The sequence below is a fragment of the Durio zibethinus genome, chromosome 17 (assembly GCF_047325235.1).
Source record: "Durio zibethinus cultivar Kanyao isolate XHJ-2024 chromosome 17, ASM4732523v1, whole genome shotgun sequence".
Classification (NCBI taxonomy): Eukaryota; Viridiplantae; Streptophyta; class Magnoliopsida; order Malvales; family Malvaceae; genus Durio; species Durio zibethinus.
This window is the reverse complement of record NC_143178.1, coordinates 23,753,452-23,895,172: the sequence shown is the minus strand read 5'-3', so window position 1 is coordinate 23,895,172 and position 141,721 is coordinate 23,753,452. Positions and strand designations below refer to the sequence as shown.

General features: G+C 31.0%; 16 protein-coding genes, 1 long non-coding RNA gene and 5 pseudogenes across 32 annotated transcripts in view; 12 read left to right on the top strand and 10 right to left on the bottom strand.

Moving 5' to 3' along the window:
* Positions 1-25,623: 25,623 nt before the first annotated feature.
* On the bottom strand, positions 25,624-27,565 carry LOC111275105 (phenylacetaldehyde oxime monooxygenase CYP71AN24-like). Its single transcript, XM_089745839.1, has 2 exons — positions 26,478-27,565; positions 25,624-26,280 (listed from the first exon to the last, which is right to left on the bottom strand). The coding sequence occupies exons 1-2, from the start codon at positions 27,369-27,371 to the stop codon at positions 25,669-25,671; spliced, it is 1,506 nt and encodes a 501-aa protein (XP_089601965.1). The 5' UTR covers positions 27,372-27,565; the 3' UTR covers positions 25,624-25,668.
* Positions 27,566-40,055: 12,490 nt separating this feature from the next.
* Positions 40,056-44,612, top strand: LOC111284677 (manganese-dependent ADP-ribose/CDP-alcohol diphosphatase-like protein). 6 transcript variants are annotated; one of them, XM_089746680.1, is made up of 3 exons: positions 42,247-42,441; positions 42,588-42,699; positions 43,432-44,612. In XM_089746680.1, the coding sequence occupies exon 3, from the start codon at positions 43,452-43,454 to the stop codon at positions 44,415-44,417; it is 966 nt and encodes a 321-aa protein (XP_089602806.1). In that variant the 5' UTR covers positions 42,247-42,441; positions 42,588-42,699; positions 43,432-43,451; the 3' UTR covers positions 44,418-44,612. The 6 variants fall into 6 exon arrangements, with proteins under 6 accessions (XP_089602807.1, XP_089602806.1, XP_022729276.2 ...); XM_022873541.2 differs by having other exon boundaries at positions 42,588-42,913; XM_089746681.1 differs by lacking the exons at positions 42,247-42,441; positions 42,588-42,699 and adding an exon at positions 40,056-41,068.
* A 1,039-nt stretch (positions 44,613-45,651) lies between these two features.
* On the top strand, positions 45,652-50,720 carry LOC111284670 (putative serine/threonine-protein kinase WNK3; annotated as a pseudogene). The gene is made up of 7 exons (XR_016329360.1): positions 45,652-45,968; positions 46,168-46,205; positions 46,318-46,545; positions 46,640-46,863; positions 46,961-47,118; positions 48,622-49,020; positions 49,181-50,720. The product of XR_016329360.1 is annotated as a putative serine/threonine-protein kinase WNK3 (transcript).
* A 2,522-nt stretch (positions 50,721-53,242) lies between these two features.
* LOC149514139 (piriformospora indica-insensitive protein 2-like) lies at positions 53,243-55,500 on the top strand. The gene is made up of 3 exons (XM_089746679.1): positions 53,243-53,550; positions 53,663-53,902; positions 54,252-55,500. Exons 2-3 carry the CDS (start codon positions 53,675-53,677, stop codon positions 55,302-55,304), a joined length of 1,281 nt encoding a protein of 426 aa, XP_089602805.1. The 5' UTR covers positions 53,243-53,550; positions 53,663-53,674; the 3' UTR covers positions 55,305-55,500.
* Positions 55,501-56,098: 598 nt separating this feature from the next.
* LOC111289667 (early nodulin-like protein 6 pseudogene) lies at positions 56,099-56,715 on the top strand (annotated as a pseudogene).
* A 426-nt stretch (positions 56,716-57,141) lies between these two features.
* Positions 57,142-63,961, bottom strand: LOC111284662 (ATP-dependent RNA helicase HAS1-like). The gene is made up of 12 exons (XM_022873490.2): positions 63,395-63,961; positions 62,681-62,866; positions 61,687-61,872; positions 61,024-61,107; positions 60,055-60,099; positions 59,771-59,842; positions 59,380-59,679; positions 58,548-58,586; positions 58,342-58,446; positions 58,028-58,096; positions 57,817-57,942; positions 57,142-57,618 (listed from the first exon to the last, which is right to left on the bottom strand). The coding sequence occupies exons 1-12, from the start codon at positions 63,830-63,832 to the stop codon at positions 57,442-57,444; spliced, it is 1,827 nt and encodes a 608-aa protein (XP_022729225.2). The 5' UTR covers positions 63,833-63,961; the 3' UTR covers positions 57,142-57,441.
* A 3,915-nt stretch (positions 63,962-67,876) lies between these two features.
* On the bottom strand, positions 67,877-69,102 carry LOC111284634 (protein MIZU-KUSSEI 1). Its single transcript, XM_089746677.1, has one exon. The coding sequence runs from the start codon at positions 68,965-68,967 to the stop codon at positions 68,215-68,217; it is 753 nt and encodes a 250-aa protein (XP_089602803.1). The 5' UTR covers positions 68,968-69,102; the 3' UTR covers positions 67,877-68,214.
* Positions 69,103-69,764: 662 nt separating this feature from the next.
* Positions 69,765-74,047, bottom strand: LOC111284645 (protein Dr1 homolog). Of its 6 annotated transcripts, none has more exons than XM_022873477.2 (6): positions 73,611-74,047; positions 73,449-73,481; positions 72,029-72,118; positions 71,197-71,291; positions 70,537-70,605; positions 69,765-70,159 (listed from the first exon to the last, which is right to left on the bottom strand). In XM_022873477.2, the coding sequence occupies exons 3-6, from the start codon at positions 72,111-72,113 to the stop codon at positions 69,998-70,000; spliced, it is 411 nt and encodes a 136-aa protein (XP_022729212.1). In that variant the 5' UTR covers positions 72,114-72,118; positions 73,449-73,481; positions 73,611-74,047; the 3' UTR covers positions 69,765-69,997. The 6 variants fall into 6 exon arrangements, with proteins under 6 accessions (XP_022729212.1, XP_022729182.1, XP_089602804.1 ...); XM_022873447.2 differs by having other exon boundaries at positions 73,449-73,512; positions 73,611-73,782; XM_089746678.1 differs by having other exon boundaries at positions 69,765-70,156; positions 73,611-73,776.
* Positions 74,048-74,989: 942 nt separating this feature from the next.
* LOC111289661 (putative calcium-binding protein CML16 pseudogene) lies at positions 74,990-75,633 on the bottom strand (annotated as a pseudogene).
* Positions 75,634-76,277: 644 nt separating this feature from the next.
* LOC149514138 (uncharacterized) lies at positions 76,278-78,538 on the top strand. Its single transcript, XR_016329359.1, has 3 exons — positions 76,278-77,967; positions 78,057-78,128; positions 78,239-78,538. It is a non-coding gene; the product is annotated as an uncharacterized LOC149514138 (long non-coding RNA).
* Positions 78,539-80,121: 1,583 nt separating this feature from the next.
* Positions 80,122-81,473, bottom strand: LOC111275097 (ethylene-responsive transcription factor ERF091-like; annotated as a pseudogene).
* Positions 81,474-82,538: 1,065 nt separating this feature from the next.
* On the top strand, positions 82,539-84,926 carry LOC111284628 (uncharacterized). The gene is made up of 5 exons (XM_022873407.2): positions 82,539-82,679; positions 82,779-82,810; positions 82,929-83,170; positions 84,308-84,544; positions 84,638-84,926. Exons 1-5 carry the CDS (start codon positions 82,543-82,545, stop codon positions 84,644-84,646), a joined length of 657 nt encoding a protein of 218 aa, XP_022729142.2. The 5' UTR covers positions 82,539-82,542; the 3' UTR covers positions 84,647-84,926.
* A 647-nt stretch (positions 84,927-85,573) lies between these two features.
* On the top strand, positions 85,574-88,558 carry CAS (calcium sensing receptor). 2 transcript variants are annotated; one of them, XM_089746676.1, is made up of 6 exons: positions 85,574-85,923; positions 86,112-86,357; positions 87,344-87,536; positions 87,697-87,838; positions 87,960-88,091; positions 88,184-88,558. In XM_089746676.1, exons 1-6 carry the CDS (start codon positions 85,660-85,662, stop codon positions 88,413-88,415), a joined length of 1,209 nt encoding a protein of 402 aa, XP_089602802.1. In that variant the 5' UTR covers positions 85,574-85,659; the 3' UTR covers positions 88,416-88,558. The 2 variants fall into 2 exon arrangements, with proteins under 2 accessions (XP_089602802.1, XP_022729112.2); XM_022873377.2 differs by having other exon boundaries at positions 85,575-85,908.
* A 176-nt stretch (positions 88,559-88,734) lies between these two features.
* On the bottom strand, positions 88,735-93,518 carry LOC111284622 (plant cysteine oxidase 3-like). Its single transcript, XM_022873394.2, has 5 exons — positions 93,186-93,518; positions 91,373-91,515; positions 90,814-90,976; positions 89,243-89,443; positions 88,735-89,080 (listed from the first exon to the last, which is right to left on the bottom strand). The coding sequence occupies exons 1-5, from the start codon at positions 93,403-93,405 to the stop codon at positions 88,959-88,961; spliced, it is 849 nt and encodes a 282-aa protein (XP_022729129.2). The 5' UTR covers positions 93,406-93,518; the 3' UTR covers positions 88,735-88,958.
* Positions 93,519-96,738: 3,220 nt separating this feature from the next.
* MIS12 (minichromosome instability 12 (mis12)-like protein) lies at positions 96,739-99,761 on the top strand. The gene is made up of 7 exons (XM_022880887.2): positions 96,739-96,895; positions 96,999-97,056; positions 97,508-97,627; positions 98,485-98,580; positions 98,686-98,824; positions 99,197-99,334; positions 99,440-99,761. The coding sequence occupies exons 1-7, from the start codon at positions 96,774-96,776 to the stop codon at positions 99,499-99,501; spliced, it is 735 nt and encodes a 244-aa protein (XP_022736622.2). The 5' UTR covers positions 96,739-96,773; the 3' UTR covers positions 99,502-99,761.
* Positions 99,762-102,288: 2,527 nt separating this feature from the next.
* Positions 102,289-105,099, top strand: LOC111289646 (H/ACA ribonucleoprotein complex subunit 2-like protein). Its single transcript, XM_022880875.2, has 4 exons — positions 102,289-102,539; positions 102,825-102,894; positions 103,879-103,984; positions 104,700-105,099. The coding sequence occupies exons 1-4, from the start codon at positions 102,404-102,406 to the stop codon at positions 104,859-104,861; spliced, it is 474 nt and encodes a 157-aa protein (XP_022736610.1). The 5' UTR covers positions 102,289-102,403; the 3' UTR covers positions 104,862-105,099.
* A 1,265-nt stretch (positions 105,100-106,364) lies between these two features.
* On the top strand, positions 106,365-110,636 carry LOC111284600 (uncharacterized). 2 transcript variants are annotated; one of them, XR_016329358.1, is made up of 7 exons: positions 106,399-106,699; positions 107,527-107,669; positions 107,869-108,012; positions 108,310-108,495; positions 108,915-109,039; positions 110,054-110,358; positions 110,560-110,636. XR_016329358.1 is itself a non-coding variant. In XM_022873364.2 (6 exons), exons 1-6 carry the CDS (start codon positions 106,492-106,494, stop codon positions 110,277-110,279), a joined length of 1,032 nt encoding a protein of 343 aa, XP_022729099.2. In that variant the 5' UTR covers positions 106,365-106,491; the 3' UTR covers positions 110,280-110,636. The 2 variants fall into 2 exon arrangements, 1 of the variants encoding a protein (XP_022729099.2); XM_022873364.2 differs by having other exon boundaries at positions 106,365-106,699; positions 110,054-110,636.
* A 4,968-nt stretch (positions 110,637-115,604) lies between these two features.
* LOC111284586 (uncharacterized) lies at positions 115,605-120,587 on the top strand. 2 transcript variants are annotated; one of them, XR_016329357.1, is made up of 6 exons: positions 115,605-115,935; positions 117,582-117,685; positions 117,801-117,855; positions 117,944-118,106; positions 118,899-119,007; positions 119,765-120,587. XR_016329357.1 is itself a non-coding variant. In XM_022873314.2 (4 exons), exons 1-4 carry the CDS (start codon positions 115,748-115,750, stop codon positions 118,074-118,076), a joined length of 480 nt encoding a protein of 159 aa, XP_022729049.1. In that variant the 5' UTR covers positions 115,606-115,747; the 3' UTR covers positions 118,077-118,181. The 2 variants fall into 2 exon arrangements, 1 of the variants encoding a protein (XP_022729049.1); XM_022873314.2 differs by lacking the exons at positions 118,899-119,007; positions 119,765-120,587 and having other exon boundaries at positions 115,606-115,935; positions 117,944-118,181.
* On the bottom strand, positions 119,528-120,456 carry LOC111284592 (basic leucine zipper 43). The gene is made up of 2 exons (XM_089745765.1): positions 120,407-120,456; positions 119,528-120,332 (listed from the first exon to the last, which is right to left on the bottom strand). Exons 1-2 carry the CDS (start codon positions 120,454-120,456, stop codon positions 119,741-119,743), a joined length of 642 nt encoding a protein of 213 aa, XP_089601891.1. The 3' UTR covers positions 119,528-119,740.
* A 3,493-nt stretch (positions 120,588-124,080) lies between the features above and the next one.
* LOC111284576 (uncharacterized) lies at positions 124,081-125,819 on the bottom strand. The gene has a single exon (XM_022873291.2). It carries the CDS (start codon positions 125,764-125,766, stop codon positions 124,345-124,347), a length of 1,422 nt encoding a protein of 473 aa, XP_022729026.2. The 5' UTR covers positions 125,767-125,819; the 3' UTR covers positions 124,081-124,344.
* An 8,620-nt stretch (positions 125,820-134,439) lies between these two features.
* Positions 134,440-140,089, bottom strand: LOC111289641 (protein ENHANCER OF LHP1 1-like). Its single transcript, XM_022880861.2, has 12 exons — positions 139,690-140,089; positions 138,293-139,395; positions 137,919-138,095; positions 137,648-137,761; positions 136,762-136,866; positions 136,442-136,576; positions 136,285-136,340; positions 136,077-136,179; positions 135,887-136,003; positions 135,544-135,670; positions 135,317-135,447; positions 134,440-135,131 (listed from the first exon to the last, which is right to left on the bottom strand). The coding sequence occupies exons 1-12, from the start codon at positions 139,961-139,963 to the stop codon at positions 134,802-134,804; spliced, it is 2,772 nt and encodes a 923-aa protein (XP_022736596.2). The 5' UTR covers positions 139,964-140,089; the 3' UTR covers positions 134,440-134,801.
* A 904-nt stretch (positions 140,090-140,993) lies between these two features.
* Positions 140,994-141,721, top strand: part of LOC111289634 (flavonol 3-O-glucosyltransferase UGT89B1 pseudogene) — a 1,678-nt pseudogene continuing 950 nt past the window's right edge. The window contains exon 1 of the transcript XR_016329356.1: positions 140,994-141,721. This exon is cut by the window's right edge and continues 950 nt beyond it. The product of XR_016329356.1 is annotated as a flavonol 3-O-glucosyltransferase UGT89B1 pseudogene (transcript).

Sequence of the window (141,721 nt, the reverse complement as noted above, 5' to 3'; positions counted from 1 at the left end):
TTTTTAATAAATTTGATTTTGCAAAAAACTTTTTTTTTTTTTAAATTTTGATTGTAAATGTTGTGGTGTATAGGTATATGGACTGTTTAAGGCCTGTTTTATTCTTCATATGCTCTATGTTGTATTATTTATTTTATTTTAATTTAAAAAAAAAAGCTTGAAAAATCTTTTTTCTTTAAAAAAAATGAGAAACAATAATTTTGTGATTGCTTTTTATAAAGTTGATAAGTTGATTTAAGCATAAATTTGTATGATTCATGTAGTGTGCTTGATGAAAGAAATAGAGTGAAAAAAAAGAATAGAGGGATTATGGAGAAGATTGGAGATGCAATCTAACCCCTCACCAAGCCTAGATCGATGTTACGCATCATCTTTGTTAGGGATCGAAGATAATGAAACGAAAAATAAGAAGAAAAAAATAAAAAATTTGGGTAGTTCGATTTATAACGTTATTTGCCTCAAAATTTTCTAGATTGGCTTGATTTTTTATTTTGAGTTTTCTTTCATAATTTCGATTTTTTAAAAGAATTTTTTAAATATTCTTAAAATATTTTTTTTAGATAAATAAAAACATTTTAACATCTTCCAGAGGTTTCTATATTATTCTTGAATTCTTTTTATTCTTATCTATTCAGCATCATGTGACATTACTTGACTGGATATTAAGGATTTTATTTAATAAAATTGAGCTAAAAAAAAAAATGAGAGAGAGAGATGAGTTTTGTCAATAGACAGATAAGATAATTCTTTTTCATTTTATTTGTCTTTTTTTTTATTACATTTACTTTTAGAATATTCTTTTCTACTATGCTAAAATTCTTTTTTTTTTAAATATTTTTGTTTAAATGACTTTTAATACCTTTAATTTTTTTATGTTGTTTTTTCTATAATTACATAGGTGATTTTTAATATAATACTTCAGGCATGTTTAACCTCTTTGCTTTTTCTATTTATAATTTTTTATTTTTATTATATTTTATTTGTTTAAAATTTTAGGCTTTCTGTTTTATTTTTATTTTGATTATGTTCTTCTTTTTATGGATATCTCATATTTTTTTATGTAAGTTTAGAAATTATTTTTTTCTCATCATTATTTGTTTAAAATTATTCCATTGTTCTTTTGCATTTGCATTAAAAAATTTGTAATATAACAGTAAAAGTGACTCAACATATAAGTTGTTCTACTTAAGGATGAAAATTAAATTAGGTCAAATTATTATATCAATGCTTTTCAATACATTTTTATTGATGTTTTCTATTATTGTTTAAATTTGTTGATTAGTTAATTATTTTCGAGAGTTTTATTTTTAATTAATTTTAATTTTGATTTTGTGCGCAACTTTTTTTCTCTTTGCTTCTTTTTCTTTTGGTTTCCATATGTTACAATAATTATCATACTAAATGATTGCTTAAAATAAAAATTCATCAAGTTGTAAGCATAATATACTTCTTAGCTCATCATTATCATTATGTCATATGGGTCGTTAGCTGGCTTCTAACATTAATTTTGAAATTGTAATAAACAGATATGGCAGCTGCTGAGGAAGGAACACCATTTACAGGGACCCTATAAATATTTGGTGCATGAATCACATTTCATCAACTCTATTTAATTATCATTTTTTGCTTTTTCCTCTCATCAATGATTGATGTATTGTTTGCAGCAATTCAAGTTTATTTACATTTAGTATGAATTATTAATCAATCATTTAATTTCTTCATTTTTGGCTCATGGGTAAATTACCAGTCATAAAAATAACTCCCCACCTTACTATTAGGGATGGCAACGGATTAAATTGAGATAAATTTTTGTTCGCTTCGAACTTGACCCAACTTTTTATTTTTAATACTCGAATCCAACCCAATTTTTTTTTATTTTTTTTACACTCAAACTTAATATGATATTGTATTATTTTTTAAATATAAAATGTTAGTTTTTAATATAAATATATAATTAAATAAATATATATATAAATATAAAACTAAATAAATAATTAAAAAATATATTTTTTAATATATCAAGTCAGGTTGGGTTGGATTAGCCTAAAACTCGATCCAAACTTTTTCCTATTATTATCTGACTTGACCCAAAATTCAATTTAAAAAAAAAAATTCAACCTTAAAAGGTCGGGTTAAGTCAGAATCCAACAAGGACAATTTGGGCTATTAACCCTATTTACTACACCTACAAAAAGTGATTAAAGAAAATTTAAAGTGATGGTTACAAAAATTAATTTTTTTTCTTTAGATATATATGTATGCATTGGTTAAATCATGCTATTGCAACATATAAATGCTAATGAAATATATATTGATTGAAAATGATGTGTTTTCTTATTTTGACTTAGATATGAAAAAGATAGTTGCAAACATTTTAGAATTTGTAAGTTTATCCATCTATATTGTAATATATAATAATGAAATTCTAAAAGTTCAATTAATTCAATTCTTAATTAATCAAACAAATTGTTGCGTTATCATTTCTTATTTTTTATTAGAACAAAAGGTTTGAATAATATAGTTCTTCATATTCATGTATAACCTCTTAAATCTTTATTATAAATGTAGACAAAAGATTATTGCGTTGTTATTGGAAAAATTAAGAAAAATCCAAATCATAGAAGAATTATGCTCCTTGCCCAAAATCCTTTTGATGACATTGGTGGCACTTTTGTCTTCTCACATGTTTACTTAGGTTAATTAAGTAATTCTATGTAGGCAATGGATAGTTATCATATCAAATGCATCAAATGATTAGTATGCCATTAACATTGCATTTTATATTCTCCTAACTTACATGATTGCTTATGTTTGGGCTATGTTGTGATTGAGATCAATACTATATTTATAATTATTTTTTTTATCACTAAAGGGTTAAAATATTTTCATTGGTACCACATCTATTAGTTAATTATAGTAGACTATTTTTGGATGTTGCTTCATCCTCTTATTCAGTGTAATTTAAATATTAAAAGTCATTCCCTTTATTAATATATTTATTTTCTTCCTATATTTGTCTTTCGAGATTTGTCATTTTTTTGCTTGCTTCAACTATTATTTTTCTTTTAATTTAATTTTACATCGTTCTTTTAATTGTGTAGCTTTAACATTAAACTCTCTCTCTCTTTTAATTGTTTTTCTCCATATGCTTACCATTTTTTTTTTTTTTTGGATCAAAAGAGGTCAATGCCTTTAATTGTTTTTCTCTATATGCTTACCATTTTTTTTTTTTTTTTTGGATCAAAAGAGGTCAATGCCTTATTACATAAAAAAAGAGAGGAAAGGCTTAGTATGAACCCAAGCTCTAATGCCTTCCTTAAAGCTTCTTTTGCCGCTAGGTCAAGAAGCGAAAGATCTATATGCATACCTTTTTTAATTCTTTTTGCGTTATCACTATATTCTTCTCCAATGTTAGTTTTTGATGAATTTCATTGTAGCTTGTGGAAATGTTGGTGTTCATTTGTTCTCATTAAGACATCTCTACTTTCGAATTGGTGGATTCATCACATACTTAGATCTTTTCTAATTATATTTATAGAAATTTATATTCAATTTACGAGATATTATGAGTTTTGATTCAAAAATTTTATGATTTTATTTCATAAAATTTGTATCACAAATTTGGGTTTATGTCTATCCATGTATATCACAGATTTAGGTTTAACCCATAGCTTACACGAGATCTTTGAATTTCCTAATTTTTGTCTACCATCCTCGAGAAAAAAATGCATAAAACCTATAAAGAGTACTCCAAAGAGTAAGAGAACAAAATAACTATAACTTTAAGTTGGTCTAATTAAAAAGTATAATAACCTGTAATTATAAGAAACATTGACGGTAAGATATAGGAGTTGATAGTAATTTGGAACTTTAAAAGTCTCCGTAGATGTTATATTGCTTAAACATAAGAAAATTGATGTAAATAAAATACAAAGATTCATTCATTTTCGTCGAGTTAAACCCTCACTTGCATTACTCGTAGCGAAGCGTGAGGATGGAATCTAATGACCGATCATACTCGCAAACAAGATTTGCCAAGACAATCTCAATCATAACCATGGCAAAAGAGGTAGGGAGTTTGTAATTTGATTTTAATAAAATTAATTGATTGAATTAATTTAATTTAATTAATTAATTTTAAATAATTAACTAAAATAATTTTTGAAAATGTAAATTTTTGAATAAGTTGGTTAAAAAAAAATCTAATCAAAATGTATTATAATTCAAATACAAAATAAAAAATATGTGAAATCGATTATTTTATCATTTTATTTTATAAGTTGATAAAATTTTAAACAGTTTATTTTTATATTTAAATATTTTATTAGATAATTTTTTAATGTATTTAAAATATAAAAAATTAAGAGTTTAAAATATAATTTAATATAAATATATTTATTATTTAATTAATTAAAAAAATTAATCGAATCGATGTAATTAAATTCAATTGATTAATTTTTGAAATTAATAAATTTGATTTGATCAATGAAAATAAAATAATTTAATTTAATTAATTTAATTTTAAAAAATTTAATTTAAAATTAATCAAACAAATCGAAGAAGCATATTTACTAAAGACAATCAGGAGCAACCCCTCCAGTTTGCTCCAAATGGTATCACTTGAAAGTCATGCTCTTCAATATCTATAAAGATTATTCAAGAAACTCTTTGACCAAAATTTGTGGAGTGTATCCAAAGTTGATTTAGTAATTTATGTCATAATATCATGTAAAATATTATATTCGTATCTTATTTTATACGAATTACGTTTTATAATTTTTATCAATATGAAAACATAAAATATAATTATTTTAATTTTATTAAATTTATTTATGGTTTTTTGAAAATTTTAAATTATATTATTTTTATATTATATTATATTTTAAATTATCTAATCTAATTTAAAGTTATCTTCAGTTACTTAACCTAATGATCAAAACAACTTAAAAAGACATCAAAAGTTGGGATTCGAATCCTGACATTTTTTCCTCCCTCTTAATGTAAGGCAATACTTCCCTTAAATAAGCAAAAAAAAAAAAAAAAAAATCTAATTCAAAGTTGCATGATATCTTTCATTTGCCCTAGCATTGGTAAAGACAACTGTTCCTGCTGCAATCGTAGCCATTGATTTGAACATCTAGGAAAGATATAAAACTATAAAAGCGGAAAAAAACTCGACCACATAAGACACCAGCCCAACCATGAAAACGAATTAAGTAAACTTCAATGTTAAGTCCCAATGCCCAGACTAACCACTATTGTCACATGCTGCTTTACGATTATTTTCTTTTTAATTTTTTGTTAAAAAAATTATATTAATGAATATAAGTAATATAAAAATAAAATATAAATAATAAAATATAGATACATAAATTCAAAATATATGAATATATATAAATAAAAAATAATATGAGTATAATAAATATATAAAAATATTTATATATTTATAAATATTTATAATAAATATATAAAAATATTTATACACCTGGAGGCAAGTATCACCACATCAGATTATCCAAGATAGTAGTAACCCAAACAGCCAATTTTGTTGTGTTATTTTTATTTGCCACAATTTTATGCTCACTAATTTGTTTCTTATGCTCTAAAACGCTTTAAATGATAACTTCAAAATGTTGTATTATTTCGTTAATAACTCTTAAAGTTTAAACAGGTAAATTTTGTTGTTTAATGTTGTTGACGAATTAATCATATTATTGAATTTGAAATTTAGTTTAATTAATTTATGAAATTATTTTTAAAAAAATCCAACAAATATTTATTTAAATTTTAAATTTTAACTTTTAATATTTGTAATCTTTTCATTTATTTTATATTAGTCTTTTTTATTAAAAAAAATGTATTATTGAAAAGGCTATTATAATCAATGACCATGCATGTATGTTTGGATTGAGATTTTCCTAAGAATTCAACTTTTTCTTAGCATCGTATTTTTTTTTCAATGAACAAGAAAAGGAGCGTTGTTTTTCTTAGCATCATATATATATATATATATATATATTTAATGAACAAGAAAAAGAGGGGTGAGGTAAGAAGACTTTTTGGAAAGTCACTTGACATGGTACCGACTTTGTACTGGTAACAACAATCTTTATTTAAAAGATTGATGTTGTTTTCATGTGGGTGGTGGGCGGCAGCAGCCAAGTAATATGAGTTGAAACATGTAGAACAGTTAACTATGGTTAAGTATTTATTTAGATTAAAATACTAACTCCCGATCAATGGCATTGGAATTTGTTGAAGGTGTTTATTATGTTTTAGTCGGAAAGAATTGATGTGAAGTTGATGAAAGTCGTATGGTATGAATTTGCAGCTAAAATGTACGGTTAGGAAGCGTTGAAATTGTTTTGTTTATATATTTCGAAGTTCAAGTCATTGAAGTATGAGAGATAGGATGATGAAAAAAGAAGAGGAATGTGTGAGTAGGGGTGTAATTGAGTTGATGTAGTTCGAATTCGATTTTTAATTTGTGGTTTGATATTCGATTTAAATTCAATCGAGTTTTATTTTTTTAATTCGAGTTCAATTCGTGATTAAAATCGAGTTACTCAAACTCGCTTGATTTAATTCGATTAATATGTAAAAATAAATTTGATTTTTATACTCGATAAGAACTCGATTATTTATACTCGAGTTCAAATTCAAAATATTTTATTAATTAAAATAATAAAAAATATTTAAATATAAAAATTTGATTAGACTCACGAGCTACTCGAGTGGGGTATAAGAATACTCGAACTCGATTCGATCGATAAATCGAGCTACTCGAACTTAAGTTCAACTCGTTAATAATCGAACTAAATTCAAATTTTGTTCAAATTAAATTCAAATAATTTACGAATATTAATATATCATTTAAGTCTTAATGTGTGAGAAGCTTGAAAGGAGAGAAAATGTGGAAGTCTGAAGTATGGGGATTGGTTTCCGTGGTCTCCTGTTTATTTTATATATAAGATAAAGGATAATCTCTTAATTGTGACAATTATCGGTTGATAAAAAATATATATAAAGCTTCATAAGGATTCACATGATTATTGCGAATCACATTTAATTATCTCATGCAAACATGATTCATATTTAATAATATCAAGTAAGTGTAATTTGTATTTAATGATTTTTGATAAATTAAAAATCAGTGTTTAATTTTGATATAATATCTTGATAGAATGTTAGTAGGGATGTTGGGTGAGTTCTTTCATTGGCAATGGGCAAGCCCTATTTTTGAATTCGAATGACGTAACAACTTGGATGTACATTATTTGTGCGACTTAAGGAGCTGACTGAGTAAATGGTTATAACAAAATAGTATAAAGTAATTAGCTAAATAAAAAATGTATCGGATAAAGGAAACAGAAATTTGTTTTAGTATAATTTTTTTTTTTTGAATCATATAGAAGTATAAATTAATATGCAGTGATCATGCATATGTAAATAGCCTTGAACGGCCATTGCATTCATGTAATAATTCCTTCGGACGAATAATTAGTTTCAAATCTCATCTCATCTCTTCAAGTAATATAAAAGCAAAAAAAAATTAAAATTCACTTGACCACTTCTAAAGAGGTTAGAGCCAGTTGCCATGTTTGAGCAAACAGGACAAAATTCACATAGGTGAATTTTTTTTAAATGAGGTTTATGACAATTTAAAAAAAAATTTAAATTATGGATTGATAAAATTTAATGTAAAAATTAATAATATTTAAAAAATTATTAAAAATATTATTTATAATTAAAATTTGATCGATATTTATTTAACAATAAAAGTTTCGTCAATTATTTTACTAAAAATATTTATTTAAAAAATATATTTAAATTTTACAAACATGATTTATGTAACAAGATCTTTTATTTTATAGATTTTGATTTTTGATTTTAATTTTTTAATCATTTCTAGTAAAAATTTTATAAATTTCATTTGAAAATTTTCATCTATTTTTTTTTTTCATGCTAACAGGAACATTTAAAAGTAAGATTGACATAAAAACATAATACTAATAACAAAATCTAAGAGCACTCATTACCCTTGTCATTTTTTAAAATTTTTATTATATAAAATTTAAATCTTAACATTTATAATCCCTTCATCTACTTCATATTATAGTTTCTTTTATGAAAAATATGTATTATTGAAACGGTTATTATTTTAGAAAAAGAAAAATATAATTAATGACGATGCATGAATGATTTGGATTGAGATTTTCCTAAGAATTCAACTCTTTCTTATCGTCATATTTTTTTTAATGAACAAGTCGAAGAGGGGTGAAGTAAGAAGACTTTTCGGAAAGCCACCTCTCTTTGTTTAAAAGATTAATGTTGTTTTCTTATGGGAAAAGCATCCTTTCTACTATTTAAAAAATAGAGAAAATTTTTACTATTTTATTTAAGAATGATAAATACATTTTAAACTAAATTTAAGGTTGAAATTTAATGATTTTAAATTAATTATAAAAGAAATAAAAATTAATTAAAAATAAAAATAATTTAAACAAATTTAAACTTTAAATTTAATTAAAAAAATATTTATCATCATTAAATAAAATAATAAAAATTTTCACTATTTTTTAAATAACAAAGACGATCCTCTTCCTTTCTTGTGGGAGGCGGCGGCAGCCGCCAGGGATAAGTTGGAAGAAGTAGAACAATTGACATATAAGTATTTAAATTAAAATAATAACCCCGCGTCAATGGCATCGGAATTGGATAAAGTAATTGATTAATGTTCTTTTGGATAGATGAGGTTAATTGTGGTAAAATTAAAAATATATATATATATAATTATGATTGAAAAAAATTATTTATAATTGTAATTGAAAAAAATTTAATAAAATATTTATAATAAATGAATTTTAATAAAATTAATATTTAAATTTAATTAATAATACAATGAATTCAATCGTATCATATTAAAAATACGATAAAATACAAATAGAAACTAAATAAAAAAGAAATTGGATAAATTAAATATGCAGTAGGCATGCATATGTAATAACCTTGAACGGTTTGTCATATTTCAAATTAAATAGAGCAATTAAGAAATATGAAGTCAATAACATTAACATAATCAGGAATTTTAATATATTTATTTTTTTGGTAATATTGTCAGCATATTTTTCAGATTTTACTTAGAATTAATTGTGGATTTTATTAAATTTTTTCAGATTTTACTTAGGCTAAATATTTCCACTTGTACAATTTTAAACAAATTTATTTTAATTGGGGATTCTATTATGATAAATAAAATAAATATGCCATTGTTAATGTGTCATAAAAGCACTCCATTCTTTTCTCTATTTACCATTTTAATAAGTTAAGTTTGACAAATGGTTTTTATTTTGGCACCATACTTCAGTTGTAATTATTTTTCCTTTTATCCTTTAAAGTGAATTTTTGAAGAAAAGATGAAGTAAATCCTCACATTTAAACCAAAGCTTAAGTATAGAAACAAATTTTATGGCATTTTGCATTCAATTAATTTTAAATTTTACCTTAACCTAACATTTTTTTTGAGCAATTTTAAGATGTACTTCCTCACATGAGTTTAATATATTCAAAATTTTATTTCTGAAATGTTCTTTCTAATATTGAATCGTGCATAGTTATTTTAGTGGGCTCATATTAATTTTAAATAAATAAAATTAAAATATTAATTTTTTAATCTCTAAATTACGATATTTTTTATAAAAAAAAAATCAAAGACCTGAAAAACTTAATTGTTGAATAATAGTAATATTATTATTATGACCTTGATTCTTTCGTCACCCCAAAAGAAAATAATTATAATAAAAACAAATCTTCACTAATGATTTCTTCAATCAATAGTTGTTTTAGTTGTTTAGTTGCCACTTTATGCCCAATTGTAAAAAAGTATAAAACTCTGATTAATGATATTATTAAAGTATAAAATATTTAAAAATTAAAATTTAATTTAATTAATTTTTGCAACCATTCTTAAGAGAAGATATTCAATAAATTTATAGTTTCGTTATGATCTTTTTTATAAAAAAAAATATTATCAAATAATAGAAAATAAATTTATAGTTTCGTTATGTTTGGTATATACACTACAGGAGTTTAGGTTTTAATTAGTCTTTTTTTAACGTTTAGCGGCATTTATAAATGTCGCTAAAAGATTTGTGACGTTTGTAAAAAAGGTCAGTCAAAATGTCGGTTATACATGTATCGTGAAAAATAACAACATTTTCTATAAAACATCGCTATATTGACGGTGTTTATATGTGAAAAATACCGCTATATTAGCAACGTTTAAATCTAGTAGATGCCGTTAATATAACGGCATTTGTATATGAAAAGCGTCACTATTTTAGCGACGTTTTTTTCTTTGAAATGTTATTAATTTAGTGGTATTTTTATCAAAAAAATACCGTTACTTTAGTGGGGTTTGTATAAAAAAAAGGTCACTTTAGGGCGTTTTTTAGTAAGAGCGTTGCTACTTTTAATGGCATTTTATGGTATAAACGCACTAAATTATTCATTTAGCAACATTCTAAAACGCAAATGCAGCGAAATTAATAAATGTATTTTTTTTAAATAAAAATTTTTTGTTAATATTTATTATTTTCATGAACGAGCTTAAATTCAAAAACTGAAATTAATATAAACTTAATTCACGTTCAAATATGCATCTAATTAACACAAAGTTTAATAATTAGTATAATAACATTCAAGTTTTTTTAATACATTAACAAAAAAAAAATTAAAATGAATGAAATTGATAACTGCATAGATTTTGAAGGCTGCCAATTGATGAAGAAATTTTTTCACCTTAGTCACTAGCGTGCTCAAAAGCTTATTGAATAATAGCATACAATTTTTAACACTTCATTGTAAGCTTTTTTTTGTATTAAAAAATGTAAATATTTACTAAATATAATACCTGAGTTGATGGACCACCGAGATAAGTTCTTGAAAATTGTTGTTGCATAAAATTCATAAGATGATCAAATTGATCATGTAACTGTTGAAATTTTGTATGCTTTTGCTCCATTCTAGCACGTTCTTCCTCAATTTTGGCATGCTCATGTTCTCTTTCTACTTTCATTTGCTAGAAACATTGTTGTATAGTTTGCAACTCCTCTCTCAATATCGAAATGTCTCAGCAAAGATTAACTTGCTGAGAATGTAAATTGTTGAGAGCTACATCCATAGTAGGTAGATGGTGTTGGACCTAATCCAAAGCCTCAGACCCGTCCATGCCTTTTTTTTTTCCAGCAACTTCTATGAATATCTAATTTTTCAATTCTTGCATGTTGAGAGAACCATCAAATACTACTTCAATCTCAGTAGCCATTTTTTCTTTCGCTTTCTCTTGTAAATTAGTCATATACAACTATCAAGTTGTATGATTAATTGATAATATGTTCAAAAGAGTAAATATTTATTTTTTATTAAAATAGATGTTACAAATTACCATAATTTTTTATGTTTCGACATTCATATAAAATCTATCTTTTTTGTGTGTGTTAAGTGAAAAAGTTTCACACGTCCAACTTTACCATCCATCTCAATCTTCTATACAAAAACATATGTTATTTGATAGGATACATATCATTCCATAGCTTATTAATGCATATCAAGCCTGTCAATCAAGTTTAAAATTTTCAAATAATTTTAATATCATGTATTTATATTTTGGCTCCTTAACAACACAATAGTCTTAAACATATACAAACAATAAAAGCATTTTGGCCTTTCACACATATCGATCATGGCAACCAAATTCAATTATTTAGATTAGTTTAATATCATAGATTGAAGCCATTCAAACTGTTTAAAGTTATCCAAAAGTTTAATTTGTATTTGTGCCTTTTTAAGGCAAAAATAGTCCAAAATAGATATAAATGACAACTTTTTCACCCATATCAATCGCAGAGACCAAGTTCAATTAATCGGACGAGTTTAATATCAAGTATTGAAGCTATCCAAATTGTTTAAATAGAACAATAACAACAATTTTGTATTTTTACCTAAATAGACGTAAACAATAACCTTTCATACATATCATCTATGTCAATTAAATTCAAAACTTTCGATAAGTTTAATATCAGTATCACAAACTATCAAAACTATTAAAATAGGACAATAACTGTTAATTTGCGTATTTATCTTTTAATGGCACAAAAAGTTCATTCATTGAAATAAGTTTAAAATCATAAACTTACTATTTCTTTGTACTTTCTTGCAAAACTTTTTGATCCACTTGTATGGCTATATTTCTATTGCTTTCTGCTACCATCCCAATCTGTTCACTTTCTTGTCATATAAAATAATTGCGTATATGGTAAAAATACAAATATTACCAACTTAAAGCATAAAACACTTTCATTATTTCATTATTTCATTATACTATACAAAGTTATAAATTAATACCTTTCATTTTTCTTGAGAATCAAAATCTAACTAATTGTTCATATTACCACCTAATCAGATTACATGGTAGATTTTTCGTCATCGCCTCTATAGTAGTATTTCAATAAAAATACTTATTCTTCAAATTATGCTTATAATCTTTTCATTTTTTTCCCAATGACTTAAGCACAAATGAAGTTGGTATTTTAAGTACAAATCTTGACTATAATAATACAAAAAGAAAAGTTTTAATCAATAAACCAAATATAAAATAATGAAATTTTTATATGTAATTAATTATAATAATACCTTAATAAAGTTTAAAGCATCGGCCTTAACTTTTACTAAAAATTTATGCCATGTTTCATAATGAATAGGCATTCCATTACGTGCAAGCATGCTTAGAAATCAAGCTAACAGTTAAGCCTCTTCAGCAATTGGTTGCCTATCAAAGTTTGTAGACACTATAATAAGTTCGTTTGAAGGTAGTGCAAATAATTTCTTCAAAGTTGTCTGGCCTCTGGTCTTCCGTTGACTATTGTTATCAACTGTAAAAAATAAAAAATAAATCTGTAAAATGGTAATACTTTTATCATTATAATCGAATTCTAAAAATAAAGTATATGATACTTGTATTCAAATGCAAAGCATAATCAATTGATGGGATACTATATAAACCTAGTCTTCCCGTATTGCCAGTCTAATATTAGTTGAAGGGTTAAAAGTGACTGAGTTAGATCTTACAGTACATTCATTTCCCTCAAAAGGATTCAGTCCATAACCAATATCAATAGGTGCCACAGACGGTTCTGAACTAATATCTCTGATATGTATTTATTTTAATTTACTCATCTGCATTGTAGCTTATCTGCATCATAAAAGCAAATATATAAAAGATATTAGTTTAGAACATATATAAAGACATTAAGAAGTTAAGAAATTATAACCTATGATATATAAAAAACATATCGATTTAATTAAATCAAAAGATAATGTATGATTTACAATACAATAAATATACAATTAGTGAATGCGACATTAATTACATACAATCATTTACTATATTTTGTCTTAAACACTCAAATTATAAAATATAAATGATCCATCATGATTCATAAATGTCTTCATTAACATCTTCGTGGACCCACTAAACGTAGATACTGGAGATATTTTTATTCAAGTTTTGTTCAGCAAAAGGATAACATTTAATTTTATGTTCAACATCATTTCTTGTATTTAACCCTATATCAAATAAGTCTCTAGGTGTGTTTCGAAGAATAACAAACTAACCCAATTCTTTGGGATCTTTAGAATAAAAAAATTGTTTGACTTGAGATGAAAAAACATAAGGTTCATCGATGAGTTGTTGTCCAGTGTGAATTAATCGAAAAAAATTTAAAAGTGTAAAACCGTACTGATTTTTCTTAATGTCTCTCTCATTATTCACATCCACCCAATCATACCGAAATAAGACAACTTTTCACTTGCCATAATAATCCAACTCAATTATGTCATTAATCATGCCATAATAGTCAACATTTTCCTCTAAAAGGTTTGTGTCCCTAACACTAGCATAGTTAGTAGTTGATGAAGTAACAACAACTCTTGAATTTTATGTACTTCTAAATCTTTCATGAGATTTAGTGTGAAATCTAAATCCATTGATGATAAAACTTTTATATCGTTTCACAATCCTATTTTGACCTTGTCAAAGATACTTTACTTCTTCACTAACAAGCCTTCCACTCTAAACCTATAAAAGTGGAATAAATATATATATGTTAATAATGTTAGTTATACCGTAAGCGTTTTACGTAGATTTCTCATAATGAAAAGTATGGCATTACTTACAGTTGCTTCTAACCATTCATGAAAGTTTTTAGCAAATAACTTATCAAGCTTTCGAGGGTTTGATCGTCGATAATGTGCAAGAGCTCTCAAATTATTTCTATACTCACTATAAAGCACCATGATAAAGTATTAACAATAGGAAAAATACAATAAATTATGCTTAATGTAATGAATAATTTTCTTGCTAAAAAAGTTACATGCGAAATGATTCAATAGAGTCATAATGACAAAGAACATATCAATGTGCTTGTACCTAAGATTTATCATCTAACTCCACCATTTCAGCTTTACCTATTGGTTGTCCAAAACTTTAAAAAAGATAATTGTAGGCAAAGTCAGTATGCTGCATACCAACATTTCTAGATGGTCTATTAAATCTTGTTTCAACATTTTTCAAAAAACGAGAATAAAATGTCATACACTCTTTTGCTAAATATTCTTCAGTAATAGAACCTTTCGGATAGCGTTTATTGTGACAATAAGACTTTAACCTTCCCAAAAATCTATCGTATAAAACATTAGTCATATATCTTTTTAACTAGAGTGGCATGATCATCAATAAAAATCTAATCAATCTATTAAACAATAATACATTTTGATAGGATACATCCATCGATAATAAATCGATCCACTGACTTTTGCTTAATATGGAATGTGGATAACCAAATGCATCATAATAATAAAAAAGTTTAAGGGAAAAATCTTCTTTAAATAGCATAAAGTAATCATGGCTTGATCTTGAAGTTTGTCAAGCTTTCCACATTCATACATTTCCCACACAGAGATTTAAATATGTTACTTAATTCAATTACCACAAAAGTGACTTGCTTTGATATTAATGAATACAAAGCAATTGGAAGTAAGTCTTGCATCAAAATGTGATAATCATGTGACTTCAATAAAGAAAATTTTTGCTCTTTCAAATTCACACATCTCAATATATTTGACGCATAGCCATCTGAAACTTTAACATTTTAAAAATCTTACAAAACACATCTTTTTTAGCTTTAGAAATCCCAAAACAAGCAATAGGCAATCGATAGTTGCCATTAAGAAGCAACTTCAAATGAAGGTCAGGGTGAATTCTCATATCAACTAAGTCAAGCCTACTTTTTAAGTCATCATTGGATCTTCTATTCACGTTGAGAATTATTCTGATAAAATTTTTACAAACATTCTTCTCTATATGTATCAAATCAAGGTTATGACATAATAAATTGTATTTTCAATAAGGCAACTAAAAAAAGATACTTCTTTTTTATCATAACTCAGACTCATTGGGGTCATCTTTTTTATCGTCCTCTTTATTGCTTTGAACATCAAGATTATCAATTTCAGTATCAATATCACTAATTTGTGTAATATGAGGTCAGACATTTTGAAAGATGTTTTTCACTCTTTTTCTTGATGGAATAATTTTTTCGTAAGTGAAGTTGATATCTTTTAACTTTGATAAGATATTAGACCCAATAATGAGTAAAGACGATCTCTTCAACTCTTCAGTTTCATCAAAAAGATATTTTTGAAATCTAAATCGATGACTATCATCTAACCATCGATGATGCCCATATAACAGAACTTCTTACCATTAGGTAACCATTTTGAACATATCTGCACAGCATAACATGAATAAGCATAATGACCTTTTATACTCCAATCAAATAAATTCGCATAAGTAGAAAAATCATTTATAGTTCATAATAAAGTAGCACGCATATTGAAATTTTCTTTTTTTGATGCATCATAGGTCTTAACTCCTTCTCATAATTGTTTTAACTTTTTAATAAGAGATTGTAAGTATATGTCTATATCATTACCCAAACTTTTTTCCTCGAGAATTATCATAGACAATATAAATGATTGTTGCTTCATAGCAATCCATAATGGTAAATTGTAAGGAATCAATACAACTAGCTAAGTACTATAAGAAGTACTCATAATTTTGAACAGGTTGAATCCATCAGATGCTAGTCTAAGCATAACATTTTGAAGATCAGATGCAAAGTCTAAAAACCTAGAATGAAATAATTTCTATGTTAAATAATATGCAGGATGCCTTAATGATCCATCATTTATCCGTTTCTCATGATGCTACCTTTTGAATCTACAATTTTAAAAGATATGAAGAGTCGTTGAAGTCTTTGTATTAATGAAAAATAGCGTAATACCTTAACATGTTTCTTTTTGACACAGACCTCATCACCATTCTCATTCAACCTTTCATCAAAATTTTTGTCCAATCAATGAGAAATACCATACAAATGACAAGATTTTTTATTTTTTCTATCACCCTAATACAACATGCAATCATTATGACAACTATGAATTTTCTTATATCCGAGACCTAAATTCTTGATCAACTTATTTGATTCTTTACAAGATTCAAAAATTTTTACAAAAGAAAACATTTCTTTCATAAACTTTAATAATAAAGTCAAAGAGTTTCACATCCATCCACATAAGTATTTCAATTGAAAAAGATGAACACAGAAAGATAATCTTGAATGCTTCAATCCTTCATAAAGTTATTCATTTATATCTTCAAGCAACCTATAAAAATTTGATGCTTCTCCTCTAGGTTGTTGGTCACATACACCTATCCTAGGTTCACAAAATTCATTCATTTCAACATTGGATTGATTAAATCCATCATTTTAGGGAAAAAGATTACCAAAATATTGGTTATGAATGTTAAAAGTATCCGTAACATACCTTTAATGTCATCTGTTATAAAAAGATTATGTTGGTGTTGGAGAGCCCTTGAAGTTAAAGGAACTCTAGTGGAAGATCTTGATGATACAGACTCTCCATAAAAATACCAATTAACATATTCCAAGAGAAATTCAATACAAATTAAATGTTCAAAAACAACTTGATGCATTTACTAATCGATATTAGCATATTTCACACATAAGCATAATATCATATTATCTTCACTTGTATTCTCAAATGCAAAATTAAAAAATTTTTTAACTCAATTTATGTACTATTGACTTAATCTTCACTTTTGCATCTAACTCTTATCCATTTAATACTTGCTACATTATCAGACCAAATGTATATAAATAATTTATATAAAAACGAACATGTAAAATACTTAAATTTACTATGTTTTAAACAAAAGATAATAATAAGATCAGTACTTACAGAAAATGAAAACTCCTTGTTGTGAAGTATTTTATCAGCTACCTGATATTATGAATGTTAAAACTTTGTTGCTAACATAGATAGTACCAAAGAGAAGTTGTAGTTGGGGTTGAAATAAGGTAAAATGTTACAAAAAAAAAACCCAGAAAAAGCCAAAATGAAAGGGAAAGGGAAAGTGGATGATGGGTTACAAATGGGTATGTGAAGAAGGTAAGTTTTGGAGAAAATTGTTTAAACCAATAAGAAAATTGTGAATTGTAAAAGCTGAGAAATAGTTGAATGAAGTAAAAGCTAAAGTAAATAACTAATGAATAGTCAAAATAGGGTTCTAAAAGACAATGCTCGAATACTAAAAACTGAAGGAAAGAGAAAGTAAATTGTAATTGATCTGGAAAGAGAAATAGTAAAACAATGAAGATGAAGCTTGAAGTTGGTGATTGGATGCGCTAAGTTTAGGGACAATTTTATTGGACTGGATAATTGAAGGCATTTACTAAGAAAAATGTTTTCAATAATTTCCTCCTAAATATTTTTTGAATATATTATAGACACTTTCAATAGAGTTGTAGTAAAATTATTTGGAATTATTAAAGGCGTTTACGCCCTAAAAATGCCTTCACAAATTTGATCTAATTTTTATGATGTATTTATTGAAGGCATTTTTTGCATAATACGCCTTCAATAATTTTTTCATTTTTATTTGTGAGTATTAATGAAGGTGATTTTTTACTAAAAATGCATTCAATAATTTTCTTTTAAAAATTGTTTAGGATTATTAATTGCATTTTCTGTACAAAATGCCTTTAATATTACACAAATAAAAATTTAAAGGGTTATTAAAGGCGTTTATTCAAGAAAAATACCTTGACTAATTCGTTTTATTTTTGAAAGAATTTATTGAAGACGTCTTCTAGTGCAAAACGCATTCAATATTCCACTACTCAAATTTTTTAAACGGTTAATGATGGCATTTATTTAAGAAAAATGCCTTCACTGATTCTATGTAATATATGTACATAATCATTAAAGGCATTTTTTTAGAGCAATCACCTTTAATAATTTTATTTTAAAAATTTTTTGGATTATTAAATGCATCTTCTAGTGAAAAACGCCTTCAATATACCAGTAATCAAATTTTAAAACGGTCAGTGAATGCGTTTATTTCAAAAAATATATCTTTAATAATTTCTTTTAAATTTTGTACATAATTATTGAAAGTATTTTTTTAGAACAAATACCTTCAACAATTTTTTAAAAAAAATATTTAGGATTATTAAAGGCGTTTTTCAGTGAAAAACGTCATCAATATTCCATTACTCAAATTTTAAAACAGTTAGTGAAGTTGTTTATTCTAAAAAATTACCTTCACTGATTCCATTTTATTTATGTACATAATTATTAAAGGTATTTTTTGAGAACAAGCGCCTTAAATAAATTTCTTTAAAAATTTTTAGGATTATTAAAGGCATCTTCTAGTGAAAAATACTTTCAATATACCAGTACTTAAATTTTAAGATGGTTAGTGAAGGCGTTTATTCCAAAAAAAATGTCTTCAATAATTTCTTTTAAATTTTGTACATAATTATTGACGGTATTTTTTTAGAACAAACGCCTTCAATAAATTTTTTTTTAAAAATATTTGAGATTATTAAAAGCATCTTTCAGTGAAAAACCTTTTCAATATTCTACTACTCAAATTTTGAGACAGTTAATGAAGGCGTTTATTCTAGAAAAATACATTCACTGATTCCATTTAATTTATGTACATAATTATTAAAGGTGTTTTTTTAGAACAAATGCCTTTAATAATTTTCTTTTAAAAATTTTTGAGATTATTAAAGGCATCTTCTAGTGAAAAACGCCTTCAATATACCAGCACTCAAATTTTAAGATGATTAGTGAAGGTGTTCATTCCATAAAAATATCTTCAATAATTTTTTTTAAATTTTGTACATAATTATTGAAAGCATTTTTTGAAAACAAACACCTTCAATAATTTCTTTTTAAAAATATTTGAGATTATTAAAGGCGTCTTCTAGTGAAAAACACCTTCAATATTTTACTACACTAATTTTAACACGGTCAGTGAAGGCGTTTATTCTAGAAAAACTCCTTCACTAATTCATTTTAATTTTTTTACATAATTATTGAAGGCATTTTTTGAGAACAAACACCTTCAATAATTTTCTTTTAAAAATACTTGGGATTATTAAAGACGTCTTTTAGTATAAAACGCCTTCAATAATGTTAAAGCAATTTTTAAAGGTATTTTTTCAAGAAAAACACCTTTAGTAATTTGTTATAATTTTTTCAAGGAATTTATTAAAAATATTTTTTTACATAATACGTCTTCAATAATTCATTCTATTCTTATCATGGGAATATCAATGAAGGTATTTTTTTTACTAAAAATGCCTTTAATAATTTTTGTTCAGAATTATCAAAGGCATTTTTTAAGGAAAAACGCCTTTAATAATTTATATGAAAATTATTTTTTGGATTACTAAAGGTATTTTTTAGTAGAAAACATCTTCAATAATAATTTTTATATTCATTCCCCTATCTTGAACATCGGAATCACAAACTGTTAGTAGAGAGAACAATTAAAAGCTATATTAATCAACTAAACCAAACCCATAAACACATTTCTATCAAACTTTTGGTTTCTTTATCCCTATCATTGCCATTAACCTTCAACAAATCAACAACACGCACATCTCTGTTTATTGGTATGTCTCTATTTTTTTGTTTACTGTATTATTTATATTATTTGATAGAGCTATTTTTTTTTGTTCCTTACTATTTACATATACATATATTTTTTTTATTAATTTCACCTTAAGTATAGTTGTCCAAGAACCTTTCATTGCATGCATGCTGTTTCTGTGCACTTTTCTTTAAATATTGTGATTTGCTGAACCTTGTTGTGTGATATTATTTTGCTGAATGGTATTATATGATATTGGTATACTAAATCGTATGCTGAATCGTATGTTGAATGGTTTACTGAATGGTTTGCTAAATGGTATTTCTGAATGGTTTGTCAAAAGGTGTGTCTGAGTACATTGCTAATTGGTTTATTGAATGGTGTTCTGTACGTAGTATGGTATTAACTGTATTTAATTACATACAATGTTAAATTTAGACGATCATTTTGTGTAATTCATATAATTATGATCAAAATCACTGATATTATGGACTCTGAAAAACATCATTCTCCTTCTATTGAACATGCACAAGACACACCTATAGGCAAAAAAAAAGGGGGCCCAAATAAACAAATTAAAATAAGTGACATAAAAATTCACGTTGATTTCAATCAAAATGGGCAACCTGTGTCTGAAGAAGCTGCCAAGTTAGCTACTCATATTGGAGCCATCGTCCGTAGTCGGAGTTCAATTACGTATACCAATGGTAATGAGTTTTTGATGATCTAAATGATAATATATGGTAGTCAGTTGTGGTATGTTTATTCAATTATTTCATAAAATTTGTTGAATGATCATTACATTGAAATTAAATGTGTTCATACTAATTGTGTTAAATTATTTAGGAACGGTTTGATGTCCCAATTGACTATAAAAAGATTATGTTACAATCTGCTGGAAAAATATTCAGAGACTTTAAAAGAAGATTGATAACCAAATATATTTTACTACTGGCTAATCAAAGTGATGTATTGACTGTTTCACTGCGTCATATAATAAGTGTTAAAGATTGGATAAATTTTGTTCGATATCGGGTTTCAAAAGTTTCTTTGTACGTAAACCCATTACCAAAAAAATTATTTATAAATCTTTATGCAATATATCCTTTGATCCTCATATGTGATTGACATAATTTCATTCTTTTGTAAAAAATCAAAGAAAATCAACGAAACATTCAAGCCAAACAACAATATCACCATCGGACAGCAAGAAAAGAAAATGAAAATATGAAATATGAGCTTATATGTGTTCGCACACTTATTTTATACTCATTAATGAATATTTATTAATAATCATTTCATACATTTTGATTCTTATATTACGGTAATTTAATAGGAATCAGTGAGCTCTAGCATCGAAGTTTTTAGATAAAATATATGGAAATAAGGACATCTACGAAAAGATGGATCTTTTAAAAATGAAGCAACCAAAGAAATGGCAAAAAAGATTGTATGTATAATTGTTTTTTTAATATCATGTATGATTGGCATTGTGGTTGTATGCATGACTATATACTAGCTTATACAGATTTGTTGTTGCAACCCATCTTATTATTGTCGTTTAGGATGATTATGTTACCAATGTGAAATATGGTAAACTAGCAACCCAATATGGCGAAGATCCATCGTCTTTAGCATTAAGTGCTAAAGAAAGGCCTGGTCAGGTTCGTGAGGTTGGTAAATTTATCTTGCCATAAAAGTTTTTTAGTAACAACCCTAAACCCAGTGAATGAGAAATGTATAATATAAAGCAATCATTGAGCAACAACAACAACGAATTGATGATTAGGAGCAACGCCTCAATAAGCAACAGCAAAGACTCACTGCTTTGGAGGCCATGTTGACAACAATGTAGCATAGCATGCTAGTTGGCCAGTTTGATAGCATCGTCCACGTGGGACAAGCTTCCATTGCAAGTCAGGCAGCGAACCCATCCTCTGCTACCACCCATGAAGTATGATTTTGTTTAAAAGTTTAATATTAATTTTTTTATTATATTTATTGATTTGATTTTAATACTTATATTTTATTAAATATTGTAACAAGATGTTGGGACTCAAAGTATGACCCTTACTCAGGCTATCATGGATGAGTTATCTAATTATTTGCTAGAGCATTTATCCAGAGAAAACTTCATAACGATTGAGTCTGAGGAAGGGTTATTTGATAAACCATCATTTTCTTTCATTAGTGTGGAAAAGGTTAAAGAATTTTGTAAATTAGATGAATTATCAGTTGTTGATATTGTTGCTTATATAAGGTTAGCTTATAAATAAAAATATGCACATTCAATATGTATTAATCTATATTACGATGTAATACTAACTAGCATTATTGATTGTTATCGTACAACTTTTTATATAGAAAGCTCAAAGGGAAATAGTTAACCAATAGATTTAGATTCGTTGACCTCAACTTCATTAGTGAGCAGAGTGGTACAGTCGTTTATCATGCTAATCATGTGATTGAATGCATGAAAAGATCGACTTATTATTATTTGCTCTCATATAATGTGCAGTAAGTTATATTCCAACCTTGTACAATCATTTATCATGCTAATTATGTGATTGAATGCATGAAAAGATTGACTTATTATTATTTGCTCTCATATAATGTGCAGTAAGTTATATTCCAACCTTAATTATTCCAACCTTACCCAAATCTGATCTGATGCGTAATCTAAGTATATCATTATTATTATTTTACAGTTGTCATTGGATGTTTATTGTGATTGACACCAAATCCTTAATGCCATACTTACTTAATTCAGTTAATCCAACGGCGATGCCTAACCCTGATATTCAAACTTTTATAAAGAGTTCTTACACTTTATTATATTATATATCTTCTATTTTTTCATAAGTAATTTTATTTATGTATTAAGTAATTTTTTTCTTTCAATTTAGGGTAATATCTGCATTCGATAAGAAGATAAAGAAACCAAAATGGGTGTCATTATCGGTAAATGTGAAATTTATTCTTTTATGCTGAGTTTGTATAGATAAATATTTTTTAAACCCACTTAATTTAAATTTTAGGTACTTCGTCAACTCGGTAATACTGAATGTGGATATTATGTCCTTCGTTTTATGTAAGAGATAGTTTATATGATTTTATGACCACACCATTCAAGGTTAGTTTAAATTTTATAAACTCGTTATATCTTCAAAAAAATAAAAAGCTAAATTATGTTCACATTTATTAACATTTACTTCTGATTTTTTTTTAGTAAGAGGGTAAATAAAGTTTCAGTAGAGTAATTGGATGAAGTCTGTAAAGAATGGTGTGAGTATGTATTATCATTTATCAATGTTGATAAACCTTGAGTTTAAACATTGTTGGTTGAATGTAAATATATGAGGAACAAATTGTTATAATGTTTTTAATATGCCATGTTGAATGAAAAATTTAAGTTTGTAGATTGGGTATTGGTTTAATATTATTGGTATACTTAATATGAATACACTATGTGTACTGAATATATTATTGAGTATGAATATTTCATAAAAGTATATTAATATGACAACATTATCAGTTTTAAATTTGGATATGTGATCAATTTATTGAAATACAACAATGTTCATTATGTAAATTCTAAAATGTAATTCGTAGTATCACATATATAAATCAAATGTTTTTTGGACATAAATATATAACTAACTTCAAATGTTTTCTGTGTATAAACCTATAACTGACTTAACATATACAATATCAAAAATATTTTTTTGATGGGATTAATAAAGGCATTTTTAGCAAGAAAATGCCTTAAATCATCCCTAACAAAATGTTATTGAATGAGTTTTTAACCAAAACCGCTTTCAATAATCTCACTTAAAAATATATTGTGTGGAATATTAAAGGTATTTTGGGCAAAAAATGCCTTAAAAAATCCGTTTCAACTTTTTTGTATGGATTATTAAGGGCATTTTTTTACCAAAAATATCTTGAATAATCTCTGACAAAATGTTATTGAAGGCATTTTTGAAAAAAATCACCTTCAATAATCTTACAATTTAAATTTATCATGTGGAATATTAAATGCATTTTGAGACAAAAATGTCTTCAAGAATCCTTTCCAACTTTTATACATGGATTATTAAAGGTGTTTTTGACAAAAATCACCTTTAATAATCCAAACTAAAAATTTATTGATTCGATTATTGAAGGCGAGTTCGACCAAAAATGCTTTTAAGAATCGATTCCATATTTTTTCTATGGATTATTAAGGGTGTTTTTCTACCAAAAATACCTTCAATATCCTCTTCAAAAATTTTTAAAGCAATTGGTGAATGTGTTTTTACCCAAAAAACTCATAGAATAATCAATTATAAATAATTTATGCAAAAACACAAAAAAAGCTAAAGGAAGGGATCGAACCTACTACATTATGATTGTAAGATCCTAAATTTTTTATATGATATTTATTGAAGGTATTTTTTTTTTAATAAAAAACGCCTTCAATAAGCCTGTGAAATTTTTTGGTGAAATAATTAAAGGCGTTTCTTGTAGAAAACACTTTCAATAATCACATATATTTTTTTATGAGGGGATTATTGAAGACGTTGTCTGTCAAAAATGCCGTCAGTAATTCTCTATCAATTTTTTTAACGGGATTATTCAAACTATTTTCTGCCAAAAACGCCTTTAGTATTCACTCAAAATTTTAAGACATGATTATTCAAGGTGTTTTAGTCGATAAATGTCGTTAATATCAAGTTTTGTGTGACGTTTATAAGTAACAATGCCGCTATTTGAATATTTAATAGTGTTTTGATAATAAACGCTTTAAGTTTTATAAAAACACAAAAGTTAGTAACGTTTGTAAGTGAAACGTCGCTATGAAACTACCACTAATATTTCATTTTCTTGTAGTGATATAATGATAGATAAGATATTATGATAATCATTTTATATTATATTTAGTTTGTATCTAAAGAAATGAATAAAATTACATGAAAAATTAATCATCCTCTTGTTATAAAATTATTCAATTATCCCAAAGTGGAGAAGATTATTTTTAATTCATGAGATTAAATTTACATATCTTATTATATGCTTAAAAATTATATTAATAATTTAAATTGTATAAAGAATAATTTTAACTAATAAATAAATTATTCTATTATAATATTTACATTCATCAAATATAAAATAAATAACATTATTTAATCTAATCTTATTTATAATATTATTTAATCTTATTATATCATAATCTTATATGCCAAAAACATTATTAATATTCTATATGGATTACCCTAATGAACAATCAAAAATTTTTTTTAGAGGTAAGCCGTCTCATCATTCTCAAACGATAGAAATCTGAAAACAATTACTGTATGAAAGTATTTTATTCATTTTTCACATGGCACCACATTTTGTAACAAAATTGTAAACAATTTTACGGAGCTACGTGCTCCTAATGGTAAACATGAGGACGACGTCGACATCAACAGTAATGTAATCTACAAAAGAAAAGGAACACCTAAAATCACATTATTTATCAACAGTTTGTGATTATTCGATAAAACAGAGGGTTCGGCTTTTAATTTCAGTGATCGAGATTCAGTAACAAAAGAAAATCACATTACATGAGATATAGGTAGAACATGAAGTGGGAATTTCTTGTTAACTGTTAGACCATAAAGTTCAGTCATGTCCAAGTTCTCCCCAATTTCACCATCAGGCAGCTTCCAATCAAACAAATATAGGAGGTTGGCAATCACATACTCAACAGAAGCAACTCCAAATAGCAGCCCAGGGCAGCCCCTTCTTCCAAAACCAAATGGGATGAACTGGAAATCTTGACCTTTGTAATCAACAGAGCTATTCTCGAACCTCTCTGGGATGAACTCCTCTGGTTTTTCCCACCATTTGGGATCTCTTTGAATAGCCCATACATTGATAAAGACTGTAACATCGGAAGGAACATCATAACCTCCCAATTTAAGATTTGCTGATGTTTCTCTAGGAAGCAGGAGAGGAACAGGTGGATGTAGTCTAAAAGTTTCTTTGATGACACATTTTAAATATTCCATTTTACCGATATCATCCACGTCTACCTTTGGTTTCTTTCCCACCACATTTCTTATCTCTTCTTGAACCTTTTTCATGATATTTGGATGCTTTAGGAGTTCAGCCATCATCCATTCTAATGTCGTTGCAGTGGTATCTGTTCCTCCAAGAAACATGTCCTGAAATTGTCAAAATGAAAGCGATCGAATATGAATTTGGTAAAAACAAAAAAAATATTTTTTGTGTTTTAGATGAATTTGGTCAAAATGAAAGTCATCGAATATGAATTTGGTAAAAAAAAAAAAAAGAATTTGACCAGATAATTCCGTGTTTTAGATTCAAATTATCAAGTACGATAAAAGGAGAGTTGACTAACGAGTATGACTGCTTGGATGTCGTCTTGACTGAGATCCATCTCAAGCATGCCATCCTTTTGGAGTTGGAGAATAATAGAAATGAAATCTTTCTTATTGGTAACCTCATCATGATTTTTTAAAGCTCCATGTTCCTTAATTATCAGATCAAAAAATTTATCTAAATCACCAGATGCTGCTTTCAAACTTGGAACATATCCAGTGAGCACATCCAGCCACCTCAAGTATGGAAACATATCACCGACACAGAAACTCGTAAAGAGAACCATCACCCTTCTCGCCAACTCTCCGAACTTGCTGTGACTGTCTTCTCCTTCTTCACTTCTCCCACTAAGAACACATCTGGAAACCACGTTATGTGAAACGTTCACCAGAATATCAGTCAGATTAATGGACTCTCCTTTAACAGAAGCACGACTGATTTTGTTGATAAGAGATTCTACTTCGTCGTCTCTGGCATACTGGAATGAATGTACTCTTCGGTTGCTCAGAAGCTCAAGAACAAAGATCTTCCGAAGTTGTCTCCAGTACTCACCATAAGGTGCAAAACCCACATCCCTGCATCCTTTAAGTATGATATTTGCTGCTGTGGTTCTTGGTCTGTTGGAGAAAACAACATCATGATTTTTGACAATCTCTCTAACCATCTCGGCTGATGAAACCACTAAAGTTGGATTATAACCCAATTGTAGAAGCAAGAGAGAACCATACTTCCTAGAGAGATCACGGAGAGAGCAGTGGGGAAGTTTGCCTAGTTGATGAATGTTGCCAATAATTGGTAACTTGGGCGGTGATGGAGGTAAATTCAGCTTTTTCCCTTTTGCTGGTTTAAGCCAAATCAGAAGGCAGACAAGGAGAATAAGAGATTGAAAAAATGGATTGTAAAGCAGCTCCATTTCCAATTGCAAATCTAAACTGAGAACTTGGCCTTTTTATAGCCTATGTTTATGTCTCTTGCTAGCTTTATTTTCATACAGTAATCAAGTTTGGCATCCTTGAATTTCCTATTGAAAAAAAAAATAAAAATTTCTACATTCTAGTCGAGAAATTCGACCAGAAATTCCTTGGCATTTTGGTTGCAAATTTCATTGACTTTTTATCGGTAGAAAAACCTTAGAAAGGTGAAGGGTTTGCCAAATGGAGATGAGTGCAATATTTTAGAGCCGACAATATAAAACACAAGATAATGATACGATATAAATATTATATGAAAATAATATATAAATATAATAAATTTAAAATTTTAATTATAATTATATATAAGTGTAATAAAATAAAAAAATATATTTTATATTTTCGTATCATTACAAATTATAATATATAATTTTTATATAACATATAATATATATAAATTTTAATATTTTACACGTATAATATATTATAAATATAAATTTAGTGTGCATAGTAATTTGTGAAGAAGTACAAGTTGTGCAAAGTAAAAAATTTTTAGCAGTTACAGGTGGACACAGTTATCAATTTGATAGTGAATTACTATAAATATTACGTTTTTTATTTTATTTTCCATGTATTTATTGTTGTTTAGAATTTCACGTGGAGGTGAAGTCTTGACTTGGCAAAATGACCAATAATTTATTAATTTTTATTTTTATTTTTAATTTTTATTTAATCATTTATAATAAAAAACTTCATTTAAAAATTTTCATATAAATCTTTTTCTTAAAAAAAAGTAAAAAAACCTTATAAAATGAAGGGTTAAGTTGGAAACGAAAGTTTTGTCAAAGGAGACAAGGAATTAGCCAAAGAGATGAAGGGTTGGACGAAAGAGAGCCTTGGGGACATTTCGAAAGGGACTTTTTTTTTTTTTTTAATGTCCTTTTTTCATAGTAAAAATTTTGCAATCGTCCCAAATGAACATAACTTTCACGTTGAAAATAAAGTAATTTGCGTTTATTACTGTTTGGAAATTCTTGTGCACGTGACATCTTAACTTGAAAAAAATGAGCAACTATCTAAACGAAGAACGTATCAAATACGACAATAAAATTCTTTTCTTTTAGAATACAAATATTCAAGAAGATTTTGTTTTCGTATCAGTCTCAGCCGTTGAATAATAGTCCTGTCTTCCATCAACGTAATCTAAACGGTGATAAAGTCATTCAACTGCGGAGTACATCAAAGGAATATTCAACCCCAAGTTGCCAAATGTAAATTTAATAATACACGTATTCATGTCATATAAAATATTAAAAAATTATGTATTCATTTTACGTTTTATATAAAAATTATATGTTATAATTAATGTCAACATAAAAATATGAAATATATATTTTTTATTTTATTAAATCTATTTATATTTTTTGTTAAAATTTTAAATCATGTTATTTTTATAAATTTATTCATATCATTTTTATATCGTGTCATCATGTTTAATTTAAAATTATCAAGTCCCAAATAGATATTTCTCTTACCATCTCCAGCCTCTGCCTCATTCCACGATTGAATATTTCCCAAGTTGAATTCAACAGAGGAACCCCATGTATTCATCTAAGAACAAACTTGAAATTTTCTAAAATGAAATTTCTCAGTTGTATCGGATGATAATCTTGTTTAAAAAATACAAAAAAAGTTGTGATTTCTTTAAATCTTACACGATAAAAAATTATATTTTATCTCATAAACATTAAATTATGATGTCCAGTCAATATTAAAATTGATGACTTCAAATTACAATTATCAAATTTTCTTCTAACTTAAAATTTACAAAATAAACTTTGCAAGTTTTCATTTAGAATGATTTATTGACTCTAAATTGCGTTATTCCAACGCTAACTTGGGCCCATGGAAAGTTGGCTAAATTAGATAATTTTAATATATATATATATATTGTATTTATTTTATATAAAATATATATATATATATATAATATAAAAATTATCATATTATAATTCGTGTTAATATTTTAAATATAAAATATATATTTTTTGTCAAATTTATATATAATTTTTATTAAAATTTTAAATCATATTATTTTAAAAAAATTTTATATTATTTTTTATTGTCTTATTTTATTATGTTTAAAACTATAAACTATATTATTTTATTGTATTATTTTTTAAACTGTTGTTTTTTAATTCTTATTTTTCAAATAGTATATATATCAAATTCAATTTCATTTAGGATTAGCCAAATGACTTTTACTGTATATTGAAAGCATATGTTGCATATTTATATTTTTAAAATCTCCGTAAGTCAAATTTAAGAAATAAGGAAAGGTTATTAATTAAAGAAAGTAAATTAAAAAAAAAATCAACCAACACATGTTTGATTTAAGTGGTAAACAAAATTTACTTATTCTTTTGTTCAGATTTGAATTCACATTAAGATTATAAAATAATAATTTTTTAATAAATTTATTATATTCGACATAAATAAATAATAAAAAATCAACCAAAAAGTCTGCTCCCACTTAATTTTGGATTAATCAATGTTCAAAATAATTATCAAATATTGAGAGTCTCAAGACAAAAAAAAAATTTTTTAAATAAATTTTATTAATAAAAAAATAATAAAAAACAAGTACAATGAACACAAAAGTTTTAGTGTTGAACAGCCCGAAACAGACAAACCCAGAATAATAGCATATATCTAATTGATTAATTAAATTTATTTTTAATTGGTTAATTAAAGAATTTTTTGGGTAAAAATTATTTAAAGAATGTTTGAATTGATAAAAAAAAAAAGATTTGTTTCATTTTATTTTGAAATCTTTTAATTGATTTTTTAATACATAAATAATTTGTGCTAACAGAAGAAAATTATTTGATCTCTACAGTAAAATTCTTTTTTTTTTAATCATCAAAATTTGTGGGCTAATATTTCAGTATCAAATGTAGTAAGCTGAATGTGTTTTCGATTTTGATTCATGTAATTAGAGTTACAACAGAAAGTACAAAATAAAATGGTCCCAGAAAATTTGTGGCAACAATGTTGGCTACTGTTGAATTTAATGATTGTTCAATCCTGTCCAGTCCTGTCTTCTCTTCTCCATTATTCATTTCTTCAAGCTTAATCTCATTTAATAACGTAGATTTTTTCTTTGGTAGCATTTTATATCTTTTATAGAATTATTATGGTAATGTAATCATTAACATAATTTTATTATTAAGGTGATAAATTCATTTTATTTTATTATAATTATTAATTTTTAATAATGAAATATTATTGTTTTTTATGTTATTCACTATAAGAAAATAAAATATTAGTGACAGTCTAGCTTACATGTTTTTATAAAACTTAAAGCATTTATTATCAAAGCACCATTAAATATTTAAATAGCGGTGTTGTTACTTATAAAAATCACCAAAAACTTGATATTAACGACGTTTATCGACTAAAATCCATTGAATAATCAAGTCTTAAAAGTTTGAGTGAATACTAAAGGCATTTTTGACAAAAACGGCTTGAATAATTTCGTTAAAAAAATTATAGAGAATTACTGAGGTGTTTTTGGCAAATAATGCCTTCAATAATCTCCTCATAAAAAAAATACTATTATTGAAGGCGTTTTCTATAAGAAACGCCTTTAATAATTTCACCAAAAAATTTCACAAGCTTATTGAAGACGTTTTTGGTCAAAAACGCCTTCAATAAATATCATATCAAAATTTTAGTATCACGGATATTAACCTTAAGGTGGTAGGTTCGACCACTCCTTTTAGCCTTTTTTAGTCTTTGTAGAAATTATTTGTAATTGATTATTTATGAGTTTTCTGGACAAAAATACATTCATTAATTGCTTTAAAAAATTTTGAAAAGAATATTGAAGGCATTTTTGACAGAGAAACGCTCTTAATAATCCATAAAAAAAATATTGAATTGATTTTTTAAGGCGTTTTTGGTCGGACTCATCTTCAATAATCCAATCAATAAACTTTTAGTTTGAATTATTAAAGGCAGTTTTTAATAATACCTCTTTATAAAAGTTTGAATATCGAGGTTAGGCATTGCCATTTAATTAACTGAATTAAGTAAATGTGACATTAAGAATTTGGTGTCAATCACAATAAGCACCCAATGACGACTACAAAATAATAATAATGATATACTCAAATTATGCATCAGATTAGATTTGGGTAAAGTTGGAATATAACTTAGTGCACATTATACGGGGGCAAACAATAATTAGCTAATCTTTTCATGCATTCAATCACACAATTAACACAACAAGTGACTGTGTCACTCTACTAATTAATGAAGTTGGGGTCAATGAATCTAAATCTGTTAGTCAACTATCTCCTCTTGAGCTTTCTATATAAGAAGTTGCATGATAACAATCAATAATGCTAGTTAGTATTACATTGTAATATAGATTAATACATATTGAATGTGTATATTTGTATTTATAAGCTAACTTCATATAAGGAACAATATCAACAGCTGATAATTCATCCAGTTCATAAAATTTTTTAACCTCAATTAAAAAAAATGATAGTTTATCAAATAACCCTTCCTCAAACTCAATGGTTATGAAGTTTCTTCTGGATAAATGTTTCAATGAATAATTAGATAACTCATCCATGGTAGCCTGAGCAAGGGTCATACTCTGAGTCCTAACATCTTGCTATAATATTTAATGAAATATAAGTATTAAAACCAAATCAATAAATATAATAAACAAATTAATATTAAACTGATAAACAAAATCATACTTCATTGGTGGTAAAGGAGGATGGGTTTGTTACCTGACTTGCAACAAAAGCTTGTCCTACATGGACAATGCTATCGGACTAGCCTACTAGTATGCTATACTGCATTTGTTGCAAACATGGCTTCCAAAGCAACGAGTCTTTGTTGTTGCTCATTGAGGCGTTGCTCTTGGTCATCAATTCGTTACTATTGTTGATCAATGATTGCTTCATATTGTGTATTTTTCATTCGTGGGGTTTTGAATTGATTACTAAAAAAACTTTGATAACAAGACAAATTTATCAACCCCACGAAATCGACTAGGCTTTTCTTCAGCGCCTAATGCTAAAAAAAATAGATATTTGCCATATTGGGTTGTTAGTTCATCAGATTTGACTTTGACAATATAATCACCTTGAAAGATAATAATAAGATGGGCTATAACAATAAATCTATACAAGCCAGTATATAGTCATGCATACAACCACAATGTTAATCATATATGATATTAAAAAAATAGTTATACATACAATCTTTTTTGTCATTTTTTCAGTTGTTTTATCTATAAAAGATCTATCCTTCCGTAGATGTCCTTGTTTCCAAACATCCTATCTGAAAACTTCAGTGCCAGAGCTCGCCATTCTTATTTAATTATCGTAATATAAAAATCAAAATGTATGAAATGAATCTTAATAAATATTCATTAATGAGTATAAAATAAGTGTGCGAATACATACAAACTCATACTTCATATTTGCATATCTCTTTTTCACTGTCCAATAGTGATATTATTGTTTGACCCGAATGTTCCATTGGTTTTCTTTGACTTTTTATAAAAGAAAAAAATTACGTCAATCACTTATAAAGATTAAAGGATATATTGTATAAAGACTTATAAACTTTTTTTTGGTAATGGGTTTGCATACTGAGAAATCTTTTGAAAACCATTATTGAACAAAATTTGTCCAATCTTGAACACTTACTATATCTGCATATGATGCAGGTGGAACAGCCAATACATCACCTTGATCAGTTAACGGTAAAATATACTAGGTTATCAATCTGCTTTTAAAGTCTCTGAATGCTTTCTCAGTAGATTGTAACACAATCTTTTTACAATCAATTAGGACGTGAAACCATTCTTAAGTAATTTAACACAATTAGTATGAACACATTGAATTTTAATTAAATGATCATTTAACAAATTTTACGAAACAGTTGAATAAACATACCACAACCGATTGTCATATATCATTCTTAGATCATCAAGAACTTGTCTTCAATTGGTGTACGTAATTGAAATATTACTACTGGTATGAATAGCCAACTTGGTAGCTCCTTCATATACATGCTGCCCACTTTGATTGAAATTAACGTGAATTTTTGTGTCACTCACTTTACTTTATTTATTTGGGTCCCTTCCCTTTCTTTTTTAGCCTACAGGTGTGTCTTGTGCATATTTAATAAAAGTGAATGATGTTGTTCGGAGTTCATAATACCTGCAATTTTGATCATAATTATATAAATTATACAAAATGATTGTCTAATTAATGATAATTAATTAATCATAATTAATGATTTTAATGCTAATTAAAGATAATAATTTTTAAAATACTAATAATATTTTATTTATTTTATAATAAAATATTATTAGATTATTAAATTAATAAATATATTTATTAATAGGTAAACTCATTTTTAAAATATAAATAATGTAAAAAATATTTGAATTAAAAAATAAAACTAATCTATTAATTTGTTAATAAAAGAAAAAGATTATATTATACGTTTCACCATGGTTTTTAATTTTTATATTATTTTTAATTTATTATTATTGTTATGAATAAATATTGTAAAAAAAATTTATAAAATCTATATAATATTTGAAAAAAATTTATCGGAGAAAATCATTATTACTCATAGAAAAGTGCATTCAACAATGAAAATGTTTTTCATCTCTTTTTATTCGAAAAAGTTCATAGACAAATAAACAGAGTAATAAAAATGTTACAATTGAATATCAAATTTAATCCAAAAAATCATTGATGTTAAAATGAACAATCTTAGACCCATTACCCAAGAAATCAAGGTTAAAATCAAATGACAATTTGGATGGTCAAATAACACAACTCCTTCACAAACTTAGAGGGAAGATGCATGTAAAGATATATTACTTTTGTGTAAGATATGCAAAAGTAGATTAAAAAAAGAAAAGACTAACAAAAACTCAACATAATCAAATTAAAAAAAATCGACCTTAAAATCATAAAGAGAATTTTAAAAAATAAAAATTGTGATCACATGCATTGAGACAATTCTATCAAACGAATAATAACCTAAAAATGCAAATAAATAAAAAATTATTTGGATCTCTCTACTCTTTTTCTCTTCATTTTCTTCATTTATTTTCTAAACAATTATTAATTGCAAAACCTTTAGAGGAACCACAGCCCTTAATCATTAACTCAAAAATAAAGGGTAATATAGTTATTTTACTGTAAAAAACAGTTGTCATTCCCTAAGACTTTTAGGGATACTTTTTTATCTATAGTTTATAGATATAAACTATTTAATAAATAAATAAATTATTTTTGAATTTATTATAATGAATATTAATTTTAAAATATAAAAACTTATAATATAAAATAATTATAATTTTAAAAGATAACAAGTTTTTAATTTACATATTAAATGGATAATATTGACAATAATTAATTTTACATATCATTTAATTTTGATGATAAAAGTTTTTCACTCTTTTAAATAAAAATTAAATTACCATTCAAAATAGTTATATGAGCATTCTTGATTATCCAAAATCAATGTCACATAAAATTAAAGTGCTTATCACACATAATGGTCTAATCACCATAGTTTTTGGAATGATCTCTATATATCAAACACTAATCTTATGGTGAATTTGGAGAAAAGCAAAGAAAAATTGTTTGCTGTAAGAGTTCATTTGGATAGACAGTGAGATTGACTCCTGTAAGATTAAAAATAGTGGTAAAAGTAAGGTTAATTATTATTATAGTGAGATTAGATACTATAGTTATAAGATTAAAATCAATGATAAGATATGTGTTTAAATGCAAACGTAATAATAGTGATGAAGTAACGCATAATGAGAAGAGAAAATGACCATTAATGATATTAGATTAAAACTTGTATATAATAAAATTTTTAGTATTTTTTTACATTTATGAGTTAATTTTTATAACAAATAATAAATTTATTAAAAATTAATAATAATATTTTCAATTAAAATTTGATCATTTGTTTATGATTTTTATCTATTTATTTTATTAATTAATAAATCTATTAAATAATTATATAAATGATTTATTAAATAATTATAATGATGTTATTTGAAAATATTTAAATAAAAAACTAAAATAACCAAAAAACAAATATATAATAAAAAGACAAAACAAAGGCGAAAAGTGATAGGGACATTTTCGTCCCTGCACTATAGTCCTAAGGATAAAATTTAAAAAAAAAAAAGAAAAGAAAAAAAAAGAGTGCATAGGTAAAAAAGGAAAGTATGTTGTGGTGTGAGTAGAATATTTCCACTCGACCCTTAAGGTCCAATCAATTTTTAAGCCTCTAGTGCATTCAAAAAATATAAAACACATTGGCCTTTATCTTTCAAACACTTCATCAGTTCAGTGGTATGCTTTAATTGGATCTTAGTAGAGCTTCAGTTGAAACCAAATAAATAGATTATAAACGAATTTTATTAGATTTGTGATATATTTTTTTAATTGTCAAATTTTGATATATTATTTATAATCATATATTAAACTTAATAAATAAACAAAAATCAAATTTATTTACAAATTATTTATCGAACGTTTCATTCGTTATCTAACATGAATTTTTTTAAGTTTGTGATATGTTTATTCAAGGATTCAAATAGCGGTCGGATAGCGGTGTCGTGGCCGCTATTTCGCGGTCGCGCCACTATCCGCCACCGCTATTGGAGAAAAAACGGGAGAGAATTTGAATCTCGTCTGTAGCGGATGAATCGCGGTCGTGAATTGCGGTATAACGGTGAATAGCGGCAATAGCGGTCCGCTATTGCCCGCTATTGCCGCTATTCCTATTTTCATTCAAAAATTCAAAAAAAAAATCATTTGATTTTGTTTAAAAATTTAAAATAAAAACAACAAGAAAAAAAAAATAAACATCAATTTACAAATTCAGAAAAAAAAAAAACCCACAAAACTTAAACTTTCAAAAAAATCAATTCTCTCAAGTTCAACTTCAATCAAAATCAAATATTTGCAATTTAAAGTAAACAATTAATTCAACACTCAAATTATCTTTTTTTTTAATTTTCAAATTTATCATGATTTTGTGTGTTTGAGATTAGATTGGGCTATGTTACATTAATAGAATGAGGCAAGAGTGGTTGGGACTTAAAATAAGAGATAAAAGATGAGAGTGAAACTTGAGGTTTACAGAAGCAAGCAGATAGCACACACCCAATAAAAAGAGAACTGAGAGATGGGGATGAGGATGAAGGTTTGGAGAAAAAAAATTATTGAATGCAAGGTGAAGGGATAAGAAGTTGTGTGGGTCTGTGCAATTTAGTCAAGAGACAAGAAAAGTAGACTTGCGATTATTATTGTTGAAAATCGACCATAACATAGAGGCTGTCAAATTTGATTTACTGTAAGTTCATAAAAAGTAATTCTTTTGACTCATAAATAATAATGCTCTTACTTAATTTATGAATACCTAATCACTTATTATTTGATTTATGCATAATATAGTTCGGTAATAATTTGATGAGTACGGTAATTAAATAATTAAATATATTATTCGTTATGATTATTTATTTTTCACATATTTATTTATCTCTTTTTATTTTTTAATTATCATATAAATAAATTTTTAAATATGAATATTTTACTATAAATATTTTTTCTTAAATAAATAAAACATATGATATGATATAAATTACTTTAAAAACCATAAAATAAGAGGTTTTATGATTAATAATTAAAATTATTATATTTTATAGCAAGTTGAGCAAAATTTAAAAAAATTCACGACTGCAATAGCTGCAATGACTGCGAAGGTCTCCGTTATATCCGCAACCGTGATAAACGCGATGCGACCGAAAACTTGACCGTTATCACAATTTAAATCCCAGTGTTTATTTAATTAATAAACTTTAAAATGTTGTTCACAATAATTTGTTAAACATATTAAATGAATATAAACAAATAAAAATTTTGAATGTTAGACAGAACTATTGTTAACTATTTTAATATATTACTTCCTTAACTTTTTACCCAAAAAATAAACTCAAATTTCAGCTTTTGAGGGCGGAAAAAAATTTCGGAAATGGTTAAAGGATACGCAAAGCAAGTGACAGTGAATCTGTAATTGACCTTTCTGACTTTCTGAGATGTTTCAAACCGTTTCAAGCAACATATATAGTCAGCAGATCTGTTATCAGTCACGTATATGAAAGAAAATATGGAAACAAGAGTTTTGGAGAGTCGAGGGTTATGGACCTTTCAGGAACCTTTTGCTTCAAAGATCTTTTTCCATCTTTGGGATGGACGTAGATGTTCTTACTGGTTTGACAGCAAAACTGGAAAGAAGTTATAGAAGTTAAAATTCGTTAAGTAATTTTTATTTTATTCAAATGGATTTTAACTCCGTAGCCTTTGTTTCCATTGGATCCATTCTCTTGGTTGCAACAATGTTGGCTACAATTCAGGTCAAAAGAAGAAAAAGACATGAGAAGCTTAAACGAAGTTTTACAGTAAAGAAAGTCATACAAATCTTGAGAGAGAGCCTTTATAACATTATATCCATGATGAGGAGCCAGCTCAACACAAGCATTGGCCAAGAATGCAAAAAACATTCAAGCAAATGGATAATTCCTCTCAAAAATGGGATCCATTAATTCCTTTAACTTTTCCATGTACCCATAAGAACATTCAAGCCCCGCCATCGCCAAAAATTTTCCATCTGCATTAGCCTCTTTACCCGATAATAATTCAAGCAAAACAATTCCAATTGCAAATACATCTACCTTGAGGGAAGCCAAACATAAGTAAGGTATTCGGGTGCCAGGTACCCCTTTCTACCCACAATTATAGATTCATTCCAGCTAGTTTCTCCACTTTCTTCACTGCAAATCACTGCTTTTGCTAATCTAAACCCAGTAATTTTTGCCCCTAATCCATGGTTACAAGCACATTTCTACTGTGCATGTTACGATGGATAAAGGAAGGTTTTGTGGAGTAATGTATGTAATGGAGATCCACTGAAAGATCGAAAGCACTATGAGTTCTTTTTTCCCATGTAATCAGCGTTAGCATTAGCATTAGACTAGCAGACCGATCCATGCTTCGAAGTAGCGTATTCATGGACACCCAGAAGATTAGAAAATAAGTCCCTGGCACCCGTGGATAAAATTGGTAAATCCGTATGCAATTTTTTATATATATTATAAGTTGACTCCTTTGAAAAAGAAATCTTGCACCTGTCACTGTCTGGCAGTCCCTAAGCTACCATATCCTGCAAACTGAAACACGAGATAAGGATTAGTACCATAGCAGCATCCCTCAAGCTTCACAATGTATAGATGGCAAATCTTTGTCAATATGTAGATGACATGGCGAGCTGCTTCATCAGTGTTCATCTGTTCAATTGCGACATAGGAACTATAACTTTTCCCCCTATACACAGCTTTACCAGTCATGGATCCCTCATTGAAATCCTCAGTTGCATTCCTGAGCTCCTCGAAGCTTAAATTCGTTAATGACTGCTTTAACTTGGATATTCTATCAGGAAAATCATGTGAGACATTTGATGACACTGAACTTCTAGTAGATAAAGCTGAAAACTCGTAGGATGACACCTTTTCCTAATGCTTCTAAAAGCAAAGATATCTGCAATCAGCAGAATAATCACTGCTAGAAGACCAAGTCCAAGAAATATATATGAACTCAAAGGCTTTGATTTCTAAAAGAATTTATGTGCTTAATTCTGTTAAAACTTTGGTTTCAAAACTATGAAGATGAATGTTTTTCTTGTCACTCTTGAAAATGGGCTTAAGAAAATTTTCTTTTCTTTATGTTGCTTATGACAGAAAATTTTATCATATAATTATACACACATAAAAAATTCACAAATTTCACATTCTTATATAAAAATTTAGGGTAAAATATATTATTGGACATTCAATTATTATCATGTTTTTAAAATAGTAACTTAATTTATTAAAATTTTTACTTTAATCACTAAAATTTGAGTAAATATTTTTTTGTCATTTAATCGTTAATCTCTAACAATGTAGTTGTCAGATACTATATAACATTATAACATTATCTGATATGTCATGTGACATTACTGACAATAATATAAATTAAAAAAAATAAATTTTACTCACATAATAATGTCACGTGATACTAATAATTGACATGATATTATCATGTTAATACATTATTAGATACTAATAATTGAGTAATAAAAAAATTTACTCAAATTTTAGCAATTAAATTAATAATTTTAAATTTTTAATGACAATATTAAAATTACAATTATAATTGAGTAACTAATGGTGTAATTTGTCCAAAAATTTAATAAGATAAAAAAATTAAATTAAAAAATTAAAAACTTGACAAAAAAATACATGTATTGGGAAAGGAGAGAGCAGACATTTCATAGCTCTGGGACATCCAATTTTTTATTTTTCTTTGTAAAATTTTGGGATAAGGAAAATAAGAAGTACGTTTCAAATGGATGGCATGGCTTTTGGCGTGAATGTATTATTTCCAAATAAAGGGGTAAAAGAATGCAAATTCTTTTCTTTTACCCAATGGGAATGTCAAGAAATCCTTCGATGACCCCGAGGCACATGAGCAAGTCCTTTTCCAAGAAAAAAAGAAAGAAAGGGAATTTACAACTCCCAAAGGGCTGAAAATTTTTCTTTTCAAACGATGGCACGGGAATTTGGGAATTGGGAGTTGGGTTGGGTTCATTTCGCGCCTACTTGCTGGCTTGCTGTTGCTGCTTGTTTTATAGCGTGTTTGGTGGTCTCCCTTTTGCTCTGCTTATCTCCTCAACCTGTTATTTAACAAACGGCTCTGCTTTCTTTGCTCTGCATATCCATCCATTAACAGTTTTAACACTCTTCTTTCTCTCTCAGTTTGATCTGCATTTCAAGGCCTTATCTTTCTTTCTTATGGATTTCTCTGCTACCATCGCCATGAAAGCTTCTTCTACTTGTTCACCTTTTTTTCTTTCTCTCGAACCCAAAATTCCAACCCAAGATCACTGCTTTTCAACTTCCATAAAACACCCAGAACCCATAAAAAGTTCTTTAAATCTCTCAAATGTGTCCAATCTTCGCCTCCTGGTTCTCTTCCTTCAAAGCCTACTTCTTTTGTCTGCTCTGCTGTCGCACTGTCTCCCTCACAGACTGCTCATCTTCCTCCACGTAAACTCTCCACCCTTGTATCCGAATTCCAAGCCCTTTTAGAGCCTCTCCATCGTGTAAAGCGTCTGCTTCACTATGCTTCTCTCCTCTCTCCTCCCTCCGCTTATTCTTGGACTGACTCGAACCGGGTCATGGGCTGCACGACCCGAGTTTGGCTCGATGCTCAGATGGACTCTGAAGGGAAGATGAGGTTTTGGGTTGACAGCGATTCCGAGATTATTAAAGGGTTCTGTGCATGTTTGGTTTCGGTTCTTGGAAGTGATGGGATTGAAAACAGAGGATTTGGCGGCGCTTAACGTGGGGCTGCTTGGTGGGGAAAGGTCTCGTGTGAACACGTGGCACAATGTTTTGTTTAGTATGCAGAAGCGAACCGGGGCCTTGGTTGCTCAAAAGGAAGAGAAGACACCATTTGATCCGTTTCCTTCATTTGTGGTCACATCCGAGGGTGTTCAGCCAAAAGGGATCTATGCCGAGGCTGAGGTTAGGTTTTTGCTGATTTTTTAACCCATTTTTTTTTTTAATTTTATTTCCCTTGTGGTATTAAGATCCTAAGTTTCAATTCTAGTTGAACAAGAACTTGACAGAAAGAAATCGTCTTCAAGACAAATTCTTAATAATATGGTTACGATACTCAAATTTAAAATTTTTGTGTATTATTTTTTAAAAAAATAATTATATAAATCAATTAATTTTATTTAACTCTCATGTTAGTTTGTATGTCATCAATTTGATCTTAAAATATACATTTGTAGTTTGTAAATATTTTTAATTATTCACTAAAAATTAATCTTTTTTTTTCTTTCCTTATCAGCTGTAAACCTTTTTGTGCACAATCTAGAAAATAAAGAAAATATGTGTTCATTAAGTCTTGCTGATTAAATATTTAAAATTATCTATCTTTTTCTTTGATAATATATAATCAATTACTTTCACAAATATTTATTCCTTTCAAATACAATAACATTATTTCAAACTCAAACCAAGATTTATAGAAACGTTAATAATTGAATTCGGAATTAAATTTATCAAAAATTAAAATCTTAATATTTATTTTTTTTATTTTTAATTATTAATTTTATAAAAACTAATAATTAAATAATTTATCTTTTTTATACATTATTAGGAGTTTTAAATTTTTGAATTATTGATATAATTTTTTGTATACTTGAAGTGATAAAATTTTTTTTAAAAAAATAAATTTTATTCGTTAATAAAATATAATTATTTAATTTATTGGTAATATAATAATAAATATAAAATTTTATTTATTCAATAAAAAGAAATCATATCCTATTAAAAAATCATCACGAAATAAACACACAATTAAAAAAGAATTGTAAATGTAAAAATTATAAAATTTACTAATTTATACAGGAGAAAATTTTTTTAGCATCAACCTGTCCAGATCGATCTCAAAAGTTAAAATGGACGGCAGCCAATGTTCTATGTAACAACTAAATGTCGGTGTTCCAACCAAATGTAACTAAAATTAGATTTATAAATCTAAAATACAATTTAAAATTTTAATTAAATTTATTTATTAATTTTAAAAAAAATAAAATTATGTCATATAATTTTTATATAAAATAAAATTAAAACATACAAATTATCAATATTTTTCGTGCACGATTCTCAAGTCTAACTAGAACTACAGAAGCCAACTCGTCTTTAACTTTTCCCACGTTTATTTTCATTATTTATTGGAAATCGGAAAAAGTAGGTCACATCCGCAAGAAAAACCTTCTCGAATCAGACTCCCATCCCATCTCTTTCCCATTTTCAGTAACAATCTGCATCAAAGTCATCTGTTGGAGGTTGCGTTTATCCACACAATTGAAACAAATAAAAAAAGGGTATGTCCGTCCTTCCTCCCGACATCCCCTTCCATTTTTTGTTGCATAATGTTGTTTGATTTTCTGTTGAAAGGCAAAATATATCATAGTTTTAATTTCCTGTTTTGTATGTTTTGGATGCTTAATCTCTCTTTGGTCCTCTCAAGAAAGGGAAGCTTTCGTGGTGAAGATGCCAGAGAGAGGGAGAGACAGAGAAAGAGAAATCTGTTGACTGTTGGATTGATTGCCACTATCTCTGTCTTGTATGGAGGATTTCCGGTTGGTTTTGATCTGGGTTTTTAAGGTTTCGTGTAACCTCAATGGGGTTTTTTAACTTCTTTCGATAACCTGGAAATTTACCCACCTACCCTTTTTTGTACTAAATTCACTCACCGGCACAATCACACAAAGGCAGAAGATTGTTACTCCTGTGAATCATAAGCTTTGTGCTTGGTTTATGCTTCAAGTCATGGGTGGCAAATTGGCCTAAAATGTTGGACTTGAGAAAGATTTAGAAATTTTCTCACTTTAAAGTTCTCATCAGTTTCTTAAGATTGACATAGTCGATGTTCAGTATCTTGATATGCAGTTATGCTTCTACATAAGCCTAGTTTAATTGAGTGCTTTGGCTGTAGTAAACCATTGTTACAGTGGCTGTATGATAGCTTTTTCCTCTTCTTTTTGACAATACTAGCGCCTTTTTTTTTTTTTTTGGTAATTGGTGAATATATATGCAATGGGGTTTCTGTTTCTCGGATGGCCAGGTGAGCAAAACTGCTTCATTTAAAAATGGTTGATGCGTTTGTTTCCTGTCTACATTGCTATAACTTTTAACTAATGGGCTGATGATGGCTGTAATTGGATGATGACTTTCTGCCTCGCTTGTTAGCTATCATGCATAATTCTTTTCTTTTGACTTTTGTTTTTAATTTTCTAAAGAATCCATTCCATTGCTAATTTCTTTCTCCATTCAGCCTTGCAAAATTTGTCATTGATATGGTGATTTGATAGGAATAAGGAGTAATCTCCACATGGGGTCAGCAAATGGATTAGCAAATGGGCAAGGCAGGCATCCGCTATTTTCCTTTGGTGTTATTTCTGATGTGCAGTATGCTGATATCCCTGATGGCCACTCATTCCTTGGGGTTCCTCGGTATTATCGACATAGTATGCTTGTTTTGCAAAGGGCAGTCAAGAGCTGGAACAACCACAATAATCTTAATTTTGCGATTGATTTTGGAGATATTGTTGATGGGCATTGTCCCAAGGATCAATCTCTAAATGCTGTGAAAAGGGCAGTCGGTGAGTTTGAAAATTTTAATGGTCATGTGTATCACATGATTGGAAACCATTGTCTTTACAATCTTCCTCGGGATAAGTTACTTCCTGTATTGAACATCCCAAATCTTGGTGGTGGCCACGCCTACTATGACTTTTCACCAACACCAGAATACAGATTTGTTGTACTGGATGGCTATGATATCAGTGCAATCGGGTGGCCTCATGACCATCCAAATACATTGGAGGCCTTGAAATTCCTGAGTGAAAAAAACCCAAATTCAGATAAAAACAGCCCAGAGGGACTGAAAGGCCTTGATAGAAGGTTCCTTATGTTTAATGGAGCTGTTGGAAAACAGCAAATGGAATGGTTAGATGGTGTACTTCAGGATGCAACAAATTCGAACCAGAAAGTGATTGTATGTTGTCATCTGCCTTTAGATCCTGGTGCATCAAGCCAAGAAGCACTTCTATGGAATTATGACCAAGTAATGGATGTGATTCACCGGTTCCGATGTGTGAAGGTTTGCCTAGCAGGACATGATCATGAAGGAGGACATTCAATCGATTCTCACGGAATTCATCACAGAGTGCTTGAAGCTGCCTTAGAATGTCCACCTGGTACTGATGCATTTGGGTATATAGATGTTTATGATGACATGTTATCACTTGTTGGCACAGATAGAATGAAAAGCACCAATATCAGCTTCCATCCTTAGACAAATTTTATAGAATATAAGTCCCGGGAACATCCTTCAATTCATTCATCAAAGATGCAGAGCGTATGTTGTCTCGAAAAAAATATATGTACGAGTGTATGTTATGTAATTTACATTGACAGACAAATGCTTGGACTTTCAAAGGGTTCAATGTTCTTCCAAATTGCTTGGATCAAGAATCATTGATTTTGGGCATATTTTCTTCAGCTGATAATACCTGGTTATGTTTAGTTTTAGACATACTAATATTGGCACTTGATTTCTGTTCGGATTGCTGATTTTTGTTATAAATATTATAACAATTTTAAATTATAAATATTATAAATAATTATAAAAAAATTATAAATATTAGAATTTAAATTTAAATTTATTTTATACTATTTTTTAATAATTTAATGATTAATTTTTTTAAAAAATAACTTGATGATTAAGAATTTATAGAATGATAGGCAACCTTGGTATCTTGAATCCGTTGATTTTCAATGTTTACTAAAATAAAATAAAAGCTCCAAATTTATGATACAATCTAATAATATTTACAATAAAGTCTTAGTGGAAGTTGAAATTAAATTTGTGGACCACCATCATCCACGTCATGATTTTTTGAAAAAAAAAAAAAAGAAATTTCAATGGCCTTTTTTTTTTCGCCAACGGGAAAGTATCCAAAATTTATTTCCTACAAAAATAAAAAGTAAATACTGGAAACGGGAAAATGGAAATGATTATTCATGTTTATTTTGGCGAGTCAATGACAGTTAGAGGAAAATTAAATCAATCCAAATTGATAAAAGTAAAAAATTTGAATTTGAATTTGAATTTGATTTAAAATTTATTATTTTAAATTTAATTTAAATTTTATCAAATTTTAATTTTTAAATTTAAAATCGATTAGAAATAAAATTTAAATTATTAAAATTTGTTTAACTATACTCATTTAATAAAAATAAATTTAATTTTCATTCTTTATTTCAAATTTAATTATATATTTAAATTCAAACTTAAACTTAACTTATTATATATATAATAATTTTATATAATAAAAATATTTAAAATTTAAAATTTTAATTTATTTTATAAATTATTCTAATCGGACAGTAGAAAGCTGAAAGTTAGATTAGATCGACAAAACAAGCTGTTCAAGCTTGACTGGATGGAGCCGAATCAAAATTTTATCGTAGCCGCACCCAAGTAGCTTGACGGATGTATCATTTACGCACCGTGTCACCGTACCATTAAACGCTTCTCTTTGACAAAACAACTCCCTCTCCAATCCCATCCCACCTCTCTTTCAAGATCTTTTTTCTTTGAAACTACATCTTGGGTTTTGTTTTGCTTTATTTTCCTATAAACAGTTTGGATTTTAATTATATAAACAAACAGAGAAATTAAAATTTTCTTAAAACTTTGATCTTTCTTTCTTTCATTTTTTTTTTTTCTGTTGAGGTGGTGCTTGAAAGGACAAGAATGGCGCAGGACACATCGTCCGAACAAGAACAAGATGATTCTGATGCTGAGTTCGTGGAGATCGATCCTACAGGTCGTTACGGTCGGGTTAGTTCTGTCACAGTTTCGCTCGCCTTTTGTTTTTTCTTTCTTTTTTTGGTTTGTAGTTTGATTTAAATAAAGTGGCCCATTTTAGAATAAAGTTTGTTCATTTAATATTTGATGTTCATTTGCATTTGGGATAATCTTAATTGATGTTACCTTTAATGGGTTATTTGGTTTTTGTCTTTTGCATTGCTTATTGCAGTACAAGGAGGTTTTAGGAAGAGGGGCTTTCAAAAAAGTGTATCTTTTTTTCTCTTTCTTTACTTGTTTTGGTTTATATTTTAATGTATTTGAGGCTTGATTTGTGAGTTGAGGCTGTTGTTGAATCTTTGATCAAGTTGTGGGAACTTAGATACAGAGCATTTGATGAACTGGAAGGTATAGAAGTAGCATGGAATCAGGTTAAGGTCACGGATCTATTGCGTAACTCTGAAGATATGGAGCGTCTTTATTCAGAAGTTCATTTGCTTAAAACTTTGAAGCACAAGAATATTATTAAGTTTTATAATTCATGGATCGATACCAAAAATGAAAATATCAACTTCATCACTGAGATTTTCACTTCAGGAACATTGCGACAGTAAGTTTTTGATATTCGGATGTGTGTTTTTTATGTGCTTAAAGTTTTGCATTTCATTTTGATTTTTTTGAGAATTTTATGTTTGATTGTGTAGGTATCGAAAGAAGCATAAGCATGTTGATTTAAGGGCATTGAAGAAATGGTCTAGGCAGATCTTGGAGGGTCTGCTGTATCTTCATAGTCACGAACCACCAGTGATTCACAGGGATCTGAAATGTGATAATATCTTTGTCAATGGCAACCAAGGTGAGGTAAAGATTGGGGATCTAGGGTTGGCTGCTATTCTTTGCCAGGCTCGTTTAGCGCATAGTGTTATTGGTAGGGATCATGTCCTCAATAACTGTCAATGCTACAAGATTTTGGAACCATCACAGATTTGAATACAAATAATAAAGCAATTGTTTATGTGATATAGGTACACCAGAGTTTATGGCACCAGAACTCTATGAGGAGGAATATAATGAGCTTGTAGATATTTATGCTTTTGGCATGTGTTTGCTGGAGTTAGTGACCTTTGAGTATCCTTATGTTGAATGTGCTAATGCAGCTCAAATATTCAAGAAAGTGACATCAGTAAGGCATTCATGATCTTTCCCATTTTTAAATGTTTATGGATTGGCTACTTCTTTATTCTGTGCCTTGCGTACCATCGTTTGTTGATTGATTATAATCCATGAGTACATTGTTTGTTCGAGAAATTTGGCATAATGCAATAACAGGTACCTAGAAATTGTTGATTCCCTTAGAATGGTTTGTCATGTTCTGAACAGAAGATCAGCCTTATTTACCTAAGCAAAGGAATTAAAACCTAGACCTCGCTTGTTCTTATTCACTAAATGAGGCATGCCTTGAGATGGCCTTGTTTGTTAACTTGTAACTTTCAGGTCTTGATTGAAAGCCTAAATAATTTTTATGTATCCTTTTTACTCTCTATGAATTTCCCTTTACCAAGAACGTTTAGATGTTATAAAGAAACAAGACATTTGGCTACATTCCATAGAAAAAAAGGAAAAAATTTGGCTATGTTTCTTGAACTGATCCATGAATTAGAATTTTCTTTTCACTGGTCATGTCATTTTCTGAAGCAATTTCAAGTTTCTTTCCTCATTAAGGTGAGAGGTTGTTGTCCTTCTTAGCTGCAGTAATTTTTTTGCACTTCACTTTTCAGTGGTCAAGTCAACCTTGGTTTATTGAGAATACAAGCAATCCAAGCTAAGTTTTAGTAACTCAGAGTTAAGGCAGTGTATTGTGATGCCGTTGATTGTGTTTAGAGGATAATCCGCATAGATAAAAGTTTGGAATTTGTTCACTTAAAATTAATCAACGTCCATGATCTTTTACTTTTTCTCTATGACCTGAACCAGCTGAACTGGCCTTCGGAATTTTATCTCCTTCCACTCTTCAATCCCTTGATTTACTCAGTGTATGTTTTCCTTCTTTATTGCTGAGCCACTTTAGCCCACACGTATTTAATGGAATTGTCTTGTCTATAGAAGTTAAATCTTTGCACATGTTGACTTTGCTACAGTATCCAAATATTATAATCCTGTTTGGTTAGTGAAACCCCAAGAATTAAGGTAGTAGATATTTAACTGAATTGGATGGGCTTAAGTTGGTGATGTATGTGCTTTATCTCAAAATTATACATAGGGTCTACACTAGATAGAATGTTCTTTTTGCCTTATGCTAGCTTTTGCTAGTTTTCCATTTGATGAGGTTTATTGAAAGGATGATGAGTACTGATGAGCCTGGTTAACCAGGAAAGATGCAGACCTGGGGCGTCCTTAGACTAAAATACATACCCTGCTTCACTGTGGGCAATAACTAAATTGATGATAAATAAATTTCTGACCCGCCGATCTGTCATTATCAACTTGTATGGTTCAGTTTTCTGAGTTTTGTATCAAATCAAATTTGGTTATCAAAATTTGTGGTAGAATCAATGTCTTGGAATGGGCATAGTTGCTTGGTGCTTGAAATATTAGGTAATGTAGCTGTTTCCATGTATTAAATACATTTGTGGATAATGCAACACAATGCTTCTTGATTCTCTTGGTTCTTTCCTTCCTTGAGCAGGGAATAAAGCCAGCATCATTGGCAAAAGTGACTGATCCTGGAGTCAAGTTATTTATTGAAAAATGTATTGCTAAAGTCTCTGAACGGTTGTCTGCTAAGGAACTTTTAGGGGATCGATTTCTCCAACCTAATGAGGAAAATGACAGCGTAGGTCGTTCTTTACAGCCTAAAGCCCATATTTCAGGTAAAATTGCGGAGCTTTTTTGGAGCTCGAAGGCTTTTGAGTATTTTGGCCCTAACATTTTCACATGATATATGCAGATAGCAGTTCTGATCAGACTAATTTCAGGGGGAGGACCAAGGATCTTCAATCTGAGACGAGTGTGGATGTCAAAGTGCAAGGTCACAGGAAAGACCTTAACACAATTTTTCTGAAACTAAGGATAGAAGATTCCACAGGTCTTTCTCTTCTCCTCTCTCGCACACACTCATATGTTTATACCTTTGTCTGCTTTTTCTTGGCAGTTCTTTCTCCTTTCACTCCAGGGGAATAATTCATTCATTGGCATTCATAATCGTTTTTCTTATTGAAAACTGAAAGCCCTCCACATTTTCCTAGGTCATATTCACAACATCCACTTCCCATTTGATGTTGAAGCAGATACAGCAACTGCTGTTGCTAGTGAAATGGTTGAGGAGTTGGACTTAACAGATCAAGATGTTCCTACAATTGGTGAAATGATTGAAACTGAAATCCGGTCCCATATTCCTGATTGGGTTCCAATAGAAACTCCTATTGATAGTTTTGGAGAAATTGCAAATTCTGGTAACTATATCTCTGAAAATAAGGGTGATCGATCTTCACTGGCTTATGACCCAGTCTCATCTCCTGGTAGTCTTTCACTGGAGATTTTGCCATCAGGTCGAAGGTACTGGTCTGACTCACCCAAGGCAGCTGGTGGAAACTCTCCAGCTTGGGTTGGCATTTCAAACTTGGCTTTCCATGTGGATTTTGTAAGGTCTGCAGATAGCTTGGCTGAACATGTTGAACAAGCAAATGATAGATATGATAGTGGAGGTAAAATAAACAGTGGTACTTCACTTGAACTATTGGAGAATGAGTTCACACGTCACAATGGCAGAGATGATGACGGCAAGGTGAAAGATGGAAGCAGACCTGGTGACATGGACATAAAATTGAGTGCATCTGGGAAAAATCTGCATGACGGTAATGGAACACGTCCATCAGGAGAGAACTGTAAGCTATTAAAGGATACTGAATCAGGAGTGATGGTAATAACCAAGAGACTCGAGTCTCTGTTGGTAAAGCAGCAAATGGAGCTGGATGAAATAAAGAAGAAGCACGGATTAGCCATATCAAACCTTCTGGAGGAACTTTCTCCAGAAATCCGTGAAAAGGTTTTAGATACATGTAAGATGAAGATTCCAAAACGTACTATTCAAAATGAGACAAACCGCTAAATGTGCATCTGACATACCTAAGCTTCTACATGGAATTTGAATTCACTTTTAGTCTCACCATCGTGCAGTTTGATAATAGTCCAGCTATGTTCATACTCAAATATCTAATTTCACTGAAAAGATAACCTTGTACAGCCTAGAAGGGATGGTGATCATACAAATAGATACTCCAGTAAAGCTTAAAAGAGCTTTCTTTTTGTTGGTAAAGTTGGACAGTCTATCTTGGTAGCCGATAAATCTGCAGGAATGTCTGATGTAGCTATCCAGCAGGCTGAAAGGCAACCCATGTAAGGCTGAAAGGAAAAGATTCAACAGAAACCTTGGTTTCCACAAATTGCCTGGTACTATTGAGGTGAGGCATTCTTCCTGCAAGTCATGTGCCTATGTGATATAATTTTGCATATGCCTGAGTTTTGCCTTTTTCTAAAATCTGTTTTGGTTTCATATTTCTTTCAAAAACTTCCTAGGAAGCATATACTTGTACATATGATTCTATCATATTTCTCGAATGTCTGGTTGTTTCAAATTACCTTCTGTACAAGACCAATGCCTTGCATTGCCATTTTTCTTTTTTCTTTTTTTTTTGGAAATATGGCTTGTGTAACCCCAAAAGTTTTTTTTGGAAATGTGGTTTTGCATAAACGTAGGGCTGTTATGAATTATTATGATTTAGTATCTATGTATGTCTCAGAATTATTATTTTTTGCATATAATCTATTGGAATAATGAATACTCGCATAGACATATATATATATATATACACACATATACATATACATGTACATGTACACGTACACGTACACGTTTGCTACGACCACCGGAATGAAAACCATCATATAATACTTAATTGAGCTTTAACTTAGATAACATGGTGTGAGGATTCATGAGCGCAATGTGTCCACAAATGACGTGTAATATGGTTTTCGAAGATTGTCAAGTTTTTCCTCGAGTGATGTGGTATGGTTTTTTGAGAGTGAGTTTGAAAATTTATGCGCATAATAGAAGTAAAAGTTAAAATAGATTAAAAAAACTACCAATGAGCTTCTATTTGTAACCGGTAAAAAAATTCGTAATTGATGGGTTTCAATTTGACCCGATCTCTTAGGATCGATTTTTTTTTTTAAATCGGGTGTCGAGTCGAGTTGAATGACATGAAAAAAAAATCTAGATTGAGTTTTAGGTAAATTCGATTTTATTCGATCCGATATATCTATATATATATAAATAATTTTTTTAATTATTTATTTTATTTTATAATTATTTATATATTTTTATATATATTTAATTTTATATTTATATTAAAAATAAATTTTATTAATTTTAGGTCGGATCATGTCGATATAATTTTATATAATATCTTATCACGTCGGGTTCGGATATAAAAAATAATAAAAAAATTATTGGGTCGGATTTGAGTTTACATATGCAAAATTAAGTCGGATTCGAAGCGGAGTAAAAATCTATTCCGATTTAATCCGTTGTCATCCATATTTATAACAAAAAAAAAAAAAAAAAGTTTAATTGATGCATATGAGATTTAACGGTGGTGGTTAAGATTTTTACCCAAACCAATTGTTAATATTAACTTATGATTGAATTAAAGAGGCCAAGATATCGTTGTTGGCGGGGGTCAATTGCAAGAGTTGGAGTGAGGTTCATAATACCCAATTATTTTTCTGTATTTGTATAAAGAAATTATTTTCAAAACTCGAATCCGTGACCTTCCAATCACAAAGAAGCAACCTTACCATTATTTAAAGACTATATATGTATAAGAGAAATTATTTTGATGTTCAATTGTTAGTGTTCACTCCATTGTGACTAAACATATAAAACCTTAACTAATAAATATATTTCATCTTCCTTTTATATATTATACAAAAATAAGACTCAACATTACTTCAAAAAAGAAAAAGAATATGTCTAATAACATTAACTAATATGGGTCTGTTCCCCAATTCCCAATCTATCATTCTTGAATGCTTAGATGGTTTTGAATGGAGCTTAACCTTGGCGAGGGCCTAGGATTCACCACGGTTGACTCCACTTTTCCAATATATATTTCAAGAATTTTCTTGCAAAGCAAAACTTGGCATGCTTTGAGATTTCGAGAAGGGTTGCTCTTTTGGGAGCACAGAACAATGGAAATTGTAAGCTGTGTTTGGGGGAGTTATTGTCTATTGTAGATTCATTTCAGGCTCCAGGGCATGAGGGGTGGTGGTTTATGCTGTCAGAAGTCAGCAATAGTAGTCTGCTTTTTTGGTTTTGAACTCATGAACTTAATTGAAATGGAGTTATACGATAGCAACCAAATTTTCCAATTCAACAGTTCGATTTATGATTTATCATTTATAAACGTTGATCAAAGATGATAACGAATCTGAGTGTAAAAATTTTTTATTTATTTTAAATTTAATTTGATTTTATAAATTTAATATTTAAATTCAATTTGATTTGATATTAAAATATTATTTTTATATTTAAATTCAATTTGATTCATATATATTTAATTAAAATTAATTTAATCTGATTTAAAATTAATAAATTATTATTTTTTAAATATAAAATATTATTTAATATTATTTTTAATATAAAAAACTTTTAAATATAAATATAAAATTAAATAAATAATAAATAATATATATATATACTAGGTCCGGATATAATTTGATTTTAAAAAATTATATAATATATATATATATATATATATCCATAAAACTAGACATCAAAAAAATTTTTTAAACATCCAACTTAACTTCTTTGAATCCCAATTTAAAAAAAATAATAAAAAACTGACCTTATAAGATAAGGTCAAAGCAAAATATGAAGCATACGGATTGCAAGACCAACCCTACTGTTGATGCGTAAAAGGTTAAATATAATGTGCGTGGATTGGTTGCTGTTAAAGTTACTCTATGTTATTGCAAACCGTGCACCATTATGGATGAGCTGCCTCTACTCCAATGAGACTTGATATGGTTAGAAAGCCGAAAAAGACGAAGGCCGTAGTTCTAGTTCTAGTTCTAGTCCTAGAGATATGCTTTTGTCTAGGCAGACAGGTAATGACTGCATGCATGCATGCTAGAATGGTCCCCCTACCACTACAAAATATACAGCATTAACCCTATACATAGCTCTAAACGGCAAACCCATCAAATAATTCTAAATCTTTTTAAACTGCATTTAATTTTTCTTTAATAAACAGCTTCATTAGCCTTAAAAGCAGAAGGCTGGAGGCAGAGTGACAAAAAGCCTGGCTAGCTACATATATAGCAGTATGGGGAGGAGAGAGAGGCAAAAGGTCACTAGTGATTTGAAGGCTTTCTTCTTCACTTTCTTTTTCACTTAAAGGCTGATACTATTGTTATTTGATTTAATTTTGGGCTCCAATATCTGTGTTTTAATCTACTTTGGCCTGCAAACTGCAGCTAAAGCTTTGTTGTCCTTGCCCTTTCTTTTGGCTACCATTTTTGCTTTCAGTTGGATGAGTTTCCTTTCCTTTATATTGTACGAGGTTTCTCTGAAAACCTGACAATCTAACATTTTGTAATCCTTTTTCATATTGTTAAGTTGCATTGCTTTCTTTATCCGGTTGGTATAAACCTTTTCTTATATATAGGAACAGGAGGCCATGAAGATTAATCCCATTGTCACAAACAAGAAATTGCTTTTTCCCTTTTTCATGGTTGTGTTGTTTGTTCAGTGCAAATCCCAAGATGATCAGGATCAGTTCCTTTCTATAGCACCAATGGTGAAGAAAGAGCAAGAGGCCCTATATTCTGCTATTCAAGGATTTGTGGGGAAGTGGTGGAATGGCTCGGATCTCTACCCAGACCCTTGCGGATGGACACCTATACAGGTTTCAGTAAATCCCTTCATCAGAATATATACATGTTACACTCATCATTTAACATATAAAGGTCATGAACATCAATTCTGATAAGTATTTAGCTAATTTTGTCCAATTTGAGTGAGAAAAAATTGGCAGAAATTAATTGATTCAAAGGAATTGTGGGGTATTCAAGTTTTTCTTGGTAATCAAGTCTTGCAGGCAAGCAAATAAGAACCATATGCAACCAACTACTTAGTACCTGTTTGGCTCAACTTTTTTGGTTCCTATTAGTGTATATTTCAAGTATCTTAGATCCCATTTTTCCTCAATATTGTTATTTTAATACAAGATTTTGTATTTCAACAATCAAGTGCAGGGAGTTTATTGTGATCTCTTTGATGGCTTTTGGCATGTCACTGTTTTGAACATTGGTCTAGTTTTTGACAACTCTCTCCAGTGTAGCCAGAATGCAGAGTTCACACATCACCTCTTTGAGCTTACTCACCTAAGATCACTCTCATTCTTCAATTGCTTTTTCTCACCTAGACATAACCCCATTAGGATTCCCTCTTCAAACTGGGAAAGACTCTCAAACAGCTTAGAATCCTTGGAGTTTCGATCAAATCACGGTCTCATTGGTACAATTCCAACCTCTATTGGCTGCCTGAAAGAGCTCCAATCACTAGTGCTACTAGAAAATGGATTAAGAGGAGAGTTGCCTATAGAACTGGGCAGCTTGGTGAATTTGAGGCAACTTGTACTTGCTGGGAACCAGTTCACTGGTCAGATTCCACCAAGTTTAGGAGGGTTAACTGAGCTACTAATAATGGACTTAAGCAGAAACAATCTATCAGGGTCATTGTCGTTGGCTTTTTGGGGTAATTTCACTTCACTCCTAAAACTGGACTTAAGCTGCAATAAGTTACAGGGAAAGCTACCTAAAGAAATTGGAAGCCTAAAGAATGTCAGTCTATTGGACTTTGGCAGAAACAATTTTTCAGGTGGATTGGTTCAGTCATTTCAAGAAATGGTTTCCTTAAAAGAAATGGTGCTATCAGACAACCCTCTCGGCGGTAACCTCATGGGAGTTCAATGGGGAAACTTGCAGACTTTGGAAATTTTGGATCTTTCCAATGTGGGTTTGACAGGTATAATACCAGGGTCGATGACAGAAATGAAAAGGTTAAGATATTTGGGACTTAATGATAACAATCTGTCAGGAAATCTGTGTCCAAAGCTTGAAACTCTACCCAGCCTTGGTGCTCTTTACATTAATGGAAACAATCTGACAGGGAAGCTTGAGTTCTCAGAAGGGTTTTATAAGAAAATGGGGAGACGGTTCAGGGCTTGGAACAATTCAAAGCTTTGCTATCAGGCTGAAATGATCTCATCATCAAGCCATGTTCCTAATGGGGTTCAAGCTTGTTAACAAGAAAGTCCATACTACATTGAAAGGAAGCAAGAAGCAATGCTATTCCCATTATTATGATGTTTTTTCATGTATTTAAGCTCAAGACGAGTACTTAATGGGTTTTCGAGGGTTTTTATCTTTATTAATTCTTAAAGCAGTAAGGAAGTCCTTTCAAGCAATAATCTATATATTGAACATGCCAGTTATATGCAAACCTGAGAATTATTGAGGAAAAAAAAAATCAAACTTTCTTTTTTGTTTTTGATAATTATCTCACCAGTATAGGAAAATCAGGAAATTTTGGATCTCATTGTCGATTTTGAGCAAAACCTCGAAGCTCTTTTTCAGTTTCTACCAATTCATAATGGTCAAATTCTAACTTTAATTTCAAAAGATTTAATTTAGCTTATTTATAACAATTATAACATTTAATAAGTAAATTAAGATTCAAATTTCAAAACAAATTTTTTTATATAAAAAAATCTGGCCAACAATTTTTCATAGATATTCCTAACAAACATGTTCAAGGGGAAAAAAGCATAAAATTTGGAGACATTTTGAAACGTTTTCAATGCTACACTAGATCATTTTACCTGATTACTGAAAAATGGTTAATCATACTTACCAAGTCAAAGATTTTACTGGACCTCAACTCCACGGTTACAACCAACAATCCACTATCTCTCCCACTTCTCTGTCTCCAATTTTTTCTGACTCGGATAACTAACTTCAAAATTTTCACTTCCATTTAAGCCTACCCCAAGTACCCTCCCTCATGATTTCTGATCCTACCCACACTTGCCAAAACAACAATGGCTTCTCCTTCCAGCAAGGTTCTCATTTTCTCTTTCTTGATCCACTTTTACATTGCAATTTGTGCTGAATTCGAAGTTAATGGAGATAATGGCTGGATTGTACCGAAGCATGACAATAAAATGTACAACAACTGGGCATCCAGTAACAGGTTCAAGGTTAATGACACTATCCGTGAGTATTAGTACTATAAAATTTCCTGTCTTTTCCAACTTGTTTATTTTGTTTGCTTTAATGCTGTTTTTTTTTTTAAAATCCTGTTTTAGATTTTAAGTATAAGAAAGACTCGGTGTTGGTGGTGACACAAGAGGAGTATGACAAGTGCCAGCCCTCTGATCATCCTCAGTTCTTCTCTAACAATGGTGACACAGTCTACAAGTTGGACCGACCTAGTTTGTTCTATTTCATCAGTGGGGTAACCGGGCACTGCCAGAAAGGGCAGAAGATGATCATCAAGGTGTTGGAGCCAGCAACTCCACCGGAACAGTCCCAGAACATGAACAGCACGACCAATACACCGGAGAATAAGAACAATGGTGCAGTTGGGGTTGCTGCTGTTACTTCTTCAACCCTTGCGCTACTGCTGACATCAGCTTTTGCTAGCTTTTTAATGTAATTCTCTTTTGCATTTGCCAGTCTACATTTATTTTTCTGTTTCATTTTGATTATGTGATTGCTAGGATTCGTGATTTATCAGACTTTTTGTGCTTTTTTTTTTTTTCAAATACAAAGAGTAAACACTGATCTCAAAACTCGTTCCTTAACACTAGAGCTAAACATTTAACAAAAAGTTCATGCAAAATTAAACTCTACACTTTAAACATGACAGGATGAAAAGATATAAAAAAAAAATAAAAACAATAATTTAAAATTTTAATAAAAATTATATATAAATTTGATAAAAATAAATATATATTTTGTATATGACAAACTGTAATACAAATAATTTTCATATTTTACATGTGTTTTAATAAATAGATACGGATATATTGCCAGATCTATCAAAATCTTTTCAACATATAAAATCATTAGATTGTGAGACTGAAAGAATAATTTCCTTGAGAGAATTAATGATGGAATTATTAAGCAAGAATAACACAGAACTTACATACTATTTTGAGTAAACAGTGATTCATTTTAGAACCAATAATCTATGTTCATGTTCAACTTATAAGACTCGTGAAAGCCTAATAATGCTATCATAATTCAGAGCTGATTCCAAACTCTTTTTTTTTCAAGAAAAAAATGGTACAAATGCAAAATTGTTGCAGAACCATGCAAGAGGCTTCACCAACACAGCTTCTGCTAATACCTTATAAATGGCTTTTGAATGATACTTTAGCTAATACCTTACAAATTGCCGTTTATCATCTTCACTTCTCTGCCTCCCATAAGGGTTGCTTTCACTAAAATTGTTTCCTTCAACTTTTTGCATTTTCTTTCTAAATTTGGATGCATTGCTGTCTATATCCAGATTCACCTTCGGAGGGCATGAAAAGCAGAAGGAAGCTGCGACGGCCTGCTCAAAAAAAAAATTTCCATTTCTTGTCGGTCAACTTAATACACCTAGTTATTTACAAGATTTAATCACAAACAACAATTTCACTGTCAAGATATTCTATCACCAGTTAATGATCGATTTAGATTCAAACACGTTGCACAAACAGATGCACAGAATAGAGATCTACATTTTAGAATGCCAGAAGAATGATTGTACCTGCAGATCAAGGCGATGCACATTAAAGATATCTTTCATCGAGTGTGAATTGTAGGCTAAAATGTAGGATCGATATGCATCTTTAGCTGACTTGTTTAGATAATAGTTGTTTGCCACCAACTTCTCCTGCATCATTCCAAGTAGACACTCTAAGCTCCTCCATACTTTGTTATTTCAAGAAACTATATTGAACAAAGAAGCAAAAGGTTACCAGATGAGACTGCATATTCGCCAGCTTTTTCTCATCAAACTCATATTCCTTAACGGGAACTTTTGCAGCCTGCCATTATAAATATAGTGAACAAAGAAACAAATTAGAATTAGTTCTTTAACTGACCACCACTTTCAAGCAATCTTGTTTTTAATATTCCAACCCCTTGCTAAAGCATTTAAGTCCATCCTAATAATCAGTTCTTTAACTTTGATTGCTCAAAGTTTTTTAATGATAACTGCTTTTACTCCATTCCCCCTGCCCCACTTTCTTTCTCTTCAAGTAAAGAAAGCCATTCAGCAGAAATAATGCACCTTTAGATAGCGAAGAAACTGAAGTTCCTCTGGGATCAGGAAAAGCAAAGCATTTCCTTTTGCACCTTCCCCACGGGCAGTTCGACCAAACCTATGAATATATTCCTGAAAACAACATTCCCAAGCCACTATTTACTCAACATGGATGACAAAATAGCAAGATACAAGAATAGCAATATACATATACACATATAAGGAGCATCCACCTTGGGTTCGTCAGGAGGATCATACTGCACAATCCAATCCTACACACAGAAAATAGAAAACAAAAAGCTTCAGTCAAAATGATTCCATGCCAAACAATTATTGCAGCAACTATTCCAACTATGTCCACTCTTTTCTTTTTAATAATTCAATTAACCATAGCATTCATGTAGACAGGCTTCAAAGCTGAAGCCAAGTTTTCCATTTTTCTCCCCTGTTTCCCTTTTGGTGCTACTATCTGCCACTTCATTGTGACTCTACATGAATTTCTACAACATAAAAATTATAAAAACAATAAAAAACCAGTTATAACCGGATTTAAACATAGTCAACAGCAACCCAGGAATGCAGTGTAAGCAGAATTGTCAAGTGAACTTAACCAGTTTATATGCATTGTGGGAGAATATCATTTTCATTTTTTAAGTAGCATGAATTTCCTGACCTTGCACAAGATGCTAATGCATTATGCATTTTTATATATGATCATACCAATTACAGGTATGGAAAATGTATAGATGTTTGCACTTGGACCACATATATACACATTAAGGTACCACTGTTCCAACAATGAGCAGAAACAGCAATAGAATATCATAAATAGATAACTGCCACCACAGGCAAGGAGCATTTCCCCTACAATTCATTTTATTACAATCCTGCAATTAGCTAATCACAACAAAGAATTATGTAGGGGTCCACCACTTAAAAGTGTGGGCTCCACATAATTTTTTTATGGATCCTATGCAATGCTGAATTATAATTGGTTAATTGCACTGCAGTAATTGTAGGTGACATGCTCCCTCACCGGCAACCAAGTTAAACAAAGACACATACCACAGCAGGAATGTCAAGTCCACGCGCAGCAACATCAGTGCAGAGCAGAATGCCCTTTTCTGCTTTGCAAAAGTCAAAGAAGGTGGTTGTCCGCTTTTGCTGCTTTTGCTTTCCATGAATATCAAAGCAATCCACATGAATATATCTAAGAAGTTCTGCATGAAACTTGACTGAGTTGCATGAAGAGAAAAAGACCATCACTTTCTTGGACAGGTTCCTCTTCAAAAATGAATATAAAAGGATAAATCTCTTGGAACTATGCACAACACAATAGCCTTGCTGAAGCCCTTCATTTGTGACCTACAATTAGAGTGCCTTATTAAGTCAAAAGATAAGCCACTAGTGCACTTGACAGTGTATGCATATATTTAAATTCCTACTATGTGTCTACCTTCTTTCTCCCATCATCTACATCAATATAAATAGGAGTTGACTGAAATGACAAGCGGGCAAGGTCCTTGACCTGCAGATGTAGGGGATAGTCACAATAAATAGTCACATAAATAATATAAAAATTTCACTCCAAAAAGAAAAGGAAGAAAAAAGTTTCAAATTTTTCATGCACGAGAAAATAAGCTTGCCAAACAATTTTCCGAAGAAAGCTGGCATACATATGACTATCAATTAACCTTAAGTTAGAAAAATAGTCAATAAACATGAGAGTGAAGGACAAACCTTCTTAGTTTGGGTAGCTGAAAATAGAGCAGCTTGCCTGTTTTCCTGCACATCAAGTAGGAATTTAGAAAGCTCTAAACACCTTACAAGTTACCACATCTAATACTTGTGTATAACTGCAAAAGGTAACATAAGCATAAAGCTTCTATTGGAGAAGCAAGTGGCATTGATCTTGGTTTAAAGTTGTCATAAAAGCAATCTCCTAGAATCTTTTGTGAGAGTGGTGGAATGCTTGATTGAGCTTACTAATATTTTCAAAATGATTTATTCCTCCTGGGTTGCAATTACAACTATATATATATATATATATATATTACAGAGCTTACAAACATTTTTTATAAAGCAGAGTCTGTTAATCCCTAGTATAAATTACTCTTGCAAAATATATTCTAACATTCAATTTAAAGAGCACTAGCATACCCCTTTCAAGTTATTAAAGAACATTACACTAATTATTTTGGATCCTCCACATAATTTCCAAGAAATGCCCTTGGGATGACATCATAAAAATCACAACAGACACAAGTAACTTCATAATCAACAACATAAATGGCCAACATGGATTCGCCCTTTTAGAAGCTTCATTCTTTGCTTCATTTATTCCCGAAAAATAACTAGAGGAAAAGAAGTCTATTTCTCTTTGCAAAAGATGCATCACAAGTTGACAAAACCTGGTTAATGCAACACAGTTCATGCCTGTTCTTAAGTTAGTTGACCAAATGAACATAGCCTTCAGAAAGCTAAGCTTTCTAATCCCAGTCATATACTACCTCAGAGAATATATTCTAACATCTAATCTAAAGACCCTAACATACCTCTACGATATCAATAAAGAAATGTTATTGCCACTATTTTGGTTACCACCCATTTCATTTCAGAAGTACTAGAGATGGATTAAATGACAAAATCCAAAATCATAATTTCCTGACATCATTCCAATCAACAAACATAAATGACTGAAAACGTCACCTTAGGAAGATACTTAATAATTTGCTTCATTTCTTCCTCAAAATTTGCTTCCAATATCCTGTCAGCTTCATCAATCATGAGACACTGAAAATTTACAGAAATTCATGATTAAAATAAAGAAAATCACTTGCTCATCCAGTTATCCTTCAAAAAAAATGCAATAATGCAAATTCTAGTCGGTCTATCATCAAAGTTTGATCATTATACATAAAAAAATAATAATAATATGAGGTCAATCTGTCATCAGTGAAATACATTTCAATCAAGGTAATCTCTGGTAGGTTTATAAAGTATAACACAACCCCCGTAAGAGGGGACAAATAAAACATGTTTCATTTCATTAGCTAAAGATGAAAAAAAAAATAGTATGGTGATGCCAGTTACATCACATATCTGTTGCATCTAATGAAATTAGTATCTTTAAGAGACAACATACTTCTAAGTACTAAAAGAGACATCATGAAAATACCAAGTACTCAATGTAATTACTTCTGGTTAATAGTACAGTCTCCAATAGGTGAGGACACGCACAAGAAAAACTTAAAATCAGGAAATTGAGTCTAAGTAAAATACATTCTAAGCAAAATGACTATACAAACTACCATATTAGCCAAAGAAAAAGTGAATCATATTACAAACAAGGTTAAGAAATTTTAATCTTACCTTCAAATTTTTATAAATGAATCCCTTCGTATGTTGAAGATGGTCAAGTAGGCGACCAGGAGTAGCCACTAATAAATTTACTCCCTTCACAATCCGCTCTGCTTCTCCCCTTCTGGCTGAACCACCAATAACCAATCCAAGGGTCTGAGAGTGGTATTTGAGAAGATCCTTTGCTACCGCATGAGTCTGAAAAGTTTGCAGGTTACATTGCTATTAGTGAATAAAATCATTGAAATATTAAGGTGTAATATATAGTCAAAATTTAAACCAAAGCAATTGATTCTGTCAACTTTAAAAGAAAGAAAAAAGAAACAAAAACAACTCCCTTGTTTTAAGATTTTTATTCCCATTCAAGAGGTTAGGTGCAGATGTATCATGCTATTAAGAATAGAAGAACAATCAAAACTATAAGAAATTACAAATATTTATACCATAAAAATAGCCATTAGAAATCCCTAATTATTTAACAGTAAGCATCTGCCAAATAAGGGATTTATCAACTTATTGTCCATAACTCCATACAGCATATCTACTAAAAAAAAAAGGTTAGCTGCATCCTTTTCTTGAGAACTTATTTTCATCTTTGCTCTTTTCTTTTTCTTTTCATAGTGATAAATTAATTAATTCACATTGCAATTAGTATCCTAACTTTGTTAATACATTGAGAAAATGATACAAATGCATGAAGGTGCTCCTACATCAACCTAGACTGTTTTAAATTAAGGTTAAATTCAAATAAAAATATAATATGTTTGCAGACAAAAGCATCTTTAGATTTTCAAAGAGTGAACTTCTCACTCAAGACACTTGGCATTTGCAATAGGCAGCATAATACTGAAGCAAGCTTTTATCTAAGTTATATTTCAGAATAGGACAGATTTCACCATGGCACTAATGAAAACTCCATTGAAATTACAGGAAAAGAAAAAGCAAGTTTTAACTCAGAGAAAAATTTGACAGTACCAACAGTGAAAAAGGGTTTCAAGACCTTTACCTGAATGGCAAGCTCCCTTGTGGGACAAATGACGATAACACCTGTTCCATTGCGAGGAGTGAAGCGAACATTATATAACAACTCAACAGCAGGTACCAAGAAAGCAAGGGTTTTCCCAGAACCCGTCCTTGCTGCCCCAAGAACATCTTTGCCAATCATAAGTGGTGGAATTGCTCTGGCTTGAATCTGCATTTTTAGTTTGACAGGTCAATTGTAAGAAACTTATAAGTCTCACATAAATTAACCACATGAAAATAAAAATAGTGCTGTATACTTCAACACCAGCTTCATGTATAGCATAAAAACATCAAACTTACAACAAAAAGTATATTTATTCCCTGTACAAAACTCCAAAACCAGAGGTAGACCGTATTTGAACAAACTTACAGGAAACAGGAAAAACAGATATTAGAAAATTTTAGCATAGCATCCAATGTAGAAAAACATTATTAATAGATGCCTTGTTTTCTTTTTCAGACTCATTGGCCTAAGGTTAAAAGCTACATAGAACAACAACAGATATTCAACGGCCCCCTTTAGAAAAATTTCCACTCTATTCCATGGCTTGTTTCATATATGCAATCCTGTGTCATTGAACTCTCAATTGAACTAAACCAACTATAAAGTACACATGTATAAAATCAAACAAGCGAATTCGAAACAAAATTAGTTACACAAATAATTGAACAAAAACATAAGTGAAAAAATGTATACCTGAGTCATATACTGAAAACCCATTTCTTTAATAGCCTTAAAAGTAGGTTCAGATAGTCCCAAAGACTCAAATGACTCAGTGCTCATTATCCCACTTCCCCCACACTTCACTTTCTCTTTTATCTCTTCCTTGTCTCCTTTTTCTTCTTCTTCTTCGTCTTCTTCATCTTTTTCCTGTTCCTCTCGTTTCTTATCATCTTCACCGTTCACCCTCTTATTTTTCTTCTTCTTCTTCTTTTGCTCATCAATTTCAACTCCTCTAACTTCTGCTTCATCTTCCTCGTGTTTCTCTTCTTCAAATTCTTCTTCTTCTTCTCTATCAGTGTTTTTATCAGGGTTTTGGTGCCTTGATTTCTTAGCTCTGTTTCCCTTTCGCTTCCTCTTCTTCTTACTCTCTTCTAAAGAAAAATTAGGGTTTTCCCCTTCCGCTACCACCATTGCTGATGAATCCAAGCTAACGCTAGCCAAATTTTTTTCAGGTTATAGCTTCTAGGGTTTTGTCTGTTTGCAGCGATTTTAATCCTTAAACCCTAGTCCATTGAGTGTGTAGTGAGTTGGTAGTGGACTAACTCGAGCGAGTTGACGTAAGAGATTTTCTATTGTAGAGCCTGGATTAAAAGTTGGGCTTTTAGAAGGCCTTCTTTTCCTACTACCAAATATTTCTGGATTTTTGGGCTTATAAAAGGCCCATTTGTAATGGGCCTGGGCTTGCTGATGGCACCTAATTTTTTATTTTTATTTATTATTTTAAAAAATTATAAAAACAAAATCTTATAAAATCAAATGTTGATAACGATTCATATTGGTTTCGGTTTGGTTTTTTCAGATAATGCATAAATTATAAATTTTAAAATTCAACCCGAATCTGAACTGATCATCTTTTGAAACCGATTCGATTTAAATTGAATTTTATTAGTTCGATTCATCAATTTTTAAATTTTAAATTTTTTATATATTATTTTAATAAGAATTTTAATATGTTTAAATAGATTTATATATAAAATAATATTTTTATTTTATAAAAATTTTAAAAATATATAATTCGGTTTATTTTAATTTTTTTTTTGTTTCTCACATCCAAGTCTAAAATCTAACTCAAACTCAATATATACATTTAATATTCGAACTTAATTCGAACTGAATAAAAAAAAATGAGCTGAAGCAAATACTTTAATTTTGAATTGATTTCTGATTTTTTTAATTTTTTTCTCATCCCTTGGTGGCATATTTCGAATCAATTATTATTTGCTGTCAGGTGCATCACACCTGAATACTCAATGTATATATCAGATTACACTTGTACTCTAATTTACATAATTAGATGAAAATTTCAGACATTCAATTGCAAAACCAACCATGGTGCATCATTGCATTTCCATCCTGGGTTTTATGTGCTTCACTAGGTCTTTGTTTGGGGCCGTTCCCTGGAAGATTGATCACTTTGCTTCCTGATAACTTTAATTTTAGTTATTTGATCAGTAAATGATACATACACTTAAACCGAATGCTTAGATTCAGTTAAACTGTCCAAAACTTACATCAGAATGTCATGATGTGGCCTAAAAAACAAGGCAACATCATAAGAAATAGGAAATGAATGTCATGTCATGAAACTTTTTGTTCCTTAATGTGTAATGAAAATCTCATGTCCACACAGACTTGGAAAACAACACGTTAACAATGTATGAATCTCACATAGGAATTCGTTGAGTTCATGATTTTGATTATCTTTCCCACCACTAATTTTGTTTTATCTGCAAACATTGTTTTTCAAGTAAGCAGCTTGGAAATGCCATTGGGACATTATTGTCGTGCTTTTCCCCATATATATGGACATATTATCTGATCTTTTTCTCCAGAAAGTGACGGAAAGTGTCTGCTCTTCATTGCATACAGGACTTTCTTTGTGAAATACTTGTCTTGGCACTTGAAAACTACAAGCCTGAATATGATTTTATAATTCCTTTTTCATATGCTTCAATCTATCATTTTCTTCGGAAAAGTAGCCATTTGGAGATAACTAAACGAAAATAATGGAAAGCTAGAGATCAAGTTGGATTTATTATACAGCCTGCAGTCCTTTAGAAATGTGCAATGGGGGCAACCTTTTAAGCCAGAAAGTCTGCATTCAATTATGCAATAATGGTGTAAAGCAAAGCAAAGAAAAGCCGAGTGGCCTAACTATTAAAGGCAGCAAAGCAGCAACCAACTTTTGAATCTTTTGGGTTTGCAGAATGATGAGTAGATGATCAAACAAAACAAAACAAAACACCATATCTCGATTTCTGTGCATCTTGATCTCAACGGGTTTGTTTTCTGTCCTAGCTGTAACCCACATCCTATTGAAAAGATGAATTCATCCTCCTTTTCTTTTACTTCCTTTCTTGCTGTGAGAGAGGATATGAAAGCCATGAAACTAAGAGAGGGGTGGACATGGCACAGATCCTAAAGGGTTTTGCCATCTCCCCTTCTATTTCAAACCTTTTTTTTTATCCAAAAAATCAGGGTAATCAGAGCCTGACAGCTAGATTTGAATTAAGTAAACGAAGCATTCGAACCTTATCAACTCAATCAATCTTGTTGGTGATTTCAAACCATTTGTATCTTGATAAAACTACCCATGTCAAGAATTATCTGCTAAGGTAAAAATGCCATTTGAGATGATATGAAAGCCATGAAACTAAGAGAAGGGTGGACATGGCACAGATCCTAAAGAGTTTTGCCATCTCGCTTTCTATTTCAAACCAATTTTTTTTATCCCAAAAAGTTTAGGATCAGGGAAGATTTCTCAGGATCAGAACAGACTTGGCTGACAGTGAGAATTGAATCTAAGTAAGCAAAGCATTCGAACCTTACCAATTCAATCAATCATGTCGGTAATTTCAAACTATTACCCATGTCAAGAAAATGCCATTTGAGATGATTCAAGTAAACTAACTTTGTTGAGGACGGATGTACTTTGAGAGGTGAACACAACAGGTCACTATCTGTGGAACATGAAACAGTGAAAGTTTGTAAGAACCGGCAGGAAATCAAAAGTGAAAAGCAGTCAACATATAGGGAAAAAAGTCATTCTTCTGTCAGGAGTTGGGAAATTTTTTATTATTGTAAAATAGTTTGCTTTTGATGACTTCTATGATTAGGCTTTAATAAATTTCTTGGGATCAATCCGCACAAAATTGTGCACCAAAAGCAATGATTTGGAATCTGTGATATCTTTCACCTTTAGACCAAATGCTGAATTTTCAAAGAATTTATCTATGTATGGCTAAATGTATACATGTATAACCTTATGCAATTGTCAAAGAATCATAACTAAACAGGAAAAGGAAGTGAAAGACATTGAACTTGTCATTGATGAACCTTTTTTCCCATGAGTAAGAGAGAAAATCCCCAAGATAAATCATGAACAATCGTTTGCATAATCCACCAGAATAAAACTGTGTACCAATCATTTATGGCACAAATTAAACACAAAAGGGTGTATTTGGACGTGTCCTTTTCGAAAGTATCGATCTATGATTAAATTTTTAAGAGTTCAATCAAAATAGCATTCAAATATGATGGAAAATCTCTCTTATCATGTGTCCAAATGAAGCATAAAAAATTTAATGAGATAAACTAATAAAAGGTTTAGCTCTCTGACCATATAAATTAATGGCTGTTTGCATTTTCCATTTGCTCAAAGTTAAGAATTGCTTGGTAGAGTTTCATCATGAAATTGCATTGGCAGTAATGGAGCCATACAAAGTTAGCTTCTTAACGTACATATGAATATGTGTAAGTTGTTTTTCTTAAAGGTAGGAAAATAGGAATAAAGCAATACTACTCTAAAAGAACATAACAGATACTAATTTTTTATGCTCTTAAAGCTAAAAGTAAAAGCAAGTTTCACTCAAATATATGATTTAGAATTCAAGTGTTTGAAACACAAGATTCAAAATTTACCACTCATATTCTTTATTTAAAAAAAAAAACACTAATATAGTTAAATTCTAAATCCATCCAGAGTTGAGGTCTGGAATGTTGCATCAAATTAAAGGATGGTTGATTCAAGTGGGAAAGAAAATTTAAACCAATGGATGCTTGGTTCAAGTGATAAACAGAATGTGTTCTTCTTTTGATTGTCTAATTCAAATTTATAAAGAGAATATAAAAAGATAACTTTTTTATAAATTTGTTAATTCTAATATAAATCAATTTATTAGTTGAATCAATTTGAAAAAAAAAATATTAAACAAAACTTAAAAACCTTTTACTGCTAAAAAAATGTTGCATATATTGTAAAGTTGGAAAGTGCCATTAGGAGAAAGGTAAGGTTGCGAAGAAGAAAAAATAGTAGAAGGAAAGGAAAGAAATCACAAACCAGAAGCTATAATTTTATAAGTTAACAATGTTCCCCTCAAGAAGGGTCAGATACTTTGTCAAAAGAAAATTTCCAAGTGAGTTGGGCAGTTTTAACACATAAAAGAAAATGAAATGTACCAAAAATGCAAAGATAATCATTGATTGCACAAGGCTCAATGTCTCAAGATTCAAGAAGAAAACTATACATATGCACTTTCAGGAACCCCCACCTACCATCTTCATGCTATAATGTATTGCCCCCTCCACCTAAAGTAACAGAACATACCATAAAAAGTAAAACACCTTCCAATTTCTCTCAAAAAAAAAAAAAAGAAAAAAACCTTTGGAGAGAAACTAGAGCTCCATTTCCATTGCTCTAAAAGAGTAAGACAAATTATCAGTGGTATACCCCTTAAAAGTAAAAAAGCACAGAAAAGGAAGGTAGCTCAGACCTTCCATGGCAAGTGGCAACTTCAAACTCTAAGCAAATAAATACTAAGTTCAGGAGCTCCATTGCTATCAGGATTCATCATATAGAAAGCTTCAGAATCTCTGGACCCAACAATTCTTTCGAACTTAGCCCTCATATACATAAGTTCACCATCAGCACCAGCCTCATCTCCACTCCCTGGCAAAACCCCTGCTCCCATGGAAATTGGTTCCACAGCTTTCAGAATCTTCCATTCTTTAGCACCACATTCCCTCCTTGTTGCAAAACCACATTTCTTTCCATTGCAATAAGTTCTCCATACAGGCTCTTCCAGTAATCTCACAGCTCTTTTCTCTTCTTCTTTCTCTTTATCACACTCCAGAGCAATCCTGACCAACTCGGACGCCATTTCTCGAACCAATCCACTAATTGGTGTAGCAAGTTCAACAAGGAAAGCTGGTGGGGAATTGGGATCTTTCTGAAAAGCAAAGTGAACATGGCCACGCCTATAACCAAAAAGAGTGCCTACCACTCGGTGTCCAAGACCAAAGGGCAGGTTTGAACGGTTCTTTCCAAAAGCTGTAAGAACAGATCGAAGCCTGGCAACGGCAACTGCTGGAAGCTTCTTCCTTGGTGTTGGCATAGCAATATGGGCCTTGAGATTTTCCTTCTTGTCTTCTTCATTGGTGTTTGAAGAGGAGTTGAAGGTTGGAGCTTCATCATCATCTTCAGTTCCAACCTTTTTAGTCCAGTGGAAGTGTCTTTTGGAGGAGCTGTCTTGATGGGTTCTTGCCATAACTGGCTAGTTGTGAAGGGAGAAACAAAATTAAGAGGGGGGAGGATAACTCTCTTAAAGATGGTGCGAAGAGAGAGTAAGAAATTCTGGTTTCTTATTACTGATTTGTGGGGCTTCCCATTCAATTCTTTGGTGTACTGCAAGAGAATCCTGACAAAAGAAACATACGCTGCCCCACAAGCTGCTTGAGGCAGCGGAGAGAGAAAGAGATTGTCAATCGGACCATAATTTTGAACATGTAATAAAAAATATACAAAAAATCCATATAAATTTAATAAGAATCTGAGGGGACAATATGTGTGTTATTTCACTTTCTTGTGGGGTAGAGAGAGAAGGATTTTGCTTGACTGACTCTTTTGACTTGAATCCAAAAGCAGCAAAGGGGATGGCAGACAAAGCCACAAAGCAGAACCGATGCCATAAGCAGCGTCACAAGCCACAAGCCACAAGCCAAAAGCCAAAAGCCACAGCACATCGTTCATTTGTTCGAAAGCCCACTGTCTTGTAGCGAAAACGAGCACCTGGGCTATGTTGGCCTCGGCACCTGAAGAGTGAATTCTCATCCCCTAGCGTTGGGTGAATAGTCAACAACAATCACCAACCAAGGAACTGACACCTCATTGTCTGTGGGACCTCACAAACATTACCAGTTTTGAATGTCTTGACAGGAATTGACACGTCACTATCTTGGTGGGCCACTCTACCCAAGTATATATCCTACATGACTTCATTTTGCAGTTGGGGTTTAGGAATTCGTACTCAGAACAGCAATCAGGGCATGGTTGCAGTCTTACAGATATTTCAAGTCAAATACTACTACTATTATATTCACAAAGTAAGTACAAATCAAGGTTTGGGCATAGATGGAATCGAACAAACTCTCACTAATTACATTAAGTTACAGATATCCACATAGGCGAGTGCACTAACCAATGGCCTTTTGTACATAATATATGGGATTAGAACTTGGAAACAAGAATGGAAGAGTCAAGGATGCTTGCCTATGGTAAAAGAAAACAAGTCTAAATGGTTAGCTCTCTAAACTTGGTTCAGCATCTGGTTGCTTGGGGGCAACAGCCCCACCGTTCATTCTCGCGCGTGCCTCAGCAAACATTCTCTGCTGCTCAGCTACTGCTTCTTCCTCAGTCATTTCTGCTCCATTGCTCCATTTGCCGCCTTTCAAAGAGTCCTGCTGAAATGCATTTTAAGAATACCATCAGTGAATCTGTTGGGATATGCTTCTGTTACCGAATCAAATTCAAAATGTAGTATTGAATTTGTATTGTTTTGATAAATCGGTTATATGGCCAAAAGAATTAATAAAATACAAGATTCCAACAGAAAGGAGTAGCACAGGATTACCAATTTCTTGGTCAATCACCAGGAAAAAAACTATATGCCTATAGTAATGCAATTTTGTGGAAAAAAAGGTCAATGAAAAGAAAGTGAAGGGGGAGAGAGATAAAATGAGTTGGGAAATCTCGTTTTCAAGAAACCACAATTCAGTTTCCGGAAGATTAACATGCGGAATGCTAAATGCAAAGAAGGAGCAAGAAGACAAACAATTACCATGGTCTCGATCTTGTGTTGCTCATATGCAGCATATACCTCTTCAATGTACTCTCCAAACCCAAGAACCTGAAAAAACACGTGCATATATGATAATCTTGTCGTGAAATCACATGTAAGTCTTTTCAGCATTCTTAAAAATAAAACATGGAACCATTAGAAGAAATGTAAGGCAGTAGAGCGCACATTCGTAACCAATGTCAAAAAATGGATAACCGTTAGCATCAGAAATCTCCAGTGCTTAAAAGCTACCCCTACTACTTCACAGAGTGGTGAGGAAAAAGAACCATGTAGAAGAACATATTTAAGACCCTATCTTTAAAATGGAAAGAGGGCTAGTAAAGGCATATCTTGACATGCCCATAAAAGTATCCTTAGACACTTGATAGCTGGATTAAATAAAGATAATATATCCACATGGTGCTTGAGTTCTTACTTTAAAAGTGGTTGTTTAAAATTCTGACTGTATTTACTTAAGATCGGAAGCAGGCTAAGTGCCCAGAAGCATAAAAACACTGCTGGACCATAACAGCATATGCGAAGGTCTTATTCAAGGCATTACTTTTTCAATCCTAGTAAAGCAAAGAGAAGTAGACAAACAAAATGAAAACAAATAAATAACCCAATTAAAGCGTGAAAGTAGGTTGATGAAAGACCAACCTCTAAAGCCTTGAGTACATGCTCAGGTGCTATTGTTCGTTTCTCCACTCTATTACAAACTTCATTGGACTCTGATGAAATAAGATTAATAAACTCTGCAAGAGGATTAAAGTTTTAATCAATTATAAGAAATATGAAGTTAAACCATCAATTACATTCTAGTTAGAGAAAGTAAAAATCCAATGATGTAAAAAATTGCAAGGGAATATAGATGGTCGATAAACTAGCCAAACAACATTCTACCAAACAAAAATTTTCCACCCAAATCTTCAATGACACAACAAATACTGGGAGTATAACCATATGAGACCAATTACCAATTATACGAATCTCAACTCAGGTTTACAAACCACTTAAAAATCCAAAATAATAGATACCATATTCCTATTTCACACATTTTTGAAAAGCATATCATCCATCTTTTTATTCTAACATTTTAATTAAAATCATTGGAGTAGAGAGTTAATTGCAGCTCATCCATGGGAGTCGTAAAACCAAACAGAAAGGTGGAAAGAAATCTTTCTCCTAGCAAAATAGATCATTTAGAGTTCAAGGTATACCAAAGTAACAAAAGGCATTCATGGTCAAAGAAAGGGGAGCTTTAAAAACTCTTGGCAGTAAGTGACAGAAAGAAGTCAGGCATCAAGCATTTTAGTCAAGCTGGTCAAAATAACTAACACAAACGTCAACAACTCAGCTATATAAAAATCACATAAAGAAATTTGACAAGTCAACAATCAAAACAACATGTGGAGGACATAGAGACCGAGTGGAAGTGTGTAATATTAAATTCATAATGACAGAAAAGAGAAGATTGAGCTTATTATCTCACCTACACAACACTCAATCAAAAGATCTTGAGCATCTCTTGCAACACGTACATCTGGGGGTAACATCTCCTTTATAATTTTGGTCATAGTTGCTGCAAAAAGGGAAAAAAATATTTGCATCACAAAGAAATTAAACAAATTGAAATTAAACCACTGCTAGATTATTTAGGAGAAAAGCCATGAGCACACAATGATATGGAAATTTCTTTACTACAATTTGCATGCACAAGACGAAGGGTTTTGGTAGTTCAACATAAAAATTTGATAACCCCCTTCTCTTTATACCAATGAAAAGCAAAAGAAAAACAGTGTCAAAAGTGAAGCATGTAAAGTGTTTAAAATATTACAGCCTGATTATTAGCTCCTAAACTCCATTTCACCATGTTACAAAAGTTTATCAGCTAAAGCAAAGACATCAACTACTCTGACTACAATTGTCAAAACACTTCAACCCTTTCTCAACTGAATGATGCCCACTGAAATCAATTCCTTTCCAAAACAAACTTAATCATCCATCCTCAAAGCTGTCGGAGTCCTCAACCAGCAGCATGAATCCCTCACATGGAAGCTCTTGACCAGAACCTCTTTTGAAGTTTAAAAACAAAATATATAACAATCAACAAACATTTTTTAAAAACTGTAGTCAGACAAAGCATTCAGATAGACAACTCCTCCTGAAAAGCCCAAAATTTTCTCACAATAGAAAATTAGTCAAATATAAAACTAAGTTTGAACACAAATTTATCCTTCACAAAATGAAGGACGCCCTACACAAGTATGCAAACACGGTTTGAGGAGGGATTTTTTATTCTTTACCTATTTCATTTTAACAAGGAAATTATCTACCCCATCCGACTAGCTCCGGGTTCAAGTCCCAGGCAACCCATTATTATATTATTATCATATTGAAATCATATCCCTAATATAATATAAAATTCATATTGATATATATATATATATGTATGTATATATATATATATATATATATATATCATATTTATAGCAATCCGTATTTTCTTTTTGTAACTCATGACATTTTCTCATATTCATCTCATCATACCCGCCTAATCTCATCGAATTGAATTTTCTGCGGACTTTCACCCTTTGGTAGCATACTTTGGGGGAAAAAAAAGCTTTAAATGGCAACTTATTAAGTTATTTGCTAATTCAAAGCATAAGTTGAAGAGAAAATCCAAAACCCTAAATTGAGCAACAAAAGTGTTAAGATTTATCATTATTAGCTAATTTTATAGCAGAAAAAAGAAGTAGCAAATTCAAGTCTTAAAATTCACAAATTTAGAACACAAGAAAATCAAATAAACGAAAAGGAGAGAAAATTTTAGATATAATCAATCGAACGAACGATTAAAACATAAATAAAACGGAAATTAGGCCCAAAAAACTGAGGAAATAAAAAATTACCTTTGGGAAGGGAAGCGTCCTCCTTCGACTTGCCTACGATATCCATTGGCTCCATCTTTTAATTCTTCAAAGCAAAAATAAAAAATCCAAATCCAAAAGCGAATAAACAGATCTAAAACGTGCGAGTGAGGAAATCGGGGGGGGGGGGGGGGGTGGACTCACCGAGTTACTGAGTCAAACGTTGGAGGGGTATATTACGGACGGAAAAACACTAAACGAGTCAAGCGATTCGTGATCCGAGTCGAGGAGGAGATCAAGAGGAAGGACATGGTTGATTTATTGAGTTATCAGAGAAGTTCATGGCGCTTCACGATAAGAGAGGGAGCTCTCGATCGCAGTCGATTAGGGCAAAAAAAAAAAAAAAACAGACATTCAGGTGGTGCTGTTAAAACGCACGCGCTTAGTCTAATCGCCTTAAAGATACGCGCAAAAAGAGCATCTGGTGGTTGGTGCGTGCTTCACACTTAGTTTTTTAGCGCGTGCAGGATCGTGACCTTCACTAACACTTTAATTTTTTTTCCCTTGTTTTGTTCGTTTTTGATCGACGGGGAAAATAAACTTTGTTTATATAGGTGTTCGACAAAAATGCCAATTAAGGCAAGAAATAAGAGAGGACAGATGAATCTAGTGACGACTGACGAGTAATTGCGCATAAAGACAAAAATTAACAAAGCCAATCCTTACTCGTTAAAACCAACCCAAAAAAGTGACGTAAGCCCTTGGACTTGGATCAAATACAAGGGCCTTGGGTTTTGAGGAACGACATCTTTCAGGCTGAGCCCAAGATTCAAGGCACTCCTTCCCATAGGTTACTGTGAAGATTATGATATAATTAATAAATATGATGATTTATGTTTTTTATCATATAAAAAATTAAAATTTATATATTTATATTATATTTTATATAAAAATTATGTATCATAATTCATATCAATACAAAAATATAAAAGATATTTTTTTATTTTATTAAACTCATATATAATTATTGTTATAATTTTAAATTATGTTATTTTTATATTTTATTTTTATATCATATTCATATCATATCATTATGTAACATTTTATATTATCAGATATAACTAAAAGAGTAAAATTATTTAGAAAATATCAAATTATAAGATTAATCATATACTTATATAAAATTTGAACCCTAATCCTTATATAATAATTTTAAAAAATTAAATTTTTATACAAATTTTTATACGATTAATCATATACTTATATAATGTTACTAAATTTTCATTAAATTGACTAACATAATCGTTGACCATGATAACAAAATATTAATTATAATAATGTGTCTAAATGAACAACTTTAATTGATTTTTTGTGCCAGATATGAATTTTAATTTGTCACGAATATAAACTTGCTCACATAAATGTTTGAAATTAAAAAAAAAAATCAAACTTTTATTAAAACCCAAATAAATATGTAAATAAAAAATCATTTATAAAATTCTTACTAGATGATATTCCCCGAATCCTTTCAATCCTTTCTTTTTCCAAATCATGAAAAGTTAGATAATGCATGGGTTGATTCACAGATTAATCCAGAAGAAAAATAAAAGACTGAATAACAAAATGATTAATAACCTAACATAAACACAAATATTATTGGTTATGATGGCAAAGAAATGCCTAGAAATTCCGTGGCTGACTTTGCCATTGCAGAAGAAAATTCATTGAAGCTAATGACACCATCTCCATCAGCATCAGCCTCTTTGATCATCTCCGTTAGCTCTCTATATGTCAATGGCTGCCCCATTTTGGCCATGCAGCCAGCTAGCTCCGCCGCGGTGATGTAGCCATTGCCATCACGATCAAACAACTGAAAAACCTCCATGAGTACGTCCTGGTTTACCAATATCTCTTCATTCATGTCAGGCAATATGGCATTGGCTAGTTCATCAAATTCCACCGTTCCATTGCCATTAGAGTCCATGTTGGCTAACAGGACATGGATTTGATCACCCGATGGCTTGAGTCCTATCGACCTTAGCAGCGCCGCCAGCTCTAGAATCGTCAGGCTGCCATCCGAATCCATGTCAAACCTTGCGAAAATTTCCTTCATTTGATCCAGTTGATCCTCTCCTAATGCCACCATTTTTCTATGCACTGTTTCCTAGCACATTAACCAAAATACACTACAAAACCAAACAAAAAAATTAATCTTAATGTCTTAATGAAGGAACATTGATCATGACAATGGAGGGAGAAGAAGCTATGAAAGAAATGTTTGGGTTTTTCATTTTGGGAGAGGATGATGTGTTGATTTCTTTGGTTAATTTTGTTATAAGTGTGAGGTTTAAATTTGATTTTTGGGGTGGCATTAAAAATAGAAACCTTACCATCGGTGGATTTAGTTTTGCTCTTTTGTTACATACATGTCAGGTTAAGAAAAAAAATTTTTGTCGCAGAGATCTGTGCTTCGTTTGTTGAGACAATGACAAATGGTTTTATTCGAGATTTTTTAAAAACCGTTTTAATAAAAAAAAAAAATTTTATATATAAAAAAATTATCTATCAAGTTTGGAATAGATTTTCAATGATAGATTGGATCGTATCAATATTTAATAATTTTAAATTTTAATATTTATAATTTTTTTATTTTTATATTCTACAAGAATACAATATCTTTAAAAAAAATTAACAATGTAATTTTTTTTATGTAGTGTAAATTTCTAATCATATGAAAATAAAATATTTTTCAATTCATGATTTGGTTAACTGCAGTTGTTAGTGTTGAGTATCCTAATAAGACACGTCATTATCCTAATTTGCTATCATGGCTTTTCAAATGCTCCTTCCCTTCTCACGTTGGCCCACTTCACTCCAATGATTAACATCGTAAATCCATGAAAGCCTCTCTCATTTTTTTTACACTGAAAAAAATCGTAAATCCACCATAAAAAAAAAAAAAAAAAAAAAACAGTTTCTATAACAAAAAACGAAGTCAGTGTTCATCTGTACGGCAACGGCGCACTGCATTTGAATTTTTTTTCTGGTTCAGCTCTCTTTTTTTTTTTTTTTAATGATATTTTGTAGATTTGTATTTATTCAATAAATACATTGGATTTTTTTTTTAATTTTCGTTGAATTTGTTTAGATCTGTTGAATTTGAACTCTCTTTTTTTTTTTTTTGGTCTGCGAGAAAGGAAAATTTAGTAAAGACACTGGAGGCAGCGGTTCATCGATCTCTTCCTGGGAATTTTGTTGTGAGAATAACACAAATACATGAATCGATCGATAAACCTCTGCATCCAGCGCCTTAACTATCTCTTTAATTTTTTTTTTTAGAAAAAAAAAGTATTTTTTTCAGTTTTATAATAATTATTAAAAATTTCTCTGTTCGTTGGTTGATGAGATATTTTAAACAAAATTTTTTTAGTTTTATGATAGTTCTTAAAATATTTTTTCTTTTAGCCTAAACCGTTCCAATAAAAGTTCAATAATCATTTAAATTCTTATCATTTTATTATAATCAACGAAAATTAGTTAACTATTAACATTGATTTTCATCTACTCAAGGGCTCAATTGAGATAAAAATAAATGTTTAAGGGCTGATTTGAAATAGAAAACTTAGGATTTAATTGATTGTAATAAAATGTTGAGTTTAAATGATTATTGAATTTTTGTTCGAGATTTTTTTTTTTTGACCTTTTGCCATTTTTTAAGATGTTACTAATAATTGATGGCGTAATCTTAGGTGGTTGCAGTGAAGCAGAAGGGGCTTCCTTCTTGAGTATCAGTTGTGGACTCAACCTGGTTACTGATTATTTTTCAAATAAAGATTACAAATGTTCAGTCACTGTTTTTAAGTTGTTCTTATTCTCAAAGCTGTTTTATGTTTGTTGTTTTTATTTATGTGTTGGTAGGAAGTAAATTGATGGTGAATGAGCTCCTTGCCTTTTGATTTCCTTGTTAATTGGTAATTTGTTTCTAAAATAATTTTGTTGATTATGTTAATTTTAACATTGGCTTGGGATTTCCCTTTTTTTATACCCCTTAATGAAATTCATTTACGTTTTCAGTGATTACTTGTTATGGAAATTAATGAATAATGTTCTTGTTCTTGGTCAGTTGTTGTTTCCAGATTATGATTGTTCATATGTGGTAAATGTAGAGTTCAAAACTGGGCATGGATTCATGTTTTCTTTTGATATTATAATGTTTTGTTAGTATTTATGTTGAACAAGGTTCAACCTTTCAAACACTTGCAGTTTCCTGTTGTTTTGTTTTCTGCTTGAATTTGTATCAGTAATCCATAATGCTTTTCAGCATGTCATTTATTGTTAAGTTCAAGATGGAAATCAATGGTGCTTTCCCCTTGGATGTTTTGCCATTTGCTGCAATGATTGATTGATTGTTCATTTTACCTACATTCATCGTGGTTTTTGGATTAGCAATGTTTAGATAATGACTTGGTGTTTGCCGTTCTGAAAGTTCATAATGCTGAAAGAATTCTGTTGATGACTGAAGTTTCTATGACATGAGATTCTGTCCATGGTCCCAATGCCGGTAAGACTCCCATGCAGTTCCTTCTAGGTTACGGCCTTACAGGTATTTGAAGATTGGTCATTTTAACACAAGAACATGTATTTTTGCAGTTGTGGAACTTTACATGGTGGTAATAATAGGAACTAAGTTGCAGCCATTTATGCGCCATTTTCCTTGAGCAGGTAAGCAAAAGTTTCTTTCTTTAAAGGTTACATATTCTGGAATGAAGTTTCCAAGTGGGAGGACATACCTTCTCATTGCTGCTGAAAGTGAGGGAAAATTACAATTACAGGTACCAAGTTGTGAAAGATTTGCTATTTTCATGTGAACAAATGGAATCTGGTATCAAATCCCATTTTTCCCTAGTCTTCTGGTGACTAGTGGCACCAAGAACCAACCAAAAAGTTTGGTTATGGGAGCATAAATATGAGCTCCAAAAATTGAAAGAATCCTAGGGAACAAAAGGCAGCTGAGGATATTCTATTCTGTTGTTTGTTTGTATCATATTCTTTGTTGTTAGGTTGAAAATTGTTGCACCCATTGTACTTGATATTTTCCTGTCATTCTAATGGAAAAAGAAAAGTTCTTTTTCTTTAAGCTGTCTATAGGGTGTGACTGATTCCTTTGTTTTACTATTTTCTTATTCTCCCTTTTTTGTTTGGTCTGGTTGTGGGGTAAAGGAAATGGGCTCTTGATTCATTTTCCAAATGCCATTTGTCTAAGCTTGAGTTTGGGACTGTGTTGCGCGCCTGCCTTTCGTGATTGGACCATTGGGCCACAATGGCCCTTGGTCCGCAAATGTCGTTTTCTATTGTTTGTTTGGGTATTAAAGAGAAACTACCACGTGAGGACTTCCATCTTCCACGCAACTTTGTTTTGTTGGCAATTCTTGGTTACTGTATATAGGATTTGACTTCTTGAGGCAGATGAGATCTCATTTGATCCGAAACAAAGGCTGTAGAAAACTGGTATCCTGGTTTTAAGAACTGTAAAACAAAATGGTATCCCAGGATCAAAATTCAACTGACATTGAACGTGACGATAATGCAATTCCAAATGGATTCAGGGCGCTGGGAGCTGGCTGATGGCGGCTACAAATGTCGTGACTTGATTAGGTGTACATTCCTCCAATGAAAATGACTGCAAATTGGCATTATTCTTGCGACTATGCTAGCTGTATAGCTTCCCCAATGAACTGAGCAAAGATGAGAAAGAATTTTTTTTCAACCTATCTTGGGTTGAGTCCGGTGATGAACTTCTATTAAAATCATCTATACGATCTGTAATCATTATTTTTTAAGTTATCGACTCATTATCTAAAAAATTAAGTAACTTATTTATTTTTAAATTTTTCTTAAAAAAAAAGTTTTTTTTATCAGAATATCAAAATGTTTCTTTGCAATGTGCTGTTACCTTGTTCAAGATGAATTACAAGATCATACCAAAACCATATGATGATTTTTGGCAAGCCATTTACATTTACATTTTACATGCATGAATAATGTATCATATATAAAGATGAGTGTAAGGCAGTCATTTGTTATGAAAAGATACATGTATTGTTTGGTAATTCAGCAACAGCAACTAGCATGGGGTGCAACCTGGCCGCTTTTGCATTGTGCAGCCATTTCAATTTTTCCTCCAAACATGTTCACTTCCAACATTGATAATTCTTGAAAACAGCTAGTATAATAAGGGTTGTGTAATACTAATTGTTGGTGTCGAGCTATGGGTGAAATCTTGAAATAGCAAAAGAGAGAGAGGGAAGAAGAGGAAGTATGGAAAAATATAAAGAAAAAATTAGAAGAAAAGTCAAATGACTAGATAATATTTAGAGGATGCGAAAGGTAAAAGATTTAAAGAGTGAGCGATGACGTGACTGTGATTGAAACAAATTAATTTGATATATCAGATAAATTCAAAATTTTAAAATATTTTTAATTATTTGTTGACAATTTTGAACGAGAGAGAATAGTTAAAATGTTCTTTCAATCTAAAATTACCCCTAATACTAATTTTCTCCAAGTAGTCCTAAGCATATATATGCATATGATAAGGGTTGTGTAATATTAATTGTCAAAAATCCATGAATCAAATGAATCAATCAAACTAGTAAATTTAGTTCAAAAGAATTCGGTTTAAAAAAAAATGGATTTAGATTCTGATTAAATTTTAAAATTTTAAAATATTATGCATTACCTAAAATAATTGAATCGTTTGATTCAATCCTATCCGCTTCACCCCTATTACAACATGACAATCTTCTTTCAAACAAGGCAATCTTCAACTGATTTGGATGAAGGGAAAACAAAAAAGAAACCCTTGAGATTCAAGTTTTTAGGCATCTTCACAATTTTTTTCCTCTGCTCCTCCTTAATCTAAAGAAGTACAAAAGGAAGGAGCTACAACAACAGAAGAATAAACCTTAGAACTGCCGAGTGAGAGCTGGCAATGCTTGTTATTACTACCCTCATCATGATCTGAAGTTGAAGTACAAAATATAGTTTCTTCAACAAGTGTATCAAAATAGATAGGATCGACTTCATTTCCTGTATTTTGATTTATCCAAGGAACTCCATTAATGGGTTTGAGAGATGTTGATCTTGCATGGTTCTTCATAATTATAAGCTGAAGAAGTTTATAAAGCCTCGGATTCTTTCCAAGTAGATTGCAGTTTTCTTCATAGGTATTCGTTACCCCATGATACTGAAAGTTAGTCTTTGCATTCGTTCCTCGCAAAAGCCTGGCTGCGCTATCATAAGCCAAGGCAGCATCTTCTGCTCCATCAAAAGTCCCTAGCCATAGCCTCAGCTTCCGCAAAGAGTCCTTGATCTCAGCTACCCATCTACCTGACGGTCTTTGTCTCACCCCAAGGTATCTTCTTCCATTCTTGTTGTTTCCTCTTTTTGTAAGCTTCTTGCTTCTTTTCTCACCATCTTCATGAAAGCTTTCTGTTTCAAGTACTGGTATTGAGTTATGGTTTTTGCAAGGGCTTGATCAGATTGACACGGCATAGTTCTTGAGCTATCCATACTGTCCATGACAGAAGGAGAAAGGGCTAGGGCTTAGCAAAAGAGAGTAGGAATTAATGGCATGTTGATTGTCTGTTTGATATTTGTGATAAAAAAACACTATAAATAATGAGCAAAAGTACAAGTACTGAAAACACTAGATTCCTACAATCATCGCTGAATAACCAAAGCAGCCTCTATTTGAATTAGTTTAGCAGGATGACAGATAGAGAATTTGTTGATAATTATTAAGTAAACATGTATAATTTTGACTGCTGCTTGGACTTTGGAGGGACATGAATGAATGGTATATTTGGCATCATCAACTTGTAAGATTGTTGGCATCCTTCTGGACTTATATATTGGGTAGATTTGAATTAGATATATAAATAAATCTCATGATTAGGACTACATTAGAAAGAAACAACTTTAGCAGATCAATATTATACACAATTGGACAAAGAATAAAACCCTGAAAGAAAATGGGAAAACCAACATTATCATTTTCATGAATCATATGGGGCAATGACAGTTTGATTACAGTAAAGCTAGGGTTAGTTACATATATATGTGATGCACCTTTCTAAACTCAATAATGTCTTCGTTCTAAAATTCTTGGAATTTTTGAGGTTATTTACTTAGCCAGTTCATGTCTATTAAATGGAAAATGATCGCATCCATTAGCATGAAGGAAAGGGTGGAAAGGGTTCGGAGGGTTGTCTTGAAGAGACAGATAGATCTCTTGAATAGAGCACCTATTTCAAGGAAATCTCTCGTTCTAGCAAATGGTGCCAACTAATTTGAGAAGGTTAAATATCGAAACTGATTTCTAAAATTAAAATTTTAATATTTTATCAATAGATCATATCATTGTTAGCATTCAGTGATAGCGTTCGTTAATTCTCTGTTAATCACATCAAGTTTTATCTTGTTGGTTTTATATGTCATCTACTACGGTTTCGCTTCCAATAACAGTAATTCTTTAATTACAGTGACAATGATATGATGTCTGATCTCTCTCTCAAAGATAATACAATAACAATACATTAAAATTTATTTTTCATACTTTAGAGTCGATTATATAAAAAATCAAATAAAAAAATCAAGATAGATTGTAATTTGAATTTTATCGAAGATAATAACAACAATATTATTAGAAACTCCAACTAAGGTGAGAATTTGATGTGGGAGTAAAACTCCAAAAAGCCAAAGAACTGACATAGGCAAATGTTTTGAAGCAGATTTTAATACCCATTGGTAGCATACATCCAACAAAACAAAACTCTAACACCTCAAAAGAGCCAAGAACCAAAGCATCCCACTTTGGTACCTCAAACTAAAAACTAATGTTTGGGATTTTGTCTGATAATGGATTGGCTTTGCTTTTAGTCTTAAAGAACATGGCATATGATCCTATCAAGCGCTTAGATATAAGTTAGTTTCAAAGCCCAATATTTGGGCTCCAGAACCTAAACAAGAACCCAATAAACCATATGAAGGCCGAAGGTCCATATGATTAGTGTGTTAAGGGTAGCTTAGTAATTTAAAAAACTAAAGGGGTGTTTTCATGACTTTCTCCATTGACATGGACCGTTTGATTTTTGGTTACTTTCCCATATGCTTCCTTCTCCAATCTCCCTCTTCCTACAGAAAAGAAACCATTGAGAAGATGTTCAAAAACACCTTTCAGTCAGGGTTTCTCTCCATTTTATACAGCCTCGGGTACCCTTTAATGCTTTCACTTTGTTTTCCTTTCTGGGTTTTCTTTGGGGTGTTATTTTTTCAACTTTTTTTGTTTTTTTTTTTTTTTTTTTTTTACAGGAGCAAACCTCTGCAAATCTGGGATAAAGAAGGTCAGTGAAATTATATAGAAAGAACCCATTTTTCTTCACCTTTAATTGAAAAGATTTAGGCTTTAGCTGAATTGTTAGCTTTGCCATTACAGTTTTGTTGTTGGGATTTGTTTTACAGTTGTAAATGGGCATGTAAAGCGACCCCATGATGATGATATACAATCGAATGTATTGGAAATAATTGGATCGAATATTCAATCCACCTATATCACTTGCCCTGCTGCCCTTGCTGCTACGCTTGGTATTAAGCTTCCGTTCTTGGTTATGATTGTTAAGAACTTGAAGAAATATTTCACTTTTGAGATTCAAATTCTTGATGATAAGAATGTACGGCGTCGTTTCCGTGCTTCTAACTTTCAAGTATGTAATTCTGTTAATTTTTCTAATGCTATTTGGATTCTTAGATTAGATATAATAATTTAGACGTATTTAGATAGGTGGATTGGAAGATATGCTATTTGCTGCAACACTTTTGTCCTGACTATTTATCGTAGTTGACGTGGCAATGATTTATTGGTCTATGTGTAACTCTTAACATTCTAGTAATGAATTTAAAGACCACCCATGAATTAGTAGGCTTCATTATTGAAATTTATTTTGAGAGTGCAAATAGTTGGGACAAATTTGATGGGGGCAAGTAGCATTACTGGGTAGATTATGCTGTTATTCTATCAATATTCGCCCTAGTTTTAGCGAAATATATGCCGCTTTCTGTTACGAATTACGAAATTGGTACATGATGATGAATAGAGAGTTGGGCGTGTAGATCTTTTCAATATATGCTCTCTTTCTATTGGTATGCATATGGCTCGGAGAATTATATTGTTTAGATCCAATCGATGTTTTCCCTATTTGTATCAATAATGTGATACCAAAATGTGGCCTCTTTCTATTAATATTGAATTTGGTCAGGAATATGTATATATATATATATATATATATATATATGATTATGAACAAAGAGTCTGATGTTTAGAAGCCATTAGCATGTGCCCTCTTCTATCATTCTAACAGGTATATATGGTGTTGGGATGAAAAAAGAAAATGGTGTTAATATTCTGTTGATGTGTGCCCGTCTACTCTTGCTGAGTTGGAAATTATTTGTGTTTTTTCCTATCATTTTTCTTCATCCTGGGGGAGTTTCCTAACATAATGAAGGAAGGATGGATCATGGGTGGAGACATTGCATTTACCAAAACCAGACGGCTGTTTTTTCTTTCTTGCCATGGAGTGTAAATTCCATGATGACTTGATAGATCTTTGGTTAATGTAGTATTGACTGGTAAACATCATTCGTGGTACTGCTTCTGTATCATAGGATTTGGTGGGTGAAGCTACCCTTTGGAGCTCAATCCCTTAAAAATCTGCTTTCTCATTTAAGTACTATAATTAAAGCTATTGTTTTTCACTCAATTTTTATGTATATTCACTGAAAAACATATATTGCAGATTGCTGTTGTGAATTACATGCTATTTCAACTTTATTTGAATTTCTAGGCTGTCACTCGAGTAAAGCCATATATATGCACTATGCCACTGAAATTGGATGAGGGTTGGAATCAAATTCAGTTGAATTTGGCTGATTATACCCGGAGGGCCTATGGCACCAACTATGTTGAGACTTTACGTGTTCAGGTCCATGCAAATTGCCGTCTTCGTAGGATATATTTCTCTGATCGCTTGTACTCCGAAGAGGAACTCCCACCAGAATTTAAACTATACCTTCCAATGCAGGTCAGAATGACACGTGTTTTTCATCAACTTTAGGCTCATTTGCATGTTATCAGTATCTTCAATAACAATGTCTATCCCTTCTCTGTATTGCAGAAAGCATGAAAAATTTCACCGGAGCACTTTGAAGCCATTATTTCCAACTTTCTATGCTTCGAGATTTCAAAATGTTTTACCATTCTGTATTAGTCAACAGTTTAGTCTGGTATGCTTGGTTGTTATAATAGTAATAGAATTTGCACTTCACAATAGTGTATTTTTAATTATCTCAACTGATTTGCAACTCAAAATGCAGTTCGGATCCAAATTAGAACACAAAAGGACCCTTTTTAGCCTTCTTGTTGGATTCCTGATGAAGTAATTCATGTTGGATATTTCATTAACAGCTGAAGAAGCTCTGTTATCTGTGCCGGTTAATTCTCCGGCATTGTTCATGTAAAAAGATGAATTAGTTGAAATGCAGACACAAGTTTGCTTAAATGAACATGAAAAAACAAAAAAAATACTATAAGTTGGAGATTGAGGTTTTGTTTAAGTGGTATAGGGAGTGATATGTTTCTTCGTGCATGAAACAATGAATTGGACGATCCAGCTTTTGAATCAGACACAAAGAAATGATGACTTTTCCCAGTACTGCCAAATTTCTTCCTTTGTTTTTGTTGTTTTGTTCTCTGCAAGAAAAACTAAAATGATTTGAATCATTTGTCTAAAATCTAAATCCTGTCTGTAACATCGGAAAAAGGCAAAAATTTTCCTTAAAACAAACAAGCATTTCTAAACCCATTCTGAAGAAGCATTCTGTCAATTTCTTAGTGGTTATAAATAGTAAAAATGTAAGATAAACCAGTCAAAGTGGATGCCATGCCATGTTGGAGAGTTGCTGGTGGCTGCAATGAAATCTTTGCAATGTCACGAAGGACATGATGGGCCCAACTACAAAGAATCATTGAATTGGCCACCGTTTTCCCCGGCAATTTTCAACCTTCCATTTCTCATCACAATCTTCAGACACCTCATTAACCATACATTCAGCTGCCTGTCTGCCTCAGCCTCACCAAAGATCAACTTAACCAACACTACCTGCGTGCCTCTCTCACATTCAAAGGTGGCAAACACAAATGGCAGTGCAGTTGGCAACCCGAGTTTCAGCCACTGCAAGACATTCTCTTCCTCCCCCTTCTTCTCCTTCACCATCAGTAGCATCATCCAGAACCACAAACAAAGCTTCTTTAAAAACCCAAGTTAAACCCATCTGTCTATCACTGCCAAAAACAACAACTCTCTCTTTATTGGCTTTATTTTCTCCTCCCCATGAGGCCAAAGCTGTCAGTCTTAGCAAAGAACAGATTGTCTCATCTCTCTCTGAAGTAAGAAAGTCAAAAGTAACAGAGAAGCCAAAGTAGTTTCCCCCTTTTTCCCCATAATTCTGTTGATACCCATTTCTTAAATAACTGTCAAAACCATAATAAAACTGCTGCCAAAATAGGAATCGAGCAATATGAACTTTTTTTACTTTTGTAGTAGTAGTAGGTAATGTCCATTTTGTTGAAAATTTGGTTCTTTTTTACAGGTGGAGAAAGCCATTGATCAGGTTCAAGAAGCAGGTTCAAATGCCTTGGATACTGCGCAGCAGATTCTTGATGTTGTAGGGAAAGTTTTGAAGCCAGCCATAGATGCAGGGGTGCCTATTGCGCAGAAAGCTGGAGAAGAGGTATTGAGGGCTGCTTCTCCAGCAATATCTGAGGCCTCAAAGAAAGCCCAAGAAGCAATTCAAAGCACTGGCCTTGATACTGAGCCAGTTCTCAGTGCTGCAAAGGTTCACCTCTAACTCTTTTTTCACTTGCATGAAAAGGAGGAAAATTTGTTTACCTCCCATGATGAGTGTCCACTATTGAAAATTTCAACTTGATTTATTTTATAAAATGAGCAAAAAATTTTCATTGTTGAATGTAGAGACTGTATTTTTAGTAAGCTTGAAGAGAGTAATGTAATGCTTAATTTCTTTACCCATTAGTGACCACTCACCGTTGAATTGGATTGTTAAATTTGTAGACTGCAGTGACCATTCTATATGTTGTTTTGAGTTCATTAAAATGCTAATCATGCATTTAAATGTTAAATTAGAACTTTGTTTTGGTTTTCCAATTGCAGTGTTTCTATTGAATTGAAAATTTTAGTAAGGATTTTATCTCTACTCTCTTTCACCTTCCCTTAAGCATAACTTGAGTCGGGCATTGTATAGGATCTGAAAGGAGATGGATTTAAGGAATAATATTGTTAAAACTTAAAAGTGGTTTGAGATGTTGTCCTGGTTCACAAAGAAGATTAAGCTAAATGTTCTTGTCAAAGGTTGAAATGACAGGATTGAAGCCCAATAAACCGTTTCTGATTTGCTTTCAATCTTTCATTAATGGTGGACTGATAACAGTGAATAACTTGGGGAATTGATCTTGCAAAATTTTTATTTTTTTTTTCTATAAAATTTAGGTGAGCTTGGCGTGCATTCAGAAGCAATGCTGATATGTTTTAATGTGAACTAAACAACGATATTTGGTTATTCCAATCTCATCCAAGTTTCAAGTTGGTAGTTTATTAATGCCAACATAATGCATAAGCAACTTCTTTAGCCAAAATGCTGAGCAAAACATCATTGTCAGGGTCAGTTTGGAATCTACAATGTACTCTTTTCTTGTAATACAAAACATGGTTCCTAAATTATTTTCTTTGATCATATCTGTTTATTTGAAGTTCTGGGTTTACTTAGTTGTGTCCGAAAAACTGATGCAATGGTTTTGGTTGCAGACAGCGGCTGATGTTGCAAAACAAACTACAAAGGTGATTGAAGCAGCCAAGCCTGTAGCTTCTTCAACTTTTGAAACCCTCACAACTGCAGACCCGATAACAATTGTAGGCACTGCTGGAGCATTATTTGTTGCATACCTCCTCCTTCCTCCCCTCTGGTCCATCATCTCCTATAGTCTTCGTGGTTACAAAGGTTATTATTGCTGTTGTTTTCTGACATAAAGTATCATCTTCATGGCATGAATTCTTTTCGTAAAGTACTTTAAAGAAGACAGAAAATGAAGAAAATGGATTATAGGTTTGTCATAATGTATAGAATGTTGCTGACATGTCGCCTCTCTGTTGTTCTTCAGGTGACGTTACTCCTGCTCAAGCCCTTGATTTAATATCTACACAAAATTACATTATGGTTGATATTCGATCAGAGAAGGACAAGGACAGGGCTGGTTTCCCCCGCCTTCCCTCTAGTGCTAAGAAGAAGATGGTTGCAATTCCGTAAGTAAATCTCACTGAGCTGTGTTCTAATATTTTTTCTTTGTTTGCGGTCATGTCACCAACCATCCAAATGTGCATTGGATTGGATTGTTCATCATTCATGAATGCTTCTGTGTTTCAGTTTGGAAGAGTTGCCAAACAAGTTAAGAGGCCTAGTGAGAAGCACAAAGAAAGTAGAAGCTGAGATTGCAGCCTTGAAGATTTCTCATCTCAAGAAAATCAACAAGGGCTCAAACATTGTGATCATGGACTCGTGAGTTCTTGTTCCATTGCTATTCCATTATGCTGAAGCATTATGAAATCTGGTACCAAAGTTAACCTTTTCAAATCCATGAATGTTTTCAGCTACTGTGATTCAGCAAAAATAGTTGCGAAAACGTTAACAAGTCTCGGTTTCAGCAACTGCTGGGTGGTGGCTGACGGGTTTTCAGGAAGCAGAGGGTGGCTGCAGAGTCGACTAGGAACAGATACATACAACTTCTCTTTGGTGGAGGTTGTGTCACCATCCCAGGCTATTCCCGCAGCTGCTAAACGATTTGGTACAACCAGCACAAAGTTTCTTCCTGGTGCAGAATAATAATTTTTTTTGCCTCATCAAATCAAATAAACTGAAAAAGAAATGCTTGAATCTGAATGTGAGTTCTTTGTTTAGGTCAGCTCTCTCATGGAATAATCTGTTGTAATTCTTTCATTAATGTTAGTTCATCCTCTTTCTTCTCATCTTTGCCTTAAAAATGAAATCATTAATAATTTTTTCTCTGAAACACATTGGAATAACTTGAAAGCATGATCTAAAGGAGCAAATAATACTTTCCCTTGTTTAGACTTTAGATTCTTTCACAATAATTCATAGAAAATCGAGCAGAAAGGCTGTTTTCAAAACTCGATCCAGTGAGTAAACAAATTAAAAATAATGACTATTTTTTTAAGTGCAAAAATGTTCCACAATGAAAGGTAAAAATTTGGTCACATTTTTTGGTTTCAATTACATGTATGTGTATTCATCAAAGAGCAAAGCCACCTCTAGATCTCGTTGAATCAGCATTCTCATTTGTATGTGGTAAGGACTGAGCAAACATGGTATCATCTACCAATCACTGCCAAAGAGCTACATTGAAAGCTAAACCTGAATAGCAGGGCCAACATATACTCCTGGGCGCATATATAGATCATCCGGTGTTTCTATCTCTGCAAGCCATGCATAGTCCTCTTCCTTCCCCTTGCTTATCTGAGCTTCATTTCCTGCAGAATCAATGGACTGGTTTTTCAACAATTGAAACTGTGCTCAAGGTTGTCCTCGCATGTGATGACATAGGTTATAGGGTTTAAATGTTACACAACAATGCCAAAAAATAGAAGCACGACAAGAAAAATACGTATATTAATAACAAAAGATGAACTTACCAAAGGTGGAATAGGGATAGTCAATGTAGTAAGTGCATTTTCTACCTAGATCTTCTCTGTAGGGAGGAGCAAGTACATCAAGCACGGCACAAGGAGTGACTGCGGTGAAACAATGCAAATTCCCCCCACTTTTTGGGTACAAAACAGAGGTCCCACATGGTGCGGTGAGAACTTTATCAACCACCAATCTTGCTAACCTTACTGCCAAAAAGAAACTATTATGTAATAAGTTTCTGCCCTAAAAGAAACAGAATCATACTAAGGTGACAGGAATCGATAAGAAACCAAAGAGCATTATAATCTCTACCATCTTGACAAAATGAACTACTTATCGCAAGAAAATTTGGGCCTTGCTAATCAGTCAGAAGCACAGCAATAATGAAGGTAAGAATGAAGAGGAAAGGGGCTACTATACAGGTAGCATGTGGAGGAAGCCAAGCCCCCTCTTTCATGCTGATTGCGGTCAGGAAAGTCATGCAAGGTAATCCCACAGAACTTATGGTTTTAATATAGACTTGGAGTAACATTCAATGGTTCATACTTACATAGTGATCAGCATCGCTTTCTTTTTCTTGGTATTTGTTGCTTTTAACACTCTTTTATCCCACTGATATTCAAACTTACATCAAGAACCTCAAATCTCTAAGGGAAACAGACCCCAGGCCATATAGCAATACCATGCCAAGTGGAGACAGGTGAGAGCGATGGCATCAAAATTTGCTCATTCATCAATCGATAAAGGGCTGCTTTATGAGATCCTTTCTTTAGAACCCAGGTTAATTATTTGAGATGAAATCATATGATCAGTGGATTATTTTATACCAAGTTATCAACAATTAGTAAGGTCCAACCAATGCCTTTGGGCTTAGCCCAAGAGGTAAGGGTGTGATGCAGTAGGCCTAGAGATCCTAGGTTCGAGCAGTACGCTCCTTGTACCAAAATGGCAAAAAATGGTAAGCACACCAAATATGTGAATAGATGCTATTGAACTTCTATTATATGCTACAGAGTAACCTTTCTAAAATATAGTGTTAATTTTGCATAACTCTTAAGGCCATGTGGAAAAAGGCGAATGAAATTATTGGCTGCTCATACTCTGATATAAACATATCCTCATCATCTTTCCATTCAAGGACAATGCTACTAGAAGGTTGTGATAAAGTGGAAAACTGGTTGGGACTGAGGTGCTGGTAAAGGCGAAAACAGGTACTTACAGTTTCATCTGGTTAGAACAATATGTAGTTTGAATGTAATGGCAAGAATTCTGATTAAACTAATAAAGGAAAACCCAGCATAGCTTTATATATCTCCTTTATATATCATAACCAAATTTGAAATAGGAAAAAGAAAAAAGAAAAACATTAGAGATTGATTAGAGCAATACTAGTTTGCAGAGATCAATGTATTACCATCTGATGGCATCAAAATTTTTGTATGTTCCATTTCCACACGGTGAATGAAGGTTGGTAGTCTTGATGGGGGATTTATACAAAATAACCAAACTAAAACTGCCTTTCAATGCCAGCATGTCGGATTAACTGTTATGTATAGAGAGTATATTAAAACCGAACCTTGAAGGCAAGTTGGCTCTCTGCTTTCCTTAATGCATGCAGGTTCAACCCAGTCATAAGCCTTCACATGCATAGACCCATAAAGAACTTTGCTGAATACAGTCATCCCAGGATGGTCATGGAGTGGAATAACCGAAGAAGTAGGAAAACAGAATATGCACATCTGCACAGAACATCATTTATTCAACCAAAAGGAGTAAAGTAGACAGATACTAGAACCTTAAGAGGATGAACTTTTTGACCATATTTTCAATCAAATCTGGTTGACAGCTACTCAAAAGCAGGTACTGATGGCGTAGTATGATCAATACCACCAAAAGTGGCATATGGCAACTTGGAAAAACAGAAAAAATAAGCAAAAACAATTTAAAATTTTAGATCCAGGTAACAAAAACAAATGAACTACAACCTCATGGAGACAATAAGAAAGATGCATATAAACCTTGAAATGGTAAACTTGAACATAAAAAATTATTCAAAGGAGAATTGATCATATGAAACTCTAAAGAGAGGAGCATGAAATCATAAGTGTAAATTAGATTTACATTGTGAGGCTCACCGTAAAACTATCGCACTCATGAATGTCCACATAGGTTATCGGTTGAGCCCATCTAGCTACTCTATTCAGTCCAAAAAATCCATGCCCTTGATCATCATCTGGACTTTCCTCTTTAAGTCCAACATCAGCAGGGCCAAATGTGTCTGTAAAATGTTATATACAAGTGATGTATCAAACAAAAGCAGCAGATATCACAACCTATTCAATTGCTATATTCAAAAAAAGGCTTTGAGTTTCAGTTTTTCAGTTATTGGCTAATGCAAATTTTAGGAAGCAAAGGATTAAAAGCATCTAGTAATGTTGATATCAAAAAAAAATTTACTCCTCAAAAGTTGCAATAGAATTGGAATTGACACACAAAAATGGATGAATTTCATCCACCTTATAACTTTGGAAAGCCAATTACCTAACAGATTATGATCCAATCCCATACTTCATCATAAATCAGACATATGGGAATTCAGGACTGAACTAATTACAATACTGCATAAAATATGCAATCAACTTATCAAAATAGCAATTTTCTACTACTCATCCCTCATTCATCTTTCTCAATCTGCAATTAAATTGATATCACTGCCAACTGGAAACAACAGTTCTCTAATATTTCTAACATGGCAATACTCTACCTAAAAATCACATCAAAGCATAACAAATATTCAAAAATTAAGCACACTAACCTGATAAGAATGAGTAAGATCATTCTTGACAGTTTTTTGAAAATCAATTACATTAAATAGCATAATTCATACGTAAAGCATTATTTCCCAATTATGGTGTTGCTGATTTGGTTAAAATAAGAGAAATCTAGCTCAACAAAGTAAGCTCCACAAAAGAATTATAAAAGAATAGCACTACACTATAGCATTTTTGTATAAATGCGAAACTATCAAAAGTTAAACCCATGCTCCAGAGCATGTGAACCAAGAATTCTGCCATTACACTAATGCAAAAGCTCCTGAAAAACTATAGTTTATAACTAAGTGAAAAATTAAAACCAGCAACCTTTCATTTAACAAATAAAACAGCATGTCCATAGGTGAAAAAATCTCTGACAGTTACATGTCCATATCAGAATTATGTGGTTAAGGCTAAGAGAGTGAATGTTGTTATCATCAAGGATGATATTCATGGATTAATTTGTGCTCAATAAAGCAGTAATGCTACACAGCCATCATGACATAGTAAAAGGAACAAGAATCATATCCCTGTCACGTTAAGCAGCTCGTCTTGCAGCATTAGTGTAAACAAATAACACATATTTCCCCTCTTAAAGACCACCTTATTCAATGTCACTAAACCGCATGCCCACGTTCTGTCCTATTAATAGATAGTAAATAAAAAAAGAACATAAATTTCATCCAAACAAAATATATTGAAAGAAAAAGAACTAAAACTTTTTCTCAGGTAACTTTGTTTTATCTTAAATAAACACTTGGATCACACCAGTCCAAAACTTCAGAATTAGAGTCGTTTTAGATAAAAAGGACTAATTTTTTCAATGAAAAATTAAGAACATTACACCACAGACCAAGCAATAATTTCATCAATTCACAAACCACCTTTTCAAACTTCAAAATCAGATGCCAAAAGAAAAAAAGAGCCAATTTAGAACTAATCGAATATGTGAAAGCCAGTTCAGCCATAACTCAAGTATTCACAAGATTCAATTTTTTTTCCATTCCAGGCCCCTAATCAATCGAACCTTTTACATAAAACATCACATTAGGCAAAACCCAAATGCAGAATTCGAGCAAACTTGACATGCAAAAGCTTTATGAAGGGAAATCAAAAAGGGCAATGATGAAAGTACCCAGAAGAGAGCAGAGGTTGTGGATGGGTTGGGAAGGAGCAGAAGACAACCCTGAAGGTGTAAAGGTGTTTTTGCAAAGATCATGGAGAAGCTGCACTTTAGGAGAAGTGCTGTTCATAGCCACATGCAGTTTTTGCTTTGGAATATACAGAGGGGACACAGCTTTCTTCTGTAGAAAAACCATGGCCTTATCTGTTGCCTTTAGAAAATTTGAAAACATATTCTATATTTTTGGGTAGTGTTTTTGAGAATTACTGCGAAGTGCAAATTGGGGATGTCAAGTAGTGGCACTTTCTCTGGACTGGACTGCTTTGATTCGTGTCGTCTGAGTCTGAGTAAATCGGTGGTTGTCACTTTCTCAACGAGTTTCGAGAAATGGGCTTTGATTTTTTCTTGGGCCATGCTTATTGGGATTCCAGGTGGAATGATCGGCTTTCAATCGAACTACGACTCCGGTGACGCGTTGAATTATATAAAACTTATGGAAGTAAACTTATTTCATTTAAACTCAAACAGTTCGATCTTTTTTAACGTTAAACTTGCGCTTTTAAAAATACATAAGATTGGTTAATATAATAATAGCATAATCTATTAATAAAATATTAAAATTTAAGTTTTGATAATTTTAAATAAAAGATAAATTATGTTAATGTAGAAATTTATTGATTTTGTAACAAATTTGAATGAGTTGATAAGTTTTAAATACTTATTTATAAAGCTTTGGTTCAAATTTTATTTTCAATAATTTTTTTAATTGAGAATATATAAATTTAATATAAATTATCTTTAAAATTTGTGAAATCGAAATATATTTTTTATTATTGTAGTCAAATTTGATTGTGATAATGCCATTTGAGTTTATAATGTATAAATTATTAAAATGCTAGATGGGTTTGTTTTAATTTTAAAGCTTTCGCTAATTTATTATTCATTATTGAAGAAGAACGACAACAAATTATTTATTTGATATTTGTTTTTGGATATTGTAACTCAGATAAAAATATCAAGTAACTCTGAAATAAAAAGATTTTGATCAGATTATAAAATTTTAGGTTATGATTTAGCTTAAAATGTAAATAATTCATATTATTTTTTTCCCAGAGTATACTTTAGCATAAGAATCTTCTCTATTCCAGTATAAAATATGTATAATTATATATGACTTTGTTTAATATACAAGTTTATTTGTTTAAAGATAAGTGACAAATGATAACATCAATATATACATCAACATGACATCAAAACAAGCACACCAATATCTTGTCAACTTTAGTTATATTTAATGCATAAGATGATAGGTAGGATAGTAAAATAATTATTTTATATTATATTTGATTTGTATCTAATTTAAAATAATAAGATTATGAAGAGGATTATAAAGAGGATTATTGTTATCTTGATATAAAATGATTCAATCATCTAGAACATTATTTTTAATTCATGAGATTAAATTTACGTGTCTTATTATAATCTTAAAAATTATATCAATCATTTAAATTATATAAAACTTTGAGAAAGTTTAATTTTGACTAATAAATAATTTATTTTATTTTAATTATTATATATATTAAATATAAGATAAGATGATATTATTTAATTTAATTTTATTCATAATATTATTTTATCTTATCCCATTATAATTTTATGTACCAAATATGATTTTTATATATATTTTTATTTTATATCAAAGTTGTGTCAACTTTATTAAAACTACTTTAATAAAATAGATTTTCTATACCTTAAAATCAAAAGAATTTATTAATTTTATATATTTTTGTATGATTTTTGTTTGTAGTATTTTACCTATCAAAATTAATAGAATATTTTAATAATATTTTAATACTAAATTGAATAACAATAGATTAATAAAGTAATGCTCTGTTTGTCTCCCAGAAAATGAATTTTGAAAAATGAATTTTGAAAAATATTTATATTTTTTGAATCGAGTGAGATTTTTTATTATTTAGATGAGTTAATAAAAAATATTTTTTGTTGTTTGACTGTTTCTTGAAAAAAAAAATTTTTTGTTCAAACAATATTAATATAACTATTAAAATATTAAAATTTATTTATTATTAAAATTATGAATATTAAAAATAATTATATTTTTAATAATAATATTTTAATATTTTAATATTATGTTATTAAACAAATATTTAAAATAAAATATATTATTTATTAATATATTATAATATTATTTATTAATAATATTTATTAATATATTATATTAGTAGTATATTATTTATTAATATATTATTATAATATTTATTAATTAAATGAATAATTATTATTATATTAAGTATTAATATAATATTAATTATTAATATATTATATTAATAGTATATTATTCATTAATATATTATAATATTATTTATAATTAAAACTATACTAATAAATAATTTTATTCATAAATAAATTTTTTTGAAAAATATTTTTTCTTTTTCAAATTCATAAGATTATTTAAAAAAAATAACATCATTTTTTTATTGATCAACTAATTTTTTTATTAAATAAATATCTAAAAAAATACAAATTATTTTTTGAAAATCAATTTTTGTGGGCCATAATTAAATATGTAAATGATATATTGGTACTCACAAGCTACTTGGATTCGATTTGAATAAAACTCGAATTCGGTTCGATTATTAACGAGTCGAGCTCGGACTTGAGTAGTTCAACTTATCGATCGAGCCGAATTCGAGTATTCTTATATTTAGGGTTGGCATCGGGTCGGGTTCGGAGCGGGTTTTGCTCGCCCCGAACCCGACCCGACTTCATCATCAATAAACTCAACCCCGACCCGACCCGAATTTTTTTTTTATTTTTTCATACCCGACCCGACCCGAAACCGATATTATATAAGTCGTACCCGATTTGACCCGACCCGAAATTAATAAAAATATTATATTTTAAATATAAATATTTAAAAATATCATTATATAAATATATATAAATAAATAATTAAAAAATAATTTTTTAAATAATATCGGGTCGAGTATGCCTAAAACCCGACCCGACTATTTCATAACATTACCCGACTCGACCCGACTCGAAATCCGAAATTCAAAAAAAAAAAACCCGACCTCATAGGGTCGGGTCGGGTCGGAACCTGCCGGAGTCGGGTTGAATTCCCATCCCTACTTATATTCGATTCGAGTAGCTCGCGAGTCTAATCGAGCTTTTATATTTATATTTTTTTTATTATTTTAATCAATAAAATATTTCGAATTCGAGTTCGAGCATAAATAATCTAACTCTTATCGATTATAAGAATCAAGTTTATTTTAATATATTAATCGAACTTAATCGAGTAAGTTCGAGTAGCTCGATTTCGATCACGAATCGAGCTCGAATTAAAAAAATAAAACTCGATCGAATTTGAATCGAATATTGAGCCTTGAGTTGGGAGCTGAGTTCGAGCTTTTTACTATATTTATTCGACTCGATTACACCCTAGCTCTAATATTAGTTGCTACAACAATTATCTTTTGGCGGGAAAATCTAAAAATTTTGAACTCTACAATTAAAAAAAAAAGCAATAAGAACCCTATCTTTGTTTAGGAAAAAAAAAAAAAAGAGATTGCGAAAATGGAAGGCAGCGAAAGCGAAGCAATTTTCGATTCTCTGAATCTAAATCCCCAACTTTTCATCAACGAAACCCTGAACACCGTCGATGATCTCATCAACGATGCCTTCGATTTCTGTCTCCAGTAACCCTCTCTCTCTCTCCCTCTCTCGGTTTCCCTTCGTCTTTATTTTTTTCCTCTTTGATTTGTCTTAAGAAAAGTTCTTGTATTTTGGTGAAACTTGCAGGGAAGCCTCCACGCTTTTGAAAATCGAAGGCACCGACCGCTCCCAAGATCTAACCAAGGTAGCCTTCAATTTGCTTTCATTTAAAAAAAAATATTATTACTTCGAATTTTGGAAATATTGATTGATTAGCACTGAAACTGATTTATATTTTTCAAAATTGTGTTAGTAATACAAATTTATTTGCTTTAAATTGAAATTTTAGAAGAATTAATTTTCATTAATCATGTCGCTGTTTGTTTTTTTTTTTTTTTTTCTCTGCTGAAAGCATAGAAAATTCAGACAATGTTTTCATTTTTTTTTCTAAAATTCTTGAATGAAAAATAAAAAATAAAAAAATAAAATAGAAATTTAACTATAACTAAAACACAAGACAAATATGGTCCCAGTGGAATAGTCAAACTGACATAACATTCAAGTCCGTGAACTCAATCATTGGACAGAACACATGGAATCACCTGACCGTTTTCCTAATTAGCACTAATCTTCTGGTCTTGTTGTTGCTTTTTTAGGGTGTTAATTATATTCGCAATATGATCCAATCAAGTTTGGATAAGCGGCTTGCTATGTGGGAGAAGTACTGTCTTCGCCACTGTTTTATGGTTCCTGAAGGTTTTTCTTTGCCCAAGAATGTAGGTTTTTGCTGTAATTCTGCAGAATTATTAATTTCTTGGTGCATATGTCAGTTCAACATTACTTGTTGCAAATCCTTACATATTGTGAAATGGGTTTTTTATTGCATGTTGAGATTATTGCTTGATATTCTTTGGACTTAAATGGTGAAAAAGGTACAGAATTGTAGACGAAATGAAGATTAATCAGTTGGCAAAAGAGATGGAGATTTTCTTTCTTTTTTTCTTGTTTTTTTGATGCAAGAGATATAGAGTTAATCACTTCAGTCAATAAAAGCAGAAAATGAAAGAAATCTGATGTTCTAATTTAGCATTTGAAGTGATAGATTAGTAGTTTGGAATGCCTGATATCATTTTCACAGGAGTTTAGGATGTCTGATAGCATTTCTAGAAGCATCTTTTAAGATTTGTAAAATCTTGTTACTGTCTGTCATGATATAACACAGATGGCATAAATAATTGATAGATTGAAATTTTCAGTTAGGAGATTTAGGGATTATTGCGTTAATGGTATTGTAGAAAATTGCAATCTCAGTAATTTGGCCTTAGTAGGATTGGCAAGGGGCAACTACTAAAGGACAACCATTTGACTTAATTGGGAAGTTGGGACAAGGATAAAAGATCACGTCCTGAAGATCTAGTGATAGTAATTACTATTATTGCTGTCCAAAAGGAAGCATGTCGAAAAATTGCTGTGTTATACAAAATGTAGAAGTCTACAAAAAAAATTTGATGAAACACTCTACAAACATGCATGCATAACTTGTTAAAAATTTGCTTTACCATGGTTACACCTTGTTAAAATTTTCTTTATTTTAGTTATAACTGCGAATTCTCATTTTTATTTTTGTTTCTAGGAAGAGTTACCTGGTAGTTCTTCGATGGTTCAAGATACTGTGTCTGATCCAGATGTGGATGCAGAGTTGGATTCATTAAGGGATAAACTTACATTGGTGAGATGAATCCTTTACAGTTATATTGCTGGAATGTTTATTTGCTTGTAAATTTTCTTCTTTTTTTCTCAATTGGTCCCTGTCTAAAAGAAACTTTCTTCTTAGGCTGGGGCAGAGTCTGACAAGCTCAACAGTGAACTTAAAGAATTGGAAAGGCGGTCTGCTTCAAATGGGCATTGCGCTGGACTTATTAATGAGGCATTGCAGTTATATAAAGACAACTCTGTGCATGACATGTTCCAAGGTACTTTAAGTTACCTATTTAATTATATTCTTCAATATAATAGTGCATTAAATCCATGAGGTAGTGCTTTGGTATTTGAGGCTGCTAAGGTTTGAACGCTAATCACTGGAATTAATGATCCTGCACTCTACCAATAGACCGCACAGTTGTTGGCAATATAGTGCTTTGTATGCACAAGAAATGAGGTTCTGTTTTAGATGTTGTAGACGTGTCATAAAATTATCAATAGAAGCATTTCTATATTCAGCGCCTTAGCCTTTCGTAATTCTTGAACTTGTCCTTGCTACCATCTGGTCAGATTTTTGAAGCACTACTTTTTGAGTTAATTATTCTTCTCATTATGGTCTTTACTCCCAACCATGCTTCCTGCAGAAATGATGCAAACTGCAACAGAACTCCGTGTCAAAATGCAGAAGCTAAAGACCAGACAGGTTGAAAGAATGGAACATGCACGAGCAGAGAGGATATACAATTCACTTACTGATTACTTCACTGTGAATCAGGAGAAAGGTAAACTTTTTAGTGTTTCAGTACACCTGCAGGCTGGTTATACTAGGTCTTTACTCCCTGCTTGTCCTTTGAAGTAATTTTTTGGTTTTCTCATTTGAAATGTAGGCCTTTCCAATGCAAAGTTGGATGATCTTCAAGAATTTCTAGCGCAATTGAAGAAGATGTAAAAGTTATACATGTAATATGTCTAGTTGCACAGTTCTGTATTGCTTTAGAGTTAACTGTAAGTCCTCTCTTTCTGCCATCTTCTTCCTTATTGGCTGAAGACTTTTGCTGTTTTTACGTTTTGTTTATTTACACCCCTACTTATGTTCACCAATGTTAAGTGTATTATGTTGACTGAACCTAAATTTATTCAACCTAGTAATCTGCCTAAATAGATGGAATAGGTTGGATATAACAATACAATTGTGATTCTCATCTTCAATCACTATTGAAATAATGACATAGGATAAGGATGAACTTGGAGCTTAGCTCACATGGTTCATCCATTTCCCTAGGTGGATTCCAACAAGGCTGGGATTCAATTCCTTCTAGACATTGGTCTCATATGTACCAAAAAAAAGAAATAGGATAAGGTTTATTAGAGTTCTGTATAGTTTACATGGAGGTTGTTGAGTTTTCTAATAAAATTGTGTCAAATGTTGAAATTGTGAAGTTAGTAATTTTAATGCTTTGTAGAGATTTGTGCTAACTTATGAGGTATTATCCGTTTTAATTCAAAAGTTTTATGCTTTTGTTTCACAAAAAGCATTTCACTAGTTTGAGTTTAAATTTTTACATATATATATATTATATTATATCCACATATTTTTTTAATGTGGGACAAGTCGAGTTTAATCATAGAATTAAAATTACATAAGACATTGAGATTCTAAAAGTGGTTCCTTAGCATGTAGTATTTAGTGACTTACTATTGTGTAGCACTTAGTTCTTGTTGATAGGTGATTGTTTTGATATCATTTGTGAAGATCTACATTTAATTTATGAGATATTATTCGCTTTGATTCGAAGATCTTATGATTTTGTTTTATAAAAGATATCTCACAAGTTAAAGTTTAAATCTTTATATAGATATTATATTATAACTATATATTTTTTTAATACGAGATTAAGAGCGATATATGCATAATATGATTTTATTGGAGACGTCATCTTCTCGTTAGAACTTGAAGGTAAAACACAAATGCATTCATTGATGCTAAAAAGGGGTGGGCTACTTTGAGAATGATGGCTAGATATTATATGGGGTAGAGTGTTAGTTCAGATAATTTCGAATTAGATTATTTAAAATTAAATTAATTGAATTATATTATATTATTTTTATTAATTGAATTGAATTTTTTAATTTTAAAAAATAATTAATCGAAATTAATTTGATTAATTTTTTCAATTAATCAAATAATAAAATATATTAAATTAAATTTTATTTTAAAATTTTATTTTTTCATATGTGAAATAAATTAAATAAAATCATTTAATAAAAATATTTAAATATTAAAGTAAAAACTCTAATAATTTAAAATGAAATGGATTATTTCATATATTTTTTGTTTTATATATAAGTTTTATAATATTTTGATTAAACTTTTGATTAATTTGTTTTTTGAATTTGAATTAATCGAAAATCAAAATTTTTTAAAAATTATTTTAGATAATCAATCAAAATTAATTTGATAATCAATTAATTAATTAATTTAATTTAATCTATTAATTCAGTCAAAATCAAATTATGAAAGATTCTAACATGTGGAGATGTCTTGTTAAGTGCACTAAATACAGTTAATAATGTTGCATCTTTGCTTCATGCTGAGATAAAGACGATTCTCTTTGGTCCTGGAATTGCACCAGAATTTGGTTTGATTTTTACAAAGAGTGATTGACACACAATTGGCAATTGTCAAAATTTTGAAATTTGATGATTCTAAATGGGAGAAACGGAATACAATAAGAATGCGATAAAAAAAATTGAAGATAATATTATTTAAAATTTTAATAATAATTATATATATTTAATAAAACAAAAATATATTATATATTTTTATATAAATATGAATTATAATATATAATTTTTATATAAAATATAATATAAATATACGAATTATTAAATTTAAATGTCAGATATAAGGGTGTAAATGATACATTAGTACTCATAAGTTATTCGGATTCGATTCGAAGAAAACTCGAATTCGGTTCGATTATTATCGAGTCGAGTTAGAGCTCGAGTAGCTTGACTTATCGATCGAGTTGAATTCGATTATTTTTATATCCGGCTCGAGTAGCTCGTGAGTCTAGTCGAGTTTTTATATTTAAATATATTTTTATTATTTTAATTAATAAAATATTTCGAGTTCGAGTTCAAGCATGAACAATCAAACTCTTGTTGAGTATACGAATTGAGCTTATTTTTACATATTAATCGAGCTCATTCGAGCGAGTTCAAATAGTTTGAATTCGATCACGAATTGAGCGAACCGAATATCGAGTCTTAAGTTGTGAGTCGAGTTCGAACTCAAGCTTCTCACTGTATCGACTCGACTCGGTTCGATTATACCCTTAATTAGATTTAATGGATTTACCCTTTTTTTAAACAGTAGTTAATTTGCCGATACAAAAAGGAATACTAATTCCTTTGCTCATAATATTGCAAAGTGGAGTGCGTGATAGAGTAATTTTATTGCTTAATTGGTGATTAATATTCCATCATTTTTTCTAAAATATTAAATTGCAGCCAATTCTTTTATGATAAAAAACAAATTATTCTGTAAAGCCAGAAAATTTTTGTAAGCTTTTTTTTTTTTTTTTAATAATAAACAAAAACATAACCCCACTTCTCTATGAGGATATGGGCTTGAATAACTACGAAAGCCCAAACTAAAATTTATTGCAAATGCAAAGCAACTGACTAAAAAGCCCATTAAGCTATAAGGCTTAAACCCTGGAACTGCTGAACATTCAGAAACCCTAATTTCCGCCATCTGAACTCTGTCACACGTTATTCTAGACATTCTCTTTCTGTTTAAATTTCCCTGGTTTGCCATTGTTAGAGAAAAAGAAAAAGAGAAGGCAATGGGAAGCGATAGCGAAGCAGAGAAGGCGCAGCAGAAGGAGAAGGAGAGGAAGAAGATGTTAGCTATTGCTCCCATAGCAAAGCCCCTCGCTGGCAAAAAGCTCTGTAAGAAAACCCTCAAGCTCGTCCGCCGAGGTATCCCATTTTTCTATATACAGACAACCCTTTTACGAAAATCCATCTTGGGTTTTTTTTCTTAGTCAGAAATTGCCTATCAAAGAAAAAGTTTTTAAGTTAAATGGTGCAAGAAAAAACAAAGAAAAATGAAAAAGACCCAAATCTCTATGGTGGAATTTTTGTGATTGATATGGTTTTTTTTTTTTATGGTGTGCAGGTGTTTTGGTGAAATTGTTGATTGTTTGAGTTTTAATTTTTTTTTAATTTAAAAAAAAAATAATGTGTTGCTTTTTTTTGTTCTAGCTGCTGAGCACAAGTGTTTGAAGAGAGGAGTAAAGGAAGTGGTTAAAAGTATTCGTCGTGGTCAAAAAGGGTAAATTTTTTTTTTCTTTCAGATTCTACATGTGTGCCTCTTCCTGATTTCCCATTTTCAAACATTTGTTAATCTAAGCTGTGCTCTTATATATTTTTTTTACTTGGATAGTTAAAAAAAAAGGTTTCATGGACTGAGAAATATTGTTCATTCTATCAGGGGAATGGAAGTCTATGACTCTGTTTCATTATCTTGTTGATTATGTTAGGATGCAAATATAAGGTTTAAGGGAGGAAGGTTATACACATGACTGAGTATCAATAATCCATTATCTGTTTTAATGCTATCATTAAAATGTTGATAACTATATGCATTACTAATAAATTGCTGATTTTCAGTGGCGAAGAGCATGCTGATTTCAACATTTCTGCAACGTTGAAAGAAGTGGAGTAAACATTAATGAAATAGAGAAAGGAGGGAAAGGAGAAAATTTATAAATACGACTTAGCTTAATACTTTCACTAGTAAATTGTTCTAAATGTGCTTGATAAAGTATCCAATCATGAACTTGATTTAAATAATCATTTCATGGGTTAAGTAGACTATAATCTTATGATTACAACATCATTATGTCATGGTTGCCACGGCTGCTTTATAGGATTATCCAAAGTTTGTGTCTCTATCTGCTCAAGAAAAGGAAATTTGTTTTATGGTCATCTGAAATTTTCCTTCAGAATTTGGGACAGCATAGTTGAGTATGAAAGAGTGATACTTATCTAATGGCATCTACAAATGGATGCCACTTGTTTCAGCAGTAGTCCATGCTGCCGATCTGAATTACGGAAGAACTTATATGAAAAATATAATAATAAATGAATAATTATTTTATATCTCTAGGCTTATTTCTTGTCTTTAACATATTACTGATAGGGCATTCTTTCTTGAAACAATCAAAATTTCAAACTTAGGAAAAGTAGTTTTAACTTCAAATATTAATCACGGAATTGCCTAATCATTTATCTTTAATCTTTTTTTTGGATGCAGATTATGTGTTATAGCTGGAAACATATCTCCTATTGATGTCATAACTCATGTTCCAATCCTATGTGAAGAGGCTGACATTCCCTATGTTTATGTTCCCTCAAAAGAAGTAAGCTTGGACCCCCCTCTCTTTTTTCTGTCTAATTTAGTGGCATTACATGCTTAAAGTGATTGTCCTGCTTGGCTATCAATAACCATAGAACGTAATTTCTTACTTTTTGATTTTCCAACTTCCATCTTATCTGTCATTGTAACCTTTGTAAAGACAGCACTAGGTCTAACCAAATTTTTTTGTTTTATTTTCTTTATTTATTTATTTGAGTTGCATTCTTTTATGTTATGCAAACACAGTTACTAATATACCCTGAAAATTCAAGGATTGTGGCATGTGAAACATTTTTGCTAATGATTTAAGTTTTCTAATGAGTCTCTGTCCTTGAATCCATGTCTGTATATGAAATATTTCTACCTGCATTATGATATTTCCATCATGAATTCTTTTATCTTTGAAAATTTCTGTCATGATATTTGGAACTATGTAAAGCATTTAAAAAGTGGCTTTGGAATGCTGTGTATGGTTTCCATATGGCTTATTTCTCTGAACCTAAAATAGTATATACTTGATTAACGACTATCAGCGCTAGTCCTCTATACACCCAATTGGATCTGTACACCAAGCAATTTGACCCTTAACATATAGCACAACTAAAGGCTCTTTGCAGGTTTGTTTTCTGTTTGTAGATTGGTAGCTTGTGTAAGTAAATAAATTAGCTATGAGCTCTCTGTCATGCACCTTGTTTGACTGGTTACTTCTGCCATTTCAGGATCTTGCAACTGCAGGAGCTACCAAGAGACCGACATGCTGTGTTCTGGTGCTAACCAAGCCCACCAAAGGGGAACTAAGCCCCGAGGAACAAGAAAAAATAAAGGCAGACTACAGCCTGATAGTAGCGGATGTATCTGAGCTTACATCCTCCCTATTTTAATTAACAAAAAATTTTTGTTGTGCTTTGATATGGACATTCTATTTTCTGCATCTCAGGGGATGTGCTTTACTTAAGTTAATACTTATTGTAGTACACTAGCATCTGGCCATCTGCTTGCTTTCAGTTTTCACTAGGGAGTCTCTGAGATGTTAATCTTTATTCAGTTATGTGTATCAAGGGATGAATTTTCTTACACTTTTAGGTACTTTTACCATTGAAAAATATTGGTTTGTTTTGACGTTGGTGGTGTTGGAAACTTTCACATCTGAACCAAGCAGAGTTTTTTATTATGACAATTACTGTAAAAATTATAACAAAACACTAATTTCAGAATTTCATTTTCTTTTTCAATATTTACAATTTTGGGAAACCAACCTACGATATTTAAGTACTCTCTATTGTCCCTTAAATCATAGTGTAATTGAGTTGAGTTGATTTGATATAATAAAAAATGTAATTTGAAAGTTGATTTTTGAAATTTAATTTGAATTCGATTGAATTTTAAATTAAAAATTTGAGTTTATTTAAAATAAAAATTAAACTATTTAAAATCGTTAAATTAGATTCACTTGTTTAAAAAAAAAAGAATTCGATTTTTATGTTTTATTTTAAGTTTGATTATTTGTATTTGAATTTAAATTTATATTCATATATATAAATAGAATAGTAATTTTATAATTAAAATAATAAAAATTATATTAAAATATAAAATATCGATTAGCGTCATGAGTTATTTTGAGTTAAATGTTAAAAAATTCGAATTTAACTTATTTGATAAATCAAATTATTTGAGTTTGAGTTTGATTCAATAATGATTGAATAAAATTTAAATTTTATTTTAATCGAACTTAAATAATTTTTAAGTATTGATGTATTATTTATATCTTTATCTTAAAACACAAAAACAAAATGATGATTACATTTCGATGTTAGACTCATCGATAAAATGATATCAAAGTGAAGGTGATAATGAAATAGATTCGATTTGATTTTTAAATAATATATATATAGAAAGAGAAAATTAAAGTAAATTTAAATAAACAGTGAAATTAAAGTTAGTTTAATTGTTTTAGGGATAAAATTAAAATTATTGAATGTGTGTATAAATGTAAAAGTTACTGTACAGTTCAGATGAATTGTAGTAAAAAAAAAAACAAATTGTACTATATAATAAATATTTTTAATTATTTAATATTTATAAAATTAATAAATAATTAAATTAGTTTATATTAAATAATATTTTTTATTAAAAATATTTACAAAAATAATATATCAAATAAAAAATTTATTGATTTGGCAAAATAAAAAATGAAAAAGGTTTCAAGCTAAGAAAGAATTCTACTACAAAAAGTTTGCATTTTAAGATTATGGTTTTCAGTTATCATCATAGGATAATAAGGTTGTCTCTACTGGGTCAATCAAACGGACGGTTCCGATTAGATCAGATAGACTCCAAAATTTTTCGAGGACTAAAACGACTTTTAACATTCCAAACTCCAGACAGCTTCGTGAACGCATTGTTGACATGAAAATGAAAGCTTCAGAAGCTGAAACATGAGAGCTTGAAGATCTAAAAGAACTTTTTTTTTTTTTTTGGGGGGGGTCGAGTTGAAGGCAAAAGGGAGAAACAATGGGGTGTACATTTTCAGGGTTAAATGCATTATACGACGCCGTAAACGGGGGAGGAGACGTTTGGATCAACGACAACAGGTTCAGGATCGTGAGGCAGCTGGGTGAAGGGGGGTTCGCCTATGTTTATCTGGTGAAGGAAGTCATCTCCGATTCCACTTCAGCTGGTGGCTTAGCCAAAAAAGTCAAGGACCCTTCTCATCTTTCTGGTTCATTCCCCTTTAAAAATCTCTCTTTTATCTTTTTAAGGCTTTTATGATTCTTAATTGGTAATTGCTTTCAGTGCCTAATCACTTTGAATCTTCTGTTTACCTCTATGTAATTAGCTGACCCTTTTGGTTTGTGATCTGAAACAAAGCGTTTTTTGCTTTTGTTTGGAAGGTTTTAAGTGATTTTTTGTGTAATTTAATTGAATTCATGGGTCTCACTGTCTGATATCTTGTTTTGGTTAACTTACTGTGACTAAATTATGGTTTCTTATAGGAAATTCAAGCATTGGTCAATGGAAAATTGAAACCATATATGGTATTTCCTATGAATTTTGATGGGAAAATTTTGGGGTTCTTTTGTTTTGGCTTATTAATTATACTATGGATCTGAAATTGTCCTCCTTTTTTCTTCTCTGCCCCAATAGCACTCTGATAATCGTATATAGTGGATCACCCTGATTATCAAATTACTATTGGCAGAGTTATAGAACTAAAATTATGGATCAATTGAATCTTTGATCTCAATTCTGTTGGTAAAACTAAGGCATTTGACATTGAATTTCGTACTTAATATGGAGTTAGCTTATCTTTGATTCATGATGGTTTTGACTTCTTTTCTATCAGATTCCAGATTTATGCTTTTTTTATTCATAATCTGAATTTACATCTTAAATGAATTTCTAACTTTTCTTTGTTTGGGGATTTATCAAGGATGGTGACATCTGCTCTCGGGATTTTATTATTTTATTTTAAAAATTGTGTATTCATCAGCTCAAAGAGAAATTTAACTTGGTTTTGGATCTAACTTAATTTGGGTTGCATTGCAGATGATGGAACTTATGCACTGAAGAAAGTTCTCATTCAGAATAATGAGCAGTTGGAATTGGTTCGGGAGGAGATCCGTGTTTCATCCTTGTTTAGTCACCCTAATCTGCTTCCTCTTCTTGATCATGCTATCATTGCTGTTAAGGTAATAGTCAGATATCTTAGTCTAATTAAACTTAAAAACTGTTACATGTGTCTTAAGTGTTTTTGAATTTATTGACTCATTTACCCATAAAATTGGTGTAAAAGTTGCAATGAGAATTATTTTTCAAGATGCTCTCTTGTTCACTTTGTGCTTTTCATGGAATTGTATTTGTCTAAAACAATTTGATTTCATTGGGTAGCCTACACAAGAAGGATCACGGAATCATGAAGCATATTTACTATTTCCTGTTCATTTGGATGGAACATTATTGGACAATTCCACAGCTATGAAAGCCAAAAAGGAATTCTTTTCTACCTCAGATGTTCTACAAATATTTCAGCAGGTAAATAAAACAATCTTATCTTTCTGAACTATGTGATGGCATTCGTTTTGTAATATACTTTTAAGGCCTTGAAATACCATTCTTATTTAGATTGAATTGATAACTATATGGAACTTGTCATCAGCGGATCTGATGCATTTCTTTATACTTTAACATCTGGCTTCAATGTTCTAATATTTTCTCGTTTTATGTTTTAGAATTCCTCTTAATAGTTTTTTGGTATTTTTGAATTTCTTGATGTCATAACTGATTAGGAATGGCTGTAAGCATTTTAACTGGACCAAATTATTTCCACAGCTGTGTGCAGGACTGAAACATATGCACAGTCTTGACCCTCCATATGCACATAATGATGTCAAGCCTGGTAATGTTCTTTTAACCCATAGAAAAGGGCAATCGCCTCTTGCTATATTGATGGATTTTGGGAGTACTTGTCCTGCGAGGAAGCAAATTCGTTCTCGTTCTGAGGCACTACAATTTCAGGTGCTTATTACTCTTTATTTTTCCACTCTGCTTAAAAGTCTTCTTATATTTCTGTGCTTCAGAACTTCTTTCTCATCTTTGCTGGAAAATAATCCAAACACTTCTAGTTCCTTAAATCTGTATGCTTGATGTTCTACCAACAAACATATGTGTATTATTCAAAAACATATAAAACGATTTTTAAGTACATATTTGGCTTATTTGTATGATGCATTTACCTTTCCATCATCATAACATAGTTTAAAAATAATTTTTCTAAGTGCCATAATAATTTATTGCATTTTTTGGCGCTATCAGTTATCATCCTTATATCTTCTGCTTAAGTTAATGAAACATTTTAAGGGACATTTTTCTGTCTGTCAGCTTAATGCATTTTCTACCATGCTTATGGTTTGGTTTGGTTTGGTTTACATATATAGGAATGGGCATCTGAACACTGTTCAGCACCTTTCCGAGCTCCTGAGTTGTGGGATTGCCCAAGCCATGTAGATATTGATGAGAGAACTGATATTTGGTCATTGGGGTGCACTTTATATGCAATAATGTAAGAATTAATACTTATACATTCTGTCATACAGTGCTTTCATTTTATTAACTTCTTTTTTGTACTTTCTGTCATTTCATCATTGTTCGTAAAGTTTCTTCTTCAAACTAGATGGTAAACAAAGTGTTTGGGGAAGTCTTGTGGCTGGAATCTTATGGGCTTTCTTCTGGCTTAATCTAAGGAGTAGATTTTAAGTATTTGATGTGAAAGTTCTATAATACTAAAAACAAGACATCTGTATTTTCATGAAGTTGTCCATTGGCATGGGTATGAAGAGCGATGATTGCATCCAACCTAATTAATTGAGATTTGGCCCTGGACAAGTGTTTGTAGCCCAAAAAACTTTTTAGTCACACCAAATAGGCATAATTGCATGCTACAAAAATGGGAGATTGTAATGCCATGTGCTTCAACAAAAATGACCTTGTGAAAATTATGGTCTTGGAAAAAGGGTGAATTGAATCACAGTAGCAGTGGCTAGACAGTAGTTTAAAATATCTTTACAGGTTGTTCTTCTGCATATCTATAGTTTTGCCATGACATCTTTTACCAGTCTCTAGACGAGAAAATCAGTTATAATACGCTAGTAATCCATTCATATAAGCTCATTTACTAGAACTTGATACATTTATAGTGTTAATCATTAGTGAGTTAGCAGGAAACTCACAGAAAGTGGGGCCTACTAATTTGTTTTTTGATGATAGTTTGATAAAACTCTCCTTTTTGTGGAGTTTCACGTTTTCCTTCCTAAAGTCTTCTAATAAAAATTTTTTTTTTCGAGTGTCATGTGTTTCTGGCTTGCACTGTCGCTCCTTATACCTTGGATGTAATGTAACTGCTGTCAAGTAACAAGTTACATCAATTGTAGCATTTGTACCTTCGTGTGGTACTATAATTTCTCTTCGGAACAAATGCTTTTTGAAAATGCTTTTATTCTCTGCAATGAACCTTTTCGGCATATGTAGTTAGCAGCTTTACTTATCTAATTATGGTATTCATTGTCATTTGTTGCAGGTATGGGGTATCCCCTTTTGAGTATGCACTTGGAGAATCTGGAGGAAGCCTGCAATTGGCCATTGTAAATGCACAGATCAAGTGGCCAGCTGGACCTAAACCGCCATATCCCGAAGCTCTTCACCAATTTGTTACTTGGATGCTTCAGCCTCAGGCAGCCATTCGCCCTTGCATAGATGATATCATAATTCACGTTGACAAGTTGATCTCAAAGTTTTCACAGTGATATCATATGGGGAGTGAGAAGAAAAGGGCATTCAACCAGTGATGTACAAGATGACCCATGTCTTTTAATTACTTCAGAGGTGAAAACAATATCAGTTCCTTATTAAAAGTTATTACATAGATAATCCTTTTTGGTGTAGTTGTGCCTTAATTCGTTTGTCATAACTATTGAACTTCATGATCTGTAATTTATTGAAGTCCATATCTCCCTCTCTGCATCCAAGATTCAATTTTTATAGGAAAACCTCAATAATTTGTTATCCATTTGGTTTATATTTCAGGTACCTCGGTTTTTTGGGTTGCAGACCTGTATAAAGTTAACAAAGCATGCTTCTTTTAAGATTTTTTTCTGCAAAAATTTGCCTTTTTTTATTTTTTATTTTTTATATTCGAGGTTGTCAAAGTTTGAACTTTGATTATTGAATCTAAACCCGCACTCTATGGTTGTAAGATTTTGATTGTCTGTTTGGAATAATTAAAATCTTACTAGGATTTCCAAGTTGCGAAAAATTCAGTTCATACATGTTCTAGCCACTTTTTATTAAAAAAATTATTTAAATTAAAATTTGTAAAAAAAAATTTGCTAATGTTATTTTAATTTATTAAATACATTTTAATTAATCATTTTTACCCCTTTTAAATTTAATTATAAAAAAAAGTCTTATAAAAAAAATTTACTTTAGATATTTTATTCAATCACTTTTAACACTTTTATAATTAAAATTTTAAAATTGTAAGTAATTTAATTTCATATAGATTTTATTTTTAATTTTAGTTGGTTTAAATTAAACTTAAATATATTAATAAAAATTATAATTTAAAGATAAATTTATTAATTTAAAAATTTATAAGAGTATTTTAGTTGATTATTTTTTAATAAATTAATAAAAATTATAATCTAAAGATAAATTTATTAATTTAAAAATTTATAAAAATATTTTGATCAATTATTTTTAATATTTTTAGAGTTCATATTTTTATTATATATATACTATAATATATATAATAATATACTGATATAGGTAAATGATATATAAATATATATATATATATTTATAGAGAGAGAGAGAGAGAGAGAGAGAGATCTTATCTGCTTAATTGTCAACATATATGAGACGGATATACCCTTGTCATTAAGTTGGTAGATTTCTGTTATTCACATCATGCCTCGTTTACTCTTTATAAATACAAATTTGAGGTTGAAAACATGACCATAAAAGCACACTCTTCTAAAGAAAAACATTGAACTTGTTACACTTATTTGTTCAATTAATATGGTCAATTCTTTTGGACGCCCTGTTAAGGCACATCTAGCTATAAGATTGACCCATTCTTTGTCAAGGAAGGATTCACCCAATATCTTCACTAATATCCCATCAAAATATTATTTTAAAATTAAACATTTGATTTTTAATATAATTAAAATTATTAAATGTGATTTATATTTATCTGAAATCATTAAATATAATTTATAGTAATTTACATGAATTTTTTTTATATTTTATATAACTGTTAATTATCTCAATCAAATCATCATCTTTCGTCTCATATATAAAAATAAAAAAAATCTTTAAGCATTTTCCATCCATTATAGCTTTTCCAACACACGTAACCTAAACATCTTATTGATTTGAGCGTTGGAATAATCTCGACAAATCAACTCCAATCCTCCCAGATCGTACTTTTTAGCTGCATGTCCAGATTTCATCATCTACAACCTTGAACCAGTTCTCATCCAGCTAAAACATCCAAAAACACCATCAACAGAAACTTAGAAATATGAATATAATCAAAGTGACTCCTTTAAGGTTGAAAACAACAATTCCATGTATTCACAAATGTTTCATGATACCTTGTAGAGGAGTAGCAACCATATATGTAGAAAGTGAAATTCTATTTACACTTATAATTTTTTTTTTACACTACCGTTACTCAATACACCTCACTTTCAAAATAAAAATTTTTAATTTTTTAAATGCAACTCATCAAACAAAAATCACATTTTCTTTTATATCTTTTTAACTCTCTTTTTCACTCTAAACCTTAAAACCCTAAATTTCAAAATTAACCCTAAAATCATCAAACTAATCCTTAAATTACAAAATTTTTTAATATTTCACTTATTACAGGTAAGATTTCAAGATTTTTATTTATTAATTTAGTTGAAATTGTATAAAAGTTAGAATTTCTACTAAAGTTTTTCTTGTCAAAATCGTATTTTTTGAAAATAAATTTTAGATATTTTTAAAAGATATTCGAAAATCTATTTTTGAGAGTTTTAAAAATTTTTCAAAAATTCATTTTCAAAAAGCTTTTAAAGTTTTGGAAAATGAATTTTCAAAAAGTCTTAAATATAGGGTGCAATAATGTAGTATTGTAATTTATTAAATGACAAAATTAATATTTTTATATGAAAATTTTTGAAAAAAAAAAAATTCTGGGTGTAGAAAGAAGAATTGATGGTGTATTTAGAACTCCCCGATGAATAAGGAATGGTCTTACTTTGGGATATTGTCATGGCAGTCACAATGATCACTGAATAATCTGTGATCTGCTTCCTGAAACTGATGCATTGGAATTGATTGGACACAAAGATACCACGAGTCCGATAGATTTCGTGAATGGTGCTAGCTTTGGCATAAAATATGAACAATAACAGTGAAAAATATTAACAATTCATTCTAGTAAAACATATTCAAATCAACTATTAGATCCTTTTTATTTATTTTTTTTATTTAACCCTTGTTGGAAATTAATCAAATTACTAGGAATATTATTGCATAATCAAATTGCATCCGACTCTCCTCCATTATTTTTCTATCCATTACTTTTCAAACCGAAAAAAAATGTATCTGATTGAGACTTGTGCATGCAGCTGTTAATCCTTTGCTTCCAAAGAAATAAATCAATCACCAATCAACTAATGTGAATCTGTCACAGTTTGTGTGCAAGTCCTAAGCCGTCGTGAGATGTAACTTGTTCGAGTTGGTGCAAGCGAAAGACAAGGAAGGATCTAGAATAATGACGCAGGCAGACAGGCACAGAAGACTCTAGATCGATCAATCTGAAAACAGATCAGGCACACGGACACAGAAGGGTATGGAGATAAGTTTAAGCTCTCAGCCCTTGACAAAAATACGTGCTTAAAGGAGTCAGAACAGATTGCAGACTGTAAATGATAGAAAGGAGATGGCGTAAACAGCCCCTGTACAGCATTGGAGCCAGAAGGGAAACGGAATTGCAATAGCTATGACAAATGCTGTCAACATGAAAAAACCACCCAGGTGTTCCAACCTTCGAGCTATCTTTTGAAACTTGGAATTGATACAATATTTGCCAACACAAAAAGAAGTGAAAGCCAACAGAATTGCCAGGGAAAGAAAGATGAAAGTTACTGGAAGTCGTCTTTCAGCAAAGAAGATGGCTATTTCAATGGATGATCCCAAACAAAAAGGTACTATTATTTTTTCCCTGGCAAAGTAATTCTGTGAATCCTGTACCGGCAATGCATCCGGCTCGGCCCCCAATTCAAGGTCGACGACGGGAGGTGGCAACCGTGGTGGTGCAAATCTTGTTAACAAGGGAAGTACTTTTGTCACATATTGGGAAAGAATATATACTTGTAAAGCATTTGCCATACATGTAACAGAGAAAAGATAAAAGTGGAAATTAATTAGGCCTTTTATGAATATCTTCTGAAACATTATCAACTTGTTATATACTACATATCTTGTTTGGACTTTGGACAGGGATCGTGGAGTTTCGGATAGGAAAATTGATATTGGTAAAGTCTTGATAAATTTCCTAGCCCATTCCAGAAACAAAAATACTGGGCGGTTTGGATGTCTGGCACCCTTCTTCGTAAATACATGTATCGATAATTTGTATATTTATATCATATAAAATATTAAAATTTATATATTTATATTATATTTTATATAAAAATTATAAATTACATTAATATAAAAATATAAATTTTATTTTTTATTTTATTAAATTTATATATTTATTATTAAAATTTTAAATCATATCATTTTTATATTTTATTTTTATTTTATATTTATATCATATTATCTTATTATATTTTAAATTGTAAGATTTAATGAAAACTTATTATGTACTTCATTTCCACCGCGGTGGGGGGTCGGTTCCTTCTTTTCACATTTCAGAGTTGGTCGGCTAGCTAACTGTACAAACTTTTGATGACTTTACGTGGCTTTTATAGTTTGACTAAAATACCTTACTTGTTACAAGGAATTTAATTAAAATTTTTAATTTTCAATTTAGAGATTTCTGAAATTATTTTTAAAAAAAATTGAATGAATGCTTACAAGTTAGAGTGAATAGGAATAGCTTCCACAAGTGATTTATTAATAAAATATTAAAATTTTATTTTTTAATTAAAATTCAATTTAATAACACAAAATAAAGAAAAGAAAAATTTTACCTTATAATTAAAGGTGAGATTGACTAGAGGTAAATGGTGTTTGACATATACATCATTAAAATTAAATTTCTCAATAATTTTTTAATTAATATTCATTTAATAATTAAAATTAAAAATTTAGTATTTTATTAACAAATAAAAAACTATTGATAATTTTATTAATTTTATTATAATAATTATTTTTAAATATTATCTTATATTTATTATATATGATTTTTATTTAAAAAGGTATTATTATTATTGAGTTTTTTTCTTAATTTATAGGTCAAATTATGTTAGAGAATCTTATATTTTGTGAAAATTTAAAATTTGATCTTTGTATTATAACTCGTATAAATTTAATTATTGTATTGTTTTGATTTGATCATTTTAATTTAATTATTAATTTCATCAATTTTTATCATTAAAAATGTTGATATGATATTAATTTTGTAAATGTTACGTTAATTTATTGACATGATAATTATAATTAATAAAATTATTTGTTAATTATGCGAATAATTTTTATATTCATGCAAAATTTAAAATTTAGTCTATAAACTCATATGAAATTAAAATTTTTTTAAAATTTTAAAATATTTTTTATATTAAAAAAATTTAAATTTAAATTTCCAAATATAAGGATTAAAATTTAAATTTCATATCATTATAAAAAATAAACTTCAAATTTCGAATTAGTACATATTCATTTACATAATTTAATAATTATTTTTATACATTTAATTATTATATTAATAAATCAATGTTATGTCAATAAAATCAATGATAAAAAATTAACAAAATTAATAATATTAAAATTATTAAATTAAAATAATATAATAATTAAATTTATATGAATTAACGGATTAAATTTTAAATTTTTGGAAAGCATAAGAACCTCCTGCATAATTAGACCTAATTTAGAAGCTAAAAAAAAGAACCAAGGAGTAGCGGCTGGAGCCCAGCGGCCGTAGAGGAGATTTGTCAGTGAAGAGTCGAGATAATCTGCAAAAGGGAAGCGGAAATTTCTCTTTTGAAGAAATATGGCGAGCGCGAGTCTACCATCTTCTCCACCTCCGCCATCACCTCCTTCCATCTCTGCTTCCCATTCTGAGTCCTCCGCCACTCTTCCCACTGCTCTAGTACCCCCTCAGCCTCAGGTTGAGGCTGCTGTCGACAATGGAAACCTCAATGTCGAAGACCTAAAGCCTCAAATTGCTGATCATTTTGCGTGAGTTAGTTCCTTCAATTCCTTTTAAATTTGAAGCTTTTATCTGGGTTTTTTTTTCTTTTTTAACATGCCTTTCCTTATGAGTGTTAAACGTCTCTTTCATCAATCATTGTTTTGTTTTTCTTTTACCATTTTTGTTCAGTTTAAGTAGGTATTTTGTTACCTTATAAAATTTCATTCAAGAACCTTTTTACTTCGATCCACTTGGATGTAATTTCTTCATATCTCTTCGAACCATGTAACTTTGAACCTGGGTTTAATCCAAATGGCTCACCCATTGCAAGCCTGGGTTCAATCTCCAGCGCTTGCAAGTCTCCTTTGCCTAACCTTAGACTTGGGCCTCCCTTTGTACGAAAGAAGTATGTAACTTTGATTGGACCCAGTACTCGAACCGTAATTTCCAGTTTATGTGAATGATTGTGAAGAAAAAAACATCAGCTTTGAACCAGTTATTAGCTGTAATTGGAACATTTTTTTCAAAAAAAAATGTAAAAATGAATTTAGACTAATATTTTGATGATTAGAGAATAACCAAGTTGTATAATAAACAGTTTTGATCATTACAAGAACAGCATTCCTGGGTGGTGATTTGGTAATCCTTTAAAAACAGCAGAATAATTCATTAGCACATGGTAATTCTTGAAATGCGAGCGAAATTTCCAAAATGGGTGATGAATGTCGCGACAATGGTTGAAGAGGGTTTTGCCATTTTATATATTCTAGTTTCGAATATAATTATTTAGACCCTGCCCTGTGTTTTCCATCCCCTGTTTAAATGGAAAAACATTTTTTCTCACTTCCAGGAAATGCTAGTTGGAATGGTTTTACATCTGTTATATCACTGTTTCATTGTCTTTCTAATTATGAATTCTTCTTTTGCTTGAACAAGGTTTTAAATTGTATGTGGTATAGATTGTTAGTGTTAATCTGGAGGCTCGATGAGTTTGTTAGGAGCATCTTTTGTTTAAATTATGTTATGCTGGTATTTGTATTCTAGGTAGATGACAGACAATATATTGCTGAATCATTATAGTCTTTTGGGTGGTGTATATCTAAATGGATTTGCAGTTGTCCATAATGCTACTAGGTATTCTGCAAATTGCTTAGTATTTATTGAAAGGTTTAATCACCAGTGAGTGCATGACATTGACTACCCATAAGTTTATGAGGGCGTTGAAAGTCCCAAATAACTGAAAAAGCTTGGTGGTACCATTCATGCATTGGTATGCAAGCAGATTTATGAATAAATAACTGTCTTTACTTCAGTGAATCATCAGTTTCTCGCTATTTTGAGCATAACTTTGCTCTCCAAATGACACCATATTGATTAAAATGCATGAGAAGCAAATAGCTCCATGTTTCAGTTTAGAGCCATAGTACAAAGAGATAGGAGTAAAGTCTTATAAACAATAAACTCATAATATCCTTGAACAAGGTGTGTTTAGTTATCGCATTTAAAGAGGATGAAACCTGAATGGGAAAAAGCTCTGTACAAGAATTTTATGGTGTGTTTAGCTCCAATTAACATTTTGTCATTTGGAGTTAAATGCTATATCTTGAATATTTTCTTTGTACGGTTAAAGAGTGATTCTATTTTGAGCTTGGCATATCACCATGGTAACCTGATATGCTCCCATTGTGGTTAGGGTACTTGATAATCCTGAATACATTGAGAAGTACAAGAAATATGAGGCTGACTACACTCATCGATTGATGGCAAAGTATTTCTCTAAGAAGAATTTTTATGGAGGTATACATTGCTGCTGCTGTTTTGTTCTGCCTTGAACTTTACATTCTATTTTCCCGTACAGTATGTGTATTAAGTGGATGAGTAGAACATGATTCCTATCGTTTTAATCTTTCAGGCAACATTTTTGATGAGAAAACAACAATAGATAGTGAGACGATATTGTCAAGCAGGTAGGATGAAATTTCTTTCAACATTCATAGCTTAGAATGTCTGGTGCTGAATCATAAAATGGATCTGCCTTTGAACAACTTTGTGTAGGTGGCCTTGCACTAGATCATTTGCAGACCCAGCTCATGCATTTGAGGATCAAAGCAATGGTGGTTCAATTTCTGAGGCAGAAACCCCAACTAACATCTCAAACGGGAAACTCCCACTCAAAAAGAATGCCTGACAGTACAATTGATGGCATTCCCGCAATATGGTATTGTATGTAAATAAGCATGGATAATGTAGACCAAAAAGCTATTTGAAGTAATAGACCCGAAGTTTTCTACAATTTGTCATGTTCTGTTAGCAAATGACTTTTGTCAATGCCTATATGTAGCAAATAGCATCGATTATTATATCATATCCATTGCAAAATGAAAAGGGAATTTCAAGCAATTATTTTGGGAGAGGGATCTGGTGACTGGTGAGGTTGCAGACATAAGTATGAGAATAATCATAACAATAATGAAACAATGATAATGTCAAGCTTTTTGGGAGGAAAAGTAAAGACTTCTGAATCCTGACAGGTTTTGAGCTGTTCCAATTGCATAGGAGTAGTTTTTTAAAATTTGAGGTCGGATCAGGTGAAAATCAAGATCGGATCGAGGTGGTATAGTTTTAATTTTTGAAAAAGTGATCAACCCCACCGAACACAACACTACATTTAAATTTACTCACTTGATTTTGATACCCAAATTGCATAATTACAGCAATTTAGTTCTTGTTTCCAAACAAGTTCTTAGTTGTGCAAAAAAAGGCAAATTGTTGATTTACATGGGTAATTCCCATAGGGCCTTCCTTACCTATCCTCAAGAACTAAAATCAATTTTCTCTTTTTTCAGTAAAAATGATTGATATCCTAACACCATAACCGATCATGTACTAAAACATAATTGCATAAATCGAATCTGTTAGGATACTTTGCTCTAGTATTACTTAAAATCTGAATCAACCTCGTTAACACTTTTTAACTGATGGCACCTGCTTCACTGTTCTGGATTATCAGGTACAGATTTGATGAGCAGATCTTCTGTCATGAAGTTGACAAGGGAATGGCGAACCAAACTGTGCAACGGGTCCTATAGTGGTGCTCATATTCTGTCATAGACTAGCAGGTTCCAAGTTCCAAACTCAAAAAGTTTTCCTATCATCTGGATTTTTGCATGTAATAGCTTTTTAATTAGAGAATCCCATTAATTTTGTACTTGGATATTGTTTCAACATGTGCTTTCACAATCCAAAGAAACAAACAGAATCTGAAAAATATATAGTGCATAGTCTGTAGGAAAGTAGTAAGGTATATATCCAATTCATCGGGAAACCTATAAAACTTGATTGTAGTACGAAATTCAATGAGGGAAACCTTGAACCAGAATTTAAGTATGCCAGACGTCCAGGTAAGCATTGATATTCTTAAATATAACTCTAAGTTTCTAACATTTAAATCTTTTGATGGCTGGTCTTTAACACATTAACATTAACCATAACCTTTGTATATTGTACCTGAGTTCATAATCACAATTCATATATACCAGCCCCATGCTTGATACTTTCTCCCCCTGAATTTCACTATTCATTGCACTAACCCAGCAGCTGAATACTCAAATTGCTTTAATGGAGTAAAATCCTGATGAATATTATAAATTTTGACATATGCTTGTCTGAGGAGTTTATTATGTATTAAACCATATATGATTACAACCGTAATTCCAATGAGGCGTGTAATGATTTCTATACATTAAATTACATGAACAAAAGAAACCCATAGGATTCCAGCTCCAAAACAAATTTATCATTCATTTTAACCTCAAAGTTGTTATATACCCCAATTGACTGGTATCTGCATCTCTAATAAGACGATTTATGTTCCAGGGAGGTGTATTCCGGATTCTTCAGAGTTGTAAACACATCGGCAAGTACCATATGAAGAGTAGAAACTTTCTCTTTGAGCTGAGCATTCTCTTGGAGGATCTCGTGGTTGCTGTCCAGGAGATTGATGAGCTTTTGTGAAAGCTGACCATTAATTGTTTGAAGTTGATTAACCTGTGATTTGAGCTCTTCAATATGTTGCTTCTTTCGCATCCTTGATATTCTCGCAGATTCTTTGTTAGATATCATTCTCCTGAGCCTCTTGTCATCAACAATGCTTGGTTGATAATCTCTTGCGTCATCTTCAGTGCTGAGAGATGAGAAATTTGTGCTGGAATTAGGATGATGAGATGAGTTTCCGTGCTGTTGGACATGGTTTACAGCAATTTCCCAGGACTCCATGTTTAGAGGAGTTTCAGAGGTATATGTTTTCTGTGAGGGAAAGAAGGCAAAGAAATTTTGAATTGGCCTTGCATGAGGTTGATCACAAGGCCCTTCGAAATCAGGCTCTTCAATCTGGCTTGAACATTTAGGTGGCTGAGAGAAAAAGTCTGAAGATGGAATCAGGGTTCTATAGGTGAGAACTTATTGTGCAAGCACATTCTGCTCCTTTTAAATGCATGATCTCTTCAGAAATCAAACCACCTCTCACTCTCTTGTAATTCATTAATGATGCTTATAGGGTAGGTAGGCATATTAGAATGAAAAGAAAGATGAGTAATGGACAACAGAAATTTGACAGGTTAAATGTGTACTAGTAAAAGGGAAAAAGGTAAATACCTCTATTTTTTGAGCAATGAAAATCATGGTCTGTTTGTTTTGTTTATCATTCCCTGTTAGAAGTTGAAATTTTGATGCCTCCATGTCAGAGAATAGTATTCCTGAATATGACTTTCGGCAATAATGTTTGCAAGACTTTCGGCCATCAGGATTTTAACTATGATCATAACTAAAAGTCTAGCTTTCTATTAATAGATTACGCATTGTTGGTTGGACATATTCTTTGTTAAGTGATGATGAGAAGTTCTATTTTTATGAAATGCTAGGTAAATTATTTTTAGTTTTAGCCTAGAGATGGTAGCTCAATTTGTGCCCGACGGATTTCAACCCGACTAGACCTCATAAAATTAGTTTTTTTTTTAAATAGAGTTTTGAGTGGGCAATAGTAAGAAAAAAAAAAAGCAGATTGGATTTTAGATAAACTTGTGTCGACTCAACTTGATATATGTTATTTTTTAATTATTTATTTAATTTTATATTTATATTATATATTTTTTTATATTTATATTAAAAATATTTTATATTAAAAATAATATTTTATTAATTTCGGATCGAATCAAGTCAAATTTATAATTTTTTTTTTTTTAATCGAATTAGATTAGGATATTATAAGTAAAAGTTAAGTCGAGTTTGAGATAAACAAAAACTTGATAAACTGGATCAATTGCCATCTCTAGTCTGGCCTAGGGTTGGCAACGGGTTGAGTTGGAGCGGGTTTTTGCTCGTCACGAACCTAATCCGATTTTTATAATTATAAAACCCGTATCAATACTCGTACCCGACCCGAAAAGTTTTTTTTTTTTAAATTCTCAAACCCGATATTGTATAAACAGTATCCGACCCGACTCGAAATTAATAAAATATTATTTTTTAAAATATAAAATTTTATTTTATAAAATATAAATATATAAATATATATAAATAAAAAATTAAAAAATAATTTTTTATAATAATATCGGATTAGATCGGATTTGTCTAAAACTCAAACCCGACTCTGATTTTTCCTTAATAATATTCGATCCGATCCGAAATCCAATTTAAAAAAAAAAAAAATAATCTTATGGAGTCGAGTCGAGTCAAAATCCGTCGATTCCGAATTAAGTTGTCAACCCTAATCTGGCCCCTAGATTCTCTTTAGACTTTATTATCTTCTAGTCTCCTTTCACTTGAATTGCCATCTATACTCCAGATTCAAAAGCATTGTCGGTTACAACTTTTTGACAAAATATGTTTTAAGAGAATAGAAACGCAACCATGTTCAAATGTGATTATTTCTTTCCAAAGTTGGAAATCTGAATTGGAGAAAGTAATTATCATCACCAACAATGGTCCCTTCCCTTGAAATCTTCTACATAAATACTTTGAAGATGCAACTTTTAAATGCTCCAATCTCTGGAAAGTTAATGTGATAAAGGGGTTGCAAATTGCAACTCTAGTTTCTTTCGCTTGTTCTTGCAAACTAACTCAACAATGAGACTCCCTATCACTTATGGAACATGTTCATGTCCTGCATATGTTATTACCACTTAGGTTTCGTGTTTTGCACAAAATAACAAATACGAATACATGAATTGAGAGATCTAGGGAAAGCCAATAGCAATAGTAGATATTTAGACCATCCTCCTGTATAAGTTAGAATGTTAGCTCGATGCCTTCTCTGGAAAGTCCTTGTCTTATATATGAAATCATAGATGTGAACCAGGTAGTGTCTTTACAGGAATGCTGTGCAGTTTCTATTTGTCAAAACACATAGGCACACGCGAAATAAAGATTTTTGAAAAATTCTTCCAGGGAAGGTGTAAAAAAGGGAATGCATGTGGATTTTAACCAGAAGTTGATGACATTTTCAGGTGACTTGTAATTCAAGAAGTTTGTTTACTAGAACAGGAAAACAATGGAGAAGATAATGGCTGCTCGGTATAAATGACTTCTATCATGTTTTATCATTGATAGGTTGGAATTGCTGGCAGGCAACTACTTTTGCCATTTCTTTTTGATTCTTCTCCTTTCTTACATTGATAGAAAACAACTTTTTTATATCGGTATAATCAAACATGGGTGACCTTAGTAACAACAAAGTAATGCTATGACTGATATTAACATGTCATTCATTCAAGTTGCCACATGTTAATCAGATCTGTCCATAGATTGGACCAAATTTGTTGCCCAAAGCTTGACCCAGCCTGTTGAGCCTGAATATAGGTTATTACATTTCAGCCTGTGCATTGCTTTGAAGCTAGAGAAACTTGGGAAGAAATTTTAATGTTATTGTCTGGAACTTATAGAAAGGAAACCTGGCAACCTGTTTTGATACAAGTTTTTCTAATCGAATTTGAATAGTTTGATAACTTCTGCCTTTTCAAAAACTGTTCAAACTGTAGTTTATCAGCAGCAACCCCATAGACAGCAAATTTGATTGAATCTGATGCATGGAGCTTGACAGAAATCTATAGAAACCTGTCATGTTTAGTCAAAAATCAAATCCTGCTGACATCAACGAGTAGATTTTTCAGTGCCCTGAGGTTGTTTAGTGAGATGATGAAAGCAGAACTTCATTTAGACGTAGGTAATACTAGGACACTGGTAGAACATCTGTTCCAAGATCAGGTTAGATTGAATCTGAGGCAAAGGAGTATAGACTTGTGCCCCAGTGTCCGTAAGCACATCCAAAGATTGAAAAATTAAAAGGAAAATTTGTAGAAAATTCTTAGACATTCGTAATTTTTTTTTTTTGAACACTGTTTCTATTGATAAAATTAGTAAATTTATCATTATTTTTAATATATATTATGAGTAAACACTAGAGAAAAAAAAATTTTCTGAATCACTTACTGTCAGCTGCCTGGTTATTTTGAAGCTCAAGGAAAACAAGTTACACGTCAACATCGACATGATTTCAATCCTTAGAAGAGTAAAATACCATAAAGCACTCTCGGTGCCTTGATCTGCAGTTTACACAAGCTAAGAAATGTCTTAGCATACAAGACTTAAAGGAATAATCTAGCTACTAAAATTACAAATTTAAGGCCAGAACTCAATTGGCCAAAAAAGTGTTCTTATTCATGTCCAAGGAACAATCTAGTGGTTTAAGGTCATTAAATGTGGGTATGCTCCAGCATTTTAATGATTTATAAAATCTCAACCCCCTATTTTCTTTTGCCGAATACTTCTTGACACCACCTCCTACAAATTTATTCTCATTAAGTTACATCATCAAATCCCCAAGTCAATCATGTATGACAGACTAAATAAGAAAAAACCATGCATCTCTTCAGCTGATCTCATACAAAAATCATCTGACATAGTCCTGCCAACTTGAGTAGATTAACAAGATCCATTTCCAATTCATGAACATGGCTATCCAGATCATAACTTCAAATCTGAACTATGATATTAACATAAGTATAGAGAATATTAGCTAAACTAGATCAAACAAATTAGAATGAAATATTGTCATTCACATAACATAAAATCCTGAATTCCAGAATAATCACGTATTTGAGATAGGATAAAACAGAATTGAAGCAAAATAATATCAGTGCACAGGCAAGACAACCAGTCAATGGATAAATAATGGCAATTATTCCAACCAAAAACCCCTCAAGGTACAATTCAGTCATTGAACATTCTTATACCACAAAAAGGATTAAAAGAACATATCAAAATACTTATAAAATTGTGAAGAATGATAAGACAAGAACCTCCACAAAGACATTGATTCTCTCCAGCAACAATATCTACATTCTTAACAACCTAGCACTCAACCAAAAAGCTTCAAAATCACATGTGACCATAAATTACCATTACAGTGCACCAGCAGCTCTTAGGGACCTTCTCCTTTCATAATCAGCATCATCTGTAGGCAACTCATGACGACAAACAGGGCAAGTATTCCTTATCCCCAGCCAGGGTATAATGCAATCTCCATGGTAGCGATGAGCACATGGCAGCTGCTTCATCTTTTCACCAAGGTTAATCTCATCCTTACAAACTGCACAAAGTGCATTATCATTCACCAAATCCTCCTGAGTCACAACCACAGAAGGAAGACTCTCAACTACAGATTTCGCTGCTGGAGGCCTCCCAATAAATGCATTCTCATTCTCAGCAAACTGTCCAAACAACATTTCATATTCTGCAGTATAGATATAATCATCACGATCTGCAAAAAATGGCTCAGCATTCTCATCCATTTCCGGGGTCGTTTCCAAATTATTAGCATTCAACAAAACCTCCCACCCCAACGTCCCCACCTCAGCTGCCCTCTCAAAAGTAACCGTGTCTTCAGGTCCAATGATAGGGGAAATGGAAAGCGAAACTGAATTCTCATCATCATCATCATCACCATCAACAAGCACACTTAAAACCTCCCTCTCATCAACCCCACCATCCACTTCCTCCCACTCAAAATCCTCATTTGTCTCCCTAAGATCCTCCAACTGAAGCGAATCCCAACAAAGCGGAACAGTAACACTCACATCATCATCATCAATATCATAATCATCATCCACATGATCATCAATTCCACAATCATCCCCTGAATTCAAATCAATGGTTAGCTCCCCATTAACAGTCTCATTCTCATCATCATCTTCCGAATCGAATCTAAACCCAACAGTCTGAATATTGTCCCCAAAGATTTCAACACCACTAAAATTAGAAGCTGCCTCACTACCACTCGACCCAGAAACCCTCCTTTCCACGAAGAATTCGTCGTCGTCGTTGTCGTCATCGCCACCACCAATATCAATCTCAATATCACTCTCATGAGTATCCATCGAATCAAACCCTAACGCTAACCCTAAATCTAGCTCATGATTTCCCTCAATAACACCGAAATCGATTACAGCATCAGAAACCAAATCAGCGACATTTAATTCATCATCATTGCTAATATTAAAATCATTACCGTTACCGGAATTGGTACTGGTATTGGGGGTATTATTGGAAATAACCAGCGATTGTTCGAGTCGTTGGTGGAAGAGATCGATAACGAAGTTGACTTGGTTCTCGCGGCGATCGAAGAGATCGGGGCTGTTGATAATGAAGGAATCGGGGTGTGAAACGTCGTCGTCTTGGAGAGGTAGATCGGGGTCGGAAGAGAAGAAGTGGAACTCGTGAGACCAATAAGGGAGGGAATCCAAGGTTATTGTTTGGTCCTCGTGGTGGTGATGAACAACGTCGTCTTCTGGGTCACGAAGGTGAAGGAATGAAACCGACGCCATTTGCTTTCTGTTTCGATGAAATGATTTGAAAAAAAAAAAAAAAAAAAAAAACTTTGAACTGAAATAAGAGAGAGATGACGTTAAATGGGGGTTGAGTTAGGTGGGAAATTACATTTCTGTACGTATAATTTCGGGTATAGAGTATGGACCTTTTTTTTTTTTTTTACTTTTTGTGTTTATTAGTTTTAACTTTTACCATTCATTTTTTTTTTCAAGTTTTATTTTCTATGAATGTGATTTAAGTTTGCTATTTTAGATAAGAGATTCAGTAAATTTGGTAATTTTTTTTTGGAATTACTATTGAAATTTAAATTAGAGACTCTCAACTTTAAAATCAATTATAATATTAGTAAATTTCAATGGTCATGTAAAAAAAATTACAATCTAAAATTGACTCCAATATTATTGATTTCAATTGTAATATAAAAAATAATTCAAGTTAATCAGAAGCTGCTTGTGATTTAATGAAAACAACAGTAAAAATAAAATTAATTACTGTCACATTGAAATTATAAACTAAAACAATTACATCTCTTGCTTGTGATTAATTAAGCAACGAACTATGATTATTTTAAATTGGTTAGAATGCTTTAAAAAACAAATGAGCTCAACTGCTGCTTCTTAAATGCATTTTTTTAATAATTCTTTTTATTTTTTATATGGATATTATTTTAGGAATTTTTCAACCATAAACATTTTAATTCTCGATAATTTTTTAAAGGATATTATTTTAGACATTTTCTGTTGAAAAATATCTTAAATAATCTTGTTAAATTTTTTAAAAATGATTATTTAAGGTATTTTTCCTACACAAATACCTTAAATAATTTTGCTATTAAAATATAAATGGATCATTTAAGGTGTTTCTATAAGTAAACACCTTAAATGATCATTTTTAAAGGTTCATTCCCTATACTTGAATCTTGAAAAATCAAACAGCTAATACAGTGAACGATAAAAAGCTACATTGCATGTGAACCCCTAAACTATCAACCTATTTAGTTGGCCTTTTGGTTTCTCCATCTCTCTCATTACCGTCGATTGTGAACCACTCAATGCCGTCGCACCTCTTTTTCACCAGTGCGTGCGTATTTTATACCTTTTTATACTATTTTTCTAGTTCGATATAAGTATTTTTTTTCTTTTCTTACTAGATATATTTCTTATTTTATGTTTTATGCATATTCTACCGTCACCTACGTCGTCCAACTGCCCTTCATTACATGCATGATTTTTTTTTGTGTTTGGTTTAAGTATTGTGGTTCGCTAAATATTTTTGTGAAAATTAGTTTTATACTTGTACTCATCATTTGTTTTGCATGAAACTCTTATTTAAGGTGAAAACCACAATATGGCTTGTGCCCGTAAAATATTATTGGTTGTAGGATGTTTTATATATATTGGTTTAGTAATTATAGTGGATATTGGTTGTTTTTTATTATGTGTTATTTAGAGAGAGTTTGGTGTATTTCATAAAATTATGATCAAAATTACAGGTATTATAAAATCCGAAGAACATATGTCTCTTGCTACTAAACATGAAGAAGACACACCTATAGTGAAAAAAAGAAAAGTAAGGGGACATGGTAAACAAATTAAAATGATTAACACGAAAATTCAACTCAACTTCAATCAAAGTGGGCAACCTATGTCGAATGGAGCTACCAAGTTAGCTAGTCACATTGGAGCAGTCATCCTTTTTAGTATTTCTATTACATATCATAATTGGCATCGAGTTTCTGATGAACAAAAAGATCATATATGAAAGTCAGTTATGGTATATTTATTCAATAATATCTAAACATTTGTTTCTAGTTAGAAATTTAATTGAAATAATGTGTTCATACTAATTATTTTAAATTTATTAAGAATGATTTGACATCCCAAATGAGTATAAAAAGCTTGTATTACAATCCGTTAGAAAAATATTTAAAAACTTTAAGAGCAGATTAACAACCCAATATATTTTACTATTTGCTGATAACAGTGATTTGTTGGCCAATTCTCCGTTGTCATATGTAAATATTATCAGTTATCAAGAGTGGATGCATTTTGTTCAAAATCCTCTATCAGAAGAATTCTTGGTATTCATACCCATTTTGTTAATTGTTTATAATATTTTGTGTAATATATTTGATATTTTAATATGCGATTTACTTTTTTTTTTCAAAAAATCAAAAAACAACAATAGAACATTCAGGCCAAACAAGTATATCACTATTGGAGATTAAGAGAGGGTTATGCAAATGTCAAGCATGATCTTGTAGGTATACACACGCTTGTCTTATACTCATATATGAATATTTATGAACATTAGGTTAATAGATTCTAATTCTTATATCACTTTAATTTGTCAGGAATCATTTAGCTTTGGAAATGAAATTCCTATATGGGATATGTGAAAATAAGGACAAATGCATAAAGATGAATCATTCATAGATGAAGCAACTAAAGAAATGGCTAAAAAGATTGTATGCATAACTTATCAATTTATCATGTATGATTGCCTTTGTGCTTGTATGCATGACTATATATTGTATAACTTTATTGTGACGCACCATCTTATTGTGTTTCAAGATGAATTTACTATTAAATTCGAATCCGGTGAATTGCTAATTAGTTACAATGAAGATCCATTGTCTTTAGCATTAGGATTGAAAGAAAGACATGATCGAATTCGTAGGGTTAGTAGTTTTATATTATCATCAAAGTTCTTCAATAATCAACCTAAATCTCTTCTAATGAAAAATGCAGATATAAAGCAATCATTCAACAATAACAGCAAAGACTTGATGAGTAAAAGTAATGCCTAAATGATCAACAACAATGATTCACGACTTTAGAGGCATTGTTGGTAGCAATGCAGCCTAACATCCTTGGAGGGCAGTCAGTTACCAACATCTAGCAAGGATAAGCTTTGGCAAATCAAGTTTAGCAGCAAACCTAAACTCCAGTAATAATTATTATTTTCATTTTGTTTATTCACTTAATATTTATTTGTATTTTATATCTATTAATTTGGTTTTAATACTTATATTTCATTATATATTGCAATAGGATGTTGAGACTCAGAAAATGACCCTGTTGAGGCTGCCATTGATGCATTAAATAATTATGCACCTGATCATTTATCCAAAGGGAACGTTATTACCTAAGGATGAGTTATTTGATCATCCATCCATTTCTTACATTAAAGGGCCTGAGATTGAGGCATTTTGTACCCTAGATGAAATATCAGCTTCTGATATTGTTGCCTATATAAGGTTAGCTTATCAATTAATTTAAATATTCAAAGTCAATATCTATTATTCTATATTTGGATATATTACTAACTGGTACTGTTGATTGTTATCGTGCAGCTTCCTATATAGAGAGTTTAAGGTAAGACTAATGATCTATAGATTCAGATTCATTTACCCAAATGTGATTAGTCAAAAGAGTGATACTGTCGTTATTCGTGGTTGTCATGTAGGTCAATGTCTACAAAAATGGGTTGATTATTTTTTTATACCTTATAATGCTACATAAGTTCTATTCGTCTAACTGAAATTCCAACCTTTACATCTAAGATGATGCCTAATATTTGTATATTATGTTGTTTATTTTGCAGGTGTTAATGTTAGCTTATTGTAATTGACATCAATTCCTAGACGTCATACTTATTTAACTTCGCTCAACCAACAGCAATGCCTAACCCCAATATTAGTATCTAATAACGAGGTAATACATGTTATTAATAAAAGGTAATTAGATTATATTCTGTTTTTTCATAATTACTTATATTTTTTCATTTACTATTGTTTTTATGTTCAATTTAGGGGCATGGCTGCAGTTGATAAAAAAAGCAAAGATAAATTGGGTATCATTATCGATAAATATGAAATATATTCTTTTACGCTGAGTTTATTTAGATAAATATTTTCTAAGCCTAAATGTTATTTTTCAGGTACTTCGTCAACTAGGAGTTACCGAAGATAGATATTATGTCTTTTGTTTAATGAGAGAAATAGTTTTATATGATTTTATGAGCACATCATTCAAGGTTAGTATTAATTTCATACAATAATAATATATTTCAATAAAAAAAAGCTAAACTTTGTGCTCGTTTAATAACATTGACTTTTGATTTTTTGTTTATAGTGAGAGAGTAAAAGAAGCTTTATGAAAGATGAACTTGATAAAGTTCGTAAAGAGTGGTCTGATTATATATTATCATTCGTTACACTTTGAGGTTAGAGAATGTTGATTGGCTGTAAATATATGCATTACATTGGTTCGAATTGTTTTATAAAGGCATGTTGGTTAGATTTTTTTAATTTTTGATTGGAGTATCAGTCCATCATTATTGGTATATATTTGTTTTATATCAATTACATTATATAAAGACACATACAACGATAAGCACCAATTGTGAAATATACTTTTAAATGCCAACGTTATCAGTTATAAACCCAAATTATGGGATAATAATGAAGTATTATGATGTTCATAATTTAAATATAAAAATAAAATTCGTAGTATCACAAATATATATTTGATTCACACAAGTACGATATCCATTATAAATAAACCCATATTTAATTTGTCACATAATTTGCATATTTACAGACTTCCCTTTCCTGCCTTAATTAAATAAATAGGTTTACAAGATTATACAAAAAATTTGTATACAAAATGTAGTATGGTCTATATGTGTCCAGGAAGAGAAAAGTCAAATAATGGATAATATGCATTACATTCATTTAATTGTTTCCTAATGTAATTACTTTTAAATACAGTCAGCATCGTAAAGAAAAATTTAACTTTATGATTTTCTTTTAACATATACTCACCAACAATGAATATTTCATCAAGCGTGAATTTGTCATGTTACATTATTTCATTGAAAAATGACTCTTTTCTATTTATATTCTCGACTTCTGTCTAAAAATAAGTTGAAATGCTTTTCATCACATTCACAGCCTTATCATATGAAGCAACAATATTGCCAATCAATGCATCAACTCAACAATTGGTCCATCCTCGCTCCTAGAACACTTGTTGGTTGACAATGTCATCCTAGCGTTGCTCAGAGTAGCAAAACCAATTACTTCATCATCATCTCCTCTTTTCATATTTCTTTTGGCGTTGATATCAAACTTAGGAAAAAAATAAGCATTGTCATTAGCATTCAATGATTCAACAGCATTAGCTATTATTTCAGCTCGTTGATTGGTTGCTTTATCAATTTTTAATATCGTTTTAAAATCATTAAAAAATGAAAAAAGTTTTTTCCTTAACCCTTTAGCATATACATGTCACTGGCATAAGTTAAAGCAAATACGAATCAAATAAAACCCATAGAAAAAAATGTAAAAAGATAGATAAGCTATAATATAATCTTAAAAAACTTACCCAAACCTACTCATAAAATACTTCTTTCTCAACTATGATATATTTTTCTTTATCATTCCATCCAAATCCACTAGAAGTTTTCATATCACAAATTACGTGATTGTTTTTTAAACAACTTAACCCTGAATTCGATGTGGGGGATGGCTTGAAGTTGTGAAATAAGAATGAGTTGCTCCAGCATTTGTTCAATATAACCTAGATATCTAACGCAGAATGTCCCATTATCCTGTTTTCATCTAAGATCTTCAACTAAATAATGTAGGCATTAAACTAGATAGGAATTCTCTTCTTGAGTCTATGAATGGTTACCAATGCCCAAATTGTCCAATCTTCTTCTAGATATGCCCTGAATGGATTACGATGGATTGGCACGTGATGAAGACATGTTCAATTCCTAATCACACATTAGACATTATGAAACAATATCAATATAGTAAATAAAAAATAATTAAGGGAATAAAATAAATGAATACACATGGAAAGAAAGCAAAGAAATGTATACTCCAAATTGTAATATTCATTGGACACTCAAGAACGCCTTAAATATATTGCAAATATATATTCAATATTGATATAAAGTAAATTCTACTCTCAACTATATGGTACATATAATAAAAATCATTGGATAAACAAATAATAAAATACAAAGCATATCTATAATATCATTATCCCCAATATTGCAACCAATGGGTGAATATCTCATTAGCCATATTATCTCTAAACTGAGTCCAAGAATTAGATGGTTCAACATGTGTAATCAAATCTTAATGTTTAAATTCATCTGGTTTGAAAATACTTTCTTCAACAATATTTCCTTCAATAGGGTCAAAAACCATTTCAGACCTAATAAAATTATGGAGAAAGCAACAAGCAAAAATGATTCTACACTGTATCTTAATTGAATAAAATGACTTCTCCCTTAAAATTACCCATCTATCTTTCAATATACCAAAATATCTCTCGATATAAGTTTTTGCTTGAAAGTGTTTCATATTGAAGTATTCATGTGGGATCGTTAGTTGAAGTCTTATCCTCCAATCACTAAAATAGGATCATTGACCTTTATAAAGTGCCAAAAATCCTTTTCCCATTTATGTTTTTGGCATCACACAAATAGTAATTACTTATTAGAATACTCAACAACATTAATAATATGGATATAAGGTGTATTGTTATTAACATTACATGAACATAATAAAAATAATACATTGTGAGATCGTCAACCATTCCTATATATAATGGTATACCTTAACACTCTATCATCTACTACAGATCCTTCCCATCCTAGTAAAAACACATACAAATTGCATATCTATGGTGCAAGCACTAAGGATATTGATAGCAATTTCATTTTTTCTAGTCCTGTATCTAGGCCTGTCAACTGCGTTTACATTTACTTTGATGTATGTCCCATCTATGGCACTCAAACAACCCTTAAACAATTTTCATCTATTATCTGTTGAATTTTTAGGTATAGGTTCAAGTTTTTAAAACGACAATGTATGCAATCTTAAAACAGATTTCAAAGTAAATGAAATTGTCTATTAATCATCTTTCTAGATTTGGTCACTTTACGCTTCATAACCTTATTTTTTGTATAATGGACGATGGTGGATAAAACTAATTACTAGTCTTTCTATTAACATATGTCTAGATGATTATAACCTTCTTATCTTTTAAGCAGATGACATAATTTTGTAAAAACTCTTCTATTCATTTTAGTATTATCTAGACATTATATATCACTATCAAAGACCATTACATTTAAGTTTAACTCTTTAATACGTAACCTATCATAAGATGTTTTACTATAAGATAGTCTACGTAGTTTTCTTACGTTAATATTTAATAAAGTTATACAACAACACATAACACATACAACAAAGTCTCCATCTGGTTCAAATGCATCATAAGAAATGTAACCAAGTGCATCATCCTTCTTAATGATAAACCAACCATAACTATTTAGAAGACAAAATATCGTTAAACTTGAAAACATAATGGAAAGCAAATCTTGGCATATGGTAGATGGAATCTATCAAACATCATTAAATAAAATATAAATAAAAAACAAAACATTAGAAGATTGGAAGAAGCTAAAACAAATTAACAACAAAACAAGGCGTTTATATCATAAACCTAAATCCATATCTAAATGGCTTCTAAAAAAATGAAAAGTAAATTCATTGGAAGGCAACATCAATTATGCACCATCAATAAAAAAGTATACGCACCGTTTCATGTAAAAAACGAAGATAAACTTAATAGGATGAGAATTAAATGATGGATGAAGAAGTTAATATTTTTTTTAAAAAGAAAAATAAATGCTATGAGGTGAGATTTATTGAAATACAAATTAAAAATGTATTGGTTATTAAAACATGATGAAGACATTAAATAAGGTATTCCATATATACAAACACCATATTTGATATATAAATTTAGGCTCTTCTACTTCATGATTAGATGTTAAAACGTTCATATTGTCAAATATAGTCATTAAGATGAAAAAAAATTTAATATAGGGTAATTAAGGCAATTGTAGGAAGAAACACCTCAAATGATAATTATGTAAGGTATTTTTACATACAAACACCTTAATCATTTGCTTATAAACATGTCTGAAAAGAATCATGTCATAACACTCTAATCAATGAAAATAAAAAGATTTATTTTTAATTATCAATTAAAACATTTCAATTGAAAAAACGCTTTAAATAATTGAGGCAAGAATTATTTGGGACGATTAAAAAAAAAACACCATATTTGATGATCATTTAAGATATTTTTGAGAAAAAAACCATTTAAATGATCATTATTTAGGACGTTTCTTCAATAAAAACACTTTAAATGATGAATTAGTTAAAACATTTCTTCATGTCAAACATTATTAATTGCAATAAAAAAAAAATTTTAGCAACAAAAACATATAACTAAATTATAATCACTTTCAGATATATTTTTCAAAAGAATAATGATTATTTCATAATTTTTTATTTAAATCAAATTTAAAAATAACATAATATTTTCTCTTAAAATCCTAAAATATTACAAGAAGAGATAAATTTCTAATTCCAAAATTTAAAATACTATAAAAAATCAATCACTAACTAAACATGAAAATTAAATATCCACTATTCAAATTTCAAAAAAAAAAATTATAAATTCTTCAAAGCCAAATGTCCCTTTATTTAAAACGTTTCTTTATGCCAAACATTATTAATTACAAAAAAAAAAAAGAAGAAATGAGCTCAGCTGCGACTTCTTAAATGCACTTAATTACAAAAAGTAGAATCCAAAGTTCTTTTTTTTTTCCTTTTGCCTATCAACAAAGTAATGGTAATGTTAAGAGTATATTTGTAGGAACAGGCATTTCTTCTTTCCATGTATCCTGGCCCATAAAAACTCCTCTCCTAGGAAGAATTTTACAGGGGAGGTGACATCATCAACTCGTGAAATATTATCTGCTTAGATCCATTAAACTTCTAGATTTTATCCTAAAAAAGCTGCTTATAAATTAAAAATAATGTAAACACTTATATCTAGCACCATGACAGTGAACAAGCCCCATGCATGATGCCTGTTTCACCTTACTTTTGCCTGACTTAGGCCTTGTTTCTTGAAAAAAAACTAACGCAACTTCACTTGACTGTCGACTTTAAAAATGGATTAGAAGGGCGTTGAACTTGTAACTTCTTCTCCTCCTTCACAGTATTCGCATGGCTAGGTCCAGCAGTTCTGTCCTCTAAATTTGCAGTTTGATCACCATCTGTTTTTTGCTTTCCAAATTTAACTCCATCTGAAGATTTTGCTTTCCTTTTGAACAGTGGTGCTGAGAGTTTAGCTGAAGATGATGAAATAATTGGTTCTGAAATTTCACTTCTTTCAGTTGCTGTATCAGCTTTAATGGAAGGAACATGTTTTGAACTGGGAAGAGAAGTTGAAACCCCAGTTTTACTTCCCAATCTTTCCTGTTTATAATAAAGGTATAAACAATAAGATCAGAATCCAAATCTAGCAATTTTAGAAGTCAGGTCTGTTTAAATGTCGAGAGATAGCCAACAGCCGCCTGGCCTATTGATGAGTGTTCCAGTGACCAGGATTCAAATCCTGACAGCCTTAAATACCAAAAAAAAAAAAAATGTTTAGGGCTAACCTCCAGTATATTGTTGAATCGTTCTGCCAAAATTGGTAGTTTCAGAGCAGTGGCAAGCTGTATTGCCCCTCTAACTGATTTTTCAACTGATAAAAGTTTTACAAGTTCAATAGCTCTCACTAGTTTGTCACCTGCAAGAACCGCCAGAAACAAGCTTAACCGGTTATGGTGTAACCAAGGAAAGGATTGCATCCAATGAAAGGTTACTATGAGTTTCAAAGACTCACCATTGCAGCAGGATGCAATGAGCCGGAAGATGCATCTATCTTGTGCAGCCTCTATGTCAAAAGCCTCATCATCAAGAGAAGTAGTGTCCAAGCCTTCACCAGCCATTCCTTCTATTCTTTTTTGAATCTGCAAGGTTTATGCATCTAATAAGTTAACCACCTAACAGCCCTAATTGAAAGTTGAGAACATTTCATATAAGTTACCAGAGTAGAAAAATCTTAAGCAAATTTTTATCCAGAAAATAAGAGGGAATTTTTTTCAAAAACTGCACCAAAAGAATGGACTTTCTTAACTGATAAACCTTGAAAAGCCAAAATAAATAAACAAATAAAGGATCAGTACCTGTGAGAGAAGCAGGTTCTTCAGCATAAACTCGTTTTCAAGGGCTTCTTCTCCGAGATCAGATAATGCAAGAGGAAATGACATGTTTAGCAAAGTAAGAACTGGTTTAGGAAGCACCTGAAAAGGAGAGAATGGTCATAAAGCACTGGTTTAAACATAAAGCAAGAGTGGAGATGATGAGCTATAATACCTGTGGGAATGAATCTGGATTTTTACAAACAACACAAAACAACTTGCTCGCATTCAACCCAACCACCCAATAATTCTCACCAGACTTCCTCTCTTTGCTTGAACTGCAAAGAAAAATGCACATTTATTACAAATATATTCGAATTTAAAAGTAATATGCAGTAGTAATTAAGAGCATTGTTCTGCATCCTTAAAGAAGAATATCAAACCTGAAAAGAGGAAGCCAATTGCCACCATATTGGCTTGTGAAAACCCTTAGCACTCCCTGCAAATTTTTTCAAGATTCAATATCCAAAAGAAATGTAGTTGTTATGATAACTTGAAAACAGAGTCCAATAATACTAATAATAACAGAGTTCAGAATACCTTAGAATCATAAGAGCTTAACTGGCCCTCTTCACTAAACCCAAACCATGTTAGATATGAACCAGGAGTCAGTGGAAGACGTCCTTTGAAGGGTTGGGTTCCTTTAGATATGTTGAATATTCTAAACTCTAGCATCTGCATGTTTACATAAAAAGAATCTTATAACATCAAGTGATGAGCTCAAAGAAAGCTTATGACAAATTCACCAAATATTTCTGGTCACCAAGGTCACCGTATCAATTTAGATATTACCATGTTGATACTAGGTGAGTCATTGAGTCATGTACCTTGTAGTACAATTCATAGCAATAGTAATATACCTGCTCATTAGATGGAAGACAATCAGAAACATGGGTGACAACTGCTAGCTCATCCTTGAAGCCTACTGCAGTCACCACGGGCCCATTAAGTGAGAGAATATGTTTCTGCAATAAAGCTCATTAGAGGAAAACAAATAAGCACAGGCATAAACCAAGATTCCTAGTTATTAAGACGATTTACAGCTAGTTTTCTGTTTGTGATCAAAATAATGGCATAACCAATGTAGCATATATTGACCACCACCAGCACACCCTTTTTTTCTTCTATCATTTGACCTATTCATCTATTAGCCAATCCTAGCAATTGCAGACCAACAAAAAATTTGCCACAAGACTTGCCATCAATATTATGGTTAGATATCAACACAAAACACTAAAATCAATGAGTTATCATAAATATGATAATCACAACAAGGAAACATCCACTAAATGTTTGGATTTATGGTGAATCAAATTATGTTTAACCATTGTCCATATCAAGCTTTCCAATCATGCTTTGACTCTTTTTTGTACCCTGAAAATGGACAAAAAGAAGAAAGGGGTAAGAATTGAATTGATCTCTCTTTTTTTCCCGTTTTGTTGGGGCTTTCTTCAAAATATTTCTTGTTATTAACAGAGCATTTTAAGCCAAACTTGAACCACCTAACCAGTTAATCATTACCACCACTGGCCTCACTTATTCAAACGGATCCTTTATATTTGTTAGATATGACATTGCTTGACTTCAGCTATCTTCGATATGAAAATTTAAACCAATTATGCAATGACAATTTCCAAAAACCTACCATCCCCTACAATGGATAATGAAAAGGTTATAATAATTAAATCATCTTAACAAAGCAATCATTTCATGAAGCATAAAATAAACAGTATTAGGTATACAAACCTGCAAACCACCATCAGTAAAGATGCGAAGAAAATTGAGACTCGTAATTGCAGCTACCCAAGTGGCACCAAGTGCAACTGCTCTTACTTCTTCATCTTCAAATCGCATGTACCACTGAGTTCGCAACACGTACCAAAAGTCATCACATTGTGAAACTTCACATCATATGCACCAATGTGAATATATACAAAGATAAGCACATGCATGTCTAAACTGACGCATAAGAGCAAAGCATGAAAACAAATTGTTTTGAGATGTTCAGTACTCTAACCTCACTGTTGTTTGCCCAGCTGCTGAATGGTCGATACATGAGAGTGCTCATGCCCTTCTCGCCCTTACAAGGATTTGCAAAAACACTTCCATTTTCATTTAGTGAAGCCATTGTGAAACCATAATGATCAGTCATTGGTGGAACTCGTGGACCTGTGCTCGTATCATGAAAATCTATCTGCATCAGACATGCATTTAATATCAGCACACGATGGAGGAAAAGACATGCGTTTCTTTTAATGCTTGCAAACCCAAATTATAATAAAACCACAATTGATGACTAATCGTTCATCCACAAACCACTTCTCAGACAAAAGAAAAAGAAAGGACATAAGGAAGGAAAGAAGGATTGAACTAAACAGCAGGCAGAAATACCTCTATATGGGAATATTCATCATGTTTGATTGTAGTTATACTTCCAAGCATGTTGTAGCACAAGAAATGCCTTTTTCCAGGCTGTGGTGGAGTGGAACCTGGCTGAAAAGCCTCCTGCATTTTTGGCCTAAATGCCATCATGCTTCTCAATCCATCTTTTTGTTTATCTGAATTTTCCTTGTCACCACGATGCACTTTTTTTCGGGATTCAGTTTTTGGGAAGCTTAACTCATCATAAACATCTTCATGCTGATCATCATCAATTGCCGACTGTTTCCGCAATCTTTTTCTGCTAGGAGGCTCAGACTCACCATGGTTATCCTCACCAAGATCACTTAAACTACCTGACATGCTAAGCTCCTGATCCTCCTCATCAAAAAAGAGGAGGCCGTTATTGTTCTTTGATCTGGAACTTGGAATGTCTTCTGTAGGAGACTTCATTGAGAAAGGAACAACTGATTCCCACAGCCCATACTTTCCCATTACATCAATGACAGCAAGTGCATTTCCAATTGGCTTCCATGCCATGGAACATATTCTGTCATCAAATTTCTGCCTGTCAATATCCTGCTTCCGGTTAACATCCCATATCAGAACTTGCTTATCCAAACTAGAAGTAGCCATGTATTTCCCATTAGGTGACCAAGACAAGAAACATATAGGCTGCGTGTGATCGCCTCTCAAGGTAAACAGTTTTTCTGCAGTGTCCCTATCATACATCACAACGTCATTTTTCAAACCAGGGACAGCTAAAGTCTCCCCATCAGGACTCCAGCTAAGTGCATTTAAAGTGGAAGTATCTGAGCCAATATCAGGAGCTACACCTTTGAGGGTATATAATGTTCTTCCAGACTGGAGTTCCCAATATATGACAGTTCCAATTGAATCAATTGATGCTAAGTATTCTCCATTAGGATCAAAAGCTAAACCTGTGACAGGTCCTCTGTGTCCTTTAAGAACCCTTGAAATTGAACCATCTATTGTATTAATAAGTTTAATGCCCTCATCATCACCAGCAGCTGCTAGCATGCTCCCTGATTTGTTAAAGGCAAGCGCACGAATTGGCAGTGTGAACCTGGTGATATTAGTCTCAAACTCTCCGCCTGACAAAAAGGATCATTAGATTTTAATCAAACCAGATCAACCACAGAACAGCCATGAATGAAACAGCAAAATAATTATAAGTGATGACGAAAAGGATAAATATCAAAATGCAAAAGGCAATATGCAAATCCCATAATGATTTCAACTTTTTCAGATATTATCAACCAAATTTTACCAATTAAGCAAAGCATTTCTTAGTTCTAACAAATAACCAGATATAAAGAGAACAAGAAAAGGCTACCCATCTCAAGAAAAGAAACACCCACACAGTTACAGAGAAAGAAACGAATTACCTGGGAATTTATAGAGCTTAACGGAATGATCAATAGATCCAGAGGCAAGACAGGTAGAATTGGGGCTAAGCGCCAGGGCAGTGACGCCATCCCGGTGGTGGCGAAGTACCCGTGTCGGATTCGAAGGAAGAAGAGGATCGTGAATCGAAATAGAGGGTTCAGATGATGAAGCAGTCACCAAGTGGTGGGCGTGGAGGTCCCATGAGATGGAGCAGAACGAGGCATTGGAACTTCCCTTGTGTGCTTCCCTTAGCTTCACTGATTTGATTTTCATGGCGGAGGCTATGGGGGCTCGAAATGAAGGGTATTGACGTGATTTCTTTGAATTTTTGCTTTTATCAGGTCAAGTTGATCTGGTTTTGGCTTCGGTTGTTCTCTTGGCGGGAAATTGAAGCCTTGAATTTTGGATTTCGCGGGTGGCAACCGGGAAAATTGAGGAAGGAAAGAAACCGGTTAACTTCGTATGGGGCCTACGGGCCTTTTACTTTTCATTGGGTTCAGCATTATGTCTTCCTTAGCCCAACAACTAATCTTTGTTCCCAAAGTCAGGCCTCTAAAAAATCTTTGGGTTCAGCCCACGATTCGGCACTTATCAGCCCTTTTATTTGCTTCAATCGGCTCGAGTCATGCATCAATCATTGAACTAAATGTTCAGATAATTTTTAATAATCAATGTGATTGGCTTGGATTAAATAAACTAGTTAACATAAAAGTTGACGAATCATTTTACTTAAATTTCAAATTTTATTCCTCAGCATTATTACCATATCTTATAATATATTTAATCAATGGTTGAGATATCCATGGCACGATAAGTTGATAACTAATTTTTTTTTTTGTTTTCACGAGCACCCCTACTTACTATTAGCTTTGAATCTGTCACTAGGAAGAAAGTAGTGAAGTAACCGAGCATACCACTGTCAGCAATAGATTGCTCAATTCAAATATAAGATTTGATTTGTTCATGCAATCATTTTTAAGATGTAAAAATAAAAAAAATATACAATTCTTGATCTAATTGAAAGATAGCTAAGTTCCATGTGACCATGTTCGTTACTGCAAAGGCAGACCAAATTTTCAAACTACGTGAATTCCAAATTCCCCAAACTACATGAATTTAGAATCCATAAATTTGAAAGTTCCTTTTACAAATTATGGTACTTAGATTTATAACTACGTAAATGCTCTTCATCTTAATTATTAAATACTACTTAACATTATCTCATCATCCAGCATTATCATGTCAACATGATTAGAGACTAATAATTTAATGATTAAAAAATATTTATTCAAAAGTTTAGGTGTTAAATTAAAATTTTAGTAGTTTAATGATCAATTTAAAAATATGACATTCATGAGTGACTTGCAGCGTAATTTACCCTAAAATAAAATCAACGCAGGAAGATCCTATGATTGGGTATCGCTTCTTCTCAACGCTCTAGCCATGTCGAACACCGCTGAAGCACATATCCTGGTCTACCCGTTTCCAACGTCGGGCCACATCCTCCCATTCCTTGACCTTACTCACCGGTTACTCACCCGCGGCCTAACGATCACCGTATTGGTCACCCCCAACAATCTCCATCTCCTAGATCCGCTCCTGTCACGCCACGCGCCCTCTTCTCTCCAACCATTGATTCTTCCCGCCCTCGACCCTTCAACAACACCCGGCCTCCTTGCCATAATGCATCGCTTACGTGAGCTTCACTATCCTGCGCTACTCCAGTGGTTTCGGTCCCAAGCTTCTCCTCCTGTTGCTATTTTCTCCGATTTCTTCCTTGGTTGGACGCAGAGTCTCGCTTCTGAGTTAGGAGTCCGACGTATCGTCTTCTCGCCCACCGGCTCCTTCAGCTTCTCCATGAGCATTTCGATGTGCCGCGAACCACCGAGGATCGATGATCCCGAGGACGTAAATCATACGTTGTCGTTTCCCAGAATCCCTAATTCTCCAAAATACCCCTTGTATCAAATCACCCGTCTTTACAGATTCTACAAAGAATGGGACCCAGAAAAGGAATTTTATAGAAACAAC

Bases quoted from the DNA above. Each gene is read 5' to 3' on its own strand.
- LOC111275105 (XM_089745839.1), bottom strand. From the start codon at position 27,371: ATGGAGCTGCTTTACAATCCATTTTTTCAATCTCTTATTCTCCTTGTC. The intron at 26,281-26,477 runs GTTAGTCAACTC...TGACAATTTCAG, and splicing joins ACATCCAAGCAGTCATACTC to GACATGTTTCTTGGAGGAAC.
- LOC111284677 (XM_022873515.2), top strand. From the start codon at position 43,157: ATGGGGTTTCTGTTTCTCGGATGGCCAG. The intron at 43,185-43,431 runs GTGAGCAAAACT...GTGATTTGATAG, and splicing joins TCTGTTTCTCGGATGGCCAG to GAATAAGGAGTAATCTCCAC.
- LOC149514139 (XM_089746679.1), top strand. From the start codon at position 53,675: ATGAAGATTAATCCCATTGTCACAAACAAGAAATTGCTTTTTCCCTTT. The intron at 53,903-54,251 runs GTTTCAGTAAAT...AATCAAGTGCAG, and splicing joins GCGGATGGACACCTATACAG to GGAGTTTATTGTGATCTCTT.
- LOC111284662 (XM_022873490.2), bottom strand. From the start codon at position 63,832: ATGGTGGTAGCGGAAGGGGAAAACCCTAATTTTTCTTTAGAAGAGAGT. The intron at 61,873-62,680 runs GTAAAGGTCTTG...CAAACTTTTCAG, and splicing joins CAAGGGAGCTTGCCATTCAG to ACTCATGCGGTAGCAAAGGA. The intron at 59,680-59,770 runs GTAGACACATAG...CTCTAATTGTAG, and splicing joins TAGATGATGGGAGAAAGAAG to GTCACAAATGAAGGGCTTCA.
- LOC111284634 (XM_089746677.1), bottom strand. From the start codon at position 68,967: ATGGCAAGAACCCATCAAGACAGCTCCTCCAAAAGACACTTCCACTGG.
- LOC111284645 (XM_022873447.2), bottom strand. From the start codon at position 73,503: ATGGAGCCAATGGATATCGTAGGCAAGTCGAAGGAGGACGCTTCCCTT. The intron at 72,119-73,448 runs GTAATTTTTTAT...CCCTTTTTGCAG, and splicing joins GGACGCTTCCCTTCCCAAAG to CAACTATGACCAAAATTATA. The intron at 70,160-70,536 runs GTAATTGTTTGT...AATGCATTTCAG, and splicing joins AACACAAGATCGAGACCATG to CAGGACTCTTTGAAAGGCGG.
- LOC111284628 (XM_022873407.2), top strand. From the start codon at position 82,543: ATGGACCGTTTGATTTTTGGTTACTTTCCCATATGCTTCCTTCTCCAA. The intron at 82,811-82,928 runs GTCAGTGAAATT...TTTGTTTTACAG, and splicing joins GCAAATCTGGGATAAAGAAG to TTGTAAATGGGCATGTAAAG. The intron at 83,171-84,307 runs GTATGTAATTCT...TTGAATTTCTAG, and splicing joins TCCGTGCTTCTAACTTTCAA to GCTGTCACTCGAGTAAAGCC.
- CAS (XM_089746676.1), top strand. From the start codon at position 85,660: ATGGCAGTGCAGTTGGCAACCCGAGTTTCAGCCACTGCAAGACATTCT. The intron at 85,924-86,111 runs GTAACAGAGAAG...TCTTTTTTACAG, and splicing joins CTGAAGTAAGAAAGTCAAAA to GTGGAGAAAGCCATTGATCA. The intron at 87,839-87,959 runs GTAAGTAAATCT...TCTGTGTTTCAG, and splicing joins AAGAAGATGGTTGCAATTCC to TTTGGAAGAGTTGCCAAACA.
- LOC111284622 (XM_022873394.2), bottom strand. From the start codon at position 93,405: ATGTTTTCAAATTTTCTAAAGGCAACAGATAAGGCCATGGTTTTTCTA. The intron at 89,444-90,813 runs GTTCGGTTTTAA...TCTTTTTGGCAG, and splicing joins AGAGCCAACTTGCCTTCAAG to TAAGGTTAGCAAGATTGGTG. The intron at 89,081-89,242 runs GTAAGTTCATCT...TTGATTCTGCAG, and splicing joins CTATCCCTATTCCACCTTTG to GAAATGAAGCTCAGATAAGC.
- MIS12 (XM_022880887.2), top strand. From the start codon at position 96,774: ATGGAAGGCAGCGAAAGCGAAGCAATTTTCGATTCTCTGAATCTAAAT. The intron at 96,896-96,998 runs GTAACCCTCTCT...TGAAACTTGCAG, and splicing joins GCCTTCGATTTCTGTCTCCA to GGAAGCCTCCACGCTTTTGA. The intron at 98,581-98,685 runs GTGAGATGAATC...CTTTCTTCTTAG, and splicing joins TAAGGGATAAACTTACATTG to GCTGGGGCAGAGTCTGACAA.
- LOC111289646 (XM_022880875.2), top strand. From the start codon at position 102,404: ATGGGAAGCGATAGCGAAGCAGAGAAGGCGCAGCAGAAGGAGAAGGAG. The intron at 102,540-102,824 runs GTATCCCATTTT...TTTTTGTTCTAG, and splicing joins CCTCAAGCTCGTCCGCCGAG to CTGCTGAGCACAAGTGTTTG. The intron at 102,895-103,878 runs GTAAATTTTTTT...TTTTGGATGCAG, and splicing joins ATTCGTCGTGGTCAAAAAGG to ATTATGTGTTATAGCTGGAA.
- LOC111284600 (XM_022873364.2), top strand. From the start codon at position 106,492: ATGGGGTGTACATTTTCAGGGTTAAATGCATTATACGACGCCGTAAAC. The intron at 106,700-107,526 runs GTTCATTCCCCT...GTTGCATTGCAG, and splicing joins GGACCCTTCTCATCTTTCTG to ATGATGGAACTTATGCACTG. The intron at 108,496-108,914 runs GTGCTTATTACT...TTACATATATAG, and splicing joins CTGAGGCACTACAATTTCAG to GAATGGGCATCTGAACACTG.
- LOC111284586 (XM_022873314.2), top strand. From the start codon at position 115,748: ATGGCGAGCGCGAGTCTACCATCTTCTCCACCTCCGCCATCACCTCCT. The intron at 115,936-117,581 runs GTGAGTTAGTTC...CATTGTGGTTAG, and splicing joins CAAATTGCTGATCATTTTGC to GGTACTTGATAATCCTGAAT. The intron at 117,686-117,800 runs GTATACATTGCT...TTAATCTTTCAG, and splicing joins TAAGAAGAATTTTTATGGAG to GCAACATTTTTGATGAGAAA.
- LOC111284592 (XM_089745765.1), bottom strand. From the start codon at position 120,456: ATGCCTACCTACCCTATAAGCATCATTAATGAATTACAAGAGAGTGAG. The intron at 120,333-120,406 runs GTGGTTTGATTT...TCTCACCTATAG, and splicing joins GAATTACAAGAGAGTGAGAG to AACCCTGATTCCATCTTCAG.
- LOC111284576 (XM_022873291.2), bottom strand. From the start codon at position 125,766: ATGGCGTCGGTTTCATTCCTTCACCTTCGTGACCCAGAAGACGACGTT.
- LOC111289641 (XM_022880861.2), bottom strand. From the start codon at position 139,963: ATGAAAATCAAATCAGTGAAGCTAAGGGAAGCACACAAGGGAAGTTCC. The intron at 136,867-137,647 runs GTTTGTATACCT...GCTTTATTGCAG, and splicing joins TTACTGATGGTGGTTTGCAG to AAACATATTCTCTCACTTAA. The intron at 136,341-136,441 runs GTATTCTGAACT...AAAAATTTGCAG, and splicing joins TAAGCTCTTATGATTCTAAG to GGAGTGCTAAGGGTTTTCAC.